Source organism: Cervus elaphus, chromosome 14 (genome assembly GCF_910594005.1).
Source record: "Cervus elaphus chromosome 14, mCerEla1.1, whole genome shotgun sequence".
Classification (NCBI taxonomy): Eukaryota; Metazoa; Chordata; class Mammalia; order Artiodactyla; family Cervidae; genus Cervus; species Cervus elaphus.
This window is the reverse complement of record NC_057828.1, coordinates 40,582,804-40,696,775: the sequence shown is the minus strand read 5'-3', so window position 1 is coordinate 40,696,775 and position 113,972 is coordinate 40,582,804. Positions and strand designations below refer to the sequence as shown.

At 39.7% G+C, this 113,972-nt stretch overlaps 2 protein-coding genes, 2 long non-coding RNA genes and 1 other non-coding gene across 11 annotated transcripts; 2 read left to right on the top strand and 3 right to left on the bottom strand.

Annotated features, from left to right (window-relative positions):
• The first annotated feature begins 3,417 nt into the window (after positions 1 to 3,417).
• On the top strand, positions 3,418 to 5,855 carry LOC122707763. The gene is made up of 2 exons (XR_006344908.1): positions 3,418 to 3,484; positions 5,558 to 5,855. It is a non-coding gene; the product is annotated as an uncharacterized LOC122707763 (long non-coding RNA).
• A 7,234-nt stretch (positions 5,856 to 13,089) lies between these two features.
• Positions 13,090 to 47,659, bottom strand: LOC122707989 (dimethylaniline monooxygenase [N-oxide-forming] 2-like). 4 transcript variants are annotated; one of them, XM_043924052.1, is made up of 9 exons: positions 47,317 to 47,658; positions 43,695 to 43,834; positions 28,739 to 28,927; positions 26,102 to 26,264; positions 22,860 to 23,002; positions 18,858 to 19,057; positions 17,238 to 17,590; positions 14,585 to 14,657; positions 13,090 to 13,568 (listed from the first exon to the last, which is right to left on the bottom strand). In XM_043924052.1, the coding sequence occupies exons 2-9, from the start codon at positions 43,824 to 43,826 to the stop codon at positions 13,223 to 13,225; spliced, it is 1,599 nt and encodes a 532-aa protein (XP_043779987.1). In that variant the 5' UTR covers positions 43,827 to 43,834; positions 47,317 to 47,658; the 3' UTR covers positions 13,090 to 13,222. The 4 variants fall into 4 exon arrangements, with proteins under 4 accessions (XP_043779987.1, XP_043779988.1, XP_043779991.1 ...); XM_043924053.1 differs by lacking the exon at positions 47,317 to 47,658 and adding an exon at positions 45,502 to 46,013; XM_043924056.1 differs by lacking the exon at positions 43,695 to 43,834 and having other exon boundaries at positions 47,317 to 47,659.
• Positions 47,660 to 65,886: 18,227 nt separating this feature from the next.
• Positions 65,887 to 104,586, bottom strand: LOC122708195 (dimethylaniline monooxygenase [N-oxide-forming] 1-like). 4 transcript variants are annotated; one of them, XR_006345042.1, is made up of 10 exons: positions 104,425 to 104,586; positions 97,586 to 97,723; positions 84,167 to 84,355; positions 80,764 to 80,926; positions 77,004 to 77,146; positions 73,753 to 73,952; positions 71,648 to 72,003; positions 70,903 to 70,975; positions 68,414 to 68,517; positions 67,612 to 67,645 (listed from the first exon to the last, which is right to left on the bottom strand). XR_006345042.1 is itself a non-coding variant. In XM_043924376.1 (9 exons), the coding sequence occupies exons 2-9, from the start codon at positions 97,715 to 97,717 to the stop codon at positions 66,174 to 66,176; spliced, it is 1,293 nt and encodes a 430-aa protein (XP_043780311.1). In that variant the 5' UTR covers positions 97,718 to 97,723; positions 104,425 to 104,586; the 3' UTR covers positions 65,887 to 66,173. The 4 variants fall into 4 exon arrangements, 3 of the variants coding, with proteins under 3 accessions (XP_043780311.1, XP_043780310.1, XP_043780312.1); XM_043924376.1 differs by lacking the exons at positions 67,612 to 67,645; positions 68,414 to 68,517 and adding an exon at positions 65,887 to 66,210; XM_043924375.1 differs by lacking the exon at positions 68,414 to 68,517 and having other exon boundaries at positions 67,036 to 67,797; positions 104,425 to 104,585.
• Positions 79,298 to 79,402, bottom strand: LOC122708405. Its single transcript, XR_006345185.1, has one exon. It is a non-coding gene; the product is annotated as a small nucleolar RNA U13 (small nucleolar RNA).
• Positions 104,587 to 107,484: 2,898 nt separating the features above from the next.
• LOC122707782 lies at positions 107,485 to 109,922 on the top strand. The gene is made up of 2 exons (XR_006344914.1): positions 107,485 to 107,551; positions 109,625 to 109,922. It is a non-coding gene; the product is annotated as an uncharacterized LOC122707782 (long non-coding RNA).
• The last annotated feature ends 4,050 nt before the right edge of the window (positions 109,923 to 113,972 follow it).

The following is a 113,972-nucleotide window of genomic DNA, read 5'->3' as shown; positions in this document are numbered from 1 at the left end:
GAGAGGAAGCTAGCAAATAACAAAGGACAGACAGTCTCTCCATCTGTAAATCAGATGGCATTCAACTGGATATTTACAAGAGAGTTTTGAAACTCTTAAAATTTACACTCCTGTGAATTTAACTGAGTGAAAAAAAGACAACATGCAACATAAATTGGTCAGATTCAAAAGAGAGGGGTCATTGCCTCCGTCTCCGAGCTCATGCCAACATTTGGTAGACAAACCCCCAAAGCATTGTCTGACACCAAGTTAGAAGCTATTAATGGAAGCTCTTAAGAAAAAGTACTGATTTCCCTTTGCATTAGGAATACACGTTTTCCCCTTGATTAACCACTTAGTAGTCTACCCAGCAATGTACTTACCAGTGTACACAGAAGACTTGATACTATCTGACTTTACCATCCCATTACAAGTACTCAAGCATTTACCCCTCTTTGTCCTTTGGGAGGGGGAGTGACTTTATAGCTCTCCACAGACCAAGGGAGTGGCATTCTGGTGAGGTGACTCTGTCCTGAAGCACAATAACAAAACAGGAAAAATCTGGGCCCCACCTCCCTAAATCAAAAGAATCAGAGGTTATATCTGGTTATTTACTTTATGTACTTGAAATTCCTGATGCCAAGTCCCAGCCTCAGTTAAGAGTTTGCAGAAATTGAACTGTATGATCCAGAGCCAATGTTGTCCTAGGCATCCCGCGTACACTGGATGAACCCTGTTCTAGGAGATAAGGAATGTTATGCAGAATTTGCAGTCTAAATTTAGCCATTATTTATATTTTAACTTGATTAATTGCAACAGTGAAATGCTAAGATAAATACTGGTGATATGTACTTTAGACTTACTCTTTTCCCTGCAAAAGAGAAATTATTTTAGGGAGTCATAGCAGCATATTCATTGTTCCTAGATTTCATTCTTAAAAGAGGACGGAGTAAATAAAATAAGGCAATCATGGCAACAGCTGCTTCACTGAAGAGTCACGTTTTAACATTTTGATGCATTTCTCATTTAGAGAAAATGCTTATTGTTTCCAAATAATACATCACCCATATTAGTATTCAGTTTTTCTGTGTTAATTAATTTATTTATATACTTTTATTATTTTTTAAAAATCAATTTCTATGGAGTACAGTTGATATACAATGTTGTGTCCGTTTCAGGCATACAGCAAAGGGAATCAGTTATACGTTTACATATATCCACTCTTTTTTAGATTCTTTTTCCATATAGGTCAGTACAGAGTATTGAGTAGAGTTCCCTTTGTTATAGAGTAATCCCCATTAGTTATCTGTTTTATATGTAGTAGTATGTAAATGTCCATCCCATCTTCCCATCTTTAAAGACTTGAATGCAGATGATTGCCAAGGCACTTGGGAAATATAACAAATATATGGAAGGAGCACAATCTTTGGCATCAGAAGTCCTGGGTTTAAGTAACGTTTCACCAGGCACTATTAGAGTAATCTTGGGGAAGTTATGTAACTTTATAAACCTTTAATTTCCTCAGTTTAAGATAAGCATACTAATACTTGCCTCATAGTTGTGGTGGGGACTGGATGAAGCAATCTGTATAGAGTCTTGTACATAGTACACACGTTGCAGATGGCTGTGATGGGGATGATGATGATGCTATTGCTAGACCAGATAAGGTGTCTTGATTTTTGATTTACAATATTGAAATGACTTCCACAGGTACAGAGACTAAACTCCAAGACAGATTGGTATGACTGAAACATGGAGAAGGTTCTGGAAAGACAAATCTTCTTTTTTTTTTCCCCCTTGATTTTCAACACAGTTTCACTACAGCCTTTAGCCCTACATTCAGAGGGCCTTCGGTATTGTTGGGTCTGTTGCTGGCTCACAATACTCACCCTTTGCCTTGTTTCTGGCTTATTGAAGTCTTGGCACCGAAACAGCATTGTTGGCTTTTGAGCTCAGCTGCCTTCCTGTAGCTATGAAGATGATAGTATCTGGATGATTTCAAAGCTTTAATTTTTACCCCGAAATTAAGGCTTCAAGACTACTACTAGTTCAAGTGTGTTTTTAAAAATCAAAATATGTTTGATATTGAGTCATGGATACCTTGAGAACCAGGGACACGATCAGTGTCCCAAACCCCAGTACTTAAGCACTTACCTTGATTATACATCCCCCTTGGTTCCCACCAAGGAGGTCTCAGGGCCTTACCAGGCAAGCTGCTAACATAAGTGGAAACAAAAACTTTATAGTGTTTGTTGTGTATAAACCTAGCCATTGATCATAACATCTTATTTTCCGTAATTATCAAGAAACTTAAAGTAATTAAAAATGAAAACACTGGCCTTCAACAGCACCTTCAATTTTTTTTTTCTTCTAATTTTAGGGTTTATTGTCAATTAGTTGTACTTGAGGCCTTGGAATGGTGAAATCTATCTGGGCCCCTTTTTGAAACAAACCTAGGCCCTAAGAAACTGAACTGGTGGATGATGGTGCTCTTTAGGGAGTAACTTGGAATTTCTGCCCTTTGGGTACATGGTAGGATTGAACTTCTTGGCCCCTTAGTGGTTGGTTGGGAACATGTGACTAGTTCTGGTCAGTGAACTGTGAACCAAAGTAGCAAGTGTCTTTTCTGGGCTCAGAGGATTTAATTGCAATGGTACCCCACTCCAGTACTCTTGCCTGGAAAATCCCATGGACGGAGGAGCCTGGTAGGCTGCAGCCCATGGGGTCGCGAAGAGTCAGACATGACTGAGCGACTTCACTTTCAGTTTTCACTTTTATGCATTGGAGAAGGAAATGGCAACCCACTCCAGTGTCCTTGCCTGGAGAATCCCAGGGATGGGGTCGCACAGAGTCGGACAGGTCTGTAGTGACTTAGCAGTAGCATGAGATCCCATAGAACTTTCACTTCCTTCTGTGTGGTGAGGAGAAACTTTAACATGGCTGTTCCATTAGCCTGGATGCCTTGAGTAACGGTGATGAGCAGAGCTTAACTCCCAAAGGATATATAGCATGAAAGAGAAACAGTCTTTGTCTTATTTCAAAGTTTTGAGATTTAAGGATTTGTTCTTAATGCATCACACCTTGCTTGTAATGACTGATGCACTAGAGGGATGTTTGTTTGCTCCTTCATTGCATTTTTAAATAATCTTCTGAAGTCTCACTTCCCTTCCTTTCTTCCCCTGCTCTATTCATATTTAAAGCCATAGAATTTCAATGTTAAAAGAGAGCATAGAATTTACTCAGTTTTAGTCCTGGTTGTAAATTGGACCTACCCATTGCAATTTTTTTCTTTCTCCCTCTAAAAAAGTTAAAACAGTCACAAGTCCTTACTCTTCAACTCCCCCACACTAAAAGCATCAAGAAGCTCCCTGTGCCATTTTCAATAGTTTTCTTTTTTTTTTTTTAAATACACGTGTTCTTTTTTTTTTTTTATTTCTCTTAGGGAGACAACTATTTGAAACAGATCATAATCTTGACACATCTGATATCCAGTTCTTGGAAGATGGTAAGATAATACTGGAATTCCATATGTACATAATGTGCTGTTTTTAATATTAAACCATGAAAATCATAGTGATAACTTAATGTAAATTTGTCCTCCCAAGGCTCTAAAGAAACACACTTTGAAGAATAAATTCTAATGTTTGATCAGGTTATGCATTGAACTATGGCAGTGTATTTTTTAAAAGTTTTGTGATAAGGAAAATCAAAGATAGCAATAGGTAAACAATATGGTCACTTTTGCCTGTAACACTTGGTAAAGCAGGTCACTGTGACTCAGATCACCTGTTTTCCTCAAAGTTACAGTATCACAAATCTACAAGAACTGTAATCCATGGTCTGTCACGGAGCTTTATAAAAACTGCAAACCTGGAACTAACCAAAAGTCTTATATTTCATACCAGTCTTCCTGTCTTTGGAACATCTAGTCCCTTGTGCTTTGCTTCTCTTTTTTATCCTAACCCTTATCCTCTTGCTGTCTTCATCTACTCATTTCCATCCATCCACAAATATTTATTGCATCCCTGCTATGAGCTTGGCACTGTCCTGGGCACTGAGGATACAGCAGAGAACACTTCAGATAAGTCCCTTGCCCTCACGGAGCTTGAGGCCACTGAGTGTCTCTTAAATGTAGAGCTCCTTACTCAGTCACCCTCTGGTAGCTCCCCGAGGTCTGTACTCCATCATCCTTCTGTCATGCCCATCGTGCCTGCTGGGATCCTCTAGTATCTGGCCTTTTGACCGTATTCCTGGACTACCTTTTGGAGAAGGGAAGAAGGTTAAGTATCAAAGGTCTTTTTAAAAGTTTTACTGTCTTTACTCCTTTTTGACTCTTTTTCCTGTTTGGTGGATCAAGTATCTCTTTATAGCCAAAAACTTAACAAAAGTGCTCTGTTGATTCTGCCTCTGAAATGTCTTTTCGACTCTTTCCTCGTGATTTGAAAATTTGTTATTTTTCAGCTGGACTTTAGTGGTAGCTTCATTGTTTCCCTGCCTCAGTCTCTTCCTCCTACTGCCCTTCCCTACCTTGTAGCTACCACCTCTGAGGCAGAATTTCTAAAACCCATGTTTAATCATGCTGTTTCTTCCCTTAAAATCCTCTGGTGGTTCTCTGCTGCTTAGAGGAAGGGGTTGACCTACTTTGGTCCTTTTATTTGGCCTTCATCTGTGTTATTTTTGGATGTTTTTCTTCATGAATCTTGTGTTCCAATTAGAAGGATTCAAGGTCTTAATTTTTTTCTCTGCTTTTGCATAATGTTCTACCTAGAATCACTTCATCCTGGCTCCTTTTCTTCTGGGTAGTTTCAAATTAATCATGAAGATATTTCAGATGTCACTGCTCTGTGAAGGCTTCACTACTTCCTCTCCCAGGCCTAGTCAATTACCCTTTGGCCTGAGCATACCAAATTGTATTTTATTATTGAACTGCCCTTAGTCTTCATGAAGCAGGCTTTCTTCTCACTAAGTTGAATGTCAGTGGACTAGAGTCTGAGAGGGAAGGAAGGTGAACAACATTTGGTGATTTAAGAGTACTGTAAATCCTACTTCTGTGTACTACAGACAGACTGAAGAATGAAGTTATTTCATGCAAAGCCTGGGTATTGCTTCCAGTAGGGCTTAGACATTTGGAATCTTGGAAAGGCATGCCACTGGTTACAGGCGAGCTGGATGAGAGTGAAGAGCGAAATAAATTTGTCAGCTGATTATGAGTATAGTTGAGCTTTAATGATGTACATACATATCTCCAGTACGGAAAGAGATGAACTCTTGGTCAAGTCTCCTGGTCAGTGATAATCAACTTTGTATCATTGTCGTCTCTAGCTTACAACATGCCGGATCATAAATAATTCATTCTAAAGGCCTATTTGGTAGTTGGATCTTTTTAGACTATGAACTGGAAGCCTGAAGATGTTCTCTGTTGACCACTGCAGATCATCGCTGGTGTGATTTGCAGTAGTAGTTCAGGATTTTGTCACGTGCACTACAGATGCATGTTTAAGAAATCTGGTCCTGCCAGTGGGTTGTATCTTTTATTTCTGAGTATAGGACTGAAGGGGACATCTTCTGTCTTTTACAGCTGGAAACAACGTGGAGGTAGATGAGTCTTTGTTCCAGGAAATGGATGACTTGGAGCTGGAGGACGATGAAGATGATCCAGACTACAATCCTGCTGACCGGGAGAGTGACTTGACCGACTGATGGACTATTCCCGTCTGCAGAGAGGCCTGACTGCCACAGCATCTGTGGCTATGCTGAGAGGGTGTTGATTTTCCTTTCTTTTTTCTAAGAAAAAAATAATTTTCAGGAGAATATTCTTCTGATGGGTTTCATCATTGAACTTAATAAATTGATCTTAAAAATTTCAAATATTAAAATGTTCACTTCCTCTTATTGGTGGGAAGAAGGTCACATGTTTATAAAGCCATTTCGAATACACGTGTTCTTAAGTGGAGTTAATTCCCTAAGTTCCTTTCATGTTGAGGTTGTTTTTCTTTTTGTGAGAATACACCTGCAGAACAGTAGCATTGAAAGGGGAGGTGGAAATACTACCATGCCTACTTAAGGCCAGTTATTTTGCTTGAAATGTGTCTTTTCTCTGTCAACAGTGGTGAATCAGTGATTCACACCTCTGCCATCTAAGGATTAGAGCAAATAGCAGCCACTTTAAGTTTCCTTAGACGTCTTTGTAGCTTGATGAGAATTTTGTGGGGAAGTCTGCAACAGTGAGTTAGAAACTGGTATAACACTTAAGGTGCTATTATATTTTGTAACTGCCTAAGAAGTTTGTAATTAATGGGAAATGTTTATATGGTGACATCTGTGGGAACCTTCAAGTTGTGAGCTTTCAAAGACACAAGTGTGCATTTGTGTGTCCAATTATGTAAGTTAGTTCATGTGTCTGGTGTACACTGTCATAACTCTACAAGTGGTTGTGTTTTGTGTACATTACTGTACAAAGTACAGAGCACAGTATCTTTACTTCAAGCTCAGGATATCTGGAAGCAAGCATAGAAGCAGTGGTGATATAACTGGTTCTACTGTGCTTTTCAAGGTATTGTACCATAAGATTGAAATTTTTTTATTTTTTGTGTTTATTTTTTAATGTATTATTTGTGTGAAAAGTATAATAAACCTATTATAGTATGGTACCATATAGCCAATTGTGTTGGTGGGTTCCTAAGCTAACTTGGTTGGACTTACAAACAAATTGAACTCACTAATGCACTCTGGTAATGGAACTCATTTGTACCTAGTGGACTGACGGTATTAAGAATAGCATCAAGGGGTGAAGCAGAAAGAACACTGGTGAGAAATCAGGGTTTGTTAGTATCCTGTGCAGAGTAGAACAGTCATCCTTGTTTTGCCTAACACATGAGGCTGTAGTGAGGATTAGGTTAGATAATAATTGTGGAAGTGCTTTGTAAGAACTACAGAACTCAAATATCTAAATCTTTAAAGTGTGCATCTGGCTTTTCTTGCTCATCATGGTATTCCCAGCCACAGCACAGTCTTCTCTATGTCTGCATTGGACTCTGTGCTATTACTTTTTTGTCCCAGACCAGTGTAAGAGCAGGGCTTAGCTCCTTCTCTATTCCACAAAATGTCTAGCTCCACTCAGTATTTGTGTGTGTGTGTGTGTGTGTGTGTGTGTGTGTATTTAATAGCTTTACTGACTAGCTGAAGAATCACAAGGAGAGGTTGCATGGCCTCCTACCCAACATTCTGCTATCCTGCTGGTTCTTTCCTTTCTTTTTGTTCTTATTTTCTTTCCTTCCATCCTCTTTTAAAAAACCTAAACCTTTTTCTCTTCTCCTGAAGAATCTTGTTTTGCTCCAAACTCAGGTCTCTCTTTCTTGACCCCAGGCACTTGTAAGAATATTTTTTTCAAACAAATGTTGTCCCCATTCTTATTTAGATACCTTAATACTTAAGTTAACATACTTATTACTGTAGATATTCATACAAGTTTATGTTATTGTATTAGACACACAAATATATTAAAACTATTTTTGAACCTTCTTTGACAACTTGCATTTCATCAACTTCTTAGTTCTCTTGTGGATCAGCCCCATTCTTGGTGTGTAGAGAGGGGATAAATTGATTAACATGATATTTTACCTTGGATATAAGATGAACATTGGAAAATGAAGAAATAATAAATGATTTTTTTGTTGATTCATCATCCTTCAAATCATCATTTAGCACAGGCTGCAGAGTCAGACAGTTCTGGCAGTAAAACCCAGATGGGCTTGCTTATAACCCATATAACTTGGAAAAGCCTTTTTGCCACTATGTCTCAATTTCCTGGTATATAAAATAGGTTATGAGGATTAAATATGATGAAATTAAATTGAATTCTTTGTAATATTTAGAACATAATAAACGATCAGTAAATGACTTTTTCTTATTTTCTCCAGTTTCTTTAGGTTGCTAAAGTTGAAATAGTTCCACAAAAAGAGAAATTAATGATCCTATAGAATCAATTACTTTCTACTGGCTAGTAGCCCAAAATATAGGAATGTCTAACAATTAAAGCTCTGTTTAATAGTTATAATTAAAATTCCTCTCCCAGAATATGTGACAGGTATAGATGGATATCTGGGTGTGAAAACACAAGCTTTAGGTGTATACTTCTCACCCACAAGATAAAGCAGCCAGTCTTTATTGCAGTTTGTTTGAACTGAGAGAGGAAGCAATAACAGCTGGTATTCAGGAGACATGACTATTCATGTGGCCCTGGATGGTGATCTGAGTTCTTTGAATCTCTGTTTTCATATCTGAGAGCATTCTCTTTAGTCTCTTCCATCCTTAAAATGACCCAGTGACTTGCAGTGATCCTTTGGTTCCTATTATGGTTCCATCATATCATATTTGGTTCCAAAATATGATTCCTATTACTGCTTTACCCTGAGGAGTGCCAAAGCAGCCTTTCTGTGTATTTTCTGGAAGTTGGGTTTGGTAGCTTCTTGGCACAAAATTGTCACCTTTGCTGTTAGTGCTAGTGAACTACAAAAGACATTCTATTTAACCATTATTAAAAAATTGACAGTTAACAAATTATGATAAAACCATAGAATATTATATTTAATGGGAATTAGTGATCATCTGACCCCTTTTCTATGCTCATTTGAGAAAACTCAGTCTCAGAAAACTGAGGTGACTTCTTTAGGAACTACAGAAATAACCTAATAGAAGGCAGGAGTGTAAACACTATTGCAAGATTGAAACAAAGCAGTTTGGTATACAGAGGGGGAGGAGATACATTTTGGCTGGAGGGACTGGGGAAAGCGTTTGGCCTGGCACTGAAGGAAGGATGGGATCTTACTAGAGTATTGGGGAGGCAAGAACAGATAGCATGAAGTAAGGGCAGCTAGTGAGGCAGTGTGGAGAGCGTTGGAGAGAAGGTGTGAAGGCATCACAGTGGGAGGAATGCTGGGGAGGGAGGTGACAGCTGGTGTGGGGAGTTTTGAATAATAAATGATGGAGAGCTACTGAAGGTTTCTGAGGAAAGGTGTAAGGTGTCTGCAGGAGAGGACTCCATAGCATATCCTTGTTGGTACTCTCACAAACACTGTTGAGTCTGGGCTTTTAGGGACTGGAAGTTTTGGGGCAAGGGGAAGGGACACTAATATCTCAGAATTGGTTGTGGGAGAAACTGATGAGTAACTAGGTAAATTAATCTAAAAATGATGATTAAACTAAGTAAAGAATATAAAAACGGTATTATGAACCTATGGTAACCATGAGAATGTGTTTTATAGATATTTCACTATAGGGAGTGTAATTAACCAAGGGCGTTAGCTGCTGTACTTGAGATGCCTTGCTGCATTCACGCTCAGGTTACTTTTCCCATGAGCTGCATTTAGTCAGTGATGACATATCACAGAGACTGATGCGTTTCATTCACAGGAGAGTCAGGGCTTCTCTGATGACTTGAGGTGTGCCCAGTGGCTCTGCTGATTCTTCTTTAAACCGCACAACAGTCTATGATGTTTCTATCCACCCATCTTCCCTCTCTCCTTCATTCAGGGTCAGACTTGCATTGCTGTTCAGTGACTCTTTCAGCCTTTTCTTGCACAGCGCTCTCTCTTTCCTCTCATGCAGTCTTTTTCCTTAATAAAACACTTGCATATTTAATCTCATTCTAGCAACCAATCTGAATTAAGTAGAATCTAATCTCAGGATTAGAGATTAGAATCTTAAAGTCAATCTTAAAGGAAATCAACCCTGAGTATTTGTTGGAAGGACTGATGCTGAAGCTGAAGCTCCAATACTTTGGCCACCTGATGCAAACAGCTGACCCATTGGAAAAGACCCTGATGCTGGGAAAGACTGAAGGCAGAAGGAGAAGTGGGCAATGGAGGATGAGATGGCTGGAAGGCATCAACGATGCAATGGACAAGAACTTGGGCACACTTTGGGAGAAGGTGAGGGACAGGGAAGCCTGGCATGCTGCAGTCCATGGGGTCTTGAAGAATTGGACATGACTTGGTGACTGAACAATAACAATCTCAGGAGCCTTTGTTTTAGCCTCATTGATCCCCGATCTGGTCATAAGGCAGACTGGACCAGAAAGTGAGGTATGTTGTATATAAAAATATCTCCCTCTCGGGAAATAGCCAAAAACTCTGTACAAGGTGTTGCAGGCCAGTAGCAACATCTTGCAGGATGAAAGACCAGTTATGAAGAAGAATCTTCTTTTGCCATCCTTATTATAATGTGACTGCTGGATTATATTTCAATTAAGCTTTGAAAATCTTTATTACTTGGAATTTTGTTACATATGATGGTCCAATAGTTTTATTTTTTAAATATCTTTATTTTTCTGCAAATATGACACATTTGGCTTTGAGGGTGGAAAATCAAGGACCAATCATCTGGAGAAGAATAGTTAAAATCAGAAGTTAGTAAAAGGGAACCATCACAGGGAGAGATTTTGCAAGAAGATGATAGCTAGCTCATATCTCTGAGATATTCTGATGCAGAGAATGTCTCTGTGGATCATAGTTTGGAACAAACTATCCTAGATGGTTAGTTTATCTAGGATACTTTCATGTTTCTGGATGTATGGAGGCAAAGGAATAGACTTGAATGAGTCTTCCTTAATCAATCTCAGGCTCTGGAGATGAACTATTTATGTTTAAAAAATCTACCAGAATACTTGAAATGATTTCAAGTGATCATCTTCTTTCTAAGCATTTTCAAGAATGTAAATTGAATAATAATTTTGTCCTAATGGCATTATTCCCCTTGACCCCACTGATTCAGCATTGACCTGACAATGGATTCTCAATCTTCCACTATAGAAATAGAATAATAACCATAGTCATTTCACTGGGTAGTGGTAATGATGAGTGAGTTATGAAAAAACAATTAGGGCAAAGCTTTGCACATTACAAAGCAGGGACTGGCAAGCTTTCTGTATTTACAAACTTTCTGTAAATATTTTAGGCTTGTGAGCCATACTGTTTTTGTTAGCAACTACTCAGCGCTGTCATTACAGCTTCAAAGCAGCCACAGACAATCAGTGAAAAGGAATGGCTATGTTCTGGTGAAACTTCATTTACAGATATAAGTAGTGGGCTGGTTTTGACCTACAGGCAGTAGTTTGCCTACTCTTGCTATAAAGCCTTGATAAATTCTATTCTGTTATTATTATTAATGTAATTGCTTGTAAATGATTTTTAATAATTAGCAAGGTAATTGGTTTTTAATTGATAGCTAAGTATATATACCACATACACTTTTTCAAAGGAATCTGCTTGTAGGAGCATGAAAAAAAAACAACACCTGTATTTAAAGGCTGGTATCATTTCAATAGCCTTTAAAGAGTTTCCACTGACAGGATTGCCATCACATTGTTCTGGGCACTTGAGAGAGAAATCTAGGCCAAGTGAAAAGTGACGACCCCAGTGGCTTTGGAGGAATAAAAGGAGAAATTTGTCTAAATCTTGAATCTCTGACCTTTCCCCTCTCTTTGAAGGTCTTGTTCTGGGCTTGTGGCATGGTTTAATCTCCCAAAGCACAATTTGTAGAAATAACGGCTGTGATGAATGTTTTATAACCAGATGTTTATCTATTATGTTGCTCAATATCTGTTGACATTGAATTGCTTGTGACATTTTTAAAGTTCAGTTCTAAGCAAATGTCTGTCTCTCCTAACAAGCTGGTATGCTTGCTTTTATCAGATGACAAAGGTTACATACCGTTTTGCTTTTTGCCTTGGTTATTTGTTGGTTAGAGCTAAATACAAGGCCCAGTTATTACAATACTTTTCATCTACTTGGGAAATATACTTTTTTTCCCTTAACACTTGTTTTTTGAAAATGTCAATGATTATCTTTAACGTCATTATATAAGCATTTATTTTGTTGTAAATTCCTTCAAACAAATTTTAGACCTAGCTAAAATATAATCCAAATATTATAAATAAAATTAATCAGATCTTATTTATGAGAAGAGTATTGTTTTCTATGTAAAGGACCTACAAAAGCCATACATATGTGATTATAAATAGAACTTTAGTAAGTATTTTTTTAATAGTAGAGGTTTTTGTAAATAAATATTATGGGGCAAGGTTATGATATTCAGTTCTGGAGTCAGGCAAACCTGAGTTCCGATCCCACCTCTATCTCAAGATGGATGGCCCTGGGCATGTTACCTAACTTGAGTCTCAGTTTCATAGCCTGTAAAATGGGTACAAGAGCTGTACCCATCTCACAGAATTGTCATGAGAATTAAATGAAATAATACACACAATGTGCACATTGGTGTATGACAAGTACTCTCTCTCTCAATATATATATGGTAAATACATATTATATGTATAGTAATATTGTAAATACATTTATCCATCTATTATGGTATGCTTATTTTTAATTTTACAGCAGTGTCTCTATCAGAATATAGTGAAGTGAAAGTGTTAGTCGCTCACTTGTGTCCAACTCTTTGCGACTCCATGGACTGTAGCCCGCCAGGCTCCTCTGTCCATGGAAATCTCCAGGCAAGAATACGGGGGTGGGTAGCCATTCCCTTCAGGAGATCTGCTTGCCCAGGGATCAAACCCAGGTCTCCTGCATTGCAGGCAAATTCTTTACTGCCTGAGCCACCAGGGAAGCCCTTCAAAAATGTAAGACAAATATAAGAGAAGTGGCTATTTGCTCAGCTTTTAATGTGAGGCCCTAAAAACCTGTCTGAATGTTGCTGTTTTCTAAGTCTATCTTCTCATTTTTCTTTTTCTCCAATATTTTTGAGTGATTCTTCATGAAGCAAATGGAGCCTGACTTAACATTTGAGAACACTGTGACCAAATAAAGTTTGGCTAAGAGGACTATCAAGAACAACATGCAGAAATTTAAATATTTACCCACAATTTAAATTTTCCAATAATTTAAACCATGGGTGCTTTTCATTCTGTGTAACTCTACTGTTTTCCTATATGGCTGTCCTTTATTCAGGCTTGGCAGCACTATTCAGCCAGTGTTACTATATTGATTTTTATTATTATTATTATTTTTTTGGAGAGTCTGGTGAGTTTGAGGGAAGGATGGATGTCAAAGAAATTTCATGACACAATTTTGGTTTTATACATTTTATACCTAATTCTAACTCTTTCTCTCTCTCTGTTCTTTCCAACTCTAAAATTTAGACTTTAGATTTAATATTTTTTCTTTTAGTTTTTTTTTCTTTAAGAGGTACTGACTGCCATTAAAACTTAAAGCATTATGCTGACAGATTAGAATCACTGAAGTTGGGAAAAAAAGGCCACCACAACAGCAAGAAGCCCCAGGATTTTCAACAGGAAGGAAACTGGGAAAGTAGATGAGGTTTTGATAGCCCGTGTCTTTAAAGGCTTCAGTGTCCTTTGTTTCTGGGTGAAGATGGCATTCCTGGCTCCATCCCACTGTCCAGGCCCAACCAGACGATACTGATAGGAGTTGCACGGCCCAAAATAGAGTTTCACAGCCAGTTTAGGATCTTTTAGCAAGAGAGAAAGGATGTCTGGCTTCACACCTATCTCTACAGCGAGCTCGTCCACGTAGCTGATGTAACTGGTCTGCAGTAGCTGGCTTTTGCTCTCTCCAAACCTTAACGTAGAAAAAAGGACAGAGTCACAAAATATTCTAAGTTACATAAGAACATTAGGTATTCAATAAGTGCTGAAAGAATGGAGAGATGAATGAATGAATAAATGAGCTTTGAATGACTCTGGTGGCAAGTGTTAGTTTATTTCATCAGGAGACCCACATCTCAGATTGAGAGTAGGATATAAAATAAATAAGTCTGATTTCATGGAAGTTCTAGGAATGTGATAGGGTTTATAACCATTATTATTATTTGGTATTTAGCAAGCAGCTATAAATCTTCTGGCAAGTAAAACTAGTCAAGATTGTTGCAAAGATTCACCAGATTACAGATGCAAGTGTAGCTTGGTGTCTTGCACAGAAGAGATGCTTAATATTTTCTAGTTAAATTGTTAAAGTATCTGGCACTCTGGTTGGAATGTAATAGATGAATTAGAGCTTTAAAGTGAGATAATCCCTACATGTGATGTAAGGCCCCAGAGTAAACCTCCCAATGTACTTAATCACTTATGGAATTTAGTGGATTCCTTATGGAATGGATTCTTAATGGATCCTTAAGATCACTTATGGATTCTACTGTGTCACAAAGTATAAATCCTTGACTTTCATTCCATGCCAACTCCTTTCTAATTTGCTTTGATGGGAGTTCCCCCAGCTAACTTTCCAGAGATACTCGGGGCTACTGTCACCACCATTGCCCCATCCCATTTTCTCTTCACCACAGAGTGTGAGAAGATATAGAATCTAACACAGGCATCATACAAAACAAATGAAAATATGTCAAGGAAAAATGTTCTCGTTTGGTGAAATGACTATTTTTAAGTAGTTGGATCTTAAACTAGCATATATAAGAATCATCTTGGAAGAACACAAAAATATGAATTTCCAGTCTCATCCAGAAATTTTGATTCAGTTGGTCTGGGTTATGTCCCAGGACTCTGCATTTTTAAGAAGCAGCTAGGTGATTCTTGTGAGCAGTTCAATACTGTTCTATGTAAAGAATTAAAAAAAATTCTTACCAGTCAATTCTTTTTTTATTCCTCTTGATAATGTCTTCCATCATAGTTCTCTCTGAGGGCAAGGTACATAAGCCTAGAAAATAAAAGGCTGGTTGAGCGGTAGGTTTGGATCAGTATCATTACTTTATCTAGTAATTGATTCTTACATGTAAATTTTGGCCACTGACCCATGTTAAACCAGTCAGGGAGGCTGTGCTGTTGAACTCCAGGGTGTGCCACTCACATTGAGTTCTGTGTGATGTTGCCCAGGATTCACCAGACTACACCATGGACTCTGAGGTGGGGTGGTGGTGGTAAGAGAGGAAGCTGGAGTGGGAAAGTGAGCCTACGAAGCCAGGGAGTTCTGCCAGGTGGCGTGAGCTCCATTCTGAGGGTGGTGGGAAGCCTTGGGAAGTGACCTGATCAGGTTTGCCTTTTGGAAAGATTTTCCTAGGTGTTGAATTTTGGAAAATGGGTTCCAGGGAGGTGAGTGTAGAGGCAGGAAGACCAGTTAAGAGGCTGTGAAGTAAACCAGGTGAGGGAGAGAGTGGCACAAACTAGGTGGGGCAGTGGGGATGGGAGAAAGATTGATGTGAGTCATCACTGTGTGCTTGGGAGGCCATCTGTGTCACAAGTGTCCCTGGAGCGTCAGACATGCTGGAAAATGGTCAGTTTCTCTGACAGGCTACAGTCCATGTGGTTGCATATAATTGCACATGACTGAGCAACTAACACTTTTTTCACTTTTTTTGGCTCCCTAGGGGCTCAGATAGTCAAGAATCTGCCTGCAGTGCACGAGATCCAGGTTTGATCCATGGGTCAGGAAGATCCCTTGGAGAAGGGAATGGCTCCCCACTCCAGTATTCTTGCCTGGAGGATTCCATGGACAGAGAAAGCTGGTGGCCTAGAGTCCATGGGGTCGCAAAGAGTCAGACATGACTGAAGAAGTAACACTCCTTGGATATGGCTAGTCATCAGACATCTCAGATTCAATGAGTCCAAAATTGAGTTTATCACTGAAGTCCTCCTGCTCAGGCTTGCATTCTTCCACACGCCTCCCCTCGTCCCAGCACTGCTCTCAATCCAGTTTCCACTGCCTGAGATCTGCAAGTCACCTGTGATTCTGCTCTCTTCCTTCAATTATTCTTGGAGCCGATCATTATGTCCTGCTGGTTTCACTCTTAACTATTTCTCTTCTCCACATTGTCTGTTTGCCTGGCTGAGGTTGTATCATGTTTTAGTATAGACAATTACATAGCCTTCTCACTGGTCTCTGGGACTGTATTTCTTTCACCTTTCAAATCTATCTTTCACACTAATGCTGAAATAATCTACCAAAAATGTAAATCTGATAATGTCTGGTCTTTGCTTAGAACCTTTCACTGGGTCCTCTGGCAGAAGGGCTTTCTTAAGTGGAGACTCTAGGTCCTCAAGCCAGACTTAATCAGGGCTCCTAAGGGTCCACTGGATGGTTTTGGGTCTACCAGCTAAATTTGGGAAGGGGCTTCAGGTGGCTCAGTAACAAAGAATTTTCCCACAATGCAGGAGACGCAGATTTGATCCCTGGATTGGGAAGATCTTTTGGAGAAGGAACTGGCAACCCACTCCAGTATTCTTGCCTGGGAAATCCCATGGACAGAGAAGCCTGGCAGCGTACAGTCCATAGAGGCGCAAAAGAGTTGAACATGACTTAGAGACTAAACCACAACAAGAAATTAGAAAGAGCTGATCTATATTTTATATTCAAACTCGTTAGTGTGCCTCAAAAGGTTCCTCTGTTCTGGTCCCTTGCTCTCTAAGAAGAATCTTTCACCCCTCCCTGCCTCACACCCCACGTTCTAGGAATATCAGATAACGTGTAACTCTCCATCTATATCACACCTCTGTGCTCTCACTCAAGGGTTCCTTTTTCTGCACCTGGGAAACCCAGCTATCTAGGAGTCTTCCTTGACCACATGCCCTTCCTCAACCCCACTCTGTTGTTGCTAGCACTCTTTCTCTTCTTTCTGTACACTCCATGCATTCCTCTGACAAAGCATTTGTCTTATTATCTTGAAATGATCCATTTAAATTTGTCTCTATGCCACCAAGTTCCAGCACAGGGCTGAATATTCAATAAATTTTTGTTTAGCTGAATTGAACCCTGGGATCAGGGAGATAGTAACAGTCTTCTGAGAAGTGCAAAGTGCTACACAATGCTCAGAGAGAAGTATTTCAATCATTTTATAGCTTTGTAGGGATCTGTGAGGTTGAGGTGCTTAGATATTAAGAGTTAATTTGGAATTAAGTATGGAGTAGGCCCTAGGTCTCTTGATTTGCACATATCCCAAGGAACTTATAAACATTTTATAGGTAAAACTTGGAGTCATAGATGTCTTCCTTCTTCACTGTTCTTTCATTAGTCCAACAAAAAGTAATATGTACTTAACACTATGCCAATTGAAATTCTCTGAATTTTCTAATATTTTAAAGGAATGATTATGGATATTTATTCTTGTATCCCAGTATTTGTTATTTTTTGAATTCTCTGCTAATTTTTTAGGATGCCAGTTTTGTGAGAGCAGCCAAGGTTGGAAACTTTTTCGGCAACTTCCTTTTCTAAACTTGTTTTTAGCAAAGTCCACCAAGTGTGAAACCCTCAGCCACTCACCTGCCTGCTCACTCACTCACTTACCTTTGAAAACTCTGGTTACCCAACGAGCTTGAAGTTCAATAGCTGGGAAAATGGGACCTAGGGGCTGGATTAAACCGATGCATGCAAGAGTTGACTTCTCCAGTTGAGGAGGGAAGATGAATTTGTACAGTGAGACCATATTATTCTCTACTTTAACAAGATCTTCAAGGAAGGGAAAAGAGACAGTATATCCTGTTGCAAAGACAATGATGTCAATGTTCTCTTCCACTGTTCCATCTTCAAAGATGGCAGATGTTTCTGTGAGCTCTTTCACTCTTGATTTCACCTTGATGGCTCCATAGAGTATACGACTTGGAAGGTCATCATTTATGACAGGCTCTTTTGAAAGGTATCTGAAACACGCAGAAGAAAACACTCAGAAAGGAGCATTTAATGAGGCGTTTTGAACTCTGTTAATATTTTATGGGGTTGGATTTGAGAAAAAAGTAGTTTCTAAAATATCTGTAAAACTTTCTAACTTGACTAGTTGGCCTACCCCAAACTTTACTCTCAGACTTTATTCTCATGTCACATGAGACTTTATTCACATGTCACATATCTCTTCCTTCAACAAATAAGGAAAACATGCATGTAGGTGATGTGGGCAAAACACATTGCAAAAAAAGAGACATCCTAAGGGTTTAGGCAAAATGCCAACGTCTGTGATCAATTCCTAAGTACTCCAATTGTCATTATCCTGCTGATATCTCCACTGTTGCTTTATGTTATCTACCTTTAATTATCTTGCTGTTTTATTTAATCTCTATCTGGTCATAAGTAAGGAAGAAAAAATTTGTTAAAAAAATTTGTTAAATTCCCATCAGTTTTGAAACTAATTAAGAGATTAGTATGAAAATTAATGCATAGAATTAAGTTTGGGGATATCTCTTTATCTCAAATATCCACAGATAGCATGATAGCATGAATAGTGGAGCAATGTCTGGTTATATGTCTGGAATTTCCTTTTTCTTTTAGATCTGAGAACCACTTAAAAAAAAAAGACTGCATGGCATATGTATCAGATCTCAGAATACAGCAGCCATATTGCATTTGTTGAAAGACTGCAAAGCTCTCCTGTTCTTTTTTTGGGGTGGGGGAGGGGGAAGGAGCCTGTTATACTTTGCTAACTCTACACCATAAGAGTTCTTCTCATGGGGGGCTTTTGAGAAATATTCATTGCCTGTTAATCTCCAAGTTATACATCTCTGATCTTATGAACACAAGCAAACAATATGGATGTTTATTTTTCTTTATTTGATAATGGGCTCCTGTAGAATTTGGATCAGTTTTCCCATCCCACCCTCTGAAAGGAAGGTCACAATCTCTTGAAACAGCCTTTTCCAATGTTGGATAGCTCTGGGTATTAGGAAGTCCTCCCCCAATCCTAGTTATACTCTCTGGAGCAACTTCTAATATTTATACTTCATCTTCTCAAATATTTACTTTTTAAAAGGCATATAGAATGGATCTGGGATTCAAAATCTGGGAGCTGTACGATACCCACACTGTTAGGCTGTAGTTTGAACTATCATGTTAGCAATCTGGCTCTTTTCAAAGAGAAACCCTTCTGACAACCCTGATTATCAATGAGTATACCATAAAAAAGTAAAGTAATTTTACTTGTTTTGAGGGACAAGGCCATAATTTTCATGGTTGAACCATTGACTCCTCACTTTTTCCATTGCCCATTTTACAACAATTCGTGGCACGATATTGTAGAGCATGGCTCTAAAGCGGGTGAGGAATGTCAAGTCCCAGGGATAGCCATCTTCAGAGATACGACTCAGGACCCAGGAACCATGTCTGGTGCTGATAAACACCTAGTGAGCAAAAAGGAATGCAGTTCATATTAGGGCATCATCTTTTTTTGGGAGGAACCCACTGTGTAGATAATATATCACATGTATGGCCCCAGAACTGGCTGAAATGCTTTGTCTTAAAGATGATTGACTTCAAAGTGAAGGATCTTCTGGTTTTCACTGTTCTAGGTCAGCTTTATCATACAAGTGGTGCCCCGGGGTATTTACACTGATAGAGGAAGACTACCATAATCTTGAGGACTTCATGCAGACCCGAGAAAATCTTTGGGCTAAACCAACCATAAAATCCACAAATCTACGTTTGCATTGTGGTTCAATACTTCTTCCCTCCTCTCACTTTTCTATCCAACCCAGGTTGTTTTTATAACAAAGGTATACAATTATAATCCAGAAAATATGTATGATTGCAGCCTAAAAGCCAGATTTTTAACTTTGAATTTATTTCAAAAACTCAGAGTTTAAAAATATAACCTTTGCTATTCATAGATATTACTTTATATGGAAGTTAATATAGGAGGTAATCAGTTATATTAATATATATATACATATATTTATTCTTTTCAGATTCTTTTCCCATATAGGTTATTAGAGAGTACAGAGTATATTTCCCTGTACTACACAGTAGTTCCTTGTTGATTATATATTTTACACATGGGCTTTTATTTTATATCTAGTAGTGTGTTTGTGTATATATCAGATGTATTCTTTACCTTGTATACTCATATTGCCCTAGTTTTCAAGATGTACATATTTTACCTTGTTTACTGTTACTTCTCCATTGACCGAATGCATATTTGATTTGCTTCTTAAAATTTTGCATGTCAGTACTTTTACATGCCAGAACTCTGTGAGTTCTATTGTACAAGGACTTGATAAACATGTTAATACTCCCTTGTAAGGAACTGATTGACTTAAGAGTTGAAGATTGTGAATTCTAGACTGAGGACTCTGGATTCAGACTACCTGGGTTTGACTCCCAGCCTCACTACTTACAAGCTGTGTTGCCTTGAGTGAGTTACTTCAGCCTCTCTGTGTCTCTCTCCATAAAATAGGGGTGGTAGCAGTACCTGCTTCATAGAATTATTGTACCAATTAAAGGAGATGATACATGTAAAGGACTGAAACTGTTGGTTGGCCAATGACAGGTATTGCTAACTATTATTATTTTGTAAATTTAGGCTGGAGGAGTTTCATGTAGTGCCACATATCTGGAGTGAGCCAGAATTTGGAGACACGTTTTTCTGGGTCTCAACTCCTTAACTTGTGAAGTAGCACTGATATAAAATGGTGTTGAATTGTTGGTCTGTGTGTAGTAATATACTTAACATCCTGACTGTTTCTGCTGCTATCCTTTTGTTAGCTTGGCAATACTTTGGCTAGGCATTAGGTAATGTACTTAAATGTTTCTATGCAGTCTCTTTCCATTACTTATCCTCTGCCCTTCTTCTTCAGGGCTTCTATGGTGGCTCAGTGGGTAAAGAACCTGCCTGTAATGGCCTGTAATGCAGGAGACTTAGGTTTGATCCCTGGATTTGGAAGATCCATTGGAGAAGAGAATGGCTATCCACTTCAGTATTCTTGCCTGGAGAATTCCATGGACAGAGGAGCCTGGTAGGCTACAGTCCATAGGGTCGCAAAGACCTGGACATGACTGAGTGACTAACACACTTAGGATCAATCCATGTTCACACTGGAAGCTCTGCCTATTTTATTCCCTATCTTTCTCTGTCACCATACCTGCAGCAGGGGAGTCTAATCTGGCTAGCTCCATTAGCTGTAGCAGTGTGATATGTCTGAGGATTTAGGATCAGATGCATACTTCAGGCAAAGGATCAGATTTGGGTTTTGGTGGAAAAGTGTGTGGATGACTCAGCACCATCACACAGTATTTTGAGTGGGTGGTTGGACTGTGGTAGAACAAGTCATATCATTATGAACATGAACTTGCTTTAAGAAGCAGGGCACACTCAGGACTAAGGTGAGTTTAGACTGTAATTTTAAGCTTCGCAGGTGCACTTGGTTCTAACTCTTACCTACATAGCTCCTAGAAAATCTCTGGTAAGCCTTGTCAAAGAAGGATTGAGAGTGCATTGCTCTGTGTAAGATATTTTATCATAATGATCAATTATGTTATTAATCTAATAAATGTTGGAAAGACACTATTTAAAAATTAATGAGCTGGAAGGCACACAAATATAGCCAAGGTGCTTACTTATTATTGAATCTAGCATGATAGACAGGCTTTTACATGGCAAAGCCCATATGAGGAAATAGACTCTTGCAATCTAAGATCTTTGGATCAACTGTTCTAAGTCCAAATCACTGACCTGCAACATGTAGTGGTCTAGTATGGAGCTTCACTTAGTTGATGGCTAGGTCAGCTCTTTTCATCATACTCCCTTCCTCAAGCTTGTCACATTTTCCAAACAGTAAGGGGACTGAACTTGGTACCTTCCCCACCTGAGCTGGCTCTTCTCCGAGCCTTTACAGTTACTGCCTCTTTATTTGTTCTTCATATGAAGGCCTTAAAACTTTGAAAAATGAAAAGTGGTTTCTTTTCATAAATAAGGTGAGGACCTCCTGTGTCTAGTACAACTCTTTCTGGTGTTAATGACCTGCTCTGTCCTCAGGGTGGTAACTCTGACAGGTCCCAGTGGAACCCCGTCATCAACCTGCTGGGGAAGCACCACGTATGTTTATCACATTTGCTACTGGGCATCTGAGCCCTGGGGCTTCTTTGGTGGCTCAGTGGTATGAACCAGTGCCTGCCAGTGCAGGAAATACATGTTAGATTCCTGGTCCAGTAAGATCCCCTGAATAAGGAAATGGCAATCCACTCTAGTATTTTTGCCTGGGAAATCCCATGGACAGAGGAGCCTGGAGGACTATAGTCCATGGGGTCACAGAGTCAAATACGACCAAATACGGTCTGAGCGACCCAAAAACGACAACAACATCTAAGTCCTGACAGTGTGAGTCTCAGGATAGGGCACTTTTGGCAATGGTAGACATGGCCACAGTAAGTCCTGAGGAGCCAGAAGATGCCAGGCTAAGGAGGCCAGTGTAAGAGTGATAGAACCCCTGGAATCCAGACCATGTTGAAAGGGCTTGCTGTGGGGAGAGGAACCCAAGCTATTTTCCCATCTTTGCCTAGGCCTGTCCTTCCAAAAGGGATTTAGTTACTGCCATTCTCAGCCATCTCTGTCAGCATCATCTGCATCTTGTAATGTTTGACACTGGCAGCTAGGCTGTGTCATTCCTGAACAGGTGCAAAGATAACAGTGGTCAGAAGACCTCAGGAAGCACCTAAATATTTATGATCTTGTTTGGGAGTCTTACTGTCTATTTAATCTCTCTCTTTTTTTAAATGATTCTTGGGAACTATGGATTATTTACATTTCAAGTAGAATTCAAATATGTATTAAATTTCTAAAAGGCACTCTTCCAAAGATGAGCAGGTCAACTCATAGAGGCCCCTGGGTAGAAACAAGGCCTCCTGTGCTGAATGTTGTCTGATCCAAATTTAAGTGAGGAGACATCCAGAGAAGTAAAATGACTTGCTCTAGTTTACACAGCTGATTAATGGCAAAGCTGGGAGATTGACTGGCTTCCTGATTTCTAGATTTCCTATGATACCACACTGGGCAACCAACCAACTAATCAACCAATTATTAAGTAATGGAGCCTTGGTTATATGGCTGTGATTTTCTACTATGCTCTTCCCTTTTCCTCTCCTCCCCAACCCCTACCACCCCCCCGCCTCCGCCCCTCCAGCAGACAAGGTAATCGGGGAGCATCTTACCTGAGCAGCCTTCTTACACAACTCAACTGCAATATCTGAGGCTGAGTTTCCTATTCCAATCACCAAAATGCGTTTCTTTTCAAATCCCTCTGGGTGCTTGTATTGGCGGCTATGGAAATACTGGCCTTTGAACTTCTGGATACCTTTGGGGTGAAGAAAAGAGAAATCCATGAACTATGTCAACTTAATTTCAATAAAACTGCCCTGTCAGCTTTTCCTTTCTGGGACCAATTATTTGTTTTGTTATTTCCCCTCTTAGGGAAGTTACAATATTAAGGCCAACTGGCAAACTCAAAGTATGAAGCATGTAAGAAATGTTAGGTTAAGCACGTGGTGAAGTGAAGTGGAAGGTACTCAGTCGTGTCTGACTTTTTGTGACCTCTGGACTATATAGTCCATGGATTCTCCAGGCCAGAATACTGGAGTAGGTAGCCATTTCCTTCTCCAAGGGATCTTCCCAACCCAGGGATTGAACCCAGGTCTCTTGCATTATAGGTGGATTGTTTACCATCTGAACCATCAGGGAAGCCCAAGCCTATAGTTCAGCACCAAAAAAGTTGATTTCAGAGGTTGCAGCTTAGGTGTTTACTAGAGGACAGGTGGTTTTGATGGATAGAGTAGAGTCAGGTATTGATTTCCAGCCATCCATCATCCTATTTTGTAATATACAATGATACTTCAATATCACATAGCATATATTCTTTTGAAGGTTTCTTAAACATATTATTAAGTGCTAATGATTGTAATGAAATGAATTCTTCAAAACCATTTTTCTAGATTCCGTATATGTGCGTTAAAATATGATATTTACCTTTCTCTTTCTGACTCACTTCACTCTGTATAATAGGTTCTAGGTTCATCCACCTCATCAGAACAGATTCAAATGCATTCCTTTTTGTGGCCGAGTAATATTCCATTGTGTATATGTACCATAGCTTCTTTGTCCATTCATCTGTCAATGAACCTAGACAAGCAATCTAGGTTGCTTCCATGTTCTAGCTATTGTAAATAGTGCTGCAGTGAACAATGGGATACATGTGTCTTTTTCAACCCTGGTTTCCTCAGGGTATATGCCTAGGAGTGGGATTGCTGGGTCATACGGTGATTTTATTCCTAATTTTTTAAGGAATCTCCATACCGTCTTCCATACTGGCTGTATCAATTTACACTTCCTCCAGCAGTGCAAGACCATTTCCTTTTCTTCATACCCTCTCCAGCATTTATTGTTGTAGACTTTTTGATGATGGCCATTCTGACCAGTGTGAGGTGATATCTCATTGTGGTTTTGATTTACATTTCTCTAATAATGAGCAATGTTGAGCACCTTTTCATGTGTTTGTTAGCCATCTGTATGTCTTCTTTGGAGAGCCTTTTTAAAAAAATTTATTTGTTTTTAATTGAAGGATACTTCGGAGAAGGCAATGGCAACCCACTTCAGTACTCTTGCCTGGAGAATCCCAGGGATGGGGTGGCACAGAGTTGGACACGACTGAAGCGACTTAGCAGCAGCAGCAGCAGCAGAAAGATAATTGCTTTGCAATATTGTGTTGATTTCTTCCATACATCAATATGAATCAGCCATAGGTATACATTTATCCTCTCCCTCTTGAACCTCCCTCCCATCTCCCACCCCATTTTACCCCTCTAGGTTGTCACAGAGTCCCAGTTTGAGTTCCCTGAGTCACAGAGTAAATTCCCCCTGGCTATCCATTTTACAGATGGTAGCATATATGCTTCCATGTTCCTCTCTCCATTCGTTCCACCCTCTCCTTCCCCCACCCCAACCCATATCAACAAGTCTGTTCTCTATGTCTATGTCTCCATTGCTGCCCTGAAAATAGAGTTCATCAGTATCATCTTTCTAGATTCCATGTATATGTATTAATATACTATATATTTGTTTTTCTCTTTCTGACTTCACTCTGTATAATAGGCTCTAAGTTCATCCACCTCATTAGAACTGACTCAAATGTGTTCACTTTAATGGCTGAGAAATATGCCCTTGTATGAATGTGCCACAGCTTCTTTATCCATTCATCTGTCGATGGACATCTAGATTGCTTCCATGGACAGGCCTTTCTGAAGATAAACATCTGTGTCTTTTCCCAGGAAAACATGGCCTTATTAAAGTATTTGTCTTTGATGATGGGCTGCTTGAAAGAGCCTTTAGATCATGTGCTCAGTTGCATAAGACTCTTTGCAGCTCCATGGACTGTAGTCTGCCAGGCTCCTCTGTCCATGGAATTTTCCAGGTAAGAACACTGGAGTGGTTGCTATTTCCTTCTCCTTTAGATCATATGAGTTCTCAAAGTGTTGGTCCCTTGGCCAGCAGTATTGGCATCCCCAGAGAACTTGTTAAAGATGCAAATTCTCAGCCTAGATCTACAGAGCTGGAAATGCTAGGGGTGGAGCCTAGAAAGTTGTGGTTTTAAAAGTCCTCTAGGTGATTCTGTTGGAAAGTTTCATTGCTTTAGATCAGGAAGCCTCAGTCCAGCTTGCATATTGAAATCACTTGAACAAGTAATTGACCTAGGCCTACCCTAGACCGATTGAATCTTTGAAGGTCATTTGAACTTTAAAAACTCCTCAGGCGGTTTGAATAATGTGGGGCTTGGACTGAACCACCCTATTAAATGTTTTCCTAAAGGCCTTGGGAAGGAAGTGCCCTGTCGTACGGAGGGGCCTGGGAGGAGCCATCCTCCCCTGCACTTCCGGCATCCATGACTATCCTATTGGAGTACTGATGTCCAGAAACTACCCCCAGTAACCCTGGCTGTGGGCATGGCTCTGTGGAAGTCCCCAAAATGAAACAAAGTCACAGGTGTTTGGCAGGATAGAAAAAGGTCAGGGTAAGCTTTTGTTATTGTTCAGCCCTTCAGTCCTGTCCGACTCTTTGCAACCCCATGGACTGCAGCACCCCAGGCTTCCCTGTCGTAAGGTAAGGTACATGGCTGAAAGGATCTCTCCAACAGAAAACCAAGATGGGTGAAAATTCTCTGAAATTCTGAGTAACATTTAGTCACTTTGGGGAAGGCTGAACTTTGGCTGCACTCTGATGATGAAGACCCGGAGGGCTCAAAAGAAACAAAGATGGTATTTGGAATCTTTCATCTTTCTGGCTCTATCCTGATTTTAATATTATGCTGAGTTGCAGTAGCTAGCCAGTTTTGCTGTCAATCTAGCCTGAACATTAAGTAGCTGGACACCTACTCCCAAAAGCCGGGGCTCTGCACAGGCCTCACCTGGAAATGACTCCAGTGGGAGATGAGGGAAGACGTGATGGCCGCTGCAGATCATGACTCCGTCAAAGACAGCGCTTTGCTCCTTACCGTTGTTCTCAGTAACAACCACCCACTGGCCAGAGGTTGCAAAATCCGGGTGTTTTTTCACACTGAGGACGGTTGTCTGGAATCAAACACAGAGAAGGCATCATTGAGAATTACTCTGGCATAAAAGGGGCCTTGTCCAGTGCCTGGGAGTGGGTAAGGGTAGAGTGCAATGTCTGGCTCCATTGAGATTCCATTTGAAGCCATTTCAAGCCACTTAAGGCAAAGACTGCTAAGTGCGCCCTGCTGCTTCTTCCTTGGCACATGCTCCCAAGGATGTACTGCTTTGTGTGAGAGGCCTGACTCAGCAGTGGGAACCAGCGTTAAGTCTCTCTGAATAAGGAGAGAGACTTAGAAAATCATGGCAAAAGTCTGGGCAAGATACAAAATACGTGTTCATCATTCAAGTGATCACACAATCAGCATTTATCACAAAACTTTTGTGTTGACCTCTGTGCAGACTCTGTGTTAGAGAATATATTCCATGCATAGCGCCTGGCACAATGACAGCACTCCATGAATGGTGAGTTATTCTTATTTATTTATTTTATTAAAGGCATCATGTGCTTTTTTTAAAAAAAATTAATTTAAAGTTTGGTTGTGCTGGGTCTTCATTGCTACTTGCGGGCTTTCCCTCATTGCAGAGTGGGGGCTACTCTTTATTGTGGTGCATGGGCTTCATGTTGAGGTGGCTTCTCTTGTTGCTGAAGATGGTCTCTAGGACTTGAGAGCTTCAGTAGTTACGGCACACAGGCTCAGTATTTGCAACACACAGGCTCAATAATTGTGGTGGATGGGCTTAGGTGCTCCGTGGCATATGGAATCATCTCGGACCAGGGATCAAACCTGTGTCCCCTGCATTGGCAGAGGGATTCTTATCCACTGTGCCACCAAAGAAGTCTGCATCATATCCTTTATTTTGCATATTGTTGTTTACTAGTGAGTGCGAATTTTTTTGGTAACATTCATTGTTACGTTTGCACAACATTTCTTCCTTTGTGAATTGTCTATTCATATCCACTCATTTTTTTTTTTAAAGATGTAGTGTGTGGGCTTCTCCACAGAGCAGAGGCTCTAGAAGCGTGGGCTTCAGTAGTTACAGCATGTGGGCTCAGTATTTGTGGCTTGTCATATTTATTATTTTTAAAATGTCTTGCTAGCAATACATTTCATACTCTCATTTGGATTAAACAATTTACTGGTTTATTGATTTTTTGTAAATGTTGTTTGCTGTGTGGAGGTTTATGGATTTTTAAAAAGGTACATAAATGTTGTGTTTGATGTATTTAAGAAGCAATGTCAAAGGAAGTGAAGCTTTTCAGGTGAATGGTATGCTTCCTTCTTGCTGGCAAGTGTTTGAGCCCCTTATACATGCTTTTGAAAATTTCAGATATTTTTCAAAATGCTGTGTTGGCAATTTTGAAGCTTTTACAGTTTTAAAAAATGTATGTGGAATGTTGTGAAAAGGCTACAAAATGTCTGGGTATTTTCAGTTGAAAGATTTCAAATTTGAAGTTAAGCATGGTATATTCACTAAAGTACTCTGGATTCTTGACTATTCAAAATGTAGTTCGAGGACCAATCTTCACTGTCACTGGGGAGGTTATTAGAAATGTAACTGCCCTGAACCAGTTCACTCCTTCTCAGGCAACCTGGCGGTTTCCCATTCCTGGGAGGTCACTGTATTGATACTGAACTTAGTCTGGACATGTCCTTTTATAGTTTGAATTGAGTTCTTGCATCTTATGGCTTATACCAATTCAGAGATCAATAAATGGGAGTGAGTTTTCTTAAGCCCTCTCCAATCTCCAGAAAACAACATCAGTAAAATGATAAACAAAAGAAGAAGAAACTGGAGGAACTCTACATTAGATAGACTGAAATAGTTTCATGGTATTTGCATATGTTTATGTCCACTAAATCAATTATTCCAAATTAATGTAATACAAATCTATAGTAAAACTAAAATTACTGAGAAAATGAAATGTATTAAAAAATAAGTTCTACTAATATTTATTCAGTGCTATAATTTATTTCCTAGACACAGTTACTGGTTTTCAGAGTGTAGGTTATTGATACAAATTTAGGATGTTTAATGAGGATATTGGTTTTTTCTTGTTGATTATTTTTTTTGAGAAAACAAGGGAAAGGTAGTTATAATTGCATTTCAGAATTATCTGGCCATTCTTATGTTGCTAAAGAATGCATCAAAAATTAACAAGAGTGGTCTCTATAGTGTTCTGAGATGAATGGGGAGCTGTGGGTTTATCTAATCCATTTTCTAAGATAATCCATTTCTATGGAGAAGGTAAGAAAATAAAACAACATAACTTTTGTTTTCATATACCCTTTCAAAGGAAATGAGGCTAGTCGTCTTCAGTGGTTACAGATACTAATTTAAATGCAGTTTCACTGTCAATATCATTCAAGCCTTAATTTTGACAAATGTCTTTCTTCTGTTTATGCATATAGCCTATAATATCACGGGTAATGACATTACTTTTCGAGTTTTCTATCGTGCTGTTTCCCTCCCCCCTACCCCAAATACAATACCTGGAACTGAATATACTTTAGTAGATCAAACTTCTTGGCAAAGATTCTGAAATATTCCAGGACTTTAGAATTGTGCAGGAAGTTTGGAAAATCGTCAGGCATTGGAAAGTCACTGAAACAGGACATTTCTTTGCTGGTGTTGGTGACGACGGATTGATAGATGCTTGCTCGGCCATCGTCAACATTTTCCTAATGAAATAAAGGAGTGGTAATAAGGTATTAAAGAAATCCCTTGATTTCCTACTCACCTTCCACATCTAACCCCTGCATGATGTGAAGCTCTTTCATTGCTGTTGTTGTTTAGTCATGTTCAACTCTCTTGTGACCCCATGGACTGTAACTGGCCAGGCTCCTCTGTCTATGGGATTTCCCAGGTGAGAATACTAGAGTGGGTCGCCATTTTCTTCTTCAGGGGATCTTCCCAACCCAGGGATTGAACCTACCTCTCCTACTTGGCAGGTGGATTCTTTACCACGGAGCCAACTGGGAAGCCCCTCTCATTGCTGCAGTATGACTGAAATGTCTGGTGGATGAGGAGCTGTGTATGTGCCATTCTTATGTTGCTAAAGAATGCATCAATAATTAGCTTCCTATTACCTGTTTAGTGTCAGTCATTGTGACAACTGATGCTGAAGCTGAAACTCCCAATACTTTGGCCACCTGATGTGAAGAAATGACTCACTGGAAAAGAACCTGATGCTGGGAGAGATTGAAGGCAGGAGGAGAAGAGGATGGCAGAGGATGAGATGGTTGGATGGCATCACTGACTCAATGACATAAATTTGAGTAAACTCCGGGAGTTGGCGATGGACAGGGAGGCCTGGTGTGCTGCAGTCCATGGGGTCGCAGAGTCAGACATGACTGAGTGACTGAACTGAACTGATTGTGACAATCAGCCCCCTTCCAAAATTTCCCCTGGGGAGACTACACCGGTCTTCCACATCTTTAGGAACCAATAAACTCTGCGTCACTGGTCAGAGACTATAATGGAGAATTTCAGTTAAAATGAGTACTTTGGGGAGCAGGAAGTTTTCACATCTTAATTTGAATCCCCTCACCTTTATCTTATGCTTTATGTGAGTCAACCTTCCTCAAGTGATAATAGTAAGTAGTATTTTTTTGTTTCTGGGTGCACTGGGTTTTTGTTGTAGTGCGTGGGCTTTCTCTAGTTGTGTCGGGGGCTTAGTTGCCCTGTAGCATGTGGGATCTTAGTTCCCCCACTGGGATCGAACCTACATCCCCTGCATTGGAAGGTGGATTCTTAACCCCTAGACCACCAGGGAAGTCCCAAGTAAGTAGATTTAATGCTAATCAAGTATATTTTTTTCCTTTTGAACTTTTTATTTTGTATTGGGGTATAGCTGATTAATCATGTTGTAATAGTTTGAGGTGAACAGCGCAGGGGCTCAGTCATACATACAAAGATATCCATTCTCCCTCAAACCCCCCTCCCACCCAGGCTGCCACATACCATTGAGTTCCATGTGCTACACTATAGATCCTTGTTGGTTATTCATTTTAAATATAGCAGTGTGTACATGACCGTCCCAAACTCCCTAACTATCCTTTCCCCACCTGCCCCTGGCAACCATAAGTTCGTTCTCTAAGTCTGTGAGTCTCTTTCTGTTTTGTAAGTAAGTTCATTTGTATCATTTTTTTTTTTTAGATTCCCCAATCAAACCTTAAGTTTGATTTTGAGTGTTGTTGAGTATGCTTTTATAATTCAGGAGACAGCACATGCTATGGCTGAGTTTATAATTTCCTCTACAAGAAGTGCTCTGCGTAATGATTTAATGTTAAATCATGCAAGAGCCAAGTATGGTGATTCAATGTCTGTGAAGTCAGCATGTTATCAAACAGGCTTTATAAGAAAATGTAAATAATGCCACCCAAGAACTCCTCAACAGATGCTTATGCACAGGCAGAGACTAAGTATAATCCAGCATATTATGACTCAGCACCAGGGGGGGTATAAAAATAAAAATGGAAAGATTATAAGAACTCATGAATTAATTGTAATAAATTATCTAATCTTACATAAATGGCATTAAAATCTCCTCTGCAGAATAGTAAAGAACAGTAAATATCCAACTCTAATTCCACCATTGTAATAAATCAGTTGTATACATTGCTTTCTTACCATTACTCATAGAAAATCATTACTTTCCTGCCAGATCTTTAGATCAAGCCTCCTTAGATTTCTGTAACACAGAAAGAGGCAACCTGGACTAGCAGAAGGAGCCTGGGCTTTGAGTTAGACACAGGTTTGAATTCATCTCTTTCAGGCTATGTGAGCCTGGACCAGTCAGTGCCTCTGAGCTTCGGTCCTGTCATTTGTAAACTAGGGATGTGCTAGGTGCTCAATAGTATTGTTATTGTCCGTAGTTACAGAGGAAGCTATAAGCTTCAGCAAAGTTGTCAGTGACACCTCACTGTTCACCACAGGATAAAGGTATCCAGGCAGCTGCTCTGACACCACAGCAACTGATACAAACACTCGCTATCATCTATCACATCTGAATTTTCTGATAGTTCCTTTACAAGAGGCTATACTTTATTTCAAAGAGTTAAAGATTAAACTGTGGGATCTTTCCTCTTTTATCAGCAAAGCTCTTTATATGTTTTGGGCTTCACTGTGTCCAAATTTCAGAGATTATCGGTACTAACATGACTTTCCAAGTTTAAAATGATGTTTGCTCTCAGAACACGTTTAAGACCAATAAAAAGTCCGAGTTTGTAAAGATCCTTCTCCCTCATACATTGCACTCTCTTCCTCATTCATTCATTCACTCATGCCTACCATAGGCCAAGAGTCAGATGCCTTTTTTCCCACGAGCAGATTGTTTATCTTTCCTAGTCTGTAATTGAGGTGCAGATGATAGCTTTGTTAGAGTTTTAAGTGGCTTGATAAAAACTAGTCATGTTAGGGTATACTAGCTTTCTAGGTGATTAATTTGGTGTGGTCTTATTATTAACTGTATGTATGTACAGAAGGCAAAGGAAGTTTGTATTCAAATATGAAGTGCTTTCTGTCTCATATACAAGGATATAATCTGAACTTTGGATGAATAAATCATGGTATTTTTGTTTTCAAACACTAGCTTCAAATTGCTTAATACAGTCATCCCTTAGTATTCATAGGGGATTAGTTCCAGGACCATCTGTGGATACCCACATCCAAGGATACTCAAGTCCATTATATAAAATGGTGTAGTATATGCACAGAGCATACACAAGTTACATAAGTCAGATTCCTCCTTTTCTCCTGTAAAATGAAGTTCGTCAATTGTTCCATTAGTCAGTTGTCATGAGGCTTTGATGAGATTAGATAAAATGCTTAGCACAATGCCTGACTTTAAATAAATGCTCCATTCACGTTTGCCTCTCTTGCGTTACTACTGGCCATTAGAGCCAGTCTTACTGAACCAGTCATAGTTTTGAGACAGTATTCTGTCCATTTTATTAAATGGACTGTTACAGTAGAGCTAACATATTAGTTTTTACAAGTGCTTTAAATTGGCTTTAACATGTGGTTGGCTCCTCTGTCAGGTCATTTTAAGGGAATTTTGAGTGATGAGAACTGATGTTCTCATCAGGGGTTCTGATGTCTGAGCCCCTATAGTAGTTCCAGAGCCAGGGCAAGACTCTCCTTTGGGGGTTTTACTTGTGTAATTTGACACAACTGATGATGACATCAAAATTCTTTTACTGAACATCAAGTAATGATCTTTATACTTAGGTTGATTGGTAGACAACTATTAAAAAATGCTTTGTGTCCATGTGCGCTTCTTCCTATACTGGCTGAAGTAGATGGCTATACGTTTAGATAAATCTGGGTAAAATTGAGTTTTCCTGGGGTTATAAAGGGAAGATGATTCTTATTAATAAATAAGTAAATAAATAAATGTCTATCAACTATATCTCCTGTTTAGGCCCTGAGCTTGGAGTTAGGGGTAAAGTGTAACCAGGACACACAGTTTTCTATCTTCATGGAGCTTATTATCACATTGAATTAAAATCAGTTTGGGCTTTGGGGATGGAAAGTCGAGAAATAAGATGAGAGGCTTTGTTCTCACTAAGGCAAGGACAGGAGACATGACTTTCAAAACAGATAAATTTAACTCATATATTTACTTAAAATACAAGTACTGCCTAAAAATGAGCTAAGCACAAATACAGATTAATAGCCTGAATTTCCTAACAAATAGAATTAGTGACAATTTACTTGTTTAAGGTAACTGATCATATGGTAAGCATTTTTCTTAATATAAATTTTTTGCAAGTCAGAAGATTATGTAGCAAAACCAAGTTAGTTCAGACAACACTTATTTAGAATTTATGATCTTAAAAAAAAAAGAATTTATGATCTTTTATTATAGGCTGGATTGAAGTTTATCTTTTATTCCTTAGAGATGAAAAGGATATAAAAACTAAATTAAGATTAAGAAAGATTATAAAGCTAATATTTAATCTACTAGAAGGAGCAAGCTTGCAAAGCAAAAATAGATTCACTTATTAAAAATGTAAATACAAAATCTTGTAAATTGTTTTTTGTTATGAAATGTAATTATATTGACTTCTAGCAATCCGTAGTTTATTCTCATCGCTAGTTATTCTAAGCAGTTTGGAAATAAAATTTATTTCTTTGAAAATATCCTAACATTCCCTATTTTCAGTCTTTTAGAAGTGGATTTTATCTGCTCTTGTAATATACTTGTAATAAGTATAATTGAAACTTTAAATTATTACCATTAAGAATATTTTTATTTTAATTATTTTAACATTTTATTTTAATTATTTTAGAATCTTATTTTTATTTTAAAAATTTTAATTTTTTATTGGCTTATAGTTGATTTACAATGTTGTTACTTTCTGCAGTACAGCAAAGTGAATCAGTTATACTTACATATCCACTCTTTTTTAGAGTCTTTTCTCATGTGGGTCCTTGTCCTACAGATAGAGGCAAAACTGTCTTTCTCAAATGCTAATCTATGGACTGATTCCAGTAGAAGAATTCAGGGGATCGTTGAAAAGTATTAAAAGGGTGAATAGGTCTGGTTTGGGCCCAGACATCTGTATTTTAGAAGTGCTCCCCAGACATCTGTATTTTAGAAGTGCTCCCCAGCTGACTCTTATGCACAATGAACACTGGGAGACACACCCTTTATTAGCGTGTCATTGCATTCTGCCCTCTCTCCTTTGGCCCTCTCTCCTTTCTGCCCTTGATCACTGAAAGAGCCCCCTGGTTAAACTCGTTGACTCAGATACTGCCCACTGTCTTGACTGATTTCAGGGTAAATGGTACACTCATGGGCATGGGACACAAGGTGCTCATGGTGAGACCCTGGCTCTTCTCTCCAGCCTCATCAGTTATTGCTCAGCCACCTGCATCCTTCTTTCCAGCCACATTACGTGACTTTCTATTCTCTAAGTATATCAAGTTTCACAAACCTCCACACCTTTGCACATGCCATTTGCTTAGCCTAGATGGATTTTCACATATCTGATCTCTGCTTATTGTCAAGACAAATAAAAGTATCATACCCTTCTGCTGAGTGAGAGTCTGTGCTTTCCATAACACTCAGTGTTTCAGCTCTTATAAATCTGCACTCTGAATTTTCTTTAGTTCTCGCCACACCCCCCTTCCGAAAACTGAGCCCTTTGATGGCAGGGACTGTACACTTGTGTCTTTTTAGTACCTAGTATATGCCTGGTACATATTATGCAACCAGGTAATATGTTTGTTGAATGAGTGAAAGAAGTCATGTTAACCAGAGCATTTTTCCCTCATTGTAAATAGGGCTTAATGATACTAAGATACTGCTAAATGATACATTAAAATAGTAGTGTAATGGGAACAAGTAAATGGTTTTGCTGATAGTATGCTATAAATTTTGTTTTGTTTCATGCATGCAAATGTTATGATTTTGCTAATATTATGTTACAAACTTTATTCTATACATTTGAACTGTGGTGTTGGAGAAGACTCTTGAGAGTCCCTTGGACTGCAAGGAGATCCAACCAGTCCATCCTAAAGGAGATCAGTCCTGGGTGTTCATTGGAAGGACCGATGCTGAAGCTGAAACTCCAGTACTTTGGCGACCTCACCTGAAGAGTTGACTCATTGAAAAAGACCCTGATGCTGGGAGGGATTGGGGGCAGGAGGAGAAGGGGACAACAGAGGATGAGATGGCTGGATGGCATCACCAACTCGATGGGCATGAGTTTGAGTAAACTCTGGGAGTTGGTGATGGACAGGGAGGCCTGGCGTGTTACAATTCATGGGGTCGCAAAGAGTCAGACACGACTGAGCAACTGAACTGAACTGAACTGATACATGTAAACATTACTTCTTTAAAAAAAAATTATGGAAAACTAATCAAAATTAGGGCTTTCCTCTGTAGCTCAGTTGGTAAAGAATCTACCTGCAGTGCAGGAGACCCAGGTTCGATTCCTGGGTCGGGAAGATCCCTTGGAGAAGGAAATGGCAACCCACTCCAATGTTCTTGCCTGGAGAATCCCACAGACAGAGGAGCCTGGCAGGCTACAGTCCATGACGTCACAGGAGTCAGACACGACTGAGCGACTAAACCACCAATCAAAATATATCTTAAACAGCTGGTAAAGAGGCTTAAGAATCATAGTACTTCATATTTGCTTTCCTGGAGAGTTACAAATATCTAACATGTTAAATTTGGTTCTATTAAATGGACAACAGTGTACAAAAACATATATTGGATAATGCTGTGATACATTTATCACAGAGAACTTCCGAAAGTAAAACAAGGGTAAGGCGGTTATCTTTTCAGGGAAGGAAATGGCTCTTTGTTCTAAGCTAGTTCTGTCTAATGTTAAAATGAACATAATGTGCTGTTAAAAAAAAAAACATGCCAATTGAAACAGAAGAGAGGCTGTGAGGCATAGAATAAAGAAAGTACATGTTTTGGTCAGTGTGAAAATAGCACCATATGGGAAATTCCATTTGGTGATTTCCCAGGTGTCTACTTCACAGTCTCATCTATTATCAACATTTAAATCAGTAAATTTGATGGAGACAAATACAGATGATCAAATTTGTATATACCCGAAGTATGGAGGCATAGAAACTAGACACAGGATTGAAGCTTCAAATAAACACTTAAGAAAGTGAGGTATCGGTGATTGACAATATGATATTGCTTTCAGGTGTACAGAGAGTGATTCAGTGTTTTTATAGACTGTACTCCATTAGAACTTATTACAAAATAATGGCTATATTTCCCTGTGCTGTACAATATATCCTTGTTGCTTAGCTTATTTATTTTATACACGGTAGCTCTTAGTCCCATACTCCTAACTTGCCCCTCCTCTCTTGCCTCTCCCCGCTGGTAACCATTAGTTTGTTCTCTGTATCTGTGTCTGTTTCTGTTTTGTTATATACATTCCTTTGTCTTATTTTTCAGGTTACACACACTCTGACTTGTTTCACTAAGTATAATACTATCTAGTCCTTCCAGGTTGTTGCAAGTGCCAGAATTTCATTATTTTCTATGGCTGAGTAGTATTCCATTATGTATACTGCCATATCTTTATCCATTCATCTGTTGATGGACATTTCATTTGCTTCCATATTTTGGCAGTTATAAACATTGGGGTGCATGTATCTTTTTGAATTTGTGCTTTTGGATATATACCCAGCAGTGAAATTGCTGCTTTGCATAGTAATTCTATTTTTAATTTTTTGAGGAAATTCCATACTGTTTTCCACAGTGACTGTACTAATACACATTCCGGCCAACAGTACACAAGGGTTAGCTTTGTTCTACATTCTTGCCAACATTTCTTATTTGTGGTCTTTTTGATAATAGCCACCCTGGTATGAGGTAATATCTCATTATGGTTTTAATTTGCATGTCTCTGATTAGCAGCGTTAAACATCTTTTCATATGCCTGTAGGCCATCTGTGTGTCTTCTTTAGAGAAATATTTATTCAAGTCTTATGCCCATTTTTAAACTGTGTTGCTTCTTTTTTTGATACTGAGTTGTGTGAGCTGTTTATATATTTTGAATATTAACCCCTTATCAGCCATATCATTTGCAATTATTTTCTCCCATTCAGTAGATCATCTTTTCATTTTGTGCAAAAGCCTTGAAGTTTTATTAGGTCTCATTTGTTTATTTTTGCTTTTGTTTTCTTTGCCTTAGACAAATAAAAAAATATGCTATAATTTATATCAAAGAGTGTTCTGCCTATGTTCTTTTTTGGGAGTTTTATGGTTTCAGGTCTTATATTTAGGTCTTTAATCCATTTTGAGTTTAATTTTTTATATGGTGTGAGTAAATATTCTAATATTATTCAACATAGAAAACTTAACAGAAGATTGAAACTTCATATAAACACTCTTTGACTAAGAATAAAACCAACTAAATAATGTCTAACATGCACAAATGTGAAATCCTGTAATTAAGATTAAAAAATTGAAGTGAATAAAAAAAAAGATTAAAAAATTAGTTTTTACAAAGATAGGATAATAGTGACCCAAGTCATCAATAATTCAGATGAAAAACACACAGGGGTTTTAATTGATCCCAAGTTTAGTATTCATCTTTAGAATTATGTGAGATGAAGCATGAGGGTAAACATATATAATATTGTGGCTGGTTCTAAGACATCTTATTATGTCACCTTATTATCATCTACCACTTATTAGTTACTATAGGCAAATCACTTACTTTGGCTTTCTCACTTTTAAGTTAGAATTAATAAAAACTAATGTATTGGGAGTATAGAAAGAGATAATTCATATGCAAATAATTATATAAATGATAGCATTAGCTTTGCAAATACTGAAAAAGCTGCTGCTGCTGCTGCTGCTAAGTCACTTCAGTCGTGTCCGACTCCATGCGACCCCATAGACAGCAGCCCACCAGGCTCCCCCATCCCTGGGATTCTCCAGGCAAGAACGCTGGAGTGGGTTGCCATTTCCTTCTCCAATGCATGAAAGTGAAAAGTGAAAGCGAAGTCACTTAGTCGCGTCTGACTCCTAGCAAGCCCATGGACTGCAGCCTACCAGGCTCCTCCGTCCATGGGATTTTCTAGGCAAGAGTACTGGAGTGGGGTGCCATTGCCTTCTCCACTGAAAAAGCTAGTGCACATTAAACCTTTAGTAGAGAGGTGCAGCATTCAAACCTAGTGAGCACAAGCTATAGTGGGAAAGTGTAAACTGAATTGACCATAAATTTTTTGAGGGGAGTGATTTTTATGTGATTGATTCAGACTTTCATTTTTATTATTTTCCCACTACCTATATTCCCTTGGGCAAGTTATTTATCCTAAACTCTTCATATGTTAAGTGAGGATAATTGTGTGTAACTATAGAAGTTAAAGAGTAACATATTTTAACATTGATTCTGATTGGTAGAGTTGTGGAGAGGCAAATTTTGCTGGAAGTGGGTGTGGAGGCTCCAGCAGCATTTTCAGCAGCTCCTTCCTTGAAACTACTGTCTCCTGGAAATCCAGACCCTCACGTGATCCCATTGGAGGCCTGTGAAATTTTGCTTATTGTATGTTTCACTCTTCAGTGAAGACTGTTTTCTTTGGGTAGAGAAATTGTTTATATTTATCTCTTGAGTATAGTTTTAAGGGAGGTTTGAAATGTGATATTGTTGCAAGTGCCAGGGAGCTATATACTTAAACATTTTATATCTAATAAGGCTTGGACTATAAAGCTGAGCACCGAAGAATTGATGCTTTTGAACTGTGGTGTTGGAGAAGACTCTTGAGAGTCCCTTGGACAGCAAGGAGATCCAGTCAGTCCATCCTAAAGGAAATCGGTCCTGAATATTCATTGGAAGGACTGATGCTGAAGCCGAAACTCCAGTACTTTGGCCACCTGATACGAAGAACTGACTTGTTTGAAAAGACCCTAATGCTGGAAGAGATTGAAGGCGGAGGAGAAGGGGACAACAGAAGATGAGATGGTTGGATGGCATCACCGACTCGATGGACATGAGTTTGAGTAAACTCCGGGAGTTGGTGATGGACAGGGAAGCTTGGCATACTGCAGTCCATGGGGTTGGCAAAGAGTTGGATACAACTGAGTGACTGAACTGAACTGAATTAATTCAAATTTTAACCTAACTCTTCTATCCCACAGGATGATATCTCTAATTCTGAAATTTTAGACATCAGGAATGTGATAGCAGGAGAAATATTTTGGGGCAGAAGGCATCTTCCTGGAATTAATCAAATCATATATATATATATATATATATATATATATATATATATATATATATATATATATATTAATTGAAGCATAATTGGCATTCAAAATTGTATTAATTTCAGATGTAGGACATAATGGTTGACATTTGTATGCATTGTGAAATGTTCACCACGGTAAGTCTTATTTCTCATTTGTCATGATAAAAAGTTATGAAGTTTTTTTTCTTGAGATGAGAACTTTTAAGATTTACTTTCTTAGCAATCTTTATTTATTTTTGGCCACATCTCATGGCATGTGAGATCTTAGTTCTCCCACCAGGGATTGAACCCATGCCACGTACCAGGGAAGTCCTCTTAGTAACTTTTAAACTTGTAATACAATATTTTGAACTATAGTTCCAAACTATATATGCATGACATTTATATGCATGACATTTAGTCATCCCATCTTCAGAAGTTTCCTGTGTAAAAGCACAGTTAACTTGATGGGGTGGGCTGAGGGGGATAGGAGGAAGAGACCAGAGATCACCAGCAGCTAGCATTCCATGTGTAATTCCAAAGAGTTTCTGGAAAATTTAGCATTGGATCCCCTTGCTATAGATATCAAAAATCACTGGTGGGGTTGGAATTGTTAAATATAATATCTTCGTCAAACTACAAAGAAGCTAACAAAATTTAACAGGGCTCTGCAGGACTAACACTGTCTTTAAACAGTTCCATGAACGTGGGCCCATGGTCCATCTTGCTTATCTTCTTCTTCCCTTGCCATGATTACTCCCTCCTCTTGGGCTCTGGGCCTCTTCTTCTTGCCTTTGCTTAAGGAATTCCTCACAAAGTTTTCTAGTTATTGTCTATGTATATGTTCAATCACTCTCTCTTTATTGAGTCCTTCCCATCCACACTTAAAATATTGAAGACTCAAAATTTCAAAACAATCCCCCCCATTTCAACTTATATTGAAGGAGGAAACAGAACAGGCTCCATCTTGAAAGCAGGACTCCATCTTGGGCCGGACTGTGGACTCTGAGCTCTATGCCCAGTATCTATGGAAACGACATACCAGCTGGAAAACCAGACCCCCAGATGGAAGAGCCCCAGGGCTCATACCTAGACTCTCCATGCCTAAAAGAATACCCTAATTATCTGTGAAACTGAATAGAATCATAAATTCTATTATGCTTATTGGGGTATGACCACAGGCCTATTGATAATTGTCTACTGTTAACTACCTAGGCTTAAGGCATATGGATGATGGGTTAACTTTGTATCTTTCTTTTCCTTTGTTCAGACTAGTTTCAGGGAATTTGGGGAGGTGGGTTTGGGCACATATACTTAGGGTATATAAGGTTTTCACAAAAACTGGTCAGGGTCCTTGGCTAAGAGAAGACTCTGCCTCGGGCCCACCAGTGTAATAAACTGCACTCCACTATTGTGTTGTCCTTCTGAGTGAATTTGTTTCCTGGAATGTGTGGCTACAACAATATCCTCTTACAACCATGTCTCTCTCTGTCTCATTTCAATCTTCATGAAGGGGTCATCACACACTGACAGCCTCTGTTTTCTCCTGGACTCCTCAACTCCTTGTCTAATCTTGGTCTTTGCCACCCAAAAACAAAACAAAAAGACCTATATTAAAGACACTAATGAACTTGTTCAAAGCTAATCTCCATTTCTTCTTCAAGTCTCTTTCTTTGCCATACCATTCTCTAAGAAGCTTTCCATAACCCTATAGATCTTCACAAGGTAGCTGTTGTACCTGCTGCCCCAACCTAGTACCCTGTACTTTGGGCACAGAATTGATTACACTGCATTGCAAAGATCTGTTTACAGTTTCTGTTCCCCACTAGATTCTAAGGAGGGTTGGGGCCTTGTCTATCTTGTTCCCTGTGTGTCCTGGGAGAGGGACATCACAAATACTTGAATGAATGAAAATGAATATTACCATTGCGTTTTTGGAAAAAAAATATGTGTATGACTAAAAGAAATTACATCAAAATTTAAATAGTGGTAATTTATTTAGTGCTCATGAGTATTGATATTATATTTAATTTATATTTTTCCTTTTCTTTTTTTTGGCCATGCCTCATGGCATATGGGATCTTAGTTTCCCAACCAGGGAATGAAACCATGCCCCTTGCAGTGGAAGTGTGAAGTCTGAATCACTGGACTGCCAGGGAAGTCCTGTATTTTTCTTTTAACGAATATTATTTTTTATTTTTACTTTTTTTTTATTGGAGTATAGTTGCTTTACAATGTTGTGTCAGTTTCTGCTGCACAACAAACCGAATCAGTCATATATACACTCACACCCATTCTTCTCTTGATTTCCTTCCCATTTAGGTCATTACAGAACATTGAGTAGAGTTCTCTGTGCTATACAGTAGCAATATTATTTTCTAAAATTAGTTTATATCACTGTATAATAGGAGAAGGAAACCAAGCCAACCATAGGGTCAAATAGCAGAAGGTACACAAACCAGACCGAATATTTTTTTCCATACTGACATTTGGTGGCTTGATGAGGCCCACAGTACACCAGAAAAAAATTTTTTTTTCCCCTAGTACACTATGGGCTTCCCTGGTGGCAAAGAATCTGCCTGCAATGTGGGAGAACTGAGTTCGGTCCCTGGGTTGGAAAGATCCCCTGGAGGAGGGCATGGCAACCCACTCCAGTATTCTTGACTGGAGAATCCCCATGGACAGAGGAGCCTGGCGGGCTACAGTCCATAGAGTCACAAAGAGTCGCACATGACTGAGTGACTAAGCACAGCACAGTACACTATAATCCTAGAGGTGTGGTCATTTACATACATTTGCTTATTCTGTTTTCTTCATCATCCATCCAAGACTGGCAAATGCCACTTCCTCCATGCAGTCTTCCCTCATTCATACCAGTGTGAAGTACCTCCCCAGCCCTGAGCTCCTGCTAAATGCTGCTCTTCTCTTCCCCCTGAAGCATTTACTATTTGGGCCTCCATCTTTTGACACCTTATACCCTACCAGGGGCAGATCCCTTTATTCCCACTGAAGACCCTGATATTCCCAGTAACCAGGACCAATTCTGGCCAGAGGCATGTGTGAGAGGGTAGCAGGCAGGAAGGCTAGGGGTCTCCAAATGGAGGAAATAGGCTGTAAATGTCAGACGTCTTTTATCTCTCTCTTAAGCGGCAGGAGGAAACAAACTACATGTGACAGATTTTTTCCCTTTCTCTATACAAAATTGAAAGGAGATTTCCTTTAAAATTCTGTGTTGCCATGACAACACCTGGTTCCACCTGAACTTAACTTTTTTCAAACCTTGAGCTAACCAATGCAGTTTTTCTTACGGAAATATTTTTCTTAAGTTATGTTAATGAACTATATTTACCCTAGACTCTGTCTTTCTTCAAGTCAGTTTGCCTAAGGCTCAGAACCTACGTGAACAAGCCAGTATGTTTTATTCATGCAAATGTTCTCTTAAGCTATGTTAATGAGACTATGTATTTGCCTGGAAACCTGCCTTTCTTCAAGATTCACGCCAATCATTTTATGGCCTGGGACAACTCACCTTGTGCCAATGTTATCTCAAAATGCATGTTGTGGGTGAGGGGCCTGGTGCCAGTCTCTGAGTTTTGAGACATTTCCTTTCTCTAACTAGCAACGTGCTAGTAGCTATATAACTTCCTGCTAACGACTAGCAGGGGGACACGCTTTCTTCCCCCTTCTGATGTCTATGTCAGAAGCTTTCTCTCTTTCTTTTATACTTTAATAAAACTTTATCACACAAAAGCTCTGAGCAATCAAGCCTCGTCGCTGGCCACGGATTGAATTCCTCTCCTCTGAAGGCCAGGAATCTCAGCGTCTTTCACGGCTCAGCAACAACCTTTCATATGGCATTTAGCCATTTCCAGCCCTACTTCCTGATGCTCAAGTCACCTACTGGCTGGCGGAACCTCGAGCATATGCCCTAGGCTGCACATTCCACTCTTAAGAAGAGAAATAGTGCCTGGGTTCTTCTTCTTCTGATAATGTAAAAACCACCCCCTAGACCTAACAAGGTCTGGATTCTAGCCTTTTCCCTTGCCAATTCTCTTCCAAAAGACATGAACAATGCCTTGGGGCTGGGGCTCCACCCCCTGATGCAAACTTCTGTCCTTCTTAAGGTGCCATCTGCTTCACATTCACCAATGAGATTCAGCTTACCTAACGTGACACTCTGCTACTTTGTCTTAGAATGTTCATGGTCCAGAAATCATCGTAACTTCCAATCCTATGTTTGTGTATCAGACTTAACTCTTTCTTCCTCTTTCCTCCAAATTCTCTTGTCCCTACCCTGCCAGTTCTCCAAGTGCATCACCTATCAGGCTGCATCCTGCATGGGGTCAGCAGGACACCATACACAAAGTTGTGATGCTGCAATGAGCTGCTCCCTTAATGATCACCATGTGTGGGTGCTCAGTCATGTCCATCTCTTTTGAGACCCCATGGACTCCACTGTCCACCAGGCTCCAGCCCATCAGGCTCCTCTGTCCATGGGATTTCCCAGGCAGATACTGGCATGGGTTGCCATTTCCTTCTCTGGGGGATCTTCCCTGACCCAGGGATCGAACCCTCATCTCTTTCTTTGGTAAGCGGATTCTTTACTACTGAGCAACCAGGGAAGCACTTTATGATCGATCACCAGATAGACTACAGCCACCGTGCGTGGGCAGGGACAAGGCAAATGGCCAGATTATGGTTGGTGGAGGTGGGAGGGTATGAACTACGCACAGTAAACTTCCACAGTCCGCCGATGTCACTACTTCTTTCAAAGCAGATGGGCTCCAGGTCTTCATCTAAGCAGCATTTGATGGAGGACAGGCCACTCACACCAGCTCCGATCACTGCAACTCGCTTGGCCATGCTGTGTTCTGTATGATACAGATTAAGCAGAGCTTCTTTATATGACAAGGAGCCCTTGTCACAGAATTCAACTTTCACAATGATATAGATACCCTCCTTTTGTCTCTGAGCTGAGGCAGAATCATATTTTGGCTAAATATGAAGGCTCTGAAATCAGACTGTTTCAGTTTAGATGCTGGATTCATTTATTTACAGTATGATCTTGGGCTAGTTGTTTATTCTTTCTGTGCCTCAGTTTTCTCATCAGTATAATGAGAGTGGAAATAATAATGCCTATCTAAAATAGGCATTGTCCTGAAATTAAATGACTGAGATATGTTGGAAAGGTTGTAGAAGTGTGTCTGCTACATAGTAAGTACTCAGTTAAATTTTGCTCTTATTACTATCTAGTTTAGCCAAGACCTAGCACCAAATATTTAATTAGCATTCATTTCCCACTTCTCTAACGACTCCTTCCTTTCCTCTCTTCTTTCTGGAAAAGGCAGCTCACACAGATAAAATTTATCAACATTTGGGAACACACAGATAGACACACCTGGTGCTTCCTTTGGATTGAGGAGTAAAAGGTCTTCATCCCCTTAAGATTTTATATTCCCTCAGTATTAAAAACACTTTGCTATCACCTAACCCTTCTAAAATCCTAGGAACTGCAACCAGCAAAAATGTTCATTTTTATTCAAAGCATCTAAAGTCCTAAAGAGTAGCTAGTCATGGGTCATGTCCAGTAGCAAAAAAGATACTACATGAATTGAGGGGAAGTTCTTAACTTTGAACAATGAAAGCTTAACTGACCGTAATACAGAACTAAGTCCCCAAGGAAATCCATATGGCATATTCTAGAGACCAAGATGAGATCACATGGAAATGGGGATGTTACCCTTGTCAGGAAAGATTGGAGGAAGCATGAAGGTGTTATGACAGTTTATATCAGGTTTTAAAATTGTAGTTTTGGGCTTATGCAGGTATCAACATACTGTTTTTTTTTTTTTTTTTTATCAGATGGGTTAATACTAAGTTAATTCCAGCGAATCAGGTTTGTCACATGGAGGGCTTTGAAGTGTCAGGTGGACTCAGGTGTAACTGCTGAGTTTTTGAACATGACTTAAAGCCAGTCTGCTAGTAAGACGCTGAGTCGAGAGAGACTCTAGATATCTGAGTATGAGTCTGGATGTGCACATCTCACTGGGGTGAGAGTCTGAAGTGTCCCGAGATTCCTGCTACTGAGCCTCTTCCCTCATTTGAGCTCAGGTTTGCTGCCATGCTTTCTGGGTGGGTTTGCGGTGGGGGGTTTATCCTCAGGGCTTTGCAGTTTCTCTCTAGCCAAATCAGAGCCCCCAGGCACAAGAAGAGTGTCAGTAAAGGAGATGGTTGGGGGAAATGGGCTCTGGATTGGTTGGTTTGGATTCAAAAAGTCACCCTCCCAGGAGGGAAGTTTACTACCTCAAGGAGCTGGCTAAGCCAGGGAGCAGCAGTCCCTAAGGCATCAGCAAAGCCTTAACTGTCAAAGCATCAAAATATAGAAAATAAAGAGGTATGGTTAATACAAGTGAGAAAGGGGAAAGCGCTGGGAAGAAAATAAAAAATAAAAGGACCCCTAGGCACAAAGACAAAGGGAGTTAGTGACTTTACAGAGGGCAGAAGAAGACTTCTGAGCCCTTGGACCTCTCAGACTTACCTGGTTCCAGAGGGACTTGCAGGAAGGATCAGAGGGCTTTTCCAGGCTTGCCTGTTTCAAAATCTTACTTGCCGTCCTTCCCTTTGCAAGGTTGAGAACTTCCTGCCTGGCTTCATTATTTACAACAAAATTTACACTCTTCCCTCCCTGAGACTTTTGGTTTATTTAGGAGTCTCTTTTTGATTTTGGAAGAGTTGGGTAGTCTGCAGTAAGAATGGACCCTGGAGGCAGCAAAACTGGGTTTGAACTCTGTCTCTGCAACTGATGGGCCATGTGCCCCCCAAACAACCCACTTACACACTTCAAGATGTACTGTTTGCAAATAAGAAACACAGTCACATGGAAGGATTGTTTGAGTCTGAAACTGTGATAATAATTACACAAAACTGCCTAGCACCAAATATTTACTCAGAATTCATTTCCCACCTCCCTAACTATTCCCTCCTTTCCTCTCTTCTTTCTGGAGAAGACATCTCACACAGATAAAATTCATCAGCAAGTTTGGAAACACATAGGCAAACACACCCATGGCTTCCTTTGGTCTAGATAGCTAGTAAAAGGTCTAGATAGCTTTTAATCAGAAACGAATGGCCTCCCCCGATAAGAACACATACATTTCCAGGGCACGAGGGAGAAGTCTGGAATTGGCAGATCTCACTGTGCTCTGTTTTTGCAATAATAATAAGAAAGAAATAGTTGTTAAGTGATCTGGTTAAAATGCAAAATGTGCTGCAGTGAATAGACTGGTAGCAAATTAATTCACTCCACACGTGTACTCTATGTAACTCTAAGGGCAGATACTGAGCCAAGTTTTGGGGCCCCCAGAATGATTAAGAATCAGTGAGTAAAAAACAGTAATAAATACAGACCCAGTGACTATCCACAAGAAGATGCCACTATATAGACAGAGGCTGACACGCATGATATCAGGCAATATGTCTTGTAATAGCAGCATGCTCTGGGTACAAATGCTTGAAGACACTCTTGGGCTGCTTAGCTATGCCTGGAGACCTAGCTAGAGATACATACTGGGCTGTGTTTTTCCTGAGCAAAAACACCCAAGTGCCAAATAATTGATGCCCCAAATAGATGTAAATTGAAAGGCAGGGGAGACTACTGCAGGCCTGATGGGTCAGGAGGACAGGTGTGCTAAGCTCTTTGCAAACTGTAAGAATGTGCTATAAACGTAAGGTCCATTGCTGATATTTCGTTGCTGATATTTCGTTCCTTAATAGAAAAAGCCCTAATCTACTGAGTTGGAATTTTGAACAACAAGAAGACCCTATCCCATATCTGACACACCATAAAATGTAGCAGTCATTTTTGAGACATGGAGAGACTTGGATGATTAGCAAATCATACAGTTGATTATGATTTATATGAGTTTGGACTTCAATCTGTTTATATTTCTTATTATATCACTCTAACAGTGTTCTTCCTTTGCTACCGTATTTCCAAATGTGACACTTGTGGAATATTTTGTGTTTCTCAATGACAGGCAATTCCATCTCATCCAAAAGATGAAATCAGAAAGGAGCCTGGAATCACAGACAGTCCCACAGTTCTGTTATTCTCACCACATCTTCCTTCCGGGTGGCTTCTCCCTTTCATAACTTTGTTTCTTTAAGAAGTTCCTTTGCTTCCTGGTTTTCGCCCTAATTCTGCTGCCTTAACCCTAATCAAGAGACTCTCCAAAGACAGGATCACGCTTATCTCTAAGGAGTGCACTCACTTACCAAGGGGAATATTTACCCTCTGTGAAAGCAGCTTCTGGAAACATTTCCCCATTAAAAGAAAAAAATCCAGGAAACTTACCTTGCTGGCACAGAGCAGGTACTTTTACAAATTATTTCTCAAAGCCAATAGCCAATGACAGTGTTTGTCTTTAAAACAAAACAAAACAAAATTCCAAACGCAAACTCTTTGCTCTAAAAGAAAATGAAAAATAAAGGAATGCTGACTTTAATCAAAGTGCTCTTGGTTTAAAACAAAAACCTGCCGTTTTTCCTGTCATGCTGATGACAGCTGAAAATATACTCGCTGAGGGAAAAGAAAGTTGTGTAGGGCACCAGTTGAAACTTCCGTGATCTCGAGGGAGGGCTCAATGACGAATTAGAAGAGAGTTGTCGGATTGGAAAGCCACAAGCGACTTCTGCCCCTTTCCCCCACCCTCCTAAACGTCCCAGTTCCGATGGAGCTCTAAACTTAAAGGGGAGCACGTGGTGAGCGACTGCTCTTCTCACGGTAGCCTTTAGAGGGCGCCAAATCAGCCCAAACCACAATCGCCAGTGAATCGGGCGTTCTGCTTAACTAAATTCTGACTCTTGAATTAGTCTCTTGAACTATTATAGGAGCTGTCCATAGGAGAAGGCCAATTATGTGACTATTGTGTCATCAAGTTCTCCCAAGTAGGGTTAGTTCCCTAACCCCAAAAGTGTGATTTCAAAATTCAGGACTTATAAGGAATTTAAGCAGCTTCGTCTTTTCAGAAAAGGTCAGCAGAGGGAGCTGGCAACACATATTTGAAAAAGCTTAAAACTGGTTTTATATGTTAGCCTAGGGCACAAGAAGAGAAATAATTACAGAAGCACTGGCAATAATAGAATAATAGAATCCTAAACACCTTCCACTGAGAGCCTGGAATTCAGTGTCAAAGACCATCTTAGCCTCAATTAACATTTTCTAGCCCAGTGGCGCAAATGAGCCAGGAATCCTGATTCCAGGAATCAGGAAGGTAACCTAAATGAGGGAGGAGGGCCTGGACAAGATCTGACTGGAAAGCACTTCCCCCATGTATTAGGTTTAACTAAATGGCGTTATTTGAGAGCATAAGCCCCAAATTGCAAGGTTTTTAGATTCCTTTTAATAGAAACTACAAACTCAAATTTTTGTATAAAATCTTCTGTTGGCAACAAACTAATTTTTATTTTGAAAAATATTAAGCCCAGAGGAAAGTTGAAAAAACAGTTTGATTAATGTGCATCAACATATCCCTCACCCATTTCATCAACTAGCAACCTCTTGACACATTGGCATTTTCTTCATCTCTCTTTCTCTTTCTCTACACACATGTACCCAAGAGACACACACACATACACCTAAACACACACATCTGAAAGTCATCTTCAAACATCAGGATGTCATCAGAATATTTCAGCATATATTTCACAAAAGTAAGGGCATTTTCCCACAGAGTCATTATCATTACCACATCTAAGTCAATATAACTTCAGTATCATCCAATATACAGTCCACTTTCAAATTTCTCCAGTTATTCCCCAAAATGTTCTCATCCAGTGGTGTACTGGAGCTGGTATGCACAAAGGGAATATGTATGTCTTCCAAGTTCAGTGATTGCTTGGCATTACGCATAGTAATGCTTGACAAAATAGCTTGACATTGTTCACAGTGGGGATGTTTACATCATGGAAACTGGCAAACAGTACAAATTTGGGATGTCCCCCACCCCCAGCCATTTGTTAAATATTTACCCTCTCATTTTTGGCAAATGGTTTTATTGAGGCCTAGGATATACAAAAAAACCCTGTATATATTTAATGTATATAATTTGATGAATTTGGACATATGCGTGCATCTGTGAAACCATCATAGCTCAAGGTAATAAACACATTCATCCTCCAGAAGTTTCCTCATGGACCTTTGTTTGTTTTTGGTTAAGAATATTTGACATGAGATATACCCACTTGCTGCTGTGCTGTGTTCAGTCACAAAGTAGTGTCCAACTCTTTGTAACCCCATGGACTGTAGCCTACTAGGCTTCTTTGTCTATGGGATTTTCCAGGCAAGAATACTTAAGTGGGTTGTCATTTCTTCCTAGAGGGGATCTTCCCAACCCAGGGATTGAAACCGAGTCTCCTGCGCTGGCAGGCAGATTCTTTACTACTGAGCCAGCTGGGAAGCCATACACCCTCTTAACAAATCTTTAACAAATTTTTGAAATGCACAATACACTATTGTTAACTCTTGGCATTACATTGAACAGCAGATCTCCAGAATTTATTCATCTTGCATAACTGAAAGTTTATATCCATTGAACAACAACTCTCCATTTCCCTCTCCCTCTAGTCTCTGGCAAGCACCATTCCACTGTTTCCTTCTATAAATTTAACTATTTTGAGTACCTCATATAAATAGAATAATACAGATTTGTATTTTTGTGACTGGCTTATTTCACTTACAGTAATGTCTCCAGGTTCATTAATGCTGTCCCATATCACACAATTTCTTTTCTTTTTTAAGAGCTGAATAATATTATACTGTATGTATATACCACATCTCTTTATTCATTCATCTGTCCATGGACATTTAGGTTGTTCCCATATCTTGACTATTGTCAATAATGCTGCAGTGAACCTGGTAATGCAAATATCTTTTTGAGATCCTGATTTCAATTCTTTTGTACAAATACCCAGAGGTAGGATTGCTGGATCATACGGTACTTCTCGTTTTAAACTTTTTGAGGAACCTCCATACTATTTTCCATAGCAGCTGCACTATTTTACATCCCCACCTACTGTGTAGAAGGGTTCTGATTTCTTCACATCCTAACACTTGTTATCTTTTATTTTGCTTTTGATAACCACAATCTTAACAGGTGTGATGTGATATCTCACTGTGGTTTTGATTCACATTCCCTTGATAATTAGTGAAACTGAATACTTTTTAATGTACCCATTGGTTATTTGTATATCTTCTTTAGAGAAATGTCCATTCAAGCTCTTTGCCCACTTTTGAATTGGGTTATTTGTATTTTTATTGAGTTGTAGAAGTCCCTTGTGTATTTTGGATGTTAACCCCTTATCAGACGTACGGGCAATGTTTTCTCATTCTGTAGGTTCTCTTTTCATTCTGTTGTTTCTTTTGCTGCTCAGAGACTTTTAGTTTGATGAAATCTTGCTTGTCTATTTTGTTTTTGTGCCTTTGAGCCTTTGTGTCATATTCATCGTTAAGAACAACGTCAAAAAAACAAACAAACAAATAAAAAGAACAACATCAAGAAGCTTTTTCAATATGTTATCTCTTAAGAGTTTTATAGTTTCAGTTCTTACATGTAAGTATTTAATACATTTTGAATTGATTTTTTAGCATGGTGTAAGAGAATGGTCCAGTTTTATTAGCATGTGAATATCCGATTTTCCCAACACCATCTGTTGAAGAGACTGTCCTTTACCCTTTCTGTGATCTTGGCAGCTTTATAAAAGATCTACTAACTATATATGTGTGGGTTTATTTCTGGGCTGTCTATTCTGCTAGATTGCTCTGTATGTCTGTCTTTATGCTAGTATCATACTGTTCTAATCACTATAGCTCTGTTTATTATTAATAGTTTTAACTTTTTTTGTGGAGTATTTAAAGGTTTTCTATATGCAAATTGTGTCATTTGCAAACAGAGATAATTTACTTCTTCCTTTATGATTTGAATACTTTATTTTTGTTGTCTAATTACTCCAGCTAGAACATTCAGTGCGATGTTGAATCTAAGTGGCAAGAGTGAACATTCTTGTCTTGTTTTTCCCAATTGAGTATGATGTTAGCTGTGGACTTGTCATATATGACCTTTACTATGTTGAAGTAAATTCCTTTTACATCTAGTTTGTTGAGAGTTTTAATCATGAAACTGTTGAATTTTGTCAAATGATTTTTCTTTATCTATTAAGATGATCATGTGATTTTTATCCTTCGTTTTGTTAATGTGGTATATCACATTAATTGACTTGCATACATTGAACCACATACCACTCTTTATGGTTATATTTCTCCTGATTAAAGAGTCAGTCAAAGTTTATAAGTTACATTTAGCTATTAAATCTCTTTAGTTTGTCCTATTTCATAACAGTTTTCCATCCTCCAAAGGGTCTAGTTTAAGAATGATCAACATTATCGAGTTTGCTACTACTGGAACTAATCTCCTAAAATAGACTTTTACTTAGTTTTCTTGCTTCCAGGTGCTCACCTATAAACTGTTCTTCAGAACTATCTTTCTAAATCATAAATCAGATCTTTTTTTTTTTTCTGTTAGTCACTCAGTTGTTTCTGACTCTTTGTGACACCATGGACTGTAGCCTGCCAGACTCCTCTGTCCATGGGATTCTCCAGGCAAGAATATTGGAGTGGGTCACCATTCTCTTCTCCAAGGGATCTTCCTGACCCAGGGAAAGAACCTGGGTCTTGCGCATTCCATGCAGATTCTTTACCATAGTTTGAGCCACCACAGAAGCCCTGTGATGTATGAAAGTGTTTGCTGAAAGAGTTGTGTGGTTTAGGAGGGTTTTTAATATCAGGAATTGTAAGGCATATTTATGTACTGTGGCAAATAACCAAGTAGAGAGGAAAACTCAACAATTTGGGAGAGAAGTTGGTGGAAATCTGTCAAAGTTATCTGATAATTGCTACTATTTTTTTTTCTCTGAGAGTGAGGTGAGAAGGAAGTGGCAGAAATTTGTGGTAAGAGGAGATGATATAAAATAGTCAATTAGGAAATGAGATTGGGAAGTGAAGGAATTAAAGAAATCTACCAGGGTTTGGGGGGTAGTAGGATAGGCATGGGAGAAGGCAATGGCATCCCACTCCAGTACTCTTGCCTGGAAAATGCCATGGATGGAGGAGCCTAGTAGGCCGCAGTCTGTGGGATCATGAAGAGTCGGACACGACTAAGCAACTTCACTTTCACTTTTCACTTCCATGCATTGGAGAAGAAAATGGCAACCCACTCCAGTGTTCTTGCCTGGAGAATCCCAGGGATGGCAGAGCCTGGTCGGCTGCCATCTATGGGGTCGCAAGGAGTCGGACACGACTGAAGCGACTTAGCAGCAGCAGCAGCAGCAGCAGGATAGGCATGAGTTGAAGAGTGATCAGTTAGGAAGCTGAACGTTTCTCCTCTATCTAAGATGAAGTGCTCAGGTGGGGTTTGAAGTCAGAGAAGAGTTAGATTTTGGCCAGAGTTTGAGTCCTACCATGCAAGTGTGAATGAATGAGAGAGAGGACAGTGGAGCTGAGAGTGTGCAAATGTGATGTTACAGAATTATGAGCTCTAAACTGGGTAATGAAGGAGATGAGAAAACAAAGGGAGCCTGGATGGTGAAAGATGGTGGAATGTTTGGATTGGAAGTCCCAGGAGTTTGAAGGGAATATCACATTAGAAGAGTTAACTGGAAGAATACGATGATGTAGGTGGAGAGTGGGATGTTTGTAATTCAGATAGTGGAGAATTACACTTGTTGAGAGTAGTATAGCCAAGACCTTCACTGTTTAATACAATAGCCACTAGCCACATATAACTTTCTAATGTGTTCTTAATTTCTGCAAGTGTTAATCACGTAGTTGTGTCCAACTCTTTGCGACTCCATGGACGATAGCCCACTTGGCTCCACTGTCCATGGAATTCTCCAGGCAAGAATACTGGCGTGGGCTGCCATTCCCTTTTCCAGGGGATCTTCCTGACCCAGGGATCGAACCCAGGTCTCCTGCATTGCAGGCAGATTCTTTACTGTTTGAGCCACCAAGGAAGCCTATAGCTTTCTAAATTTACATATAAATCAACATTAAGTTAAAATTTCATTTTTCTTTGGCCCTAGCCACATTTCAAGTGCTTAACAGGCACACGTGGCTAGTGGCTACTGCACTAGAGAGTGAAGATTGAATTTTTCCATAACGGCAGAAAAGTCAAGTGGACAGCACTGGTTTTGCATATGAACGTAGTACCAGGCGGGCTTCCCTGGTGGCTGAGCGGCAAAGAATCTGCCTGCAGTGCAAGAGCTGCAGCTGAACCAGCAGGTCTGATCCCTGGGTCGCGAAGATCCCCTGGAGAAGGAAATGGCAACCCACTCCAGTATTCTTGCCTGGAGAATCCCACGGACAGAGTAGCCTAGAGCACTACAGTCCATGGGGTCGCAAAGACTGAAGTGACTTAGCATGCACGCAGGTATAGTAGTAGCTGACTGAGACAGGTGGAGGATAAGATCGTTAGAGGGAGCTAGGTTAAGGAGCTGATTGGACATGGTGTGGAAGGACGGTATATCTGATTTTGAAATCACTGAGAATTATGACAGGAGTCATGGGAAAGAGAGAGAAATTGAGTCAGAGGTTGATTCACAGCTTCTCCATGCTGCTCTGAGTCTCTTGGAGACAGCTGACCTCACCCCCAGCTCTGTGTGTGGGTCTTTTAATCAAAGGAGAATCCCATCCCCCTAGCACATGATGAGAAGGAGGCTTTGATGCAGTTTATGTGTGAGGACTTGAAACATGAGGAGGGATGCACTGGAGATTTTCATTTGTTTCTACAGTGCAAAGGGAAGCTGATGTAGCAGAGACTCTTAAATACAGTGGAACGAATAAGAGAAAATTTTATTTCTCTGCCATGCAACCATTTGCCCACTCTAGGCTGGTAAGGCGGCTTTCTTGCCTGAGTCACTTGGAGAAACTTTTGCCTTCTATCTTGTTATTCTGTCCTCTCTGAGGACTTTGTATGGTTGAAAATGGGTTGCTGCCACGACCATGATACAGCTCTCAGAAAGGAGAAAGTGAGGAAGTGCACAGTAAGCAATTCCCTTTTAAGTAATTGAAGGAGAAACCACACACATAATTTCCATTCACAAGAAAATGATCACATAGCCACACTGGCTGCAAGAAAGACAGGGAAAGATTGCCCCTAGTTAGGCAGCCATGTGGCCAGGAAGAAGGGGTAAACAGACTTTTAAAGTACAAGTTGCTGTCTGCCTCATTCTGCTTCTGAAGGAAATCTGAAGGCAATTCTCTCTTATTGTACAGGTTGTAGTCTGGAATTGCAGCAGCTGTTCTCTTAGTGTGCTGAGGATGAGCTGAGTCAAGGCAGAAGGGCAGAGCCAAGGAAACTGGAGAAATAGCACTGGAGCCTCTGGATTGGGCAATCCCAAAGCCCACGTTACCTCTGGACTCCAGGTAGATGAGCCACTGTTTTCTTGTTATGCCGGCTGGAGTTGAGTTTCTGTTTCTTGCAGTTAGGATGCACCCCAGTTTATTTAACCATTCCACTGCTGACACTATTTCTCCTTGTCATTGTTACAAGCAATGCAATAAACATCTTTGTACACATGACCATTTCTATAGGATAGAGTCTAAGATGTGTCATTGCTGTGACAAAGAATATGTGCATTTAACATTTTGGTGAACACTACCAAGTTGCCCCAACCTATGTTTAATAACATTTACATTTCACAATCACCACCCTCCTCTAATGTTCTGAGATGTCTCCTTTTGACTAGATTTTGTAGGATAGCTTTTACAGAAGAGAATTTTGGTGATGTGTTCTCCTCTGCTGATGTTGAGGCTTAGATTCTTTAAAAAATTTTTTAAAAAATTTTATTCTTTTATTTCTGGCTGTGTGGGTCTTTGTAGCTTTTTTTGTGTGGCTTTCTCTGGTTGTGATGAGCAGGGGCTACTCTTTATTGTGGTACACAGGGGTTAATAGCTGCCTGTTGCTCTGGCTAAGCCATGAGATAACCACTATGGGAAAAGAATAAAAGCAATATTTAGAAATAGAGCATAATTCAAATAAAAGCACATCAGGTTGATGTGTTGGGATTGTCATCCCATTTCCTTGCTAAGCTAAGGAAAAACATAGTGTGGACCTTGGAATGCCAGGTCAGCACAAGTCCAGAACACTGCTTGTGCACACACTAAGATGTTTTCCTGAGGCATATGTGGATCTATGACCTCCAGCTAGGTGATAGCCCTTGTATGAGAAAATAACAAAGATAGTTTAAAGTAATCAATAAAATGGGAGTCGTGAGCAGGGACACAGGAGGCTGACTTCATCGTAACACAACAGATACTTTCTGCTTGCCAAGACACTAAATAAAAGTGATGTGGCTCTGAGGAACAGGGCTCTTGACCCAAGAGGTCTTGAGATGCCCGGTCCCATCTTTAAAACTTTAATTCTGTCTCCAGTTTCTTTTTCCCAAACTGCGCGTCAACCACTTTTGATCCCTAGCTGCTGTGCTGGCCGCAGCAAGTGGTGCCCAACGTGGGGCTCGAAAGTGAAGGATCTCGAAAGTGAAGTGAAGGAGAACCTGAAGTGAAGGAGAGCGAAACTGAAGCTGAAATTTCGGCGCACGATCCTGGAGAAGAGTGGAGTGAGGCCTCTGAAAATCCCCCTTTGCGGTAAATAGCACTCTCTCGTTGAAACCGGGGTTAAATATGGGAAATTCAGAAAGCTCGGAACAATACCGGCCGTATATATGCCTCTTAAGGCAGCTTTTGAAAGCAGGGGGAACAAAAATAAGTAGGGCCGGCTATTGGAGCTTTTACAAACCATTGAGAATCATTGCTATGGTTCCCTTCTCTGGGTACTTTAGATTTAGGAACATGGAAGAAGGTAGGTAGTAAATTAGAGAAACTTCTTTGCAAAGGAGTGCCCTTGCCTGTATCTATCTGGTCAATTTGGACATTGATAAAATCTAGTTTAGAACCTCTTCAGACACCAGAAAGCTCAGAAGGGAGTAAGGATGAAGGTGCTGCTGCTGCTGCTAAGTCACTTCAGTCGTGTCCGACTCTGCGACCCCACAGACAGCAGCCCACCAGGCTCCCCCATCCCTGGGATTCTCAAGGCAAGAACACTGGAGTGGGTTGCCATTTCTTTCTCCAATGCAAGAAAGTGAAAAGTGCAAGTGAAGTCTCTCAGTCGTGTCTGACTCTAAGTGACCCCATGGACTGCAGCCCACCAGGCTCCTCCATCCATGGGATTTTCCAGGCAAGAGTACTGGAGTGTGTTGCCATTGCCTTCTCCAAGGATGAAGGTGAAACCCCATCAAAGGCAGAACCTGAATATGGAAAGCCTGAGGGGATAGAACAAAAAACACAGGAGACTCTCAAAGCTACAGTTCCTTCTGCACCTTTGGGGAGGAAGAATTTCCTTTACCTCCTCTTCCTACCCCTCCTGTCTTAACCGCTGGAGTGGCTTAAGCTTTTCCTTCCTTACAACAGACAGCAGTTCTGTCACCCCTCCAGAAAGATATTTGTCAGACTTGACAGGAGGGTGACTTGGAGGCTGTGACTATGACATTTCCAATGACAATACGTGAATGAATAGCTCCTGGGAAAGATCCTAATAATCCTAATGGAGTGTATGAGGCTGTACACAAACAGATTCCCTTCACAATACCAAAGGAACTTAAGCAAGCTATTCAAAATTATAGAGTAAATTCTCCTTTTACCTTGGAAATTGTGCAGGGACTAGCTGAGGGTTCCCATTTGATTATGGTGGTTCATGACCAAGCCAGACAGATCCCCATTTCTTTAGGTCAATTGATAGGGAGTGGAAATTGGGGGAGAACTCAAGATCAAGTGCTTATGGAAGATCAGGCTATAGAACAGGTGAGGCGATACTGCATGAGAGCCTGGGAGAAAATAGAGGTTAAAGGACAGGCTTTCTTTAAGAGAAGACCTCACCTCCCTGGAGAGACTATCCCTGCTGGGACAACACCTTATCAGACAGGCTACCCCTGTCATCAGAGCCAATTTGAATACTCTCTGGTTTAAATTTTAGCTATGAAACTATGACTATGAAAAGGAGAGATGACATTTTTGATACTGAATGGCCATGGTATTCTTTAGACTCTGGAGAAAACTGGTTAAAACGAAGTCTTTCTGAAATTGCAAAACTGGTTCTTCTTGCATGTGCAATTAAGAAAAAGCTGGCTTGTTAAAATACTTTTTTGGAGCTCCAGTTCTGCCTGAGAAACAAAAACAGGCCTGGGAAAAAACCTAAAGTTAACTCTTATCTTGTCCTTGGGATACACAGCCCATTCTATCTGGAACTCCAGCCATGAACAAATTGGTAGAACTCAAACCAAGATAAAAAGAAGGGGCAAAAAGACATTTTAAGTATCAAACAAAAAAAGAGAGACATTTTAAATATCAAGCAGAAAACTATGAAATCTCTGTCTATATGTCTGTCTAAATTTATGTGTGTCTCAGTGTGTGTCTTCATCCTTGGACAAAATTGCTAAAGGCTGATTGGTCAATGAACTCTATTTAATTGGCCTAAAGAGAGGTAAGTGCTTATGAATCAAACCATTCTAAATTCAAAAATAATTAAACTAAAATGAATTTCAGGGTTGTGTGAACTGGGAAATATTCACTATTGAATTGATACCTGGTATTAATGTTTATTTATTGACTTTGTGAAGATACTTTTGCAAATGACATAGCTTTGGGTGATTTACATTTACCAGTCTACAGAATGATGATACAAAGTACAGTTCATGGTTGCTAAAGGAAAGTAAGATGTGTTTTTTCAATCAAAAGTTATAAGGAATGGAATTACATTCTATTAAGGAAAAAGGAAGTACGTTTGAACTTACAGGTGGCTGTTCTCTGAATGGACAAATAGAGTGATGAATACAGAAGTGTAAAAAAGGTTTGTGGCAAGTGGAAGAGAGTTTTGTGCATGATACAAGTTTCTTAAGACATTAAACTGCCCTTGAAATCTTTTATTGTTACTTTGACTAGGTGAATAACTGTTGTTTCACAATGAATATACTGCTGCTGCTACTGCTAAGTCACTTTAGTCATGTCGGACTCTGTGTGACCCCATAGACGGCAGCCCACTAGGCTCCTCTGTCCCTGGGATTCTCCAGGCAAGAATACTGGAGTGGGCTGCCATTTCCTTCTTCAGTGCAAGAAAGTGAAAGGTGAAAGTGAATTTGCTCAGTTGTGCCCCACTCTTAGTGACCCCATGGACTGAAGCCTACCAGGCTCCTCCGTCCATGGGATTTTCCAGGCAAGAGTACTGGAGTGGGGTGCCATTGCCTTCTCTGACAATGACTATAAGCTGGTACCAATCTGAAATTTGATTTTCTCTCCCTGTTAAAAAAAACAAAGTCTATTTTTGTGTATGGTGTTAGAAAGTGTTCTAGTTTCATTCTTTTACAAGTGGTTGACCAGTTTTCCCAGCACCACTTGTGAAAGAGGTTGTCTTTTTTCCATTGTATATCCTTGCCTCCTTTGTCAAAGATAAGGTGTCCATAGGTTCGTGGGTTTATCTCTGGGCTTGCTATTCTGTTCCATTGATCTGTATTTCTGTCTTTGTGCCAGTACCATACTGTCTTGATGACTGTGGCTTTGTAGTAGAGTCTGAAGTTAGGCAGGTTGATTCCTCCAGTTCCATTCTTCTTTGTCAAGATTACTTTGGCCATTCGAGGTTTTTTGTATTTCCATACAAATTGTGAAATTATTTGTTCTAGTTCTGTGAAAAATACCATTGGTAGCTTGATAGGGATTGCATTGAATCTATAGATTGCTTTGGGTAGTATAGCCATTTTGACAATATTGATTCTTCCAATCCATGAACATGGTATGTTTCTCCATCTGTTTGTGTCCTCTTTGAGTTCTTTCATCAGTGTTTTATAGTTTTCTATATATAGGTCCTTTGTTTCTTTAGGTAGATATACTCCTAAGTATTTTATTCTTTTTGTTGCAATGGTGAATGGTATTGTTTCCTTAATTTCCCTTTCATTAGTGTATTCTCTATTGTTAGTGTATAGGAATGCAAGGGATTTCTGTGTGTTAATTTTATATCCTGCAACTTTACTATATTCATTGATTAGCTCTAGTAATTTTCTGGTAGAGTCTTTAGGGTTTTCTATGTAGAGGATCATGTCATCTGCAAACAGCGAGAGTTTCACTTCTTCTTTTCCGATCTGGATTCCTTTTACTTCTTTTTCTGCTCTGATTGCTGTGGCCAACACTTCCAACACTATGTTGAATAGTAGTGGTGAGAGTGGGCACCCTTGTCTTGTTCCTGATTTCAGGGGAAATGCTTTCAATTTTTCACCATTGAGGGTAATGCTTGCTGTGGGTTTGTCATATATAGCTTTTATTATGTTGAGGTATGTTCCTTCTATTCCTGCTTTCTGGAGAGTTTTAATCATAAATGAGTGTTGAATTTTGTCAAAGGCTTTCTCTGCATCTATTGAGATAATCATATGGTTTTTATCTTTCAATTTGTTAATGTGGTGTATTACATTGATTGATTTGTGGATATTAAAGAATCCTTGCATTCCTGGGATAAAGCCCACTTGGTCATGGTGTATGATTTTTTTAATATGTTATTGCATTCTGTTTGCTAGAATTTTGTTAAGAATTTTTGCATCTATGTTCATCAGTGATATTGGCCTGTAGTTTTCTTTTTTTGTGACATCTTTGACTGGTTTTGGAATTAGGGTGATGGTGGCCTCATAGAATGAGTTTGGAAGTTTACCTTCTTCAATTTTCTGGAAGAGTTTGAGTAAGATAGGTGTTAGCTCTTCTCTAAATTTTTGGTAGAATTCAGCTGTGAAGCCATCTGGTCCTGGGCTTTTGTTTGCTGGAAGATTTCTGATTACAGTTTCGATTTCCTTGCTTGTGATGGGTCTGTTAGGATCTTCTATTTCTTCCTGGTTCAGTTTTGGAAAGTTATGCTTTTCTAAGAATTTGTCCATTTCTTCCAAGTTGTCCATTTTATTGGCATAGAGCTGCTGGTAGTAGTCTCTTATGATCCTTTGTATTTCAGTGTTGTCTGTTGTGATCTCTCCATTTTCATTTCTAATTTTGTTAATTTGGTTCTTCTCTCTTTGTTTCTTAATGAGTCTTGCTAATGGTTTGTCAATTTTGTTTATTTTTTCAAGAAACCAGCTTTTAGCTTTGTTGATTTTTGCTATGGTCTCTTTAGTTTCTTTTGCATTTATTTCTTCCCTGATTTTTAAGATTTCTTTCCTTCTGCTAACCCTGGGGTTCTTCATTTCTTCCTTCTCTAATTGCTTTAGGTGTAGAGTTAGGTTATTTATTTGGCTTTTTTCTTGTTTCTTCATGTGAGCCTGTAATGCTATGAACCTTCCCCTTATCACTGCTTTTACAGTGTCCCATAGGTTTTGGGTTGTTGTGTTTTCATTTTCATTCATTTCTATGCATATTTTGATTTCTTTTTTGATTTCTTCTATGATTTGTTGGTCACTCGGAAGCGTGTTATTTAGCCTCCATATGTTTGAATTTTTAACAATTTTTTCCCTGTAATTGAGATCTAATCTTACTGCACTGTGGTCAGAAAAGATGACTGGAATGATTTCAATTTTTTTGAATTTTACAAGACTAGATTTATGGCCCAGGATGTGATCTATTCTGGAGAAGGTTCCGTGTGCACTTGAGAAAAAGGTGAAGTTGATTGTTTTGGGGTGAAATGTCCTATAGATATCAATTAGGTCTAGCTGGTCCATTGTGTCATTTAAAGTTTGTGTTTCCTTGTTAATTTTCTGTTTAGTTGATCTATCCATAGTTTTGAGTGGGGTATTAAAGTCTCCCACTATTATTGTGTTACTATTAATTTCCTCTTTCATACTCGTTAGCATTTGCGAGGCTTAGTTTGTTTTCCCATTCACATATTGCTCTTGCTCCTTCCCTGTTTACTAATCTAGCCATGACTAATCATAGTTACACGCTTTATAAGTCTGCTGGCACTACCATGAAAACAGATGTCAGAAATAAAAATATGACTATAAAAATAGTTAAATAGTATAACTTTTACTCTGTAGGAAAATGTGACCAATAGTCTTACCCTATTAATACAAGCTAATTGTCTCATTATATCTTCCATTTTGACCTAAAATTTTGATGTCTATTTTTAATTATCTATCAAGTTTTTTTTTAAAGAGAAAGGACTAAATGTAGACTTTTTAAAAAAAATCAAAATGCTCTGAATTTAGAGAGTTTTAAAATAATGATATATCTTATGTGAGTATTTACTGTACATTAGGTACAGTATTTCTTTGCATGGATCACTGAGGAAGGCTTTCTTATCTCTCCTTGCTATTCTTTGGAACTCTGCATTCAAATGGGTATATCTTTCCTTTTCTCTTTTGCCTTTTGCTTCTCTTCTTTTCACAGCGGTTTGTAAGGCCTGCTCAGACAACCATTTTGCCTTTTTGCATTTCTTTTTCTTGGGGATGGTCTTGATCCTGCCTCCCGTACAGTGTCATGAACCTCCATCCATAGTTCATCAGGCACTGTCTATCAGATCTAATCCCTTGAATCTATTTGTCATTTCCACTGTATAATCCTACAGGATTTGATTTAGGTCATACCTGAATGGTCTAGTGGTCTTCCCTACTTTCCTCAATTTAAGTCTGAATTTGGCAATAAGGAGTTCATGATCTGAGCCATAGTCAGCTCCTGGTCTTGTTTTTGCTGACTGTATAGAGCTTTTCCATCTTTGGCTGCAAAGAATATAATCAATCTGATTTCAGTGTTGACCATCTGGTGATGCCCATGTATAGAGTCTTGTCTTGTGTTGTTGGAAGAGGGTGTTTGCTGTGATCAGTGCGTTTTCTTGGTAAAACTCTGTTAGCCTTTGCCCTGCTTCATTCTGTACTCCAAGGCCAAATTTGCCTGTTACTCCAGGTTTGCCTTGGAAACGAACAGAGATCATTCTGTTGTTTTTGAGATTGCATTCAAATACTGCATTTCGGACTCTTTTGTTGACTGTGATGGCTACTCCATTTCTTTTAAGGAATTCTTGCCCATGGTAGTAGATATAATGGTCATCTGAGTTAAATTCACCTATTCCAGTCCATTTTAGTTCGCTGATTCCTAAAATGTTGACGTTCACTCTTGCCATCTCCTGTTTGACCACTTACCGTTTGCCTTAATTCATGGACCTGACATTCCAGGTTCCTATGCAATATTGCTCTTTACAGCATCAGACTTTGCTTCTATCACCAGTCACATCCACAACTGGGTGTTGTTTTTGCTTTGATTCCATCTCTTCATTCTTTCTGGAGTGGTGGATTACACTATTTAATCCTTACGAGACTCTACGAGGTAGGATGTTATAACTTTCATGCAGTAGGAAAGAAAACTGTAGCTTCAGAAAAGTGCATTACTTGCTCAGGTTTACACAGCTAGTAAATGGCAGAACTTCTGCACTCATTTCAGTTCTTTAAGCAGCTCCTACAGCGGGGTGTATTGAAAGATCTGGAGTGTTGGACTGTAAAAAAAGATAGGTCCAGTAGGGGGTGCTATTTGTATACACTAAAAAGAATTTCTGACAGTGTAAAATTACTCTTGAGTTGAAATGCCTTACCAGTCTTTCTGATTTAAAGGATGTGCTGGAGGCCAAAGTGTTTAATATGTTTTCGCTTTTGCTAGGTTTCTGGGACCTAACTTGTAATGGGAATTCCTAATAATGTACTTTCACAGCCATGAGAAATTTCACAGAAATAGCACCTGGTAAAACAGCATATATTAAGAAATTATGTTAGTGATTATCTTTCATGTTTTTCTTAAGAATAATTGCCTTGTTACAAACCCCAAGGCCAGATCCAGAAGAGAGTATGACTGGGATCATGACGGCATGGACCTTGGAACACCGGGTTGGCACCAGGCGTGAATACTGCATACTTGCTAATTGTTCCTAAGACTAGCCCAGAAGGGATCGGCCTGGGGTAAACACAAGGAGATCTGGACTATGTCAGTATAGGACATTTAGGAGTAGGTGATCAACACAGCATGTGTCTTGAGAAAGATAAGATCTGAGAAAGTCCTGTAGTCAGCAATTAGGAACAAAAGCTGGACTCAGAATGGACTCTGCATGTCAGTCCAACAGAGGCTCCAGGTCCCCTGACCCATTGCACCAGATTTCGTGTTCTGTCTTCATTCTCCTTGCTCGCTTCTGGACCATTAGGGCAACAGTAACTAAATTCATGTGTTCTTATGCATGGGATGTGTTTCAATCAGTAATTGAAAAAATGTATTTCAATAGGTAATTATGTAGAATTCAATTGGCAATTATGTAGAATTCTTTTGGGCTCCAAAATCACTGCAGAAATTAAAAGCCATGAAATTAAAAGACTCTTGCTCCTTGCAAGGAATGATCAACCTAGACAGCATGTTAAAAAGCAGAGACATTACTTTGCCAACAAAGGTCTGTCTGGTCAAGACTATGGTTTTTCCGGTGGTCTTGTATGGATGTGAGAGTTGGAATATAAAGAAAACTGAGTGTCGAAGAATTGATGCTATTGAACTGTGTTGGAGAAGACTCTTGAGAGTCCTTTGGACTGCAATGAGATTCAACCAGTCTATCCTGAAGGAGATCAGTCCTGAATATTCATTGGAAGGACTGATGCTGAAGCTGAAACCCCAATACTTTGGCCACTCGGTGTGAAGAGTTGACTCATTGGAAAAGACCCTGATGCTGGGAAAGACTGAAGGGGAGGAGAAGGGGACAACAGAAGATGAGATGATTGGATCACTGACTTGATGGACATGAGTTTGAGTAAGCTCCAGGAGTTGGTGATGGACAGGAAAGCCTGGTGTCCTGCAGTCCATGGGGTCACAAAGAGTTGGACACGACTGAGTGACTAAACTGAACTGATGAAGAATTGCACAGTTTAAAAATAAATAGTACTCAATAAATATTTGTTTTCTTCTTCCACAGTTAAATAAATGAATAAGCATTGTCAAGAGCACTCCTTTCAAGGTGATCTAATTTTGGTTCTGAGAGATGTTTGGAGACTCTGTAAAACTATAATTGACATACTGTTTCCCAGTATGATTTATGGCCTAATTCCAAGGTGAGGAATGAGACCCCCTCTTCCTATTGACCTTGTTCTATATTATGGCCACAGAGCAGGTCTAGAATAGTCATGGTCAGAGAAGAAGAGGGAGGGATGAACAGTGAAAAAGATGTATGTGGAGATTCAGAAGCATAGTGGTCTACATGGAGGAAATTAGCTGCAAAATTCCAGACACAGCACGGCAGATGTGCTTGGATAGAGAGGCAGGTCTATACACACACTCAGGCAGAGTGAGAAAGGGAGACATATGGATGCTTTCATGGAGCAATATCCTTGTAATATGACTTTCATGATATCACTATTAAGACTTCTGAAGTTATTTGTACTTTGGAAACCACAGGCTTAAATGCTGGCGTTAAGAAGATCCCTGGATATATGTTTTGCAGATCCATGTCTTCACTCAGCCACTTATTAGTTCTGTTACCTTGGACTAGGGGCTTCCCAGGTGACTCAGTGGTAAAAAATCCACCTGCCAATGCAGGAGGTGCGGGCTCAATCCCCGGGTCGGGAAGATCTCCTGGAGAAGGAAATGGCAACCCACTCGGGTATTCTTGCCTGGGAAATCTCACGGACAGAGGAGCCTTGCAGGCTACAGTCCAGGGGGTCACAGAAGAGTCGGACACGGCTTAGCAACTAAACCACAAACGGCAACAACCTTGGAGTAATCAGCTGATATTTCCTTGTCTGTTTCTTGTTAAATTGTGTAGCACTGACTTCCCCATGAAGACAGAGCTTGCCATGGTAAGAAACTCAGCTACCATCATTACATTTGGCAGAGATTCAAAGGCAGGAAGGGGAATTTTTTTAAAAAATTAGAAAACGGGAGGGATTCAGACATACTCTTATTGGAGATTGTTGGTGTGGGAAAGGTGGAGGTGGGCTAATGAGAAGCAAGGCATCACATGTGCCTGGTTTGGGGATTATATTTGATTTTCCTTGTTGTTTCTGAGTTGGAACCAGGGCAAGAGTTAGAGAAGCTGGCACTTATTGACCAAGTCTTGGTCCTGAGTGTTCTAATCTGATTGTTGCAGAGGCTATGGGTCAGAGTTCTACTGTAGATGACTTGGCAATAATCTGTCTGTGTATTCAGTCTCTTGGTACAATGTGTTCAGCAGATGAGATTAGATTCAGGCTCCAGCTTGTTCCCATAGTTTGCCACATGGTTGCCTGGATAGTTCACCTTGCCCTGCTTCACCCTGGGTACCCAACTTTCCCAGTCAACTTCATGAGGAATGCTCAAGTGTCAGCTCTGCTTCACGGGAGAGAAAAGCATTTCCCAAAGTCATTTCTATTATATTCAGCAGAGCAGTTTTTCCACTATGAGTTCCTATATTAAGTGCTCTGCTTCCAATTCCAATGTATGTGTGGGGGTTTTCTTCCCACACCATTGAGCAGTTTTTGGAGACCAGCTCGGTTTCCTATAGTTGAACTTGATTCTGACACTATCTACCTAGAGATAGTATCAGGTTCTACAGGTTAAGGGCTTGGTCCTACAAGATTGCTTTCTCTTCAGATGTCCATCATGAGCCCAGGTTGTCACCTGTGCTTCTGAGAACCAGCTGTAGGTAGGAAGCTTCAATGAGCCCCTAACTGGGTTCAACAATTTGCTAAAATAATTAGTGCTTTTGTGAACTAGTTTGGCTCCCAGAACTCAGAGAAGCATTCTATTTATAGATTACTAGTTTATTATAAAAGGATGATATAATTTAGGAATAGCCAGATAGAAGAGATACACAGGGCAAGGTAGGTGGGAAGGGAATGGAATTTCTATGTCCTCTCAAGGGCACCATTCTCCCTGAATCTCTATGTGTTCACCAACTTGGAAACTCTCTGAACCTCATCCTTTTTGGTTTTTACAGAGGTTTCATTACATAGACATGATTGATTAAGTCACTAACCATTGGTTATCGATTCAACCTCCAGCCTGCCTCTCCCCTCCCCACAGATCCAAGGGGTGGAAGGAAAGTTCCAATCCTCTAATCACATGGATGGTTCTTCTGGTGATTGGCCCCCATCTTTAGGTGTTTTCCGAGAGTCACCTCATTAACAAAAGATATCTTTATGTTCTCATCACTTAGGAGATTTCAAGAGTCTTAGGAGTTCTGTGCTGGAAATGAGGAGGAAGACCAAATATACAGTTGTTATTACATATCACAATATCACATATGTTAAGAAGTGAAATAGGTTAGAAGTGTTAGAAAATGGAACAAAAAAGAGGAGCTGGAAGAGCAGACCAGAGTGGAAGAGACACAAACTGCATCTCTTCTTACCTACACGACTCAATCCTGAGTCCGTAGGTTTTGAATTTCCTCCAGTGTGCAAACCATGGGCCTCTCTGTGAGGTGAAGTGTGCCATCTAAGCCCCTCAGTGAGATAATGTGAAGGCAACACCTTTTCTGGCTGAGTCACATTCTCAAATGTGTAACTGTGAGAGAGGATCCAGGGTTGGTATAGCTTGGTCAAAAACTGCTTTAGACACGGTGTTTGCCTTTGCTCCTCTTTTCCTGTCTTTTCTTTCTCCTATTATCTCTCTGTGAAAGACTTCTCAGCTCTGTCTTGTCCAATTGGATTTGGTTGACTCTTAGAAGAGGCAGCCATTTGCCTCTTTAAGCAGAGTTGTAAAGGTGTATGTGAGTGGAAGATGTTTTTCCTTTGGGTGCTGGAGGCTGGTTCCAAGAGTGGGTGGAGGTGGTTGTTTTCTGTGGAATAGATCTGATTGGGTTTGTTCTTATGTCAGCTGAAGACCCTGTTTGGTTGAAGAGTGTATTATAGGGGGATGGGCACTTCTATGCAGGTACATTCCTTTAGAAACACTCCAACCAAGTCGTTGACACCTCCCATCCTTTTATGGTCTTTATTAACAGACTTCTCATCCCCTTCTCGCTTTTCCCCAACTCTTAAAAAGAGAATTAAAGACCACTCAAAGTAATCCTAGGCTTTTGCTTTCTTTTTATTTTTAATCAACTGATACCATAAGAGTGCCATTTTAATACAACCAAATCTTTCATGAAATATTGAATTTTATTTGAGATATATGAAAATAGGAAAGAGGCCTAATTTCTCAAAGTGGTGTCTGAGACAACTCTCTCTTCTAAAATGAACCTGGAACCTTCCTGCAGCCTTCAAATGCACAGAAATCTTGGTTATCTTTCTCTGGCATTAGAAGCAGGTGGAGCTGGGAGACACTCAGGAATACTAGTGGGCTCTCAAGCCAGCCAGGGAAGGGGAAGGGGTGGCTTTCATTGCTCAGATATAGATTATAGTCATGAAGGCAAAGTTGTTGCAGTGGGGGAACCAGATTGCTGTCCATCTACTCTGTGCATTTGATAGTTTATTTAGGTAATTTTTTATTTATAGGAAAATCAGGAAAATGGCCACAAGCAAAGCTAGAAAGCTGAAGAGTTTAAGTAAGCTTGCGAAGAGAGATGGGGATTCTTGTACAATTCGAGTTTTGGTGGCCTTGAATGTTCGGTCCCACTGGGTCATGATAGCATTTCGGGCTCCTTCCCATTTCCCTGGACCAGTCAAACGGAATTGGTATGGTGTGCATGGGCCAAAGAAGATGGCCAAAGCCAGGCGTGGCTCCGTCAGGAGCAGAGAGAACAGGTTGGGCTTTGCATTGATAGCGGTCAGGAGTTCATCTACATATGTGATATAATCAGTTTGCAAAGCTTTGCAGTAACACAAGCCAAACCTTTATAAAAGGAAGATTGGGATAAAGAAGAAAACAAAAAGATTAAATAATGGTAACCTTAGAACAAGTAAAAGTGCCAGAAGTAAACAATGAGGCCACAAAATTTGAACTGGTTTCTGTATTCTTCCCTCCACGCCCATAGTTGTCAAATGGTCTCATGGTATTGTTTAAATACAAGATAGATCCTGTGAAAAAACACTCTGTACACATCGTTTGTCAAATGCTGATAATGAATCTAGTATTACTTTAGTTCTATTGTTAAATGATTAGCAATTTCTAGCAAAAAAGGTTTTATATAATTTTACTATTCTTATATCTTCCTAAAACTCAATTATTGCTTGATTTGTATAATGTGAAAAATCACAAAACTCAGTAGGGTGAAATTCTGTGTAATGCTGGTATTAATCTTTAATTAATTAATCCCTCGACTGACCAAAGTGACAAAAGCTGTTGCTTCATGTAGTTCTAATTAGTGATTTATGTTATACTAGAATTGCATAATGGAGATCAAATCATATCCCAGGTTGAGAATGAAGAAGAGACACTGGAAGTGCTTTTATAATTTTGGGATTTAGGACTTTGACAAGGATAGTAAAACATTTGAAGTTTGGAAATATATATGAAGGAGAAAAGTGGTGTTTCTTAAAGGCAGTGATTTTAAGTCTTTTTTCTCGGTCACAAACCCCTTCTTTTTCCCAAGTGAAAACTATATGTCAAAGTCTGAAACATAAACAGTAAAACAGAGAAAATCAGAGGTGCTTTAGGATTAGGAGCTGGGGAGAGCAAGAGTCCTTCCCAGCTGGCCATCTGCCTTCCACTGTCCCTGGCCCTTTGTGGTAGCCAAAAAGCAGAGCGCAAGTGGAGACCTCTCTCTGGAGAAGGGCCGACAAACTTGTTCTGCAAAAGGCTAGATGCTAAATATTTAAGGTCTATGAGGGCCATGTTACAGTCTCTACCTCAGCTAGTCAACTTTACTGTCCTAATGCAAAAGCAGTCTTAACCAATACTTAAATTGAGTCTGCTCAGTCGCTCAGTTGTGTCTGACTCTTTGCAACCACATGGACTGTAGCCGCCAGGCTCCTCTGTCCATGGGATTTCCCAGACAAGAATTCTGGAGTGGGTGGCCATTTCCTTCTCCAGGGGGTCTTCGCCACCCAGGGATCAAACCTGTGTCTTCTGTATCTGCAGGCAGATTCTTTACCAGTGAGCCACCAGGGAAGCCCAAACTTGAGTGGGGCTGTGTGCTAATAAAGCTTTACTTATGGCCACAGTGATGTGAATTTTACAAAATTTGCACATATCATAAAATCTTCTTCTTTCTAGTGATTTAAAATAGGAAAATAGGTGGTTGGCAGATTTGGTCCATTGGCCCTGTTTTGACTCCTGTTCTAGAGTGGCCGTCTGAATAAAAACAGGAGAGCTGAACGTGGATTTGCTGAAATGAATGAATGAGCAGACCCTTTGGTGTCAGAGTGGATAAACACAACAGTTTGCCTTCTGATTATGGATAGAAGTATAGAGTAATATCTGGTAGATAAGGATTAATTACATTTGGTTTAGGATATAAACTCTACGTTTCCATGTCATGCTAGATGACCATGGTCTAAAGTGATGGTTTAGGATGTTAAAACCTCAGTTTCCTTTTCCTTTCTTTCCTTAAACAGGTTAGCTTAGTCTTTTTTTCCCCTCCTTTTGAGTCTTAGCCGCTTCTTTTTTCTCCAGTGTAACTCACACCATTCTTTGCTCTTGCTTTACCAGTTTTATTTTTTTTTTACTCTTTTTTTAAAAAATTTTTTTTATTTATATTTATTTTTTTATTATTATTTTTTTTTCCAGTGGGTTTTGTCATACATTGATATGAATCAGCCATGGATTTACATGTATTCCCAATCCCGATCCCCCCTCCCACCTCCCTCTCCACCCGATTCCTCTGGGTCTTCCCAGTGCACCAGGCCGGAGCACTTGTCTCATGCATCCCACCTGGGCTGGTGATCTGTTTCACCATAGATAGTATACATGCTGTTCTTTTGAAATATCCCACCCTCACATTCTCCCACAAAGTTCAAAAGTCTGTTCTGTATTTCTGTGTCTCTTTTTCTGTTTTGCATATAGGGTTATCGTTATCACCTTTCTAAATTCCATATATATGTGTTAGTATGCTGTAATGTTCTTTATCTTTCTGGCTTACTTCACTCTGTATAATGGGCTCCAGCTTCATCCATCTCATTAGGACTGGTTCAAATGAATTCTTTTTAATGGCTGAGTAATATTCCATGGTGTATATGTACCACAGCTTCCTTATCCATTCATCTGCTGATGGGCATCTAGGTTGCTTCCATGTCCTGGCTATTATAAACAGTGCTGCGATGAACATTGGGGTGCACGTGTCTCTTTCAGATCTGGTTTCCTCAGTGTGTATGCCCAGAAGTGGGATTGCTGGGTCATATGGCAGTTCTATTTCCAGTTTTTTAAGAAATCTCCACACTGTTCTCCATAGCGGCTGTACTAGTTTGCATTCCCACCAACAGTGTAAGAGGGTTCCCTTTTCTCCACACCCTCTCCAGCATTTATTGCTTGTAGACTTTTGGATAGCAGCCATCCTGACTGGCGTGTAATGGTACCTCATTGTGGTTTTGATTTGCATTTCTCTGATAATGAGTGATGTTGAGCATCTTTTCATGTGTTTGTTAGCCATCTGTATGTCTTCTTTGGAGAAATGTCTGTTTAGTTCTTTGGCCCATTTTTTGATTGGGTCATTTATTTTTCTGGAATTGAGCTGCAGGAGTTGCTTGTATATTTTTGAGATTAATCCTTTGTCCGTTTCTTCATTTGCTATTATTTTCTCCCAATCTGAGGGCTGTCTTTTCACCTTACTTATAGTTTCCTTTGTAGTGCAAAAGCTTTTAAGTTTCATTAGGTCCCATTTGTTTAGTTTTGCTTTTATTTCCAATATTCTGGGAGGTGGGTCATAGAGGATCTTGCTGTGATTTATGTCGGAGAGTGTTTTGCCTATGTTCTCCTCTAGGAGTTTTATAGTTTCTGGTCTTACATTTGCTTTACCAGTTTTAGTTGTGATTCAAAAAGAATGCATAGCACTTAACTTACCCACTGGGCTTGTTTTTTTTTCTTTCATTAACTTCCTCGATCATTATGCTTGATGGTGGTAACTTAATCACACCTATAAAGCAAACAAATAAACAAAAATGCAATGTAACTTCAGTGCTTACTTAGCAGGCAAAGATGCTTTACTACTGCACATCTTTTATTTCTACTACTGAGCAAATTATCTGTTCTTTTGGCAGAAATGTTAGCAGAGTAATGTTAACTCCTGGTGATTATGCCACCAGTTGAAGAGATAAGAATCAAATCCCCTCACTACTTATTTGATATTGCAGAACCTCACAACTGGCTTGACTGAATTTGTCATTCAATTGATTGAGCTTTTAAAGTGTTCAAATGTTCATTGAACCAGTTGATTCAGTCAGACTAGCAGCTGATATTTTTTGATTCATGATTTATCTTTTGTGCTTGTACTGGCACAAATTCATTATGATATTGTAATTCAGTGAACAATAGATGAATTTGCTTTAAAAAATTCTATTATTTTAGATGGGAGGTGGGAAAAGTCTCAAAATTTCCAGTATCTAAATTGACACAGTAAACTGAACACATATATCCTGTTATTTCTTTTTTTAAAATTAATTTATTTTAATTTGGCCACACCACGTGGCTTGTGAGATGTTAGTTCCCCAACCAGGGATTGAACCTGAGCCCTCCACTGTGAAATGAGGAGTCGTAACCCCTGGACTGCCAGGGAATTCCCATGTTCTCCTATTTCTTATACACTTACCTTTCAGGACCCGAACAGCCCATCGAGCTTGTGTATCCCCTGTGGGTAGTATGGAGCCCAAGGGTTTGATGAGACCAATGACAGCCAGGGTTGGCTTTGGTAGATGTGCAGGAAAGATGTACTTGTATAGCGATGCCTGGCCATCTTCGACTTTCACTACAGTCTCGTCAAGGAAGGGGAAATCAAAAGTGTATCCAGTGGCAAAAACAATGATATCGACGGGCTCTTCCTTTGGGGTGTTGTTAAATACGACAGAGTTTTCCTTCACTTCCTTAACGCTTGTCTTGATGAGTACTTTCCCAGTGATGATACGGCCTGGGAGCTCGTCATTTAGCACAGGCTCTCTTAGTTGTACCCTAGACATTAACATGGATAAGGAAGAGATCTGCCAGGAACTGATGCAGTCAGCCCGCCCTCCTCCTCCCCTTCTCCTCTTCATTTTGCGACTTGCCCCTCAGCTAGGCAGGAGGTGACAGTACTGTGGGAAGTTACCTTTGTGGGAGTGGCTTCATGAACGACCAAGAAGGATGATGGAACCATGCTTACCATTTACAAGAATTTAGAAGCCTGGGGAGAAGGAGGTCAGAATTTTCTCTAGCTCTACTTCTCCTGCTGAATTCTAGCATTCAGTTATCCCTGTCATTTTAGAGATAGCTGAATGCTGAAGGACCACAAGGGAAACCAGGGACTTCTCTATGTGCTGAGAAATGCTAGAAACTCTTTCCTCCTCAGAAGCAATTGTACAAGGAAAGTATGCATGTGTTTAAAAGGAACAAGGGCAGAATTAGCTTTTTCTGGCTATGCCTTTGGAATCACCCTTTTCTGGCTGTGTCTTTGGAATCACAAAGCAAATGCTTTGCTAGATGGTTTTAAGTAAGCTGAGTCATTTTGGGCTTATGGTGAATGCACAGAAACAGACAATGTGATCAAATGGAGCGAGCTCTGGAGCAGGAGGTAGTAAGGGTGGCTTTGTGTCCAAATGTTTATACTTAACAGAGCTTGGGAAAACCATTTCATCTTTGTAGGCTTTCCTTTATTCACCTGTAAAATAGGGATACTAATACTTGCCATCCTTGTTAGTTGATTGGGTAGGATGAAGAACATATGAAATAGTATATTTCTAAGAACTTTGGAAATGAAAAAGGATTGGCTAAATCTAACAGGGAAGATATTACAATTCCTCAGGCTTCTTTTACATTTTCTAGGCTTTGTGGGATTAAATAAAGTCTTTTGAGTGGCCATTCAGGCTAAATCAAGCTTATGGTAGGAAAGGCTCTGGTGAAAAGTTTAAAACTCCTAGGGGACCTGAAGTTAGGTAACAGAAGAGGGTAGGTAAGAAAGGAAAAAAATGGAGACAATAGCAGGACTAGAAGAGCAGGGAGAGAGGAAGGTGTATGAGAGAAGGATGAAGAGACCCAGAGGAATGAAGTACATGTAGTAGGAAGGGGGCTGTCTCCCAACCCTGGTGGCTTGGGTGCCACCTGATCAATCCTGGTCCAGAGTGGAATCTGGGGGAAGATCAGACAGGACCTCCAGGCTGTGGTGCTACCCCGGCAATGGAATATCATTGTACAGAGTCAATGAATGAGGAAGTAAAATAAAACCACTGGTACTTGTTAATGGGCTAAGTAATGGGTTGTAACTGAAAGGATAAGACTGAAATCAAGGTCATCTGAAGAAGGCACTGTTTTTTGAAAGATGGTGAAGGATTAAATTTTTCCCACACTGTGAAACAGGCAAATGTGTTGTTTTTGTTGGAAGAGTCATAGACAAATAATTCTCTTTTGATTGCTGCAACTAAGGTTTATGTAACTTGCCAAGGTCACAGAGTCTGCTTGGTACTAGATTAACTTGGGCAAGTGACTGAATTTCCCTGTCTTAGTATACCCACTCTGAAAGGGAGGTTATATGGTTTACTTTAAAGGGTTGTTGACAGTTATGTATCACATAATTCTACTTACCAAGCACTGAAAACAGTTAGCCATTATGACTAAGTAATTTATATGAAGTTTTCCTTCATACTCAGTCTTGTTGCTGTATTATGGCTGCTGGAAGGACCAATGCCCCTTCTCCCTAACAGCCTTCTGCAGCCCCTCTGCATTTACCTGTCTTCTGGTATTAAGCCATAATTTGCATGATTGAACCAGCTGTTCATCCTTTTCGCTATCAACCAATTCACAATTGGAATTGGAAGAGAATTTCTGAATGTGTTCTGAAATCGTGTCATGAAAACCATGTCCCATGGGTACCCTGAGTCAAAGACACGGCTGATCGCCCATGCCCCTCCGGTGGTGCTGAGGAACACCTAGAAGCAATCAGAGAGGTCACTCACTTTGACACAGTGAACAGGGCTGGTTCTGTCAGAGATTATTTTCATGAGTTGAAAGGCACCAAATAGCCAGCCACCCCCAAAATACCTCCCTGACAAGATAGTTTTGGCTTCTCTAACTCCTACTTTATTCTTTTGAGATAATGGTTTGAGTATCTAGAGTATTAAAATGCCTTAGCACATATTATTGAGCACTTTTTATCTGCCAGGCTCAGTGCTAGACACCATGGTGAATTATATATTGTGGTTGGCCATAGGAACTTAGAATCTCATGTGAGAAGATAGTGAATAGGTGATAACAACTTTGTATGCTAGTGACTATAGGCAAGAGTAGGGCAAGGATGCAACTGAAAGTTGTCTGCAGGGACTTCCCTGGTGGTCCAGTGGTTAAGACTCTGCCTTCCTGGATCAAACCCATGCAGGAAGCACAGGTTTTATCCAGGGAACTAAGATTCCACACGCTGTGCAGTGCAGTTAGAAAAAATAAAAAAGATGTCTGCAAAGGGTTTCAACATAAAGCATTGTTAGAACTGATAGTAAAATTCAGTAATAAAACTAGTTTTGGTGGATTTTTAAAAAACAGATTATTTGACTAGTTGAGTTTACCAGCTGACCTAGTTCATTAAGCTAATAGTTACTTTGGAACCTATACAACAAAGAGTTGTCTGTATAACTTTTTAAAATTGAAAAATTTAGTCAACCGATCTGTTGCTTTGCAAATACAAAACAACTGGTTTAATGCCCGTTTTCTCTTCCAATAAACTGGGGCATGGTGGCCATAGCTGCAGTGTTACTGCCTTTATGATACATTTTGATTGACCTTATAATACTGGAGTAGGTAGCCACTCCCTTCTCCAGGGGATCTTCCCCACCCAGAGATAGAACCTGGATCTCCGGCATTGCAGGCAGATTCTTTAGCATCTGAGCTACCAAGGAAGCCTCATAATATGATGGAGCCTTATGGTGGCAAGAACTATAAGCACATCAGTAATTCTGACATTATACATATTTGCACCTGCCTTTCTTCATCATGATGAAGAATCAGTTATGATATTTTGGTAGAAATGAATTATATTCTGAAACAAGGGAAGTTTCTTTGTCAATATAGAAATGGTGTGTGCCAAAGCATGTTTTCAGATTGAAGAAATTTCCAGTGGTTAGAGAAATAGAAGTAGTAATATGTGACTCAGATGTGTTGGTCATTGTGAATGGGCCTATGCTGATTTTTGCTTCAGAACCTCCTTTTCCTTCCTTCGGGATAACTCTACCAAATTGCTAAGTCTCTCCAAATCAGTCGATCAATCATCAAGTTCCTTCCTTAAAGTTCCAGAACGGAACACACTCCCAATTCTTTTTCCTCATACCTATTTTCATTCGTGCAATTATTGATCTAATTCTTTACACTTATTTACATGACATCTGTTTTCCCCATGACTATACCATCTATGACAGCAGGAATCCTGTTTGATTATTCTGTTCTCCCGTGTATCCTCCATGCCTGGCACAACATTTGGTATAGCAGAATTCAACAACTAATATTGATTTGTTACCTGAATGGCTTTCAATGAGTTCATAGCATAGTTGGAAAGAAAATACACACTATAAATAATACATACTATATATTTTGCCTGTATATAAAAGGCAATTGCCCTGCCGCGCTAAGTGGCTTTAGTCATGTCCAACTCTGTGTGACCCTGTGGACTGTAGCCCGCCAGACTCCTCCATCCATGGCGATTCTCCAGGGAAGAATACTGGAGTGGGTTGCCATGCCCTCCTCCAGGGGATTTTCCTGACTCAGGGATTGAACCTGAGTTTCATAAGTCTTTTGCATTTGGCAGGCAGGTTCTTTACCTCTAGCGCCAACTGAGAAATCTCAAAAAATGAGCAATACCAAGAATTCAAAGTGCCATCCAAGGAGTGTAAATTTCAGTTATTACATCAATTCATACTGGAGAGATGATTTTGTGTTGGGTAGAGGTGTCTGGGAATGTAAATGTAAGTTGTCATAAAAGAGAAAAGGGCACTGCAGAAGGGAGGGCTATGGTGTGAGTGAAGGGGAAAATTGAGGCTTGGGGGTGGGAAAGGTCACAGAGTAGACCAGTCGGCGTTCAGTTGATGATCATGTGGGAAAGCAGTGCAGGATAAAGTTAAAATGGCAGATCTGGACCAGGTGATGGAGAGCCCTGTAATTAATGATTTTTTTTTTTTTTTTAGGTAGGGAGGAGTTGTTAGTTTTTTAACGTGAGTGTCATAAGGAGAGCAGGCTTTTCAGAGGATTTGTTTCTTGGTGGTTGGGGGTCTGGATGGATTGTTGTGTGTATGGGGCTGGACTGGGGCAGGAGTCCAGGCACTTAAGGTAGAATTAGGAGCAGGGGCTTTGAATGGAAGAGACTTGGGTTTGAGGACTGGCTCTACCAGCTGCTGGTGGTGTGCCTTTAGGCAGCTTGTTTAACTCTAGGTTTCAGTTGCTTCACTGGTGGTTAGGGAGTCTTGTACCTACTTCATGGCTTGTTTTGATGATTGGCTGAGGTCATGCAGTAAAGCCTTTAGTGCTGTTCTTGGTACAGAGTAAGCAAGCCCCAGTAATAGTAACTCTTCCCATAATTGTGAGAAGGAAAGTGTAACAGATTCCACGTGAGGTGGTATGGACCTGATGAGGATGGTGGCAATCAATAAGGAAAGGAAGGAGCAAATGGGAGATCTTAGTAAGAAAAAATTAGCCAGAATTTTCTGACTAATGGGACTGAGTAAGAAACAGATTCTTCCTGTAACTCATTTTTGCTGGGAAAATAGCAAAAATAAGAAGTCAGAGAACCCAAATTTTTGAGGAAAAATGATACAATATGACACCTGGAATTTATAGTAACATTTATGAACATTCAAGAAAAAAGTACCTAAAAAATCTGTTTGTGTGTGTGTGTTTTAGGAATTTTTTCCTTTCATTATCTATCATGGTGTCAGACACAGTTTGCTTGAGGCATGCATCTTAAGATAAAGCTCCTCATTAGGTAACACCAAGAACCATACCTTCTTTGCCAGGTGGCTGGCCTCCACAGCAATGTCTGTGCCAGAATTTCCCATTCCAATAACAAGAACGCTCTTGTCCCTAAATATATTTGGATGTTTATACTCTCGGCTGTGGAAATACTGGCCTTTAAAAGTATTTATACCTATAGAAAAAAAAAAGGAAGTCAGATAGAAAATTTACAAGATCTGTGAATGAAACACACACATTATTCAGCTAATAACATCCTTTTGATGGGTGATTTAGGTTGTTTTAATAGCATACTCAATTTTAAGAAAATCTGAAACACGGATACATAATTATGCAAGATACAGAAATTGGTGAGTGATTATTTATTTAATAGAGATACTTACTCCATCTCACTAGATGGACCTCTAGTTTTACTTATTAGATGATTACTAAGTTAAAATATCATGGCACTGTAAAAAAACCAACCCCCCCCAACCCACTGGGGATTTCAAAGTTTTTGAGCATGAGCCACCCATCCTTCCTTTGCCCTGCAGTAAACCATTTTCTGCTAAAAACAACAACAACAACAAAAAAACAAAAACAAAAAAAAAAAAAAGAAGTAAAGAAAGAAAAAAAAAGCATGGCATTAAGACTTATTAAGCTGAAGTATAAGAAGTCATTACTTTTTAAAATTTGATAGAAATGAATGGGACAGAAATACTCTATTTGCTAATATTTGATTATTTAGAAGTTTTCATAAGCAAGGAGAAAGAGCAGAGAAGTTAAAGTGAACTATGAGTCAGTGCTTCCACTCTATTCAGCAAACTTTTTGGACCCCTCTTATGTGCCAGACACTGTGCTAGATGATATGGGAAATAAGAAATAAAAATATGGGACTTTCCTGGTGATCCAGTGGTTAAGAATCTGGCTTCCAATGCAGGGGATGCAGGTTCACATCCCTGGTCAGGGAACTAAGATCCCACATGCTGCAGGGTCACTAAGCCTGTGTGACACAAGAGAAACTTGAGTGCCACAGCAAAGACCCAGTGCAACAAAAATTTTTTTAAAAAAGGAAATAAAAGTATGGTCCCTATTTGAAAGATCCTTGTGTGTTCGCCTTGGTGACTGATGGTAACTCAGGCTAGGTTTGCTGAGCCAGCCAGAGTTGGCTCAGAGAAAAAGGAGATATGTTAGTTATACTGGGATCAGAGCTATTTGAATTAGATAAGACATCTCAGTTGATGCCAAATCTCACTGAAACATCAAATGCTTGTGGAGGGTTTTGGAAAATACTCTTAGGTTGCATAAAACGATCAAAAGCAATCCTGTACAAAGAACATTTTTTTTTTTTTTTAAAGAAAATATCGCAGTACATCTAGATTCTCAGTGAATTCTCAGGATATGGATGCTGTGGCACATTAGTGGCACATTACTGGGCCTTAACCAAGGCCCAGTAACTCTTTATTTCACCTTAAATCTTTAGAAATCTAACACGAATCTCAGTTAAAACCCAACCACAATCTAGATCATAAAGTTTAGCAATAATGCAATCAAATTCAAATATTGACTTAGCTCAATATTTGACCCAATATGGATCCGAGAACTGCCAGGAATGGAGAGCTGGACAAGTTTAATGAGAATAATAGCATTATCTATGAATGTTAGATTATCTTAGATTATCTCTGGATCAGGCTCTTTTGGATCACAAGTGGACAAATATGAGACTCTGTGGCTTGAGTCTTCTCTCAGACTAATACTTTCCCCACTTATATTACAGGAGAACAGAGCAAGAACTTTTGTTAGGTGAAGTGGCTGTGTTAGTAAACAGCTGAATGTATATGGTTTCTGAATTAATAAAATAAGTTACTTTGGGAAGTTATATATTTATTCCAACTGTAATACCTATTATATTTACTAAGACTTTTTGGAACACTTTCTTCTTGAATTGCCTCCAGAACTCATGACATGGTTTTTTGAATAGCTTAAATGAGTTTAATTTTTGTGATGATTAACACCTACTCCAGGGTGTGTGTAAGTCTGCTATGGGGCAGAGAGAGAGATGATGAGGTTTGGAGGACTCCATTTCAAGTCTAAAGTCATGAAATTTTAGTGCTCAAAGGCTCCTTAACAATAATTCAGCCATGGATTTGAAATAACCAATTGGTAGTGGCTGGTAATATGGATATTGAGAAGGATGGCAAATACTGTAGAGTTCTGTTTGCTTGATTTGTGATATATAATGTTGGGTAAGATAGGTAAAACCCCTCAGTTTCTAGGAAGGAAAACAGAGGCTTAGAAAGGTTAAGTGTAAAGCCCAAGATTATATAGCTTTTTTTCCTTTTTTAAACATCTGATGGGTAATGGGTTGGTGTCCTAACAAGGTTTAGGAGGGAGCACATGTCATGCAACAACATGAACACCCAATCATCATGCCCATGAACTACTAAAGGATCATAGCTTCTTAATTGTATAACCGGGAATCTATACCTCCTGGGTCCCAAGCTCATCTTATTTAAACTGAACACATTGGCTCCATTGCTTTCAAGCTATGCTTTATCCTAATCTGACCTGACTTGAGTAACATCTGCAGGGCAGGTCCAGGACCATTTCAAGTACATGAATTTGTTGTAAAGTGAGTATTGCTGTTACTACAGGCCATATGTAGACTGGGATCACTCCACTGGACCCCTATAAAACTCATTTCATTCCTTTCACGCAGGCTATGTGTTGTCTTATCCACTTCTGTATTCTTAGCAATAAACACAGTGTACTCTCTATGTCAGGAAATTCTCTGGATTCTTGGAGTGATCCAGTACCAGGCACTCCTATTGGGAGTTGGAGTAACTTGCCTACTCAGGGGTTTTCTCTGTAGGCAAGAAATGGGTAAGGTGGAAAGAATTCATAGTCGAATGCATTCAAGCAGAGGCTGTTGAGTCTTTCTCAGGGATGCTGAAGAGTTTCCTGTATCAGGAAGAAGGCTGAACTGCGTTCCAATTCAATGATTATAGTCTATGACAGTTTTCAGGGTGTGTTTTATCTTAACGTGGCCTGACTTCAGTAACCGCTGGGAGCAGACCAAGTATCATTGGAGGTAGATGAATTAATTGTGAACTGAGCCTTGTGATCACTGTGTCATATTTAGATGATTCGGATTAAAATTTGCTTAAGTTTGAACCTTTTGAATCCTGTGCTGCAGATTAAATAAACCAAGCCACTGGATTTTCTATTCCCTCTGAGTTGTAATCCAATTGAAGTTTGACATAAATGAATCATGGTTGCAAAAGCCAGATGAAGAAACTGAGGCCCAAAGATATCTTAATTTGTCTCCCAAGACTCATGCCCCTAGTGACTGTTACCCAGTGCCATAAACCTTTGATCTAGGTAACTGCTGTGACCCATAGACACAAACAAATGAAAATCAAGTTATTTTTTCCTTTATTCACAGATTGATGCTTGTGACCTCTCCTCTCACCTTTGTCAATGCACTACTGCTGTGTCTAGCAAACGGTCTAGGCCTCCCGTGTCTTAGAAGGTTTTCTGGTGCTGCCAGTCACTTAGAGATGGACATTGAACTTCAGTGAAGCATGAAACTGCTTCATAGTTATTCATTCTACTCTTTGGTACTCAAAACTTGTTTGAAACTGATGAAAGCCAGAATCTGGCCAAATAGCGCTGGTCAAGGGAAAAAACCCTCTTACCTCACTACTTTAACTATTTAATGGAGGAGATCAATAGGAATTTATTTCCAAAACAATCCAGTATCAGGGTGGCTCACATAAGACAAATTAAAGTCAGTTGTAGAAAGGGCTATACCTGGAAAGGAGTCCAGTGGTAAATACGGATTAGTAAGAAAACCAGTGCAGACCATGACAGCATCAAAGATGGCTGACTCTTGCTTCCCTTCGCGCAGAGTGACTACCTCCCACTGGCCTGTGGCAGTAAAATCTGGGCGTTTTCTTACACTGTAGACTTTTGTCTGAAAAGAGAATCATAGACATGGTTAATAGTTTTCAAGATTCCAGAAAGGGCTTGCTGGCTGACATGCCAATTATTTCAAATGTTCTTGAGCACAGACTAAATATAATAAGCATAACCCTAGACACTGAATTGGGCTCTCAGGTTAATCACAATTTTCTGGATGGAAGTATTCTAAACTTAGAGTTGTATAGGGGTATTGAAGAGAGGTGGTCAGGTCCAAAAATTTTAAGTGATTTGCTCCAAGTCTCACAATGTGTGATAGAACCAAGACTATAACACAGGTCTTTCTGTGTTTTTAAAGTTCTTTTTCTGCCGTATCTAGTTCTTACAGAAACAACTCTGTTTTTTCAACTTTAAACTTTTTATTTTGTATTGGAGTATAGCCAATTAAAAATGGCGTGTTAGTTTCAGGTGAACAGCAAAGGGACTCAAGAGACAGTTCTTTTCAACCGTTCCTTTAAGAGAGACATGGATAGTATATAATTGAAAATATAAATCTGGTCACAAGTATCTTAGCTTATGAAAGGCCTTATAGGCTATGGTACTGAAGTTTGCCCAGACTGAGGGAACTATGGAAGAGTGCTCATTTTATGGGTGAATTTCTGTGGAGTTGTCTGAATTTCAATACAGTTGATTGTTGAACAACATGGGTTTGAACCGTGCAGGTCCACTTATATGTGGATTTTTAAAAAACAGTAAATATTACAGTAAACAGGATTCATAAGTGTTTGGATCCATGGATGTGGAACTGTGGATGCAGAGACAGCACAAAAATGGAGGAAATGGGAGATTTCCATTGTGCAGAGTTGGCACCTCTAATCACCCATGTTGCTCCAGGGTCAACTGTAGTCTATTTTTGTTCTCTTCGAGTACATGTATGTCCATGGGTACTAGGTTCTGATTCAGAAAATATATAAAAGAAATTTACAAGTCAAATTTAAAAGCATAAAAGAGACTTTGCTGCCTCATTTTCCTCTTCAGGTTTCAAAGAGGACAGGCTTCTCAAGTCCCACTTAATGGTTCACTGTCTAGTTTATCATACTTGAAGTGCTTGTTGGGGTCTACATTTGTATTAGCAATCGTCTTTTTAAAGCACAAATTTTCAGCTAATTAAAAGATCATTCAAAATAAAATTTATTTTTATCTTGAAAATGCTGAATTTATCATTGAAAACTTGGAAATGTAGAGAGAGGAAGGCAAAACAAAACCTCTCACAGACAGCTGCTTGCGTGTACTTTCTTAAAACTTTGGTGAACATCCAGTTTTATATGTTTTTAAGTTATTTTAAAACAGGCTTGGAAAGCATGTAGCAAAGGAAATGCTTCAGGATCAGAAATTCTGATACATTAAAGAATATTTTTGTGGAGTGTATCCATTGATTATGGTAGTTTTATTTTTACTCTATCCCATGGAAGATAAGGAAGTGGGATGAAATAGTCTTTGGACAACTTGAGTACTTTTAATTTTCTCCAGTTTTATTGAGATATAATTGACATATAACAGTGTAGAAGTTTAAAGTGTACAACCTAATGATTTAGACATGTGTGCATATTATAACATGATTACCACAATAAGTTTAGTTAACATTTATCACCCCACATAGTTACAATTTTTTTCTTCTGATAAGAACTTTCATGATCTATTCTCTTAGCAACTTTCAAATATACAGTATGGAATGATTACCAATAGTGAAGTCACTCAGTCGTGTCCAACTTTTTGAGACCCCATGGACTATAGCCTACCAGGCTCCTCCATCCATGGGATTCTCCAGGCAAGAATACTGGAGTGGGTTGCCATTTCCTTCTCCAGGGGATCTTCCTGACCGAGGGATGGAACCTGGGTCTCCCGCATTGCAGGCAGACACTTTAACCTCTGAGCCACCAGGGAAGCCCTATAATTACCGATACATTTCCAGAATTGATTTACACAATATAGAATGTATCTCCAGAACGAATTTGTCTTATAACTGGAAGTTTATACCTTTTGAACACCTTCCCTTATTCCCTAGCCTACTTCTGACAGCCATCAGTACGTTCTCTATTTCTGTGAGTTTGGGTTTTTGTTTGTTTGTTTGTTTTGGCCATGCTTCAGGGGCATGAAGAATCTTTAACTTCCCAACTGAGGATTGAATGCATGCCCCCTGCATTGGGAGTTCAGAGTCTTAACTCCTGGACTGCCAGGGAAGGTCCCTTTTTATTTTTTGGATTCTACATATAAATGAGATCATACAAATTTGTCTTTCTCTGAGTTATTTCATTTAGTATAATGCCCTTAAGTTTCATCCATGTGTTTGCAAGTGACAGAATTTTTTTTTTTACCATAGCTGAACAATATTCCATTGTCTGTCTATTTGCCTATTAATCATCTATCACATTTCTTTATCCACTTATCCATCAATGGACACAAGTTATTTCTATAGTTTGGCCTTTGTAAATAATGCTGTAATGAATATGGAGATACAGATATCTCTTCAAGATAGTGATTTCATTTTGATCAGGCATACTTTAAAGGTTGTGAATGTGAATCTTACATGCTACTTGTTTTGGTCAATCTTTCCACTCATGTTAATTTTTCTGTGTAATTCTCCATGAATTCCTAACCATCCCTACCTCTTATAGGGAGGGCAATAGGAGAAGTGAATCACATGAATTTTCATGTGTTTCTTGCAGAGAAAGGAAGAAAGAAAGAGGATATATTTATTTGCTTCTGTCTTTCTACCTACCTCCTGTCTCTTCCCCTAAAATGGGAAAGGAGGTGGGTATGGTCAATGAGAAGAACAATGTCAAAGATTTTTCTAATTCCAAAGATATCTAGAAAAGTTTTCCTTCACACAGTGAGATTCTCTTGTGTATGAGCCAGTGCACACATCCATTTCTATAAACGGACAGTAAAAAGGGAGAACCTAGGAGCTGGTAGGAAGTTCTCAATGTCCCTGTGTATAGGTATTTGGCCCAAACTGAAAATGCAGTTTGATATTTTTAAGGTCCACTTGGATACTTGGATGGAAGCACTGCAAACTAAAAAAAATTCTACACATGAATCCTTAGACCAAATATTCACTTCTACCTCCAGATTTACTTAGGGTGATTGTAAGTAAAAGGGGAAAAAGAATCCAACGAGGTGTCATTGGTCTTGCCAGTTCATTCTCTCATTTATAGAGCCCCAGGTAGAGAGAGATGACACAAAATAGGTAGGAAATATTTCCTGACTGCTAACTGATGTTTTGTGCCTTTCTTACCTTGAATTGAATGCATTCCAGGAGGTTGAACCGGTTTGCATACATTTTGAGATAATCCAGGAATTGAGAATTTGGCACGTAATTTGGATAATCTTCTGGGAATGGAAAGTCCGGATAACAAGACATCTCCTTGCAGCTGTTGGAAACCACAGACTTGTAGAGGCTGGCTCTGCCTTCTTCAACATGTTCCTATACAAGCAGTGCATGAAAATGAGTATGTATGCATGTGTGCATATTGCGTGCACACACATGAAATGAATACTAATTTTTAGACATTTGAAACATTGACTAAGATTAAGGTGACCGAGACAATTTATGTATGCGACCTTCTACTTCCTAATGGGATTTGGTATCCTGCACTTAACTTGAAAAATGATGAATATCATGATCAGAATTACAATTTCATCATTATGTGCTAACAAACATAGGATAAACTTACCTGTCTAGATTTACACAGTATCACTGCAAAATAAAGGAGAATATGGAAATACACCAGACTCAGAAAGTAGTTTCTAGATGATGAACGGTTGGTAGGTATGTTGATTTCATGAGGTATTGGCAAAAGGATTATGGAGAAAGGGCATTCAGATTATGAAGGATTTTGTACCTAAAATTAAGGAATTTGAATTTTGTAAAGATTGATTTGTATTAAATTTTGAAAAGATAATTCTGGTTTTACAAAAGATAAAGGGATCCGGAAAGGAAGGGAATGAGGCTAGTTGAGAACTTGAAACACAAATCCACACAATTGCCAATGAGAACCTGAGCACAAGCAATGGCAGCTGAAACTGAAAGAGGTGGGATTTGTTAGGTAGCAGAAAGCTAGAACGCATAGGATTGTGAAACTGATTAGATTTAAGGTTTGGGAGAAGAAGCAGGTCGAGGGTTTCCAGACTGGACAACTGCAAATGGTAAAATGCTAACAAATTTCCCATCCAGGTTTGAACTTAAATAACTAGCAAATAACAACATCTCAGACAACTAATACTACAAGGCTGAATAGTGGGCAGTTTTAGTTACTCAGGTATATACATTGTCTGTTTTTTGGATGTGTTATAAAGGATTGTTCTAATTTCAGTGGGAAAGTTCTTAGCATTTTAATATTATTTGTTATCTTGGATATGTATAGTTCCTTTTTCCTGTGGAATAAAAGTTATTTTTATGAACAAGTAGAAATGTGAACATAAACCTCACATATGGAGAGGACGTACTTTGTTCTCTCAAAAGGTGTGAATCTAACAGAAAATAAAATTATAACATATCTTTGTAGTTTGAATTAATGATACAGATCTCATCAACTGATGAGTTCTCCTTATCTTGCTTATTTGTGGCTCCACATCTGATAGTCTCATTTATCGAGAACATATCTAGAAAACTAGAATCTAAATGGCTTCTGAGAAAGATGACTATTTAAATCCTGATCTTTTATTCTGTAGGAAGATCTAAAGCAGTGCTGTTCAAAGAGCCAGACTGGTATGAGCTCTTTGCTACCAGTTTATGACAATGTAAGTACAGAAGTTGAGGGTAAGCGTCTTAAAACTTTTATAGCAATAATTCGACTTTGTTCAGTATTCATGCATGTGGACTCTTTAGTGATGAACGGGATCCATCTTGGCTTTGTCTAAGTCATGTGATGAGTTGTGTGGGATTTGAACTGTGTAGTAGTCATGTGAGTAGGACTCCATTACAGTGTGTGACATTTCAAGGTTAGTTTGAAAATTGTTACCCAAAGTGCATAAAAGCTATAAGCTATTTTATTTGGAATATAATTGATATTTGATTATAACTTTATAGAATAAATGGTCAGAAATGACTACTACTGATAAAGGACTGAAGATAAGTTTTAAAAATACAGCGCCACTTGCTTCATTTTGGATAGCAGTTAAAAAAAACGAATATCCTGAGCTTGCTGAGGTTGCTTTGAATTTTCTTCTTCCATTCCATTCTTATATTCTGTGAGCCTCATTTCTCTATGTGTGCTGTTAAACAAAACTTAGAAACGGTTTAGATATATGTTATGTCTTGGGAGGAGTGTTGTCGCCCATCCAATCTAGAGTAGATAAAATGACAAACAAGAAGCAAGCTTAATTACCACATTATAAGCCTTAAGTGTTAATATGTACAATGCATAGAGAAAGTGTGCCTATAAGTGTTTTATGGAGAAATGGTATTTCACACATAATGTTTTGTTCAGCAAAAGTTACACTAGTGATTCTCTACAGTAATTGCTTTGTACAGACTTTCAAAGAAATTTGAATTTATGTTTTGTTTCATTTTCACCTTATTATAGCTCTTTTTATTGTATGTCACAAATATCATTGTCTATACTTCCTTGGAAATTAAAACAAACAAACCTGATTCTTTTCCACAGCTCGAGAATCACAGCTCTCTAGATTAGTGCTTTTAAATCTTATTAAGAATTGCTTGGGGAATCTTACTAATGTGTAGATGTTGACTTAGTAGGTCTGGGTGAGCCTGAGATTCTGTGTTTCTAACAAGTTCACATGCAGATGCTACTGGTCATGGACCATGCTTTGAGTAACAAGACTTTACAGCAGTCCTACCTGATAGGAGTGAGACGTAGCCCACACATGCACTTTAAAAATTTCCAATAGCCACTTTAAAAAAGGTAAAGAGGATACTCAATGATTCCAAAATTTTATAATTTCAATATGTAATCAATCAAAATTATTAGTGAAGTATGAACTTTTTTTTCTCATATTAAGTGTTTTAAGTCTAGTGTATATTTTACAAATCTGAATCCAAATGCGACATTTTCACTGGAAAAAGTGGATTTGCATGCCAAAATTGTTAACAAATGTGTAAAAAACTGAATTGGGTATTGGTTTTAAAATTAAAATTAATCAAAATGAAATGAAATAAAAAATTCAGTTCCTTAGTCAAATCGACTCCATTCCACAGTTACATATGGCTGATGGCTAGCTTACTGGACAGCACAGCTCTAGACCATCCTTAAACTTGAAACCAGGTATTAGAACTAAATTTAGTGTTGGTTTGATGTTGTTAAATATGATCAAGTTTCTTCTGGGTTATAGGAATGAAGAGAATGCGAATAGCTCTAAAGAGCTGTAATATTGAGAAGTGAGAGCAAACAGCAAGGGAAACAACTACAGTGTAAGGAGAAAAACATCAGTTATAAACATTTTGGGATCAGTTAGTGTGTGACCAAAGCTCATTCACTTTTCTCTGGCATCTGAGAGCATCATGTTGTAAATAATACTTTGTTAATACTGATGATTTCTAGTTAGCAATAATAAAAGGATAAATTTGGAATATACACTGTTAAAGGGTAGAGATGCGTATAATATCATGTTGTAAAGACTTGTATAAAAATAGTTCAAGAAACTTTAAAGCATTTAGTAATGGCATGTTTAAAAATCAAAGAGCAGTGGAGACTCACTGAAATTGGATAAGTCATGAAGCCATGGAGACCGTAAAACAATTGAACCCACAAACAAAAATAGAAAATAAAAAAACCAAAACCAACTTTGTTTTGCAAAATTTTAGAAGATAATTGAAAAGGCAGGAAGAAGAGAACTTTACAGGAAACATTGAAGCCTATTGTGAAAGAATGTATTACAGATGTCAGCCTTTAGGGTGGAATCCAACATGCTCTGTCTCTTTCCTCCTCTGCTTGTTTCTCTTGGTAAAAACACAAGGTCTGGTGTGTTTAAGGTATATACAGAGATTACAGGTCCATGGCACTTAGGAATGAGGTTTGCAAGATCTGAGCCTTCCCCTGCAGGGTTTGCCTCGGTGAAATATGTCCCAGTGATTCCCAGGCCCTGGGACCCCTGGCTGCAGCACTCTTGGCATTCTCTCCGTGTTAGTCTGCCAGTTGCCATGGTATGCTGTGTGTGGACGCATGTTTTTCCTGAGAATTGTTCAGGGCACTTAGGGGAAACATTTTTGTCTTGAAGGGGCAACTGAATGAGAGGTATGTGTATGTGAAAGTCGCTCAGTCATGTCCAACTTTTGGACATGGACATGTGACCCTGTGGACTGTAGCCTGCCAGGCTCCTCTGTCCATGGAATTCTCTAGGCCAGAATACTGGAGTGGGTAGCCAGCCGTCCCCTTTTCTAGGGGATCTTCCCAACCCAGGGATCGAACTCAGGTCTCCCGCATTGTGGGTGTATTATTTACTGTCTGAGCCACCAGAGAAGCCTGGATGAGAGGAGGGGAAAGGGGAAATAATAAGGGCAAGAATGCAGGGGTTTTTGGTTTCTTGGTTCACTTGGTGCTGCAATACAATAATAAGGACATTATATTCAGTAGAACACTTCATGGGATTTCATGAACAGTCCAGGATTTGTGTACCCTTATTCCTGAGCTATGGCATAGACTCTAGAAATGAATGGAGTATAGTTTTTGACAGCACAGGTCCTGGAGTCAGACAGCCTGGGTTCATATTCAAGCAGAACATTTTTATTTATTTATTTATTTTTTTATTATTATTATTTTTTTCCAGTGGGTTTTGTCATACATTGATATGAATCAGCCATGGATTTACATGTATTCCCAATCCCGATCCCCCCTCCCACCTCCCTCTCCACCCGATTCCTCTGGGTCTTCCCAGTGCACCAGGCCGGAGCACTTGTCTCATGCATCCCACCTGGGCTGGTGATCTGTTTCACCATAGATAGTATACATGCTGTTCTTTTGAAATATCCCACCCTCACATTCTCCCACAAAGTTCAAAAGTCTTTTCTGTATTTCTGTGTCTCTTTTTCTGTTTTGCATATAGGGTTATCATTACCATCTTTCTAAATTCCATATATATGTGTTAGTATGCTGTAATGTTCTTTATCTTTCTGGCTTACTTCACTCTGTATAATGGGCTCCAGCTTCATCCATCTCATTAGGACTGGTTCAAATGAATTCTTTTTAATGGCTGAGTAATATTCCATAGTGTATATGTACCACAGCTTCCTTATCCATTCATCTGCTGATGGGCATCTAGGTTGCTTCCATGTCCTGGCTATTATAAACAGTGCTGCGATGAACATTGGGGTGCACGTGTCTCTTTCAGATCTGGTTTCCTCAGTGTGTATGCCCAGAAGTGGGATTGCTGGGTCATATGGCAGTTCTATTTCCAGTTTTTTAAGAAATCTCCACACTGTTTTCCATAGCGGCTGTACTAGTTTGCATTCCCACCAACAGTGTAAGAGGGTTCCCTTTTCTCCACACCCTCTCCAGCATTTATTGCTTGTAGACTTTTGGATAGCAGCCATCCTGACTGGCGTGTAATGGTACCTCATTGTGGTTTTGATTTGCATTTCTCTGATAATGAGTGATGTTGAGCATCTTTTCATGTGTTTGTTAGCCATCTGTATGTCTTCTTTGGAGAAATGTCTGTTTAGTTCTTTGGCCCATTTTTTGATTGGGTCATTTATTTTTCTGGAATTGAGCTTCAGGAGTTGCTTGTATATTTTTGAGATTAATCCTTTGTCTGTTGCTTCATTTGCTATTATTTTCTCCCAATCTGAGGGCTGTCTTTTCACCTTACTTATAGTTTCCTTTGTTGTGCAAAAGCTTTTAAGTTTCATTAGGTCCCATTTGTTTAGTTTTGCTTTTATTTCCAATATTCTGGGAGGTGGGTCATAGAGGATCTTGCTGTGATTTATGTCGGAGAGTGTTTTGCCTATGTTCTCCTCTAGGAGTTTTATAGTTTCTGGTCTTACATTTAGATCTTTAATCCATTTTGAGTTTATTTTTGTGTATGGTGTTAGAAAGTGTTCTAGTTTCATTCTTTTACAAGTGGTTGACCAGTTTTCCCAGCACCACTTGTGAAAGAGGTTGTCTTTTTTCCATTGTATATCCTTGCCTCCTTTGTCAAAGATAAGGTGTCCATAGGTTCATGGATTTATCTCTGGGCTTTCTATTCTGTTCCATTGATCTATATTTCTGTCTTTGTGCCAGTACCATACTGTCTTGATGACTGTGGCTTTGTAGTAGAGTCTGAAGTCAGGCAGGTTGATTCCTCCAGTTCCATTCTTCTTTCTCAAGATTATTTTGGCTATTCGAGGTTTTTTGTATTTCCATACAAATTGTGAAATTCTTTGGTCTAGTTCTGTGAAAAATACCGTTGGTAGCTTGATAGGGATTGCATTGAATCTATAGACTGCTTTGGGTAGAATAGCCATTTTGACAATATTGATTCTTCCAATCCATGAACATGGTATGTTTCTCCATCTGTTTGTGTCCTCTTTGATTTCTTTCATCAGTGTTTTATAGTTTTCTATGTATAGGTCCTTTGTTTCTTTAGGTAGATATACTCCTAAGTATTTTATTCTTTTTGTTGCAATGGTGAATGGTATTGTTTCCTTAATTTCTCTTTCTGTTTTTTCATTGTTAGTATATAGGAATGCAAGGGATTTCTGTGTGTTAATTTTATATCCTGCAACTTTACTATATTCACTGATTAGTTCTAGTAATTTTCTGGTAGAGTCTTTAGGGTTTTCTATGTAGAGGATCATGTCATCTGCAAACAGTGAGAGTTTCACTTCTTCTTTTCCGATCTGGATTCCTTTTACTTCTTTTTCTGCTCTGATTGCTGTGGCCAACACTTCCAACACTATGTTGAATAGTAGTGGTGAGAGTGGGCACCCTTGTCTTGTTCTTGATTTCAGGGGAAATGCCTTCAATTTTTCACCATTGAGGGTGATGCTTGCTGTGGGTTTGTCATATATAGCTTTTATTATGTTGAGGTATGTTCCTTCTATTCCTGCTTTTTGGAGAGTTTTAAACATAAATGAGTGTTGAATTTTGTCAAAGGCTTTCTCTGCATCTATTGAGATAATCATATGGTTTTTATCTTTCAATTTGTTAATGTGGTGTATTACATTGATTGATTTGCGGATATTAAAGAATCCTTGCATTCCTGGGATAAAGCCCACTTGGTCATGGTGTATGATTTTTTTAATATGTTGTTGGATTCTGTTTGCTAGAATTTTGTTAAGGATTTTTGCATCTATGTTCATCAGTGATATTGGCCTGTAGTTTTCTTTTTTTGTGACATCTTTGACTGGTTTTGGAATTAGGGTGATGGTGGCCTCATAGAATGAGTTTGGAAGCTTACCTTCATCTGCAATTTTCAAGCAGAACATTTTTAGCTGGGTGGCCTTGGGAATTTTCTTAAGTTCTCTGTGTCTCAGTTTTCTCCTCTCGAAATAGGAATAACAATAGTATACATAACCCTAGGATAAAATGAAATGATAGCTCTAATGCATTTAGAACAGTGCCTGGTAAGCTCTGAAAAAATATTAACTGTTTTGCATTATTTTTCTACAATTACCATGGAGATTTACTTTCTCAAGTTCTGTTTCCTCCAGAGAAGCTTGTTGGCAATGGGAAGAAAGCTTTGTCAGGTCAGAGGTCTCTCCTTTCTCACTTAAAAAATGGATATAAAATGATAATTAAAGTGACTACTATACAGACACATAGAGACTTTCTCTCAACGCCGAGTGTGGGGAACCCTGAGCTAGGTTGTTCACAGCTCTTGTTCTCAAGAACAATTACTTCCTTCTTTTCCTCTCCTTTGAACAGTCAGAGCCCATTTTTCTTTGTCACTTCTTTTCCCTATAGTCAGACAGCCTATAGTCTGTCCACAGTCTATAGATCTGTCTTCAGATCTATAGCACAGGCAGACTGTGGAAACCTCAGAGAAGGCTTGAGGAATCCCATGAGAGGGTAGGGGCCTATCAGGTGGATCTCTTCCAAGATGATATGAATTCAATACATGTTTGTTTAATATATGAATAAAATGAAATCTACTAAGATTATTGAACTTAAAGTTTTTAAGAAGAAGTAAAAAGGTACCCATTTAACAAATCATTTCAGCCCCTGTAAGAGTTAGGCTGAATACACCTAAAGAAACCTTCAATGATTTAAGGAGTGAAGTATTATACTTAATCATTGCCCTCACTGAATCCAAAAATATGTGGTACATAAGGTGCCTCATGGGTTTGCTGGGTTGCTCAGCTGGTAAAGAATCCGCCTGCAATGCAGGAGATCTCAGTTCAATTCCTGGGTCGGGAAGTTCTCCTGGAGAAGGGATGGGCTACCCACTCCAGTATTCGTGGGCTTCGCTGCTGGCTCAGCTGGTAAAGAATCTGCCTGCAATGCAGGAGACCTGGATTTGATCCCTGGGTTGGGAAAATCCCCTGGAGGAAGGCATGGCAACTCACTCCAGTGTTCTTGCTTGGAGAATCCCCATGAACAGAGGAGCCTGGTGGACTACAGTCCATGGGTTGCAAAGGGTCTGATACAACTGAGTGACTAAATACAGCACAGCACAAGGCACATAGTGGGTGCTCAATAACTGGAATAAGCAAAAGGATACATGTGTGGAGGGAAAGACCTTGATGCACAGAAGGAAGAATGTCTTTCCAGGGGAGGATTATTGTTACAGAGATGTGAAGGGTGAAGCAGAATGTGTTTCTGTCAGTCAGTCAGTCAGTTCAGTCGTTCAGTCATGTCCAACTCTTTGCGACCCCATGAATCGCAGCACGCCAGGCCTCCCTGTCCATCACAAACTCCCAGAGTTTACTCAAACTCATGCCCATCAAGTCGGCGACGCCATCCAGCCATCTCATCCTCTGTCGTCCCCTTCTCCTCCTGCCCCCAATCCCTCCCAGCATCAGGGTCTTTTCCAATGAGTCAGCTCTTTGCGTGAGGTGGCCAAAGTATTGGAGTTTCAGCTTCAGCATCAGTCCTTCCAATGAACACCCAGGACTGATCTCCTTTAGGGTGGACTGGTTGGATCTTCTTGCAGTCCAAGGGACTCTCAAGAGTCTTCTGCAACACAGCAGTTCAAAAGCATCTATTTTTCCATGCTCAGCTTTCCTCACAGTCCAACTCTCACATCCATACATGACCACTGGAAAAACCATAGGCTTGACCAGACGGACCTTTGTTGGCAAAGTAATGTCTCTGTTTTTTAATATGCTATCTAGGTTGGTCATAACTTTCCTTCCAAGGAGTAAGCGTCTTTAAATTTCATGGCTGCCGTCACCATCTGCAGTGATTTTGGAGCCCCAAAATATAAAGTCTGACACTCTTTCCACTGTCTCCCCATCTATTTGCCATGAAGTGATGGGACCAGATGCCATGATCTTAGTTTTCTGAATGTTGAGCTTTAAGCCAACTTTTTCACTCTCCTCTTTCACTTTCATTAAGAGGCTTTTTAGCTCCTCTTCACTTTCTGCCATAAGGGTGGTGTCATCTGCATATCTGAGGTTATTGATATTTCACCCGGCAATCTTGATTCCAGCTTGTGCTTCTTCCAGCCCAGCGTTTCTCATGATGTACTCTGCGTATAAGTTAAACAAGCAGGGTGACAACATACAGCGTTGATGTACTCCTTTTCCTATTTGGAACCAGTCTGTTGTTCCATGTCCTGTTCTAACTATTGCTTCTTGAGCTGCATACAAGTTTCTCAAGAGGCAGGTCAGGTGGTCTGGTATTCCCATCTCTTTCTGTCAGCATAGTATAATTACCTCTAGATGATGTCAGTGTGGTTCTACAGGAAGGCTATTTCTCAAGGCTCCTTCCTAACCTAAAACACTCTAAGAGTGTTATGAGCGACAGGATAATTCCTGGCATGTTTTTCTTCAATTATTCCTCTGCAGTTGAATAATCAGCCTTTAGCATTACTGTTCTGAGCCTCCTTTCCCTCTCAAGAGTCTGAGAGAGTTGGTTGTAGAACAGATGTTCCACACTTACCTCTTGCTGCCACTGGAGTTGGTGCTCACAAGTAGGTTCTTTTCTTTTGAAACATTGCCAACCCCTCCCCCGCCCCAATGAATGATGGGCTTTCTTCTCCGTTGCAACCTTTGTCTGCTTCCTCTTTAAGACTGTGGTCTAGAAGAGGCCAGAGTTATGCCCACATGAATATTGAGTTAAACTGCAGTAGTTCATAATCTCTGTAATGTTGAGGGCATTTCTCCATTTGTAAATGGAAACCGTCTCCATATTTGTTTTCTTAGGTTTCTGCAGTTTGCCTGTTTATTTTTGCTTTGTGGCCCCTTCCATCCAGAACAGGTCCTAAAGATAACCCTTGTACATTTTGTGGCAAGGACAGCCCTTACCTGGGCAGACTCTCTAATTCTACAGGTTTTGAATGTGCCACTTGCTTTGATTGCAAAGACACTTCTAACCATCTTGTGTGTGTGTGTGTGTGTGTGTGTGTATCTGCTGGGGTAGGAGCTGGAAGGGATGTCTCTAGAAAGACTCAGGAGACTTATAGCATGCTGAAAGTTCCCTTTAAGGTCACTTAGTTTAGAGGCTTTAGAGGAATCTCCAGGTAGTACAGAGGTGCCTTAAAGAGGCTTCTGTATCAAGAGAGGGCTGCTGAATGAAGATGGAGGTGATTTTTCCTGCCTCCCAAGATCCTAGTAATTTAGCTTTTATCTATGTTTTAAACTGACTCCATGTTCTCATTTTACAGATGAGGTAATGGGGACTGAAAAGAGTTGTTAGTAGGATACTGTTTTACTTAGGCTACTGCTGGGTTGCCCTCTTTATCATCCTTTTGATGTGCTATCACTTGCCTCACAGTGACCTCTTTTTTCCTTCATTCTCCACCCTGACTTCTTCAGCCTCCACAGATGCCGTGTTTTCCTGAAAGAATTGAGGCCTCCATTGTGTTTGCTCCTGTGTCTTCTTTCCCCCACCTTAGCACCTCTTGTCCATGTCCAGTTTTCCTTCCTTTCCTGTCTCCGAGGAAAGTATGCCTCTGCACTTTCCCAAGGCAAATCCTTCCACTTGGGTCTGCAATTCTACTTCTTCCTTTTTCTGCTAGGATTTTGTCTCAATTTGGACTAATGTATTCAATCATTTCCTGTCATCCAAGTACCTGTAAACACATATGGGTCTTCCTATCATGCAAACAAAACAAACACAACAGCCACAAAGAAAGACATATTAATTCTGCTTATTATCCATTGCTTTCTAAATGGAGTCCATGTGTGTGTGCTTCGTTGCTTCAGTTGTGTCTGACTCTTTGTGACTCTAAGGACTGTAGCCCACCAGGCTCCTCTCTCCATGGGATTCTCTAGGTAAGAATACTGGAGTGGGTTGCCATGCCCTCCACCAGGGGATCTTCCCCACCCAGGGATCGAACCGGCATCTCCTTCATCTCCTGCATTGCAGGTGGATTCTTTACCAGCTGAGCCACCAGGGAAGCTCCTTCTAAATGGAGTGTGGTTCCTCAAACATTCCACTACTGTCCTCTTCTTCCATGTTTTCTCTTACACATAGCCCACATACCAATAAGCTATTTTTATTTTCCAACAAGCACAGTACTTTTTCTTTACAATCTCCTCCCTGGTATTTCCCACTCAATCTCATTTGCCTGTTGAAATCTTCCAGAGTCCATCACACACTATCTCCTCCATGTCCTTCCTTGGCTTCCCGCAAGTGGATGTAATTCTGACCTCATTTAAATGCCCAGAGTACTGCTCCCAACTTGTAAGATCCTGCCCTTATTCTATCAGTCTCGTAGTAGCTCCTCAGGGCAGGATGACTGTTTCTTATTTTTGTGTCCATCACAGTGCTTTGTGCATAGGTATTTGACCTGCCCAATCACATAGCCAGTTGGGCAGAGATGGATCTAAGACACATTTCTCTTGATTCTTCATCAACGGTTTTTTAGTGTGTTAATAATTGGATATATATGATTGACATAAGGGGCATTTTTCTCTGGTATCCCAAGGTCTCTGGGCTTACATTTTGCTATGACTGAGATTACTTTAACCAAACAACTCTACTAATTGTCCCTCTATTCTGGCAGTTTTATTCTGCAAGCCAGCTCTCAACTCTGATGGATTAATGCTAATCCATCAGATTAATTAGTGCTAATCTGGGGTATTGTGTTAAGAAGGATTCTGAGGTTCATTAGGGGGAGGGCATAGTGTTTGATTGGGTTTCCCTGATGTCTCAGAGGTAAAGAATCTCCTGCAATGCAGGAGACATGGGAGACATGGACTTGATCCCTGAGTTGGGAAGATCCCCTAGAGGAGGAAATAGCAACCCACTCCAATATTTTTGCCTGGAAAATCCCATGAACAGAGGAGCTTGGCAGGCTACAGTCTAAAGAGTCGCAAACATCTGAGTATGAGTCCCTGAGTCCTAATAGTGTTTGATTAGCAATGTCTTCAATGGCCATGAGAGGCTAGAATTATGGCATACATGTCAGGTTCTGCTTGTCTATTGGAATGTATGTGGTTTGAATCCTAGGAACAGAAGTTCTCTTTTCCCTAGGCCCCTTAGGGAGGTCTCTGTGCATCGATGGTCACATTTGGTGGTTGGACACATTTCAAGATATGCAGTTTTTCTTTATGTGAGCCAAGCTGGTTTATGCTGGGACTAAACTAGCACCCTTGGCCTCTCTGGAGCTTTGCTCACTGAATTAGAAAATGAGTGCTTTATTCCTGTTCTGAGTTCTACCCTTCTATAAGAGAATGCTAGGTCTTTCTCTTAGTCTCTTAGGGGCTCTGAGCCCAGATTATCTGACACCTTGCTCCTTTTCATTCTTCCTGACATCGTTCTTCTTAGCACATTTAAAGCTCATGGGAAATGTTCTTGTTCTCCTGAGAAAAAGGAAAAATAGGAGGTTTGGGGAAATCTGATGCAAAAAACTCTCTGGCTGAGCCGTGGAGTTCACAGGGTTTCAGTGACCTCCAGCAGGGCCCCTGTGATTCTCCTGGGTCCCAGGCCAGTCAAGGGTGGGCTTTATAGTTCCCGCTCCTCCATCCTCCCTCCTCCCTTCTCCAATCCATACTGTAGTCCTGAGAATATTACTTTTATTTTCCTCCAGCAATAAAAAATTCTCCAAACTCACTTCCTTTACTTGTGATTGTTCTTGGCATGGATTGGAACTGCCCAGACCACAAGACCTTGAGCACAGAACTCCCCCTACACTGAGTCTTACGCTGCTTTACTTCAGATAGAGCAGGGCTGGAAAAAGAAGTTGGTATAAGCAGCTCAGTCTTGCAGGCAGAGGCAGAAATCCCTGCACTGTATTCATACCGTTGCCCCCACACTGCAGTTTCTTGCTTCAGACCCCCAGAGTTCTGCTCTTATCCTCCCTTGTGCTGAGCTTTCCTGGCTTGTCTCAGCCACTTCATCCTCTTCTACCCTTCGTGGGCAACTTTCTTTATCTTGGTTTTGGGTGTAGTTTATAAGGCAGTTGATACACTTCCCACCCAAATTCAGGCTGTGCCCTGCTTCTTTTTATAAAAAATCATTTTCAGTGGCCTTTTCTGTCCCCCTGTTCAGCAGATGTTTCTAGCTCCTTCTCATGGGCGCCAGCCCTTGTGGAAGAAATTCAATCTCTTTTTGCACCAGTCAACCCTTTTCCAACAGACACACAACAAAGTCACTGAAACCCTACTTACGGTGAATCTCCACAGCCCCCCAAGGTCTTCACTCCTCTCGAAGCAGGTGGGCTTTAGCCCTTCCTCCAGACAGCACTTGATGGAAGCGAGGCCAGAGACCCCAGCGCCCACAATCGCAACTCGTTTGGCCATGTTGTCCTGTGTGGGGCAATGAAGCAGAACCATTTATTCGCAAGTGAAAACCCCACCCCATCCTTGGCTGCTCTGGCGAACCAGGAAAAAGAATTGGAAAGATTAAGGGATTTGATCCTTTTGAATCCTCGGTAGCTGGTTTCTGGTGTTGTGAATGCGAGGAGGGAAATGTTTAACCCTGTGCTTCGTATGTTCCCACCCCCTCACGCAGAACTGGTTCTAAATAACAGTACAGTTGTCAAGCCTGCGGCTTTTGGCAGAACGGCTGAAATTGGATTCTTTAGTACATGGAGTTTTGCGTTCTGCACTGTGCTGCTGCCCCCAGCCTTCCTCCACAAACCCTCGAGTGAAATAATAGAGCAGGAGACCGGGGAAGGATCACCTTGGCAAACTCAGTTTTTTATGAACACATGAAATCGAATCTCAGATTGGTGAGATGTGATACAAGGTCACCTAGAAGCTGGTGGAGTGGGGTTGAGATGCAGAGCCAAGACACTGTGGCCACCACGGGTGCTGTTACAACACTGCCCTGGGCAGCTCCCTGACTCTGGCAAACTGCCAGCATCCCAGCTGCGCTGTCGTCCTTCTCCTCCCTGCTGCCAGTGGATGGTCACCAGTGGGAGAGAGAAGGCGTGGGCTGGAAAGGTAGGCATGGAGAATTCTCCTCTTGTCTCCACAGAGTCCTGATTCACCTCTAGGAAACCATCGTGTCACTGTTGGCACTGATGGAAGGGTATCTGACTTTGGCCATGAGTTAACATGAACCTGTACGAATGATGAGAGGCAATATAATGTACTGGTTAAGCCAGTGGCCTCCAACTTTTATGGCACCAGGGAATGATTTCATGGAAGACAGTTTTTCCAGGGATTAGGGTGGAGGTATGGATGGTTCAGGCGGTAATGCAAGCAATGGGGAGCAATGGCCAGGGCCAGATGAAAAGTCACCATCCTTGCTTGCCCACTCACCCTCCACTCACCTCCTGCTGTGTGGCCGGGTTCTTAACAGGCCACAGGGGGCTGGGAACCCCTGGGTTAAGCAACCAGACTCTGGACCACATTGTCTGTGACCTTGGCAAATTATTCTACTCCTCTGTGTATCATAAAAAGGGAAGAAAGTAGTAGTGTTTTCCTTGCAGGGTTTTGTTAGAATCAAGTGAGTCAACAACACATGGCAGTTGGCTTAGAAGTGCTCCTGGGACACTCAATAAAAACACACAATAGAAAGTGCTCAATAAATAGAAGCTATTGTAAGTATAAAAACATTTCCCTAAATCAGCTTCCGGTTTGCCTTTCCCATCACTGAGCCTCTGTTCTTTAAATTCTTATAGCATTTTGGTCAATACGCACAAGCTTAACTCTTTATCATGTGATTTTAGGTGTTGTGCCCCCAAATTTTTTTGTGACATTTTCCTCTCCCTAAGTTAGTAAAATTTTAAACCAGATGGATCAAAGAGTAGATGCAAAATTACCTCAAAGATACTATCTTCCTGGACATTTGCATTTCCTTGTCTCACAGATGAGCTTGTTCCACAAAACTGAATATACATCTTTTGTTTTTCAGGATTGAGACCCAGAGTAGTAGTTCAAGTACAGAGACTTCATCTGGTTGGTACTCTGCTGTGACCCCAGGGTCTAGGGCTGCACTTGGAACATAATGTAATTGATGCTTAGCTCCCCCAAATATTTCTTTTTTAAAATATATATGTGTTTTTAAAATTTTTATTTTTTTGGCTACTCCTTGTGCATGTGGGATCTTAGTTCTCCAACCAGGGATTGAATCCTTGCCCGCCTGCAGTGGACGTGCATTCTTCACCACTGGACTGCCAAGGAAGTCCCCACAAATATTTCTTGAGTGAAATGAAAAGGCTCATTTGTTTAGGTATCATGTGCAAGTGTTATAGAGCCAATTTGCTCCAACTGGATTTGATTTACTGGGGAAAGTTAGTGGGTTCCCTTTGGGGGAAGTCATGCTCTAGCTGCTGATGGAATTGCCTTGAGCTCACTTTATAAAAGAGAGTATCTGTACTGACTCTTATTCCAAGGGCCTGACACAGTACTTTAAACATCTGCCTTTAAACATTTGAAGAATCATCATGGACGGATAAGAATTATGGCCAATTATGGATTCGAAGATGTTATAGGGAGGCAAATTTTAGGTCAATATAAGCACTTTCCAACATTTCAAGCTCTGTTATTTATTTTGTTCAGACAGTCTGTATGATGGTTTTTGGGGGAGATTTTGTAAGTAGGAAATTTGTAGGTAACGTGGAGGGTGGCATCTAATGCCCTATAGGGTCTTCTCAAGCCAGATTTTATGATTCATCTTCTGATTAATTACCCTTCAAACACTCAATGAGGGGCTTCTATGCTGCTAAGCCCTAGGCAAGGTATTCAGGGGTACAAAAGAATCAATAAGGCATAATGCCTTCTTTAGCTATCATTCAGTGGGAAAGTAAGATTTGAAAATAAATACCACAATCTGTGTCAAGTGCTAACACAGAGATATGTTTCATGTGTGCTTTGCAACAAGAGCATGATGAAAGAGGTGTTAATATTGACTTTGGGGAGTTGGGAAAGCAAGACAGAAGTGTACTGTTTGCTCCAGGCTTTGAATGATGAAAAGAATTCCAGTGGGCAGAGGAGTGGAGGAAGTGCCCTCCAGAGAGAGGTAGCAGTGAGAGTAAGGGCCAGAGACTGGCCATAGAGGCATCATGACCACTTGACTTTACGGAGGCTTGACTCTCAGGAGGGCTTTTCTTTTGACTCCTGTAAGAAATAGCCTGTTCCCCACATGAGGGGACTACATTACTCTGTTGATTCACTGAATTGTATGTGTTTAGTCTTCTTTCTGCATAAGCTTATATGTTTCTTCACAGAAGGCCATTTTCTTTGACTTGTCTCTTAATTTTCTCATAGCATCTAGCTGCATGCTTGGCTTGGACTAGTAGTTGCATAAATGGCAATGGGTTGATTTCCTGACAGGTAAAATGAATTAATTCATCACCTTATATCTTTTTAATTAAAAAAATAATTGAGTAAATACCTTCTGGGAGCTAATATCCTGGGTCAGACAGTCTGTCCTCAAAATGACTTTCTATCAAATGTACAATCCATAGAAATTCCCTCCCCAGGTCATCACTGCTACTCGGTGTGGGCCAGATGCAGCCAGCCTTTTTGGAGAAGTAAACACCTCTGTGGATTTTTTGTGGGAAAGTAGGGTAGTTGGGAGTCAGACCTGAGCTGGAAGTTTTGTGTTGGCTAATTGCCAGCAGTGTGATGTTATACAAGTAATTTGTTTCTGTGTCTCAGTTTCCTTCTCTCTAAAATGAAGCTAGTTGTGGTTGACATATATACACTTGGTTGGCGTGTTGCTGTGTATGTGTGTGATTTTTTTCTGACTCTTTATGACCCCATGGACTGTAGCCTGCCAGGCTCCTCTGTCCATGGGATTTTCCTGGCAAGAACATATTTACAGTAAATATGTTAAAATACACTGGATACATGTGAAATAGATAACTAGTGAGAACTTGCTGTAGAGTGCAGGGAACTCAACTGGGTGCTTTGTGGTGACCTAGATGGGTGGGATGTGGGGGAGGGCAGGGAGGGAGGCCCTAGAGGGAAGTGATGTATGTATACATATGGCTGATTCATTTCATTGTACAGCAGAGGCTAACACAACATTGTAAAGCAATTATATTTCAATAAAAATAAATAAAAAGTAAAGCTAGACGTTGAACCTGTTGTAGGAATGAATCAACAGATGTGTAAAACACTTTACCATAGTACTTGGGACATTCTTATCTCAGAATAGAAGTTGCTATGTTATTTTTACATATTCAGGAACATTTTCTTGAATCTGATATTTTTGTAGATATCTGCCTTGATAATTTTGGGTTTATTTATTTGGAATAAGAGAGAATTGAGGCAACTATAGCTAAAGGTTGTGTTCTAGCAAGTGAAGGAAATGAGTAGGGAAATAAAAGAATTGATGATGAGAGAAAGGGAAAGAGAGAAAAAGATAAAAGGAGAAAAAGTAGGTTTCAAATCACCCTTCAGGACTTTTCTTTTTATTTCTTTAAGTTTTCATTTCAGATCTACTAGGTGTGTTTCCATAGTCTCACATGAATTGTTCTCATGCTTGGAAAAGCAAACATGAGAATACATGAGCACATATGCACTCAAGGTAAATACTGCATTCACATGCTAATGAAAATTAATGCTTCCAATCATTCCTTCAAGTATTGATACTTCTATGAAACCAAAGTGATTAAAAAATTAATAAGTGCTTTTTAGAAAAAGTATTATCTGCTTTTATTATTTCTTTTAACTAAAAATAATTTCTAGTCAGTGACTGCTGTAGGTTAGACAAAGATTGATAACAGAGTAGGAAATTTTATTAAGGTGAAAAATACTCTAATGCCACTGATTAGTGTTATTTCACATGCTAATGCAAAAGGACTATTAAAAATACTATTATTTCTAATGTGAATATACAATAAAAATTTGGCCATTCCTTTACCAGAGGTTTTAGAAGCAGTGCATCATCACCATCATCATTATTATTTCAATGAAGAAAGCCTCCTCAAAGCTGACTAAATATGAAAAAAGTAATAAAAATAAAAAGTATGACCAAATTGGTGAAGTGTCCACTGGATGAAAGTGAGTTTATAAAAACCATCAAACAAAATAACTTAAGCAACACAAAATTGCTAAATGAGTTGAGAAATTACTGTCGGTTGCATCCAAGTCACTGATTTTTAACCATGGGGGTTACAAACAAACCACTAGTCTTTTCCTAAGCATTTTACATCACTGCCTCTACTTCAAAGAAGTAAGATGCAAAAATATAATGTACCGTAGTCAGATTGAGTGCCTCTGTTGGTTTATTAGGATGATATAGGGGGTTAAAACATGAAGCTAGGGCTGTCATTCCCAGAATTGTGTGCAGAGGTACTGAGTTATTTTAAAAATTTGAGGAAAGCATAGTAATACTCCATGTCTGTTGAATACCGAAGTATTAGCTGGAGGTAGTTCACAATTTTTATATCAGATAGGGATGTGTTCTATTTCATGATGTAACATCTTTGCAAAGCTAGGTTTCTGACTCTTGCAATGTTAAAAAGTGAACAGTTGAGGGAGAACAGGAAATGAATATTTGATCTGATTCCAAGAGTTGAGCAGTGCTGTGTGCACCTCATTATTAAGTAATTGCGATTATTCAAGTATAAAATAAAAATACCATTTTCCTTTAAGTTTGTGTATTATTATTTCGAACAACTACAAGGTTGATTGAAAAATAACAAAAGTATAAATACAGAGAACAGAATAAAAATACAAATACAAAGAACAGAAATACACAAGTTGTTTGGATGTGACTATTTAATAAGAGGAACTATAGCTTGGGGGCCCCATGACAAAATTACTTGCACACTAAAGAGCCCCTTGAACCTAGGAGGTTTGGGAATCTCTGGGTTATAGTCTTTCCTCTGAATATATTTTAATTGATCAGGATACCTTATCTACTGGTGTCAAGAAATGCAAACTATCTTATACCTAGTCCAGCAGTTAACCAGTGTTAAAGGTTTCTGGTGTGACTCATCTATGTATTTCAAAGGAAGCCATCTTCACTGGTGCTGATAGGCTTCTTGTTTAGTGGCTAAGTTGTGTTCAGTCGCTAAGTCATGTTTAGTCACTAAGTCGTGACTCTTTTGCAACCCCATGGACTGTAGCCCACCAGGCTCCTCTGTCCACGGGATTTCCCAGGCAAGAATACTGGAGAGGGTTGCTATTGCCTTCTCCAGGGGCTCTTCCCAACCCAGGGATCAAACTCTCATCTCTTGCATTGGCAGGCAGATTCTTTACCTCTGAGCTGCCAGGGAAGCCAGACAGGCTTGTATCCAGTCTTTTATTTGTACATTACCCACCCGCCCCTTCCCATTTCTCTCTTTCTGTCTCTCTGTCCCATGTTGTGTCTCTCGTCCTCTCTCTCACACATGGGCGTATACACACATATACATCCTCTTAGCAATGAATATTGGCACAGACTCTACAATGGTACAATATCCTTAGGGGGCTGTTCATTTCAGGAGTAATCAGAGATAGTAGATTTAGTTGAACGGCAGTTGGGGGGTGAGTGAGGGGGTACACTTAGCTCTTGGGAACAACCAAACACAAACTTGTGAGAAACTTGGCTTAGAGCAGGGCCATCCTCTGGGATTTCTAACCCCCAGCAGCTGTTCCCCCCTCCTTCAGCCTCTTCCGAAACACAACCACCTGATAAAAAATTTTCTGCCAGGTTCTAAATTCGCCATACCAGTTACAAGGCCACAGATATTCCCTTGACTGGAGAGGAAGCTAGCAAATAACAAAGGACAGACAGTCTCTCCATCTGTAAATCAGATGGCATTCAACTGGATATTTACAAGAGAGTTTTGAAACTCTTAAAATTTACACTCCTGTGAATTTAACTGAGTGAAAAAAAGACAACATGCAACATAAATTGGTCAGATTCAAAAGAGAGGGGTCATTGCCTCCGTCTCCGAGCTCATGCCAACATTTGGTAGACAAACCCCCAAAGCATTGTCTGACACCAAGTTAGAAGCTATTAATGGAAGCTCTTAAGAAAAAGTACTGATTTCCCTTTGCATTAGGAATACACGTTTTCCCCTTGATTAACCACTTAGTAGTCTACCCAGCAATGTACTTACCAGTGTACACAGAAGACTTGATACTATCTGACTTTACCGTCCCATTACAAGTACTCAAGCATTTACCCCTCTTTGTCCTTTGGGAGGGGGAGTGACTTTATAGCTCTCCACAGACCAAGGGAGTGGCATTCTGGTGAGGTGACTCTGTCCTGAAGCACAATAACAAAACAGGAAAAATCTGGGCCCCACCTCCCTAAATCAAAAGAATCAGAGGTTATATCTGGTTATTTACTTTATGTACTTGAAATTCCTGATGCCAAGTCCCAGCCTCAGTTAAGAGTTTGCAGAAATTGAACTGTATGATCCAGAGCCAATGTTGTCCTAGGCATCCCGCGTACACTGGATGAACCCTGTTCTAGGAGATAAGGAATGTTATGCAGAATTTGCAGTCTAAATTTAGCCATTATTTATATTTTAACTTGATTAATTGCAACAGTGAAATGCTAAGATAAATACTGGTGATATGTACTTTAGACTTACTCTTTTCCCTGCAAAAGAGAAATTATTTTAGGGAGTCATAGCAGCATATTCATTGTTCCTAGATTTCATTCTTAAAAGAGGACGGAGTAAATAAAATAAGGCAATCATGGCAACAGCTGCTTCACTGAAGAGTCACGTTTTAACATTTTGATGCATTTCTCATTTAGAGAAAATGCTTATTGTTTCCAAATAATACATCACCCATATTAGTATTCAGTTTTTCTGTGTTAATTAATTTATTTATATACTTTTATTATTTTTTAAAAATCAATTTCTATGGAGTACAGTTGATATACAATGTTGTGTCCGTTTCAGGCATACAGCAAAGGGAATCAGTTATACGTTTACATATATCCACTCTTTTTTAGATTCTTTTTCCATATAGGTCAGTACAGAGTATTGAGTAGAGTTCCCTTTGTTATAGAGTAATCCCCATTAGTTATCTGTTTTATATGTAGTAGTATGTAAATGTCCATCCCATCTTCCCATCTTTAAAGACTTGAATGCAGATGATTGCCAAGGCACTTGGGAAATATAACAAATATATGGAAGGAGCACAATCTTTGGCATCAGAAGTCCTGGGTTTAAGTAACGTTTCACCAGGCACTATTAGAGTAATCTTGGGGAAGTTATTTAACTTTATAAACCTTTAATTTCCTCAGTTTAAGATAAGCATACTAATACTTGCCTCATAGTTGTGGTGGGGACTGGATGAAGCAATCTGTATAGAGTCTTGTACATAGTACACACGTTGCAGATGGCTGTGATGGGGATGATGATGATGCTATTGCTAGACCAGATAAGGTGTCTTGATTTTTGATTTACAATATTGAAATGACTTCCACAGGTACAGAGACTAAACTCCAAGACAGATTGGTATGACTGAAACATGGAGAAGGTTCTGGAAAGACAAATCTTTTTTTTTTTTTCCCCCTTGATTTTCAACACAGTTTCACTACAGCCTTTAGCCCTACATTCAGAGGGCCTTCGGTATTGTTGGGTCTGTTGCTGGCTCACAATACTCACCCTTTGCCTTGTTTCTGGCTTATTGAAGTCTTGGCACCGAAACAGCATTGTTGGCTTTTGAGCTCAGCTGCCTTCCTGTAGCTATGAAGATGATAGTATCTGGATGATTTCAAAGCTTTAAATTTTACCCCGAAATTAAGGCTTCAAGACTACTACTAGTTCAAGTGTGTTTTTAAAAATCAAAATATGTTTGATATTGAGTCATGGATACCTTGAGAACCAGGGACACGATCAGTGTCCCAAACCCCAGTACTTAAGCACTTACCTTGATTATACATCCCCCTTGGTTCCCACCAAGGAGGTCTCAGGGCCTTACCAGGCAAGCTGCTAACATAAGTGGAAACAAAAACTTTATAGTGTTTGTTGTGTATAAACCTAGCCATTGATCATAACATCTTATTTTCCGTAATTATCAAGAAACTTAAAGTAATTAAAAATGAAAACACTGGCCTTCAACAGCACCTTCAATTTTTTTTTTCTTCTAATTTTAGGGTTTATTGTCAATTAGTTGTACTTGAGGCCTTGGAATGGTGAAATCTATCTGGGCCCCTTTTTGAAACAAACCTAGGCCCTAAGAAACTGAACTGGTGGATGATGGTGCTCTTTAGGGAGTAACTTGGAATTTCTGCCCTTTGGGTACATGGTAGGATTGAACTTCTTGGCCCCTTACTGGTTGGTTGGGAACATGTGACTAGTTCTGGTCAGTGAACTGTGAACCAAAGTAGCAAGTGTCTTTTCTGGGCTCAGAGGATTTAATTGCAATGGTACCCCACTCCAGTACTCTTGCCTGGAAAATCCCATGGACGGAGGAGCCTGGTAGGCTGCAGTCCATGGGGTCGCGAAGAGTCAGACATAACTGAGCGACTTCACTTTCAGTTTTCACTTTTATGCATTGGAGAAGGAAATGGCAACCCACTCCAGTGTCCTTGCCTGGAGAATCCCAGGGATGGGGTCGCACAGAGTCGGACAGGACTGTAGTGACTTAGCAGTAGCATGAGATCCCATAGAACTTTCACTTCCTTCTGTGTGATGAGGAGAAACTTTAACATGGCTGTTCCGTTAGCCTGGATGCCTTGAGTAACGGTGATGAGCAGAGCTTAACTCCCAAAGGATATATAGCATGAAAGAGAAACAGTCTTTGTCTTATTTCAAAGTTTTGAGATTTAAGGATTTGTTCTTAATGCATCACACCTTGCTTGTAATGACTGATGCACTAGAGGGATGTTTGTTTGCTCCTTCATTGCATTTTTAAATAATCTTCTGAAGTCTCACTTCCCTTCCTTTCTTCCCCTGCTCTATTCATATTTAAAGCCATAGAATTTCAATGTTAAAAGAGAGCATAGAATTTACTCAGTTTTAGTCCTGGTTGTAAATTGGACCTACCCATTGCAATTTTTTTCTTTCTCCCTCTAAAAAAGTTAAAACAGTCACAAGTCCTTACTCTTCAACTCCCCCACACTAAAAGCATCAAGAAGCTCCCTGTGCCATTTTCAATAGTTTTCTTTTTTTTTTTTTAAATACACGTGTTCTTTTTTTTTTTTTTTTTTATTTCTCTTAGGGAGACAACTATTTGAAACAGATCATAATCTTGACACATCTGATATCCAGTTCTTGGAAGATGGTAAGATAATACTGGAATTCCATATGTACATAATGTGCTGTTTTTAATATTAAACCATGAAAATCATAGTGATAACTTAATGTAAATTTGTCCTCCCAAGGCTCTAAAGAAACACACTTTGAAGAATAAATTCTAATGTTTGATCAGGTTATGCATTGAACTATGGCAGTGTATTTTTTAAAAGTTTTGTGATAAGGAAAATCAAAGATAGCAATAGGTAAACAATATGGTCACTTTTGCCTGTAACACTTGGTAAAGCAGGTCACTGTGACTCAGATCACCTGTTTTCCTCAAAGTTACAGTATCACAAATCTACAAGAACTGTAATCCATGGTCTGTCACGGAGCTTTATAAAAACTGCAAACCTGGAACTAACCAAAAGTCTTATATTTCATACCAGTCTTCCTGTCTTTGGAACATCTAGTCCCTTGTGCTTTCCTTCTCTTTTTTATCCTAACCCTTATCCTCTTGCTGTCTTCATCTACTCATTTCCATCCATCCACAAATATTTATTGCATCCCTGCTATGAGCTTGGCACTGTCCTGGGCACTGAGGATACAGCAGAGAACACTTCAGATAAGTCCCTTGCCCTCACGGAGCTTGAGGCCACTGAGTGTCTCTTAAATGTAGAGCTCCTTACTCAGTCACCCTCTGGTAGCTCCCCGAGGTCTGTACTCCATCATCCTTCTGTCATGCCCATCGTGCCTGCTGGGATCCTCTAGTATCTGGCCTTTTGACCGTATTCCTGGACTACCTTTTGGAGAAGGGAAGAAGGTTAAGTATCAAAGGTCTTTTTAAAAGTTTTACTGTCTTTACTCCTTTTTGACTCTTTTTCCTGTTTGGTGGATCAAGTATCTCTTTATAGCCAAAAACTTAACAAAAGTGCTCTGTTGATTCTGCCTCTGAAATGTCTTTTCGACTCTTTCCTCGTGATTTGAAAATTTGTTATTTTTCAGCTGGACTTTAGTGGTAGCTTCATTGTTTCCCTGCCTCAGTCTCTTCCTCCTACTGCCCTTCCCTACCTTGTAGCTACCGCCTCTGAGGCAGAATTTCTAAAACCCATGTTTAATCATGCTGTTTCTTCCCTTAAAATCCTCTGGTGGTTCTCTGCTGCTTAGAGGAAGGGGTTGACCTACTTTGGTCCTTTTATTTGGCCTTCATCTGTGTTATTTTTGGATGTTTTTCTTCATGAATCTTGTGTTCCAATTAGAAGGATTCAAGGTCTTAATTTTTTTCTCTGCTTTTGCATAATGTTCTACCTAGAATCACTTCATCCTGGCTCCTTTTCTTCTGGGTAGTTTCAAATTAATCATGAAGATATTTCAGATGTCACTGCTCTGTGAAGGCTTCACTACTTCCTCTCCCAGGCCTAGTCAATTACCCTTTGGCCTGAGCATACCAAATTGTATTTTATTATTGAACTGCCCTTAGTCTTCATGAAGCAGGCTTTCTTCTCACTAAGTTGAATGTCAGTGGACTAGAGTCTGAGAGGGAAGGAAGGTGAACAACATTTGGTGATTTAAGAGTACTGTAAATCCTACTTCTGTGTATTACAGACAGACTGAAGAATGAAGTTATTTCATGCAAAGCCTGGGTATTGCTTCCAGTAGGGCTTAGACATTTGGAATCTTGGAAAGGCATGCCACTGGTTACAGGCGAGCTGGATGAGAGTGAAGAGCGAAATAAATTTGTCAGCTGATTATGAGTATAGTTGAGCTTTAATGATGTACATACATATCTCCAGTACGGAAAGAGATGAACTCTTGGTCAAGTCTCCTGGTCAGTGATAATCAACTTTGTATCATTGTCGTCTCTAGCTTACAACATGCCGGATCATAAATAATTCATTCTAAAGGCCTATTTGGTAGTTGGATCTTTTTAGACTATGAACTGGAAGCCTGAAGATGTTCTCTGTTGACCACTGCAGATCATCGCTGGTGTGATTTGCAGTAGTAGTTCAGGATTTTGTCACGTGCACTACAGATGCATGTTTAAGAAATCTGGTCCTGCCAGTGGGTTGTATCTTTTATTTCTGAGTATAGGACTGAAGGGGACATCTTCTGTCTTTTACAGCTGGAAACAACGTGGAGGTAGATGAGTCTTTGTTCCAGGAAATGGATGACTTGGAGCTGGAGGACGATGAAGATGATCCAGACTACAATCCTGCTGACCGGGAGAGTGACTTGACCGACTGATGGACTATTCCCGTCTGCAGAGAGGCCTGACTGCCACAGCATCTGTGGCTATGCTGAGAGGGTGTTGATTTTCCTTTCTTTTTTCTAAGAAAAAAATAATTTTCAGGAGAATATTCTTCTGATGGGTTTCATCATTGAACTTAATAAATTGATCTTAAAAATTTCAAATATTAAAATGTTCACTTCCTCTTATTGGTGGGAAGAAGGTCACATGTTTATAAAGCCATTTCGAATACACGTGTTCTTAAGTGGAGTTAATTCCCTAAGTTCCTTTCATGTTGAGGTTGTTTTTCTTTTTGTGAGAATACACCTGCAGAACAGTAGCATTGAAAGGGGAGGTGGAAATACTACCATGCCTACTTAAGGCCAGTTATTTTGCTTGAAATGTGTCTTTTCTCTGTCAACAGTGGTGAATCAGTGATTCACACCTCTGCCATCTAAGGATTAGAGCAAATAGCAGCCACTTTAAGTTTCCTTAGACGTCTTTGTAGCTTGATGAGAATTTTGTGGGGAAGTCTGCAACAGTGAGTTAGAAACTGGTATAACACTTAAGGTGCTATTATATTTTGTAACTGCCTAAGAAGTTTGTAATTAATGGGAAATGTTTATATGGTGACATCTGTGGGAACCTTCAAGTTGTGAGCTTTCAAAGACACAAGTGTGCATTTGTGTGTCCAATTATGTAAGTTAGTTCATGTGTCTGGTGTACACTGTCATAACTCTACAAGTGGTTGTGTTTTGTGTACATTACTGTACAAAGTACAGAGCACAGTATCTTTACTTCAAGCTCAGGATATCTGGAAGCAAGCATAGAAGCAGTGGTGATATAACTGGTTCTACTGTGCTTTTCAAGGTATTGTACCATAAGATTGAAATTTTTTTATTTTTTGTGTTTATTTTTTAATGTATTATTTGTGTGAAAAGTATAATAAACCTATTATAGTATGGTACCATATAGCCAATTGTGTTGGTGGGTTCCTAAGCTAACTTGGTTGGACTTACAAACAAATTGAACTCACTAATGCACTCTGGTAATGGAACTCATTTGTACCTAGTGGACTGACGGTATTAAGAATAGCATCAAGGGGTGAAGCAGAAAGAACACTGGTGAGAAATCAGGGTTTGTTAGTATCCTGTGCAGAGTAGAACAGTCATCCTTGTTTTGCCTAACACATGAGGCTGTAGTGAGGATTAGGTTAGATAATAATTGTGGAAGTGCTTTGTAAGAACTACAGAACTCAAATATCTAAATCTTTAAAGTGTGCATCTGGCTTTTCTTGCTCATCATGGTATTCCCAGCCACAGCACAGTCTTCTCTATGTCTGCATTGGACTCTGTGCTATTACTTTTTTGTGCCAGACCAGTGTAAGAGCAGGGCTTAGCTCCTTCTCTATTCCACAAAATGTCTAGCTCCACTCAGTATTTGTGTGTGTGTGTGTGTGTGTGTGTGTGTATTTAATAGCTTTACTGACTAGCTGAAGAATCACAAGGAGAGGTTGCATGGCCTCCTACCCAACATTCTGCTATCCTGCTGGTTCTTTCCTTTCTTTTTGTTCTTATTTTCTTTCCTTCCATCCTCTTTTAAAAAACCTAAACCTTTTTCTCTTCTCCTGAAGAATCTTGTTTTGCTCCAAACTCAGGTCTCTCTTTCTTGACCCCAGGCACTTGTAAGAATATTTTTTTCAAACAAATGTTGTCCCCATTCTTATTTAGATACCTTAATACTTAAGTTAACATACTTATTACTGTAGATATTCATACAAGTTTATGTTATTGTATTAGACACACAAATATATTAAAACTATTTTTGAACCTTCTTTGACAACTTGCATTTCATCAACTTCTTAGTTCTCTTGTGGATCAGCCCCATTCTTGGTGTGTAGAGAGGGGATAAATTGATTAACATGATATTTTACCTTGGATATAAGATGAACATTGGAAAATGAAGGAATAATAAATGATTTTTTTGTTGATTCATCATCCTTCAAATCATCATTTAGCACAGGCTGCAGAGTCAGACAGTTCTGGCAGTAAAACCCAGATGGGCTTGCTTATAACCCATATAACTTGGAAAAGCCTTTTTGCCACTATGTCTCAATTTCCTGGTATATAAAATAGGTTATGAGGATTAAATATGATGAAATTAAATTGAATTCTTTGTAATATTTAGAACATAATAAACGATCAGTAAATGACTTTTTCTTATTTTCTCCAGTTTCTTTAGGTTGCTAAAGTTGAAATAGTTCCACAAAAAGAGAAATTAATGATCCTATAGAATCAATTACTTTCTACTGGCTAGTAGCCCAAAATATAGGAATGTCTAACAATTAAAGCTCTGTTTAATAGTTATAATTAAAATTCCCCTCCCAGAATATGTGACAGGTATAGATGGATATCTGGGTGTGAAAACACAAGCTTTAGGTGTATACTTCTCACCCACAAGATAAAGCAGCCAGTCTTTATTGCAGTTTGTTTGAACTGAGAGAGGAAGCAATAACAGCTGGTATTCAGGAGACATGACTATTCATGTGGCCCTGGATGGTGATCTGAGTTCTTTGAATCTCTGTTTTCATATCTGAGAGCATTCTCTTTAGTCTCTTCCATCCTTAAAATGACCCAGTGACTTGCAGTGATCCTTTGGTTCCTATTATGGTTCCATCATATCATATTTGGTTCCAAAATATGATTCCTATTACTGCTTTACCCTGAGGAGTGCCAAAGCAGCCTTTCTGTGTATTTTCTGGAAGTTGGGTTTGGTAGCTTCTTGGCACAAAATTGTCACCTTTGCTGTTAGTGCTAGTGAACTACAAAAGACATTCTATTTAACCATTATTAAAAAATTGACAGTTAACAAATTATGATAAAACCATAGAATATTATATTTAATGGGAATTAGTGATCATCTGACCCCTTTTCTATGCTCATTTGAGAAAACTCAGTCTCAGAAAACTGAGGTGACTTCTTTAGGAACTACAGAAATAACCTAATAGAAGGCAGGAGTGTAAACACTATTGCAAGATTGAAACAAAGTGGTTTGGTATACAGAGGGGGAGGAGATACATTTTGGCTGGAGGGACTGGGGAAAGCATTTGGCCTGGCACTGAAGGAAGGATGGGATCTTACTAGAGTATTGGGGAGGCAAGAACAGATAGCATGAAGTAAGGGCAGCTAGTGAGGCAGTGTGGAGAGCGTTGGAGAGAAGGTGTGAAGGCATCACAGTGGGAGGAATGCTGGGGAGGGAGGTGACAGCTGGTGTGGGGAGTTTTGAATAATAAATGATGGAGAGCTACTGAAGGTTTCTGAGGAAAGGTGTAAGGTGTCAGCAGGAGGGGACTCCATAGCATATCCTTGTTGGTACTCTCACAAACACTGTTGAGCTGAGCTTTTAGGGACTGGAAGTTTTGGGGCAAGGGGAAGGGACACTAATATCTCAGAATTGGTTGTGGGAGAAACTGATGAGTAACTAGGTAAATTAATCTAAAAATGATGATTAAACTAAGTAAAGAATATAAAAATGGTATTATGAACCTATGGTAACCATGAGAATGTGTTTTATAGATATTTCACTATAGGGAGTGTAATTAACCAAGGGCGTTAGCTGCTGTACTTGAGATGCCTTGCTGCATTCACGCTCAGGTTACTTTTCCCATGAGCTGCATTTAGTCAGTGATGACATATCACAGAGACTGATGCGTTTCATTCACAGGAGAGTCAGGGCTTCTCTGATGACTTGAGGTGTGCCCAGTGGCTCTGCTGATTCTTCTTTAAACCGCACAACAGTCTATGATGTTTCTATCCACCCATCTTCCCTCTCTCCTTCATTCAGGGTCAGACTTGCATTGCTGTTCAGTGACTCTTTCAGCCTTTTCTTGCACAGCGCTCTCTCTTTCCTCTCATGCAGTCTTTTTCCTTAATAAAACACTTGCATATTTAATCTCATTCTAGCAACCAATCTGAATTAAGTAGAACCTAATCTCAGGATTAGAGATTAGAATCTTAAAGTCAATCTTAAAGGAAATCAACCCTGAGTATTTGTTGGAAGGACTGATGCTGAAGCTGAAGCTCCAATACTTTGGCCACCTGATGCAAACAGCTGACCCATTGGAAAAGACCCTGATGCTGGGAAAGACTGAAGGCAGAAGGAGAAGTGGGCAATGGAGGATGAGATGGCTGGAAGGCATCAACGATGCAATGGACAAGAACTTGGGCACACTTTGGGAGAAGGT

What these genes read in the sequence shown, in the direction of transcription:
- LOC122707989 (XM_043924052.1), bottom strand. Translation starts at nt 43,826, where the DNA reads ATGGCCAAGCGAGTTGCAGTGATCGGAGCTGGTGTGAGTGGCCTGTCC. An exon ending in GGTAACCAGAGTTTTCAAAG is followed by an intron (nt 14,658 to 17,237) that starts GTAAGTGAGTGA and finishes TTTATTTTCTAG; the next exon opens with GCTTATGTACCTTGCCCTCA. An exon ending in AATAAAAAAAGAATTGACTG is followed by an intron (nt 13,569 to 14,584) that starts GTAAGAATTTTT and finishes TTCTACGTTAAG; the next exon opens with GTTTGGAGAGAGCAAAAGCC.
- LOC122708195 (XM_043924375.1), bottom strand. Translation starts at nt 97,717, where the DNA reads ATGGCCAAACGAGTTGCGATTGTGGGCGCTGGGGTCTCTGGCCTCGCT. An exon ending in ACCACTGGACTCCTTTCCAG is followed by an intron (nt 77,147 to 80,763) that starts GTATAGCCCTTT and finishes TTTTTTCTATAG; the next exon opens with GTATAAATACTTTTAAAGGC. An exon ending in CCAGCCACCTGGCAAAGAAG is followed by an intron (nt 73,953 to 77,003) that starts GTATGGTTCTTG and finishes GATTGCTTCTAG; the next exon opens with GTGTTCCTCAGCACCACCGG.